General features: G+C 45.9%; 1 protein-coding gene across 7 annotated transcripts; it reads left to right on the forward strand.

The window, feature by feature from the left end:
- The first annotated feature begins 11,156 nt into the window (after positions 1-11,156).
- REEP1 (receptor accessory protein 1) lies at positions 11,157-117,243 on the forward strand. 7 transcript variants are annotated; one of them, XM_047745596.1, is made up of 11 exons: positions 11,159-11,401; positions 61,089-61,161; positions 76,464-76,540; positions 83,219-83,339; positions 86,077-86,190; positions 94,939-95,091; positions 102,475-102,652; positions 106,600-106,635; positions 111,787-111,938; positions 114,169-114,236; positions 114,773-117,243. In XM_047745596.1, the coding sequence occupies exons 1-11, from the start codon at positions 11,370-11,372 to the stop codon at positions 115,002-115,004; spliced, it is 1,236 nt and encodes a 411-aa protein (XP_047601552.1). In that variant the 5' UTR covers positions 11,159-11,369; the 3' UTR covers positions 115,005-117,243. The 7 variants fall into 7 exon arrangements, 6 of the variants coding, with proteins under 6 accessions (XP_047601558.1, XP_047601557.1, XP_047601553.1 ...); XM_047745598.1 differs by having other exon boundaries at positions 11,161-11,401; positions 94,939-94,989; XR_007130073.1 differs by lacking the exon at positions 111,787-111,938 and having other exon boundaries at positions 11,157-11,401; positions 114,773-114,842.
- The last annotated feature ends 1,299 nt before the right edge of the window (positions 117,244-118,542 follow it).

A 118,542-nucleotide genomic window follows, 5' to 3' on the forward strand; every position in this document is an offset into this window, starting at 1 on the left:
TTCTTCCATCCACATTTGTATTTCCCCTCCAGAATTCTGGAGATATTTCTTAGTGTAGGATTTTTTGAGATTCATGTGTGTTGTTGCATGTATCAATAGTTCATCCCAATGCATGGACCCACCACATTTTGTTTCTTCATTCACCTGTTGATGGCCATTGGGAATTGTTTACTTTTTATCTCTTACGAATTATGCTATTACAAACATTCATGTAAGTATCTTTTGTGATCTTATATTTTTATTTCACTTGGTAGTAGAGCTGTTGGGCCACACAGTAAGTATGCATTTCATTTTTTGTGAAGATGTGCATTTTTCATAGTTAAGCACTTTGTGTGTATGTTTCATTTTATAAGAAACCGCCAACTTGTTTTCCAAAGTGGTTATATCATTCTATTCCCACCAACAATTTATAAGAGTTCCAGGTGTTACTCATGCTTGTCTGCCTTGGTATGGTCGGCCTTTTAAAATTTAGCTCTTCTCATGGGTGGGAATATCCCATTATGGTTTTAAATTGCCTTTCCCAGGCCCTGTTTTAAGTGCTTCGTTAACTTACATATCACAACAATCTTATGAAATATGTGCTATTATTATTCTCATTCCCATTTTACATGTGGGGAAACAGAGGCATAGAAAGGTACGATAGTTTGCCCAAGGTCATGACATTCCATCCAGGTACTCTGGCTCCAGGGGTCAGACTCTTAACCTCTCTGCTCCACTAACCTCCCTAAGAAGTTCTTGGTCTCCACCATGGGTGGTCCTTCATAAGGAGACCTGGAAACAGCAGCCAGTCACCTGAAGAAAAAAGATGTTATTTAAGATAAAGTTTACAGCCTAAAGATAGATGCCTGAAGAGCCACACAACAGAAAACAGAAGAAACTTCCCCTCCCAGTCCACATGTGCGGGTTGGGCCAGGGTAAGAACCAAGACCCCAGTCTCAATCTCTTGCCTTTCCCTGCTGAGCCCTGCCAAAGGGCAACATGCCAGCTCTGTCTTCAACAGATAGTACAGTGCCACCACCCACTCTTCTACTGTTTGAATCCTGTTGGCACTTGGGGAAGGGGCCCTGTCTGACTCAGTAACAGTTACAGGCATCTGGGGTATGACAGGGGAAAGACTATCCTGCTTTGAATCCTTTTTGGAAGCAGGTGGGGTATAAATTATAAATGAACACATGTGCTAGTCTTATGCAGGACTAGGGAACAGCCAAAGAAAACTTAAAACCTGGGGCACCTGGGTGGCACAGTCAGTTACACCTCTGCCTTTGGTTCAGGTCATGATTCTGGAATTATGAGATCCAGCCTTGTGTCGGGCAGGCACCCTGCCCAGTAAGGGGTCAGCTTGACCCTCTCCCTCTGCCCCTTCCCCCTGCCAGCTCGTGCTCTCTCTCTTCCAAATAAATAAATAAAATCCTTTTTGAAAAACGAAAGAAAAGGAAATAGAAAATGCTGCAAGTTTCCAGTCTTTCCACCTCTGCTTCTGTAACCCTCAAGGAATAGGACAGAGCAGTGGCTCCTGGACTTTTGAATTTCAAACACCAGTGAGGCTTAAAAAAAAAAAAAAACAACCCTCCAAAAACCCAAACATAAGTTTGGTATCTTTTTACTTTGCCAAGAAAGACATTAATAAAGCAATGATCACTAATTGCTATCACCATTATGTCATAAAAGAAAAGACATTTTAATAACCCCAAAGTTAGAAAGGATCATCTCAGAAAAAGAGATGGCCTTTTAAATGGGATACATTAGCTTTATGAAAAATTCACAATACTCTCCTGATTTTTCTTAATAAAAACGCTATCACTGCCAGGTGCTTGTTCTCAGGATCTGCTAGTGAAGTAGAAAGGCTATGGTCTGAAGAAATTAGGTAAGTTCAAATCCCAACCCTGTGACTCTACCTGGCATTCTGGATAGCTATCTATTGCTGTGTAAAAAACTATCCCAAAACTTAGTGGCAAAAGCAACCACCATTTTATTACACTTATATATTCTGTGAGTCAGGAATTTAAACAGGGCATAGGATGACTTACCTCTGCTCCAATATATAGAGAAACTCAGCTGGGAAGACTCAAATGGCTGGAGTGATCTAATAACTAGGGGCTAGAATCATCTGGAGGCTTCTTTGCTCACATCTCTGGTGACCGGGGTGGGATGACTTGAAGGACTGACAACTGGAGTGCCTACATGTGACCTCTTCGTGTGACATGGGCTTCCTCACAGCATGGTGCCCTAAGGGTAGTCACACTTCTTTTATGACCCTGGGAGCTTGGTGCTCCAAGAATGAGTAGTAGGTTAGGCAGAAACTATGTGGACTTTTATGACCTGGCCTTGGAAGTCATATGGTGTCATTTTCTCTGTAAAATAGTCGTCAAATCATTCACATCCTCACCCAGATCCAACAGAATGGGACACAGACCCCACTCATTGATGGTAGACATGCCAAAAAATGTAACCATTTTTTTTGAAACTACCTCATGGAAGTTACTGCATTTAATTTTCACAATAACACAAGGTATGTATCATTATCCTCATTTTATAGATGAAAAAAAATGAGGATCATAAGGGCCAAGAAACTCACGCCAAGCTAGTAAAGTACTGAGGTAATACCTGACTCCCTGACCTTTCTTGTGCTCATGGCCTCTCACCTTGAACCTTTAGCCAATAGACCACACCCTCTCACCTAGTTGGTGAAGGAGCTGCAGGTGCCAACACCGCTTGAAGAAAGGTCAGGGACCCACCTTCCAACTTGGCTGATCTAGTCCCATAAATTGGCTTCCCAGGCTCCCAGCTCTGCCTCCCATTCTTGGGCTCCAGTGCTGCCTTTTGGGCCTGGTGTTGGGTTTTGCCTCTCTGAGTTTTAACTATCTGCCTTCAAGGACTTTGCCCTGACTTATTCCTCTGCCTTCAGCAGATTGGCGCATGGGATTGACCTTCTTGGCTGGCACCTAGGTCTATGCTGAACTAGCTTGTGGCCAGGGGATTTGAGTAATTTGAGACATTCAACAGCCATGACACAGGTATGTTCAGAGTTGGCAGTGACTGCTGGGTTGTTCTTCGCAGAAGTCCCCGAGGAGATGGGCTGGCCTGGGACCCAGGGCCTTATAGCCAGGGTAATACATTTATTTCTCAGGACCCTTACTTACAAGTGCCAGAAGCCCACCCTATGCCCAAAGTGAGATGTGTGGTGAGGAAGCTTCCATAACATGCGAAAGGCAGAGATAAAGCTGGACTCTGAGCTCTAGAACCAAGTTTTAAATGATGCAGACATTTCTTCCATACTCTTATTTCTGTGTGTCAGCTTAAATTCCTCCTAATTCTGATGGTCTTCCATCCAAATAGAAAAATGAGGAGAGCAGCTTCTGATGCATCCTTCATCAGAGTGGAATAATCACACTTCCCTTATTCCAGCTTGAAAAATCTCAAGGAAGTGTTCTGATTGGCCTCTCTTGAGTCAGGTATCCACCTCTGGACCAATCAACTATAAACAGGAAGGAGATATCAATCACCCAGAGTTGACCTCTTGGACTCCACCCTCGCGTATCTGAGTATTTTCCCATGAGTCAGACAGGCACCCTATGTGCTATGTACTTCAGTATGATATGACCAAAATCCATGGGTATCCTTAGGCAGAGACCACTGACATTGACTTATAATATCAGACTGAGCACTGAAGAAATGTTGACCATTTCTCAATTCATATTAGAGTCATTTTGGTGTCCAGGGCTCCTGAGTATAACCTCAGAACACTGTAAATGGAATGTGAATGGAGTCAGTGACCCAGTGGTCTACACCTTACATTGACCTCTGTTCAGTAATTTCAGCAGGAATCCATTCATAGAATGGAGAAGAAGTCCCACAGTGTGTTTGGTGTGGTAGAGACAGCTCTGCCTCTTGACTGCTTTGAAATAGTCCCACTTTCTAATCCACTAGGCATCGAACTCAAGATTAGTTCCAAAGTGCTGAGAGGAACTTGTTGCCCACATTCACAAGGTTGACCTGTAAGCAACTGTTTTGTTGTTGCGGCTGCTTCATTCTCTGAACTCAGTATCAAGGAGGGTCCTATGGAAGACAGTGCTGAACTGCTGCTATCTCCTGGGCTCAGGTGGGTCCAGAGTTGCCCTGTAAGAGCCTGGAGATAAAGGGTACTGTTGGTTCTGAGGGTACTGAGGGCACATTTAACACTGAGTTCTTTATATACTCAGTCAAGATACTGAGAAGATGAGATGTGGGTCAAAGCAGACAACGTGGATTTCAGGGATGTTTCAGCCAGGGCTATGGCTCAGGATTAAGTTTGTTCCACATTTCCTTTTCCCACCACACCCCCGGGATTGTCCCTGTGGTCAGTGCCTTGATGTGGGTCTTTCTAGGTAAAGCCAAGAATACAATGAGTAGCTGAGACCATTGTTGGAAACCACTGACCATCTCCTTTGGCACTCCTTTTTTATTATATCTTTCTTCCTTTGCTTTCCTTTTCCTCCCTTCCTTCCTCCCTCCCTTCCTTCTTTCCTCTTTCCTCCTTCCTTCCTTTTTCTTTCTCTTTCTTTCTTTCATTCTTTTCTACCATTCTTGTTCTTATTCTTTTTTTTTAAGATTTTATTTATTTATTTGACAGAGAGAAATCACAAGTAGGCAGAGAGGCAGGCAGAGAGAGAGGAGGAAGCAGGCTCCCTGCTGAGCAGAAAGCCCGATGTGGGGCTTGAACCCAGGATCTGGCATCATGACCTGAGCCGAAGGCAGCGGCTTAACCCACTGAGCCACCCAGGCGCCCCTCTTTTTTTTTTTTTTGTATGGTCACCCAAACCATTTAATTTTCCCTGTTCTCCCTTCCTCCTTTCCCTCCTAAACTCCTTCCTTTCTTCTGTCTAAAGTTGTCAGTAGCCCTTAAAGAAGTAACTTTGATGTATCTTCTTAACTGTTTTCTGAACCTAGAGGTATAAATTGGCAGGCAGAGTGGGGTTATTTCAAGGAAGTTTCAGAATTGCCATTGGGTATGGAAGTTGACAGGAGCTAAGCTGTGTAACACGTGGGTGAGTCAAATGCTCTAGAGGGGGCTCCGGGAGACGATGGAGGCTGGGCGACTGGCAATAACAGAGCTTCTTTCAGGGAAGCAGGTGGAGTTTTTAGAACATGAATTATTAAGGCTGCCATAATGTGGAGTAGGGTATGTGACTGTTACAGCTGAGACCACTGGCAGTGTGTACTAGGCTCTGTTCTCCCAGCACTGCATCAGAGATTTGGATATAGGTATAGATGGTTATTGTTGGAGTTTGAATTTTGTTCCTCAAAAGATGTTTTGAAGTTCTAACCCTTGGTTCCTAAGAATGTGACCTGATTTGAAAATAGGGTCTTTGCAGATGAAATTACTTAAGTTAAAATGAGGTCATACTGGATCAGGATGGACCCTAAATTCAATAACTGGTTTCCTTATAAGAAGGCCATGTGAAGATAAAGTCATAAAGTCATAAAAGTCAAAAAACAGTCATAAAACAGTCATAAAGGGAAGATGATCACATGAAGATAGAGGCAGAAATTGGAATGATGCTGTTACAAGCCAAGGAATACTAAAGACTGCCAGCAACCATCAGGAGCCAGGAAGAAGTAAGGAAGGATTGTACCCTAGAGTTTTTAGAAGGTGCATGGCCTTGCAAACACCCTGGTTTGGGAACTCCAGCTTCCATAACTATGAGAGAGTAAATTTTTGTTGTTTTAAGCCATCTAGTCTATGATCATTTGTTATAGCAGCCCAAGCAAGCTATTTTGGTGATCTTATCAATCTTATAGATTAAGACACTGTTGGTTGCCTACCCAACTGCCAGTTCACCATTGTTTCCTCCTATCCCAACCCCAATTTTGTTCAATGTCAGAGAGCAAGGTGCTCTAAGAAGTTGGTTCTTGAAAAAAAAAAAGAATGAGTCAAAGCAGACTACATTTATTCCCCTTTTGCTAGGGATTAGTTAGAGTGACCATCTGGTCCTGCTTTGGCATCTTGTAAGGGGAAGTTCAGAGTTGGGGTGGGGAAGGCTGCTTCTGGGAAATATTTCCTCCATATTAAAAAGATGAGAGGCCTCTGCACTTTCCTTCTTACCTTTGGACATGTTTGTGTGAAGGCATATTCCTTGATGGGTTGCAGCCCTCTCCTAGCCATGAGAAAGGCCAAGTGTACTGCCGAGAGGCTGACCTAAGTCTCTGATCTCACTGAGCTGTTAAATCCCTAACCTCTGCTGTACTTCTTCTTATGTGAAAAAAATGAACTCCTATTGTTTGGTTGGGTGTTCTACTTGCAGCTGAAAGCAATCTAACAGACACACTAGGAATAATAGTTAATAATACCAATAATTGGATTAAAAATAATTTGATTTGACTGAAACCCTTGCCCAAAGTAAAAAAGACAAAACAGAACAGAGATAAATGTAAAGTTTCTGCATTAGAGATAAAGACTAATTGCTGTATTAGCATAAAATATAAACAAATATAATATATATTATATATAACACGCATATATAATATATAAAATTACGTTTGTCAAAAATACGGTAGATGTAAAAGGCTACTGGCAGAGTGGGAAAATTCTAGCATACACGACAGAGAAGAGGTTGGTATTCTTACACAAAGAACTTTTGCAAACCAGTAAGAAAATGGCAAAATCACTCCGATAGAAAAACAGTAAGGAATAAGAAAAAGCAATTCTCAAAAGAAGAAACATAAATAGCTGACCAACGATAAAATTCAGTCTCACTGTCCACAGTAGGGAATGCAAATTAAATACAATAAAACCTGCAAGGGCATATTCAGGCCTGAAACTTTTGGGAGCTGGGTCCTCCAAACTCTACATGCAAAATTAAGTCTGAATGTAAATTATAAATAAAGCTACAATGAACGAGTCTTTTTATGGACATGCGTATGCTGTACTCTTTGCTGAATAAAAAAATGGAATTTCTGAGTCCTATATAAAGCGTATGTTTTACTTTAAAAGAAACTGTCAAACCATTTTGGAAAAACCATTTTACATTCTCATTGGCAGTGTATGAGAGTTGCTCCTCACTCTCATCAGAACTGGGCAAAGTCAGTCTACAGCCATACCACCCTGAACGCGCCCGATCTCGTCTGATCTTGGAAGCTAAGCAGGGTTGGGCCCGGTTAGTACTTGGATGGGAGAACTGGGCAAAGTCAGTCTTTAGTTTTAGCCATTGTAGATAGGTAGTGGTATCTCACTGTGGTTTCAAGTTGTATTTCCTTAATGATGTTGAGCATCTTTTCAAGTCTTTTTTTTCTTTTTCTGTCATTTGTATATTTTCGGTGAAATGTCTTCAGATATTATATATTTTAAGATCTTGGCTAATTCCATCATTTCTGTCATTTCTTGGTCTGTTTCTATTGATCTTTTTTCTCTTGCTTATGAGTCTTTTTTTTTTTTTTTCCTCTTTTCTCTCTCTTTCTCTTTTTAAAGATATTATTTATTTATTTGAGAGAGAAAGAGAGAGAGCACAAGTGGGGGGGGTGGGCAAGGCAGAGGGAGAGGAAGAAGCAGATTCCCAAATGAGTAGGGAGCCTGAGAGTGGGCTGGATCCCTGGACCCCAAGATCATGACCTGAGTCAAAGGTAGACACAACCAACTGAGCCACCCAAGCGCCCCAGTCATGTTCTTTTTCATGCTTAATAATTTTTGTTTGCATGTTGGGCATTATACATTTTACTATAGTGAGTACTGGATTTTTCTGTTTTTCTTTAAATAGTGTTGAACTGTTTGTTGGTTGGTTGGTTGGTTTCTCTGGAGCACAGTTATGTTACTTGGGATAAATTTGATCTTTTTGGCTCTTGCTTTTAAGCTGTGTTAAGGAAAGTCCAACTCAGTTTTTAGTCTTAGAGCTAATTTGCCCCTAATACTAAGTCCCCTCTTGAGAGCTCTAGCCAGTGTCTCATGTATTAAGAGGTCTCTCCATTTTGGCTTGTGTTCAGGTAATATATTCCCAGCTCTGTGTGAGCTCCAGGAATTATCCGGCACACTGCTTTTTAATGGTTCTTCCCCTGGCTTCCTGTAATTTCACCCATGCGTGCTCTGAATTGTATTCAGTTAAAGACTTGAAGGGTTCCCTCTTTGGATCTCTGGATCTCTCTCTCCCTCCCCCCCAACTCCCTCCTCTCTGATCTTCTGCTCCCCCAATTCTAGCCGCTATAGATCCCGAACTCTGATCTCTGTCTTTTGAGCTCTTTGAGATTGCTGGGCTCTGTTCAGGTCCCCTCTCCCCAACCTTCCCTGTGCAGTAATACCTGGAAACTGCATTGAGACAGCAAACTAGAATAATTGTAGGACTCATATAAGTTAGTTTCCCCTATCATAGCTGTCATAATCCCTGGCTGCCTGTTGTCCAATGCTTACAGTTGCTTGGTATATATTTTTTTCCCTTAGTTTTCTAGTTGTTCACAATATAAGGACCATTCCTATGGCAGTTAATGCTTCATGGATGAGAGTGGAGTCTCTTTTTCCTATTTTCAACTTTAAAAATCCTGGGGGAGAACTTTTGCCCAGCTTATGTTCAGTGATCACCCATGAGCCCATCAAAGTAGTAAGGACTACAAAAGAAAATGATGCTTTTTAAGACTGAAGTATGGGCAGAATCATTTTCCAATACAAAATGGAGAGATCTTCTTAGAAGAAAGGGGAAGGGTGTGGGGCAAAAACAGAGAAGCAGCATTCATCGTAACAACAGTTGGTGTGAAAAAGAATAAAAAGTGAAACAACTGATAAGACCAAGAGTTCCGTTGTTGAGAAGGCTGTGTCCAATCCCTGGCCTTGTGCATTCCAAGGTCAAGGACAAACTGGAGGGGGGCTAGGGAGGAGAGATGTAATATGTGTAACAGTTGGCCTGAGATAAAATGAAGTAAAAACACAACTTTCTTCTCTCTCCAATCTTTCCCCTCCTCTGCCTTTTGAAATTTGCTGTGTGGAACATTTTTCCCAAACCTTGACTGAATTCTGGGGTTTGTCCCATTACTTTTCTGGTCTTTTTCAGACAACAGAGAGACCTCCAGATATTTTAATCCCATGAATGGTCTCACTTCATGAATTAAACTGTCTGGTTCTGTGTAATAGTAAAATTCCATTTATAGAAGAATTCCATTTATAGGAATAGGGGACATGCTTCAGAAGGAAAACAGTATGCGGAGAGATTCTGTTTCTCCACCAAAAGGATATCTTTGGAACCATAATATTCAACTCCCTACAATAGCTAATAGCATATACTGACCTTTCCAGGGATTTGGGGTGGAGAGGCGAAGGACATGGATGGAGAAGAGGGGTCTCACAAAGGTCCTATTTACTTGTTACTGTCCTGATCTACCTAGTAGATATTTCAATCTTTTTCTTACAGGGTATAATCTTAACCGTGTTATCTCGGGTAAGGCATAGTGAGGCTAACACAGATAAAGAGAGAGAAAACAGGAAGTTTTACAGTTTTGTTACCTTGCAAGTTCCCCGGACAGAACACAGCATGCCATAAAGTGTGTAAACCCTGGAGTAGGTTATAAGGCAGAGGCAGAGAGGGGAACTGTGGTTTCTGCAGTAAGTAAAGAGCGAGGCAGAACAAGCAGGTTTAGCATTGGCCTCTCTGAATAATTTCATTGGGCTCTAGGGCAAAGGAGCTGTCTCTGGTAGTCTGGTACCTGATCCTGGAGCAATTAGGCCTGAAGTGTGAGAGCCTGATAAGGAGGTGGTTCGGGGTGTGGACTTAATGGACTATGCAAGAAGGGGAACTAACCAGCTTCTAGCGAGGGCCTCAAAACTGGGTCAAGACAGCATTTAACAACAACTAAACTAAGCTAAATTACAGGTATTTTATGGGTCCTTTGGAAACCCCTTGTCATAGATGTCTCACCTCCGTCCCTTTATTATGGGCGAGGTCTTTCTTCTTCCTGCAATCTCTGTCTCTGTTCCTCCCTCTCTCTCTCTCTCTCTCTGACACACACACACACACACACACACACACACACACACACACACTGCTAGCATATTTCCAGCCTCTTTCTGTCAAAGTCTGAGGTCTCCTTGCCTCTGCTAGTAAGCCATGTTGGGCAGGGCTCCTTTAAAGAAAGCTTCAAGCTAGCTCTCTCTGGTGCCTCTCACATCTGACACTGAATTATACATGACATGAGCATCAGTAAAGGGGAATAGTGCTCTGGGAGAGCACCATGGAGGGGGATGAGGAAGGCAGAGGCAGAAAAGAGGAACAAAGTGGACAAAGGTTTTCCAAGCATAAGGGAATAATGTATCAGAACTTATATAATAAGGGCCAGGACCCAGGTGAGGAAGGTGAAGCATTTGCCTTAGGGGCAAAATTTAAGGGTGTGCCATAAAAAAAACAGTTATCAAGATAAATAATATTTAATGCAATTTAAAAAATATCTAAGGACCTGTGTATAGGATACCATTTCCCCTTTTGCTTAAGGCACCAAAATGCCTCAGCAGGGCACTGGTGCTATGCCGTAGCAGCTTCTAGCTTCTTCCTGGCCAGATTGTATCCCTGAGCCAATTCTACAAAGCAATGCTGGAGCGGCCCCCTAGGAAAGGCCTTCCTCAACAAATAACCTTTTATCTGAGTCTTGAAGAAGGAGGTGAGGCATGGAGTGAATGAACAGGAGAGAGGGAACAGCATACCTGCGAATCCAAAATGCCTCAGTTGGAAAGAGTTAGATGGCTCTTTGGGGAATGGTGGTGGCAATGATTTTGCAGGCAAGGACCAGATTATGAAAAAATTCTTTAGTATTTTAACTAGGGGAGACAAATGCCCAGATTTGTTTCTTATGCATATGATGCTTTGTTGGGGGACAGATTGGAGGGGTCAGGCCTGAATACAGGTAAGTTCCTTAGGAGGCTAGCGCAGGGTCCAAGTGAGGGATGACCGCATCCCCAACCAGAACAGGTGAAGCTAGATTCCCAAGGTCCAGGTCCAGGCCTTGGTTCCCCCCCATAACCCTGAGGGTGGGGCGGCACCCTGGTGTCCCAAAGGGGCCACCTCGGGGTTCCATTGGAGCGCCCGGGGCACCAGGGCGCGGAGGAACCGCCCAAATTCAGCCTCGGGCTGGGGCGATGGGGTCGGGGCGGGTCCCGCGGGTGCCCGACCTGCTCACCGCCCAATCGCCGCGGGCCCGCCGAGCCCCGGGGGGCTGGGGCCGCCGCCGCCGCCGCCGCCTGAACGTGCCGCGGCTGCGCTGACGCGCGAGCGCCGGGCAGGGCGGCGAGCGCGCTCAGTCTGGTGGCGGCGGCGGCCGTGCGCGGACCGACGTTGCCGGAGCGCCGCAGCCGCCCGCTCCGCCCGCAGACGAGCCGAGCCGCGCCGCGCTGCGCTGCCCCGGCGGCGCCCGCTCGCCCGCCCGCCATGGTGTCATGGATCATCTCCAGGCTGGTGGTGTAAGTGGCCTTCCCCGCGCCCCTTCCTTCCCCTCCTTCTCCCCCGCTTGGTCCCCGGGCTGCGCGGGCCCCTGCAGCGCCCGGCCCCGTTTGCTCCGGCTATTAATACCCGGCGGCCGCTAAATTTAGCAGGTACAGTAGCTGCCGAGGACGCCTGCAAGCGGGCGACACAGGACGCGGCTGCTGCCCTGCGGGCCCGGGCCCGGGCGCGGGGGACGGGCGGGCGGGGCGGCGAGGGCGGGGGCGCACGGGGACTGCGCTGGCTGCGCCCCGCAGCGCCCCGGCCGCTTTTGTTCCCCGGGTGGGTGGGATTGCAGAGGCCCGGAATGGGCGCGCCGCTGGGACACGCGTCTGTCTCCTTTGGGAGAAACGCTGGCGGGGTCTGCCGTCGCCGCGCCGCGCCGCCGCGCTTTTGTCAGGTGAAAATGACAGAGCCCAGCCGAGCCTGGGGCGCTGCCTGGAGGGGTCGGCGCGGAGAAGGGTGGAGAGATGACGGCGGGGCTCCTACTGGGATTGAAAGAATACTCCTTTTTAGGTTTCTCAGATTGACAGCGGTAAAGGCAAGTAGGACACAGCGGGGACGTGTAGGAATCTTGGGGCAGACGCCTGGCGTACCCCATGTCTGATTCCTTTGGCGGAGGTCTGAGGGAAAGATAGGGGCAGGCATCTCCAGAAATTCACGGGAAATTTCTAAGTGACAGCCGCTCAGGTGGTGGCAATGACACCTCCCAGGCCTTGTAGGAGAGCGCAGAGTCATCTGGGGTGAGGCCTCTGTGAAGTCATTGGGGGTGGGTGTGGGGGGCGTTTTTCTCTGTCAAGCCCCAGAGCTGAGTAGACATTTGAAGAGCTCCTTCCCTCGTGGATTTATTTTCCTTTGGAGCTACACATGGCTGTAGCAGTTCCTCTCCTTCCCTAACCATTTTTGCCTGAGTCAGGACAGATTTGCCACCTGCTCAGGGGAGCCAGGGCTGAAATTGGCCTGGAGAGTGTGGGTGGGAGGTGCACCTCAGGCTCTTTCTTTGTCTGGGAAAGAGGGGCTCCAGACTCTGGTTCATTGTGCACCATCACTCCCAACGTTGTGAAATATCTCCCATCTCCTGTCCTTCTTTACTGATTTTCTAAGAAGTGGCCAGAGGCAGCCTTCTGAAGTCATTCTCAGCATTGTAGCCCTGCCACCATTCTGGGCTTTCATCCCAAAGCCAGTATTTGTGCCTCTTGGCCCCCAAGTCATCCATTCTATGCAGCGCTCTCCACAGCTGTTGCGGACTGCTGGGGTTTGTGCTGTATCTCGAGGTGGCATGTTAAATATTTAGAAGATTTCTGAGGGCGGAGCTGGCATGAATAATACAGGGAAGCGACTGGAACGCCTTGCCCCACCTCATGCCTGACCAAGGCCTGTCTTGCCTTCAGGGTGGTATTTTTTTCTCCTGAACTAGTGTGTGATCTTCATATTTGGCAGTGACTTCTGGGGAGCCCTCAGGGTGTGGCCGGAGACTCCCATTGGCCTGGCTGGAGAGCTCATTTTCTATAGGTTCTACTGCACTAGGCCTGGCCCCCTGGAGAGTGAGGGCTTCTAGTCTGGGGTCCATGTGACCATCTTTAATTTTATGAGCATTCCTCCTCTCCTACTACACAAGGCAGCTGAGTGGAGTAGAGAAAAGAGGCATCTCTTGGGAGGGGTCTCAGTGTTGCTGTTATTTTTTAAAACCATGCTCCCTAGAAGTGAAGCTTCAGAGAACTTAAATGACAGGAGAACTACCCCTCAGGTCAGCCCAGGACCTTCTGCCCCAAGGGAGAATTTGTGGGATTTGGGGGTGTTATTTCCTCCGTCAACTCCAAAAGGTCAGGGATACCACCTATCTCCTGATCACTGTCTTTATAGAAACCCAGCGTGGAAGTGTCAGGTGTCAATTATTAAAAGCCAATTTAGTTAGCAGTACCGGTTTCACTTAAATAATAACCTGCTCATTATAGGAAAATCAGAAAGTATAGATAAATAGATTGAAGATCATCCACATTATCACCACACAGAGATAGCTAATGGTAATTGTGAAAGGTCTCGTCTTCAAGATGTTTTTCCTATGCATATATGCACATACATTTATATTTCTAGTTCAAGGCATTTATTGATTCAGCCCAAATTTCCGCATCCCTCTTAGCAAGGAATAGGAATACTGAATTTGGAGTCAGAAAACCCTCGGTTCAAATCCCAGTTCTGTCTCTTGCCAACAGATGCCAGTTCACAAGAGATCCTAGTTCAGGAGCTAGTTAACCTCATGTTGCCGTTACAAAGATTTCAAGAACACGTGATTCATAAATTGCGGAGCATTTCCGTTCCTCCCACACACCAGATAATTAAGAGAGGGCGGAGGTAAGAGCTCTGGAAGGGGCTCTCAGACTTAATCTACTCCTGTGTTTTGCAAACTGGCTTCCCTGAGGGCCACCCAGCCTGAGTGGGTGGGCTCTGGGCTCCCAGCCCTGATCAATGGGAGTAACTCCCCCTTTGGTGGTTTGTATATTCGGGTTCTAAATAAAAAATAATTTGAGAAATATATGGATTTTAGCACTAATGAAAACCACCCATCCCTTCTCCCCTCTCATCTGTAAAACTGTAGAGGGAGTGTGCCTTGCCCAAGGACACAAGGTGAGCTGGTGAAGAAAACAGGCTCCGGATTTTTGGTCCAATGCCCTTTCCACCTGTGCCCGTCCTTGACAATTGTCTAAAATTGACCTCTTTCAAGCTCCCAAGACCTCTGCTCTGGCATCCTGTGGTTTTTGTCCACCAGTCCCGTTTCCTATAAGAAACTTTTTCAAGGCTTTGTAAGCCTCTGTGAAATGAAAGAACATTTAAGGAAGACCTATCCCTGTGTTCTGAGGATGGAGAGGGAGTGTCTTCCTTCCAACCAGATCCCTCAAGACGAGCTGATGGCGTCCAGGCAGAGCCACATGGTGCTTGTAGATACCTATCTTGCCATTGGCTCCGAGTGTTTTTAGGACTGTAACCATGGCTTATTTCCCTTTCTGACCCCTCGCTTGCTCCCAAGGCTCTTCTCTGAAGTTCCTGGCACGTTGCGTTCACTCAGTGAAGGCTGGTTGTGTGGGAGGAGCTCAGAGGTCCTGGGATAAGCGGGGGAGCCAGCCAGTGTTATCCCCTGAGCACAAAGGTTACTGGGCATCAAGACAGGCTTGAGCCTACTGGGAAAGCTCTTGGAGTGAGAACCAATTGGAGATGCTGCTTTTTTGCTAGTTGTCTTCCTCCTAACTCCATTGGCTCAGCCTAGGAAGAATTAAAGTTGAAATATTCAGTGTAGTGGCAAAGCTGGCTTTGTTAGACTCTAGCTGATATCTGCTTGGAACACGGGGCTCGTTTATGACTGGCCTGCTTGCCTCATTTACAAGACTCAGTTTTCTTTACAAAGAACTCAAGCCTTAGGCACCAGTGAATTTTAAACTGGGGAGAGTAGGTTTATGTGCCCTGGAGGATTCACACAGAGGTTGCTTTCTGCCTTCTTGGGAGAATGCACTATCTTGAAGCATTTATTCCAAGGAGCAGGTGTTGGTCGCATTGTCTTTGGACAGAATTTTGGCTGAGGCCCAGGATGTTGGCTAAATGAATCCAGAGCTTCCCCTTTGGTTATTGGACCAAAACTCCAGTTCGCTGTGTGGGGAAAAGAGAGTTCTAATTTTAACAATTCTCCAAATAACTAAAAGCTGTACAGAAAACCCTTATTTTCACAGTGCACTTCTTTTTAAGAAAAAAAAGTCAGTTTTTAGAAGGTCCAGTCTGATGTTTAAGAGAGTCTTAGTTTAATGGCTACAGATCTGGCTATGTCCCAGGACTGTGATTTGGAGCATAAAGTCTATCTGTCCCAGTCAAGGATGTACAAATAAAGAAGACTAGAAAGAATGTGAGTTGTCCTCAAGATATTCTTCAATTGTTGCAAAACAAATGGAAATAAATGAAAAGGCCATACATCCTTAAACATGGACTTGCCTTTCTTTGGAGCTTGCTTTTAAAAAGTGGAATGCAGAAAAATGATCCCATTAATTGGAGGTTTAGGTTGGTTGAGGATTTATTTCCTGGCACTCTGGCATGGTATAGGGTAGGAGCTGGGTAAATCTTTCAGATGAATCATGAGAGGGGGAAATGTTGAGCTGGAAGTCAGAGGATTTGGGGTCTAGTCCCAGCACGGGACTGACACACTGTTATAATCCAGAGGGTACCTGCTCCCACCCTGGGGCCCTGCTCCTGGTCTGTGAGATAAGGCTATGGACCAGTATCACGTTGGAGGTCCTGGTGCCCCACTAGACCCCTTCCTTTCCCCTTCTCCCCCAGCTGGCCCACATGCACCGTGTTTATAAACAAGAGGAATATCCTCAGGAAGTGAAAAATACCAACTTCAATTTCACTGCTGTTCTGCTGCCTTGGTCTTTTGGTTTATTAATCCTTCCTGCCTGCTGGGAAGTTGCTTCTGGGCACTTTCCTCTGTTGTGTCTTCTTTGAAGGATAGCTGACAAGTGAGGGTTTTACCTGGTTATGACTGACTCAGTTTCCCCTTCCTTCTGAAGTGAGCTATCATTTTTGGAGCATTTATTATTTGCAAGAGGAAGAGAATGACAGAAGAGGGAGTCAGGCCCTCAGTGGCCACCTAGTGAGGCTGCCATTTTGTTGCATCTTGTGTGTGTGTGTGTGTGTGCGCGTGCATTTTTCAAGGAGGTTCCAGAGGCCGGTGGGGATGGGAAGACAATAGTCACAGAGCATGGCTTGTTTGGATTTTCATCGTCTGGGGTGAGCCATGCACATGCCCAACTGGTTGCCAGGATTCTTGGTGTCTGTGAGAATTTTTCCAAGAATCAGCAAGAGCCCAGGGGGTTTGCATTTGGGTTATGAGGATGTTTTCCTCTCACTTCTGGGCCTTGGGTGGATTGGCCCCGATGAATTGGAAGATGGATCGTTCTATATGTTTGTTTTGAACTTTCAAATCTCATGTCTTCACACAGAATCACATTGTTTTCCCTTTGGGTTTTCTTTAGTTGCACCCAGGGGCTTTTCTGGGATTATATAAAAAAAAAAAAAAAAAGAAAGAAAAAGAAATATAGATAAAGGACCAAGTACTTGGCACCTAGTCAGGATGTCTGAAGAATCTTGGCAGGTAATCTGGTGCAGGCCTTCAAGCATGGTGCACGTACCTAGACCAGGAATTGTAAGTGAGTTTCATCTCATGATTGATAGGAGGCTGCCTGGGATACTGTCGTGGCAAGTAGGACTCTGGATGGGACTCCATGGGGTAGGAGTCCCATGAATGTTTCGTGCAAGGAAGAGGATAATGAGGGGCACAACTGTTGGTTCAGTATTGGCTCTCCCAGACTTAGTCCATTTTTGATCTGAGAACCCCACTGTCAGAATTTTATACACTGTCCTCAGTTAGTAAACAGAGCTGCATTCTTTTTTTTTTTTAATATTTAATTTATTTATTTGACAGAGATGACAAGGAGAGAGGCAGGCAGAGAGAGAAAGGGAAGCAGACTCTCTCCTGAGCAGAGAGCCTGATGCAGGGCTCTATCCCAGGACCCCGGGACCACAACCTGAGCCAAAGGCAGAGGCTTTAACCCACTGAGCCACCCAGGCATCCCTAGAGCTGCATTCTTTACCTAAGTTTGCATCCCCTCCTAAACATCCCACCTCCAGTAGGCCTTGTCAGTCACTGGCAGTTCTAGGCCAAAGGTGCCTTCTTCTTGCCAGTACCTGGGCTATCCAGCCTGGTGGCTTTCTCAGCTGCCTCTTTCCTCTTAGGACCATCATTTATTATATACCACATTTTCCCTTTTTTTCTTTGCCTTTCTCCAGTCATTAAATTCTACCCTGGCCTTCTCTTGGGTGCTCATGCATTCACATCCTTTCTACCTCTTTGTAGGGTCCTGGGCTTCAAAAGGAGATTCCCCTTCCCTTCTTGGCAACATACCCCATCCTACTGTCCTCCGCTCAGCCACAGGAGTGGGCATGTGACCCAAGCCTAGCTGCACATTTCCCTGGGCACAGAGATTGGTCCAGAGGTGGGTGTGTGACCTAAACTGAGCCACCAGGTCTATCCCCAGAGCATGTTGATTTAGAGCTAAAAGAAAACAGCCTTGCCTATAGGGTCCAGAGCTGGAAAGATGTGAAGGTGGGGCTGTTGGTGGCTAAACCCCCTGGCACACGGAGAAGGCCTGTAGGCCAAAGGGGAGAATTTGGCAATGCACAGGTAAATGGAGAGGAGATACTGGTTTGTGTATGTACCTCTCCTTAAGGATCATGTCTGTTTCTTTGTCTGCCTCACACCTTTCTTCATGTGTAGTGGGTGCCAGTGAGTGAGTTAGGACCTGGCTACTTAAAGAATGTCTGTGTACCAGTAGCACTGGTATCCCTGAGAGCTGGTTAGGAATGCAGAATCCCGGGTCCCACCAAGACCTAGTGAATCTGCCTCGTAACAAGATTCTCATGAAGCTCGGGAATCGCTGAGTCAGATATCATCATCTCTCCTGTGAAATTAAAGAAATGGACTTGTCTGAGGTTCCCATCACTGGCTGTAGAACCAGAATTTAACCCCAAGTGAGCCATTTGTGCTGGACTGTGATTCATCCTTCCTGGTTCTGAGTGGCCAAAACCCTGACTTTTTATGCATTCTGAATGGCATCATTGGACTTCCCCAACCAAGTGCCCAACCGCAAAACTTGCACAGATGGGCTACCTAGTTGTGATTTGTGTAGAATTTAGTTTGCCCGACTTTGGGTTCAGGCTGCCAAGACAATGTCTGTCAGATGTAATATTAGGCTGAGCAGATCATGCTACTCAGAGGAGAGTGGGATACAGCCCACCTTGAGAAAGAGACATGGTAAGCACAGTCAGCTGATGCTGGGGACTTAGAGTGGACTTTCAGGAACAGGCAGGGACTTTTTCTCACAAGCAGAAGAGGCCGAGAACCAGTGGTCCCCATGTGTCCCTCTTGAGGAAGCTGCAAGGATACAGCAGGATCTGTAACCTCTTCAAGCCTATGTCCTGTGGAATCCAGTTTTATCAGGGAGTGCTCTCGGCTCTGTCTTTAGACTGCTCCTCCGTCCAGCTGACTCCTCCCTCCATTGCCATCATCATGTTCCACCCCATTTCTGCTCTCCCAGACCATTTCAAAACCCTCCTAATTGTTTTCCCTGCTTCTATGCCTGTCCCTCCAATGATTTATTTCAAATATAAGATAGCTCATAGCGTTCCCCTGCCATTTAAAAATTGTCCAGAGAACTCCCGTGACATTAATTATAAAATTCAGTTTCCTTACCATGTCATGAGACTCAGCAAGGCCTGGCCCCTGCCCACTCTCCTGAACTCACCTTGTGCTGCTCTCCCCACACTCAGCTGTGGCTTCCCCTCGATTCCTGGAAGGTGGCAGGCTTGTCTCACTCAAGGACCTTTGCCCTTGCTGTTCCCCCTGCCCAGGACACATCGCCTAGGTGGTCCATGGTTGTCACCCTCTTTCCATTTAGGTCTCTGCTCAAATGTCACCTCTCTAGGCAAGAATTTTTCTGACCCTCTTCTCCAAAATACATCTCACATACCACTCAATCCCCTTCGTACTCCCTGAAATTATGCTTTTAATTCATTTGTTAACTGACTTGTGGTCTGTCTCTTAGCATAGAGTTTGAGCTCTACGACTTCTGAGACTCTCATCTTGTTGACAGCTGTTTTCCCAGTGCCTAAAGTACTACCATGCTCACACTAGGTGTTTAAAAAATACTTGTTGAGTTAATGATGACTCAGTATTCCTTTTGGGGTGAGAAGATCCTTTTTTACACCCACATTGGTAGAACTTTGATTTGTGACTATGGCAAGTGACTTGACCCTCTAAGCCTCCGTTTTCTCATTTGTAAAATGAAAGACTGAATTCCTGTTTCTGGCTGGATGAAAAACTAAATGGTTTGGAAGTCCGCTCATAATAAAACTGAATTTAAAAATTTACAAAAGTTTTGGATAAAATATAAGTGTTCCTCTCAATAACATATCTGAGGTTTTAGGTGAATAAGGGAATTTGCCAAAAGACAGAGCAGAGTGGGAATCATTTCACAGGGGTGTAAGCTAGTGCTGCAGAAGGGGCTTACCAGACTTTACCGGATTGTCCTGAACGTAGCTGGAATCAGCAGTCATTTTGTTATCCTCTCCCTGGCTCTGTGGGTCAGGAATTTGGAACAAGATGCAGGACACATAACTCCTCTCCGCTCCATGATGTCTCGGTCTTCACTGGGATGCTGCAAATGGTAGTGGCAGACTGGACATCTCTTCCTTTTCATGTGTTCCAAGGCCTCTTCATGTGGTCTTCCTATGTGATTTTTCCAGCATGGAGGCCTGAAGACCTCAGACTTCTTATGTGGTCGCTTAGGGCTCCAAGAGTGAATGTCCAAGAAGCAACAGTAGAAACCCTAGGACTTCTGACCTGGCATCGGAAGTCCCAGGATGATACTTTTGCATTCTATTGGCCAAGCACATACTACGGCCAACCTAGATTTGAAGGGAGGCAGACTAGACTCCACCTTTCAGTGGGAGGTATAGCAAATAGTTTGCAGCCATCTTTAATATACCAATCAAGAGGATGGCTTAGCTTGGTTTTAATATCAACATAGAGAAAAGAGGGGCCCTTGGGTCTGTGGAGATAATAAGTCAGAGCTGAACACTTGCATATAGCTGAAACTGGAAGCACTATTCTGCAGTGAAGTTCTGAGTAGAAGGATAGACCCATAAGTACAGGGAAATTGACAGCGAAGCTTGTCTGTCTTGCCCTGGGTTCTTGGTGGGGGAAAAAAATCTCCCTTGGGACTTTGAAACCATCCATGGACCTGTCCTCATATGGGTTTGGGGTCTTAAATGATTGCATCCTGCATGGTCAGAATATCCATGGCTGAGAGATTAACATAAAAATTAGTCTGGCCAGGGTTACTCCTGGATTATTTTGCAGAAATTAATCCAGTCCCTCTAAGGGCCTACAGTATACATTGGATTAGCTCAAAGACCATGAATTTGCACTTCAAAATTACAAAACACCTGAAGTAACAGCCACCATTAAGCAGGAGTTAAATGCTACCAGTAGCAGGCTTAGCCCTCTAGACATAAATAAATGAATAACATACATATATATTTAAAAAAATATATATATATATATAATTTATCTACAATAACTATTACCTAGAATCCTTTGAATAAGCCTTCCTAAGTGAAAAAATAAAGAGCTGAAAATACAAGAAAACAACAGATCCTGGGGCTGAGAAGGGAGAGGAATGGACCCACTGGAAAAGAAGCAATTCCAAAAGTAGAAAATAGAGCACCTGGGTGGCTCAGTCAATTGAGCATCTGCCTTTGGCTCAGGTCATGATCCCAGGGTCCTGGAATCTAGTCCTGTATCAGGCTCCCTGCTCAGTGGGGAGCCTGCTTCTCCCACTCCCTCTGCCCCTGCTTGTGCTCTCTCTCTCTCTCTCAAATAAATAAATGAAATCTTTAAAAAAAAAAAAAAGGAAAATAAAGTATTGAAATAAAAACTCAGTGGATGGTTTTAAATGATGAGAGATTGAACACCGAGGGAGGAATATTTTCTACACTACATCTTAGAGCTGGAAGGCATTTTAGTGACTCAGGCTTTTGTTTGATTGAGAAGGAAGACAGGACCAGAGGGCTTAGGTTATTTACTAAGACTTGAGGCCAGGTCTTAGTTTCTGAAAGTGCTTAGTTTTATGTTGTTAACAGGGGTTGGATTAAGACCAGTGGTGACTAGAAGAGCAACATTTGGTTTGATAGGACAGTATCTCTAGTAATTGTTGCTTTGTGAGGCAACAAGTTCTTGGCTTCCAACCCTAAGACCTTCCAACTCTAAGACTATGATTTAAATATTTTCCCTTACAGTGGTAGAGGAAGAGGGATAAGAGTTATTGGAAAGATTCTCTTTTTCAGTGGATAGGCCTTCTGTCATTGTATAAGACTGACTGATTCATTCATTCATTGATTCACTATTTATTGACCATTTGCTTTGTGCCAAGCCCTACCCTGGGTACCAGGAATATAAAGATGAATGGATTCCAGTTCCATCTTTGAGAAGTTGATGAGGTCACATAGCCAGTCAGTGGGAAACTTGGACTTGGATTCAAATGTCCCCCACCCAACCAACACTCTTTCCATCAAGTGGGTCTTTTATGGGCATGTGTGAATGAGTTTTCTGGCTTTGGTTGGATATTGTAAGAAGGAGCCCTTTCAGCAGGTGCATCTGACCTATGAAGGCATTGACCCACTGCTGCATCTGTCTGCCTGGGGAGCTCTGTGGCATCCAGTGTTGGGAGAGAAGAGGCAGAGGAGAGAGAGGGTGTACTAAGTGAAGACGGGCTGGGACACACAGATGGGTGAGGTTGAGCATGCTCACCCATTATATTAGTCGGTAATTGCTGCTGTAAGAGCTATAAACTTGGTGGCTCAAAACAACAGAAATAAGTCTCTTAGAGTTTTGGAGGCCTGAATTCTGAAATGAGTCTTTTGGTGCTAAAATCCACATGTTGGAGGGAGTTCTGGAAGCTCCAGGGGAAAATCCATTTCTTGCTTCTTCCAGCTTCTGGTGGCTGTTGGCATTCTTTGTGACCACATCCCTCCAGTCTCTGCTTCTGTCATCACTTTGCCTTCTCTCTGTCTTCCTATTCTCCCCTGCCTCTCTCCTACAAGGACCCTTGTGATTACCTTTACGGCCCACCTAGATCATCCAGGATCCTCTCCCGTCTCAAAATCCTTACCCACACCTGCCATGTTTCTTTTGCCATATAAGGTAACATTCCTAGGTTCTAGGGACTAGGCCCTGGATATTTGGGCTGGGGAGTTGTTATTCAGCCTCCCATGGCTGCTGGTTTTGCTCGCTCCCACTAAGCTGAAAAAAGCTCATCTAAAAACAGACTAAAAAAAGGTGAACACTCTGGGGTTCTAAGATCTTATTTTGTCTCCTTTACCAGACTTACCTTGACTTGTAAAATGCAACAGAAAAGACTGCTAATAAATGGTGAGGATATAATGGGTAACAATGCAATAAACACTACTTTACTCAGTGCCTGTTGAAGAAATAGAACATTACGTTCATTGGATCGGTATACCCAACTTTTGATGGACGTTAGGGTTCTTTCTAGATTTTTGTTTTTCTCTTTCATTCTTGTGAAGAGTGCTGCAGTGAACTGTCTTGTTTCTAGGTACACCTGTGCACAAATTTCTTTAGGAACAAAATGATGGAGGCATAGGGTATAGGCTTTTTTCACTTGCCCAAATAACATAAATTAAATTTTCATAGATGTATAAGTCTATTTCTGGGCTCTTTGTTGTGTCCCATTAACCAATCTGACCCCGCACAAGGACCACTCTGTATTAATTATATAACTTTATGAAAATTCTTGATATCTAACCTGGCAAGGCCCCTGCACATCTTGTTCTTCACAAATTGTTTTACAAGATGGTTTTCCTTCTGCGATAGATATACATATATATTTTTCATTATATATTGATTCCATACTTCAATATATATTCATATTCTATATACATTCATATATATATATAAAATGCATAATTATATATATAATTTCCGTTGCACCAGGGCTTTGCTGTCACTTGATATTGTCACACTTTAGAATTTTTGCCAGTCTGGTGGGTACAAAATGGAATCTCATTATGGTTTTAATTTGCATTTCCCTGAATACTAATGAGACTGAACATCTTTTCATATGTTTATTGCCCATTCATGTTCTCTCTCTGTGAAGGGCCTGTTCAAGTCTTGCCAAATTTTCTCTTGTCCTTACCTTATTAATTTGTAGGAGTTCTTTAAATATTCTGGACCCTAATCCTCTGTCACTTACGTGTTACAAATGTCTTCTCCCAGTCTGTGGTTTATTTTTCCATTGTCTTTATGATGTATTTTGATGAACAGAAGTTCTTAATATTAAGTAATGGATTTATCCTTTCTTTTCATTGATAGCTTAGACTTCTTATGTCCTAGGAAAACCTTGCCTACCTGACATAATGAAGATATTCTCCTATATTGCTCCTAGCAGTTTCATTGTTTTGCCATTCACATTTAATTTCTTGCTCCATCTTGAGATGATTTTTGTATATGATATGATGAAGGATGCCAGAATTTTTTCTTTTTTTTAATAAATAAAATGTTGTCCTAGCACCATTTATTATAAAGTTCATCCTTTCTGTTCAGATCTGCAATGCCCAGCCTTGTCAAAAATTAAGTTTCCAAAGATGTGAGAGTTTGTTTCTGAGCTCCTTCTGTTCCATTGAACAGTTTGGCTCTGCAACACTACCACTGTCTTAATAGCCCCAGCTTTGCGAAAAGACCTGATGTCTGGAATGGCAAGCCCCCACCTTCAAGAGTGCCTTAGCACTTTCCTTTTTTTTTTTTTTTAAGATATTTATTTATTTGCCGGAGGGGGAAGAGAAAGGGAGAGAGAGAAAGAGAACACAAGTAGGGGGAGTGGAGGGCAGAGGGAGAAGCAGGCTCCCTGCTGAGCAAGGAGCCCAATGTGGGACTTGATCCTAGGACCCTGGGATCATGACCTGAGCTGAAGGCAGCCTCTTAACCAACTGAGCCACCCAGGTGTCCCGTACTTTCCTCTTTTTTTATACAGTTTAGAATTATGTATTATCGCAGACACACACTCACACTTGCTCTAAAATCTGTTGGGAGTTTGATTGGAATAGAGTTGAATGTATGGGCCAATGGAAATTTGATGTTCTTAAGGTAATGAGTGTTCTAATCCATAAACATGGTACCAATTTCTTTATTTAGGGCTTTAATTATATTCAGTAAAATTTTGTGAGTTTTGCTGTGTCTTTTATGTCGTTTGTTATATTTATTCCCAAATACTTGATATTTGTTGATGCCAGTATATTTAGCATCTTAATGAAATTTTCATCTTGCCGCTGTTTGTTAGAAAAATGAAAGCTTGCTAAACTGTAGATTCTTTTAGGATTTCCAGATAAATAGTCATGTCATCTGAGATTATAGCACAGTGTTGTGTCTTTGCAGCAATTATTCCCTTTTTTCCCTTCCCCTTATTGCAAAGGTAAAACTCTCTAATAATGCGAGGTGACTTAAAGTGGTGAAGGCAGGCATACTTACTTTTTTATTCCTGATTTTTTTTAAAGATTTTATTTATTTATTTGACAGAGAGAGATCACAAGTAGGCAGAGAGGCAGGCAGAGAGAGAGGAAGGGAAGCAGGCTTCCTGCTGAGCAGCGAGCCCAATGCGGGACTCGATCCCAGGACTCTGGGATCATGACCTGAGCCGAAGGCAGCGGCTTAACCCACTGAGCCACCCTGGCTCCCTTATTCCTGATTTTAAAAGGAATGCGTCAACCTTCCCCTGTAAAGTATTGTGCTTGCTGTAGGAGTTTCAGAAATAAACTTTATCACTCTAAGTTTCTTTCTATTCCTAGTTTCCTCTGAGTTTTTATAATGAATGATATTGTATTTTCTCTAATGCTTCCATTAAGATGACAATATATTTTTCTGGCTCTTAATCTATTAAGTGACAAGTTGTAATAATTATTTTTGCCATTAAGCCAACCTTGCCTTCTGGAATAGACTGAATTCAATCACACAATTTTTTTTGTATTGTTAGAACAATCCTGGATTCAATTTGTTAATATTTAGTTTAGTTAATATTTAGATTTTTTAAAAAATTATGTTTGTGAGTGGTATTGGCTATCCTGTCCTTGTCTGGTTTTAGTATTAATATTATGCTAGCCTCATAAATGAAGTTGAGGGTGCATCCTCTTTTTCTATGCTCTGGGATAGTCTATATAAGATCGGATTTCTTTTTGGGATAACTTAACAGCTAGGTGCTTTATATATGGGAAGATTTTAAACTAGTTATTCCATTTCTTTAATGATTATAGATTTTCTCTATTTTCTTGAATCAGTTTTAGGTGAGGGCTTCATTCATCTAAAACATTTTTCCAAGTTATCGTTAACGTTGCTTCTGCATTCCATAACTTTTGACCTCTCTTCTAGCACACTCATTAGACGTAAGTTACATGTTCTTATTCTATCCCCATATGTCTTCATTTATTTCTGATTCCTTCTTGTGTCATTGCATTATGAATAACTTCCTTCATGTCTGTCTCCTCAGCCATTTCTACTCAGCTGCTGAACATCCATTGATTGTTAAATTTCAGCTATTATATTTTCAAAATTTTTTTTTTTAAAGATTTTATTTATTTATTTGACAGAGAGAAATCACAAGTAGGCAGAGAGGCAGGCAGAGAGAGAGGAGGAAGCAGGCTCCCTGCCGAGCAGAAAGCCCGACGCGGGGCTCGAACCCAGGACCTGGGATCATGACCTGAGCCGAAGGCAGCGGCTTAACCCACTGAGCCACCCAGGCGCCCCTATTTTCAAAATTTTATTTAGTTGTTTAAGAATGGTGTGGGCGTGTTTTATGGCTTGTGTTCCTTCCATCTTTTTTTTTTTTAAGATTTGATTTATTTATTTGACAGAGAGAGATCACAAGTAGGCAGAGAGGCAGGCAGAGAGAGAGGAGGAAGCAGGCTTCCTGCTGAGCAGAGAGCCCTATGTGGGGCTTGATCCCAGGCAGCCAGGATCATGACCTGAGCCCAAGGCAAAGGCTTTAACCCACTGAGCCACCCAGGCGCCCCTTCCTTCCATCTTTTAAATTCAAATTTATTCCTCTACACATATTTATTTTATGTTCTGAGTCCGATAATTCCAGCATCTAAATTCTTTTTTTAGTTCTAACTCAACTATCTATTGTTTCTTTTGGGTACATTGTATGTTTTCCAATTTAAAATCAATCTTCCTTTCTTTCCCTTCCCTTTCCTTCCTTCCTACTTTCCTTCCTTCCTTCCATCCTTTTTCCCATAAGCTTGTATTCTTTGGGACTTGATCTGTAGGAATACTTTGAGGCCTGGGTTAAAGGTAGGTTCCTCCAGATGTTTGCATTTGCTTCTGCTGGGTATCTAGAGGCATTACCAATATTAGAGCCCTAGAAAGTGAATTCTTGAGATTTTTTAATTTGACCACTTGGTTAGTATAAATTTGGGCTGCAGATGGGTGAAGGCAGGCTGTGGTTACAGATTCCCAGAGGGAAATACTGTTTTCTCTCCGCCTACTCTCATGACTGAACAGTGGGTTCTGGGGTCTCCCAGGAGTCTGTGGATCATCTTTTGAGCACGGCTGGCTCTTCTATACAAGTGAAAACCATTACCACACCTAAGAAAACCAACTCTAATTTTGCAGCAGCATCCAAAATGTATGTGGTCTGTACTCAGATTAACCCCAGTTTTTAAAAGTGTTTTATATATTTTTTCTTGTTACTCATTGGATCCAGTTCAAGTTTACACATTAAATTTGGCAATTGTGGGGGCGCCTGGGTGGCTCAGTGGGTTAAGCCTCTGCCTTCGGCTCAGGTCATGATCCCAGGTCCTGGGTTCAAGCCCCGCATCGGGCTTTCTGCTCAGCAGGGAGCCTGCTTCCTCCTCTCTCTCTGCCTGCCTCTCTGCCTACTTGTGATTTCTCTCTGTCAAATAAATAAATAAAATCTTTAAAAAAAAAAATTTGGCAATTGTGTCTTTTGACCGATCTAGAACAGTTCTCTCCCCTACTTCTTGCCTCCCCCTGACTTTCTAAAGCGTCTAAGCCAGCTGTGACAGAGACTGTTCTGGATTTGTCAGACTTGTCCTCTTGATGAGAGTCTGGTCAAATATTGTGCAGATGATGAGGGATACCTCCTACCACCTTCTGTCAGGAGGACAGAATGTCAGACTCTCCCATAATTAGGGACACTAAACTTGACCACTTAGTAAAAAGATGTACAACTTATTTAAATCCAGAATTTTTAGTTGTTTTCAGTGGGAGGGTACATCAGAACATCTTATCTGACACTGTTAGATGGTCTCTTCTTGATTCTTCATTTTTGAAGTTTGAAGGTTCTATAAGAATTCTTTTGGTTCTAAGAGGAAAAATACAATTCATGCTGGCTTATGTAACTCAAAGTTTAGATTGGCACTGACTTCAGGTGAGGCTTGATCCAGTAGCACAAGATTAGCAGAGGAGCAGCAGGTTCTCTTGGTCTGTGCTTGAACCTGTGGTTAAGGCTGGCTCCCCTCATGGTCCCAAGAGGTTGCTGGCAGCTTCCAGGGGGGTTGAGTTTCTCACTGATGTCTGGCATAGGAGAGCATCTTCTGTGGGACACAAGGAAGTTTCTTCCCCCGGAAACTCCTAGCAAGCTCCTTGCTCTCCTGACCTTGGTCACACATCTGTCCCTGAGCCAATCCCTGTGGCTGGAGGATGGGATGTGCTGATTTATTTATAACAGCCAAGACCCACTCTGGACCTGGGGCTACGGTCAACTTCTCCAAAGCACAGGGGTTACATGGGACTCGGGGAAAGGACACAGGCAAATATCCACCAAGGTTTAGTTTCCATGACAATGTAAAAGACTCTACTGAGCACCCATTACATGACAGATCTTGTGCCAAGCCATTCTTTGTTCATTCAGCACGTGTGCTCCAGCACCCGGCATTTAGTGAGATGCGACTGTGGGCTGAGAGTTGGGCCACAACAAGAGAAATGGAGTCATTGCCATCAGAGCAGTTTTCCATAAGGCTCTGTGTTGTCATTATCACAGCACGCATACAATGTGAGCATTACCATCTCTTTTCCAAATGATAAAACTGAAGCCCAGAGAGCTAAGTAGGCTGCCCCAGGTTCCCCAGCAAATTAGTGGTGGAGCTGTATGCTGAGAAACATGAGATGGCCAGCAGCACCAGCTGGCCCCGACCTGGGTGGGACTCGGGGTATAGATTCTGGGCCCAGCTCTACCTGCATGGGCTGGATGATCATGGACTTCTCTTCCTCTTTGTGGTGCTGGGTGGAACCTCCTGGCATGTAGGTTCCCTGGTTGTTCACACCGCCCCCCTCCTCTGCTTGTCCTAGAAGTGTTGACTGATCAGAGCAAGGTAGACCCTGTAACACCCGCTCAGCCCCTCCCCAGGGTCTCAGGGGCCCTGCAGGGTCATCGATGTTATGATGAGGAGCTGTGGGACAAGAGACTAAGGAGGAAAGAGACAGGACCTTCAGGAACTGCCTCCTCCCACCCCTATGAGGGGAGAGAAGTGGGGATGAGGAGCACTGGATGGGCTGGTGAGCTGTTAGCGTGGCTTCTGTCCACCCGAACCCAAGAGAATCAATTTAAGGAGCTGCAGGATATGCTTTTGTCCTTCCTTGGTAGCGGTCTAGCCCAGTGATTGGGTTTTCTGTCCTGGCCAGCCTGGCCCGGCCCGTCTCCTCACCACACCTGTGCCCGCCTCATCTCAGAAGGGGCCGGGATCCAAACTCTGAGGTCAGCCTGAGCTAGTCCAGCCCCACAGTGGCCTCTCCAGCCTGATGGAGGCCCAGCGCTTCCCTTAGGCAGCTCATCGTGCTTAATGAGGCTCTGGGTGGGGAGGTGGTTTCCTGGCAGGGCATGGGCCACTCTCCGGCTGACATGGATGCCTGGGAGCCTAGCTGCCACCGTGGGCTGGTGGGCTGGCGGCAGGATGAGGTCAGCTGTGGTCACAGCATGCCCACAACAGGCAAGAGGCTGTGGGGCTAGGTGACGTCGCTTGGTGGGGAGCTCTGATCTCGGGGTGGGCGGGCAGAGGTGGGGACTGGAAGCTTCCTGGGTAACTGAGCTCTACCAGTCCCTGAAGGTCGGTACTTCCTTTACATGAGTGTGCTACCTGATAGTTTTCGGCCTGCTCTCATGTCCGTTGTCAGATATTGGGTCCTAAATGTGGTGGCTTCCAAGCTGAGAGCAGCCTGCATGTGCTTGTTTGCCTTACATGCTGTGTTGTATTTTATTTTACTCTATTTTATTTTATTTTAATTTTTTGCCTTGCAGTATTTTAGATTTGACTCCGTTACCAACCTTTAACGTTGAGAGATGAGGCACTTCAATCTAGATTTCTGTCTTCTGTTGGAAGAAACACGATATCTGGCACCCCAGGGTGATTCGGCTGGGGTCACTCAGCCCCACAGCTGAGCTGAGCAGGGGCTGCCCGTAGACCTCATGCTCCCAGATCTCCTCAGCCTCTGCTGGGCCCAGTTCCTCCAGGCTGCTGGTAGTTACCATTTCTCATCTTACACCTGGTTATTTCCATCCCCAGTATTTCCAGAGCAAGCTGGGGAAGTGGGTATTAGTATCCCCGTTTTGCCAGTGAGGTAACCAAGGCCCAAACTGGTTTTAGCATGTGATGCAAGAACATAGTCATGGCCCCGTTCAGTCATGCCACTTAATAGTTCTGTGGCCTTGAGTGAGTCACCTGCCCTGCCTGGGTCTCAGTCTCCCTATTCATAAAATGAAGTGTGTGAGGGGACAGGGGAGCAGGTAGCTAAATGTTTCCTGGAGTCCCACCTGCCCTGACACCTGTCACTCGGAGTCATCATCGACCTTTTGCTGCTAGGTGCTGGAGGGACGCAGATCTGTGCCTTGTTCCCTTAACCTAAAGGTAAAACTTAGATCCATTTTACCATAATACAGATAAGCGCTTCTATTGACATGCCCTCACTCTGTGTCAGATGTTGCTTTGGCCGTGTGCATGCATTGTTTCACTTACTCCTGACGGTAGTCCTGTGGGGGAGGAAGTAGTATTTCCATTTTCCAGATGAGCCATCTGAGGTTTTGAAAGGTGAAGGAAGTTCTTAAATGCCCAATTCTTACATGTTAGAGCCATGGATCTGTCCTGTATCACAGCCTTTGTGTTTGCTCAGTGTTGCTGTATCCCCTGTGTGTGTGAAAGAATCATTCATAGTGGAAGGCAGTGAGAGTAAGGGTCCAGTGAGACTCAGGGAAACTCTGAGGTCCTGTGGGCTGGACGGGCTGGTCTGGGGAGACTGCATATAAGAGAATGGTCATGCAGAAAGAGAACAAATGGTCATCCAAATGCACTTTGGATATCCTTCTGCAGGGAGGGAGGCATGTCCCAGGTGGGATGAGGTTAGGTGGAGGGGTGAGAATGTCCTTGTTGTGTTTAAAGGACCGGACTGGCTTGAGTAGAGAACTAGTGCAGTGACGTCTTGGGAATTCAGCTGGGAAAGGTAGATTGGAGGTTCAAAATACAAAACTTTGCTTTTAGGCAGTGGGGAGCCATGAAGGGTTTTTGTAAGGGGGGTGGTGATGTGAGACCCCTGTATTGGAGTCAGCCTTGTCACAACAAGGGTGGAAGCAGAGTCTTGGCAATGGAAATGGGAAGAAAAGGGCTAAATCGGTGAATAAGGAGAACAGAAATAATTGATGGGACCTTGAACTACACACATGCAGAATCAGAAGGAGTTTTGGAAGCCAGCTGGTCCTATCCTGTTCTGGTGCAAGGACTGCTTTGGTGACATCTCTGACAGCTGTGCAGCAAGGCACTACCAGTATGTGATGGCGGGACAGTTCCTTGTGTGGCTGTTAGCTTCTAAAGCCAGCATGTAAGGGTGAGGGTTGCTCAGTGTCTGCACTGGGGTAAATAGTGTCCCTCCCAAAATTCATGTCCACCTGAGACCTCAGAATAGGACTTTATTTGGTAATAGGACCTTTGCCAATGTAATCAAGTTTGGATGAGTTCATACTGGCTTAGCGTTGGCTCTAATCCAATGGCTGGTGTCCGTATAAGGAGAAGGAAATTTGGACACAGACTGAGACATGCAGGCAGAATATAATGTGACAACGGAAGCATTTTGGAGTGATGCCTCTACAGGCCAAGGGACACCAGGGATTGCTGGCAATGCCTAGAAACTAGGAGAAGGCAAGGAAGGATTATCCCTCAGTCTTTGAGCATGGCTGTACCAGCACCTTGGTTTTAGACTTCTAGCTTCCAGAACTATGAGAGAATAAATTTCTGTTATTCTAAACCACCAAGTTCAGGGGACTTTGTTACAACAGCCCTAGGAAAGGAATGCAGTGCCCATTACCTCAGATAATGCATAGTCCCTTGCTGGCCTCCCAGCATAAGACAAAACAATGGCTACCCAGCATGACTTGTCCTTCGAACACCCGTGCAGTCTCCAGGTTCTTGTCTCTTCTCTCTCATACATCATCTTAATAATCCAGTGTAGAGTTGTGCTCTGGTGTTCAGGCCCTCCATAATGTAGTTCTGAAAGACCTTATTTTTCACTGCTCCCCATGACCATGTGCTGTGAGCTTCCCATGCTCTGACTTGAGTCATTGCTTCCTCTCTGCTCAATGATACTCCCCAGCCCCCAGCTATATCCTGTCTTTAAGGCTCACTTTTTCTTCCTAGACCATTTAATGATAGATTCTTGGTCCTATAAGTTCAAAGCATGCACAAATAGCTATCACCAGTCATTGGACAGTATTCTACCCCGATGTCCTGAGACATGTTTTTGTACTTCTAAGCTCATAAATTTGTTTTTTTTTTTTTTAACTTCACCAGTATTGATGACTTGTCTCTTGGGCTCAGGTCTCAGTCCCTTGAAGGTAGGCAGCTTATCTTTTGCTTCCTTTTGTCCTCTATACACTTCGTGTGTGTGTTTTTTTTTTTAAACTCAATGTACATATAGAAGAGTTTCTAAACAATGATATATGATAGTTTTCCTTGTTTGGGAAAGATTAAAAAGAAGAAAGGTTGACTTGAAGGGAAATCTTCTGACCTTTAGGGTAGAAAACATACTCTGGGTCCTAGAAGGTGATGATATGTCTATATATATCCTTGGAGCACAATTCTTTATCCTTTTCTCTGCACGTCCAGCCTCATTTAACCAGAAAGCAACAACAAAGTCATTGAACGTCTCCGTGTGCCTGGTTCTGTGGTGGGTCCTGAGGAGGTCATAGTAAGTAAGATAGGTATAACCTTTATCCTCAATGAGTGTTAGTTCTTCATTTTGTAGGAATACTGACGAAAAGGAAATGACCTACTTGTGATCTTTGTCAAATAAATAAATTTTTTTTTAAAAAAAGTGGGCGCCTGGGTGGCTCAGTGGGTTAAAGCCTCTGCCTTCGGCTCAGGTCATGATCCCAGGGTCCTGGGATCGAGCCCCGCATCGGGCTCTCTTCTCCGCAGGGAGCCTGCTTCCTCTTCTCTCTCTGCCTGCTTCTCTGCCTACTTGTGATCTCTGTCAAATAAATAAATAAAATATTTTTTTTAAAAAAAAGGAAATGAATACTTTTTGACCTGCTGCCAGTAGCGTTTCGTTCAGGTGTTAAGGTTAGTCCTGGAGGTCATGCTAGGCTCCAGCAGCCATGGTTGTGCTGAATGACCTGCCCTCTCCACTTGGCTGTGGCTGATTGGATCAAAGTGGACATCTGACTCAGGCTGAGCCAATATTTTTCCTCCCCTGGCAACACAGTAGGGAGAGTTCGAGGTAGCCAGTTGCTATGGACTGAACTGTGCTTCCACAGAATTCATATGTTGAAGCTCTAACCCCAGTGTGATGAGATTTGGACATGGTGCCTTTGGGAGATACTTAGGTTTTGATGAGGTCATGAGGGTAGAGCCGCCCCATGTGGGAGCAGTGTCATGAGGAGAGATTCCGGAGAGCTCTCCCTTTGCTACGCGAGGACACAGGGAGAAGGCAGATGTTCGTAGGTCCTCAGCAGAACGGGGCCATGCCAGCACCGCGATCTTGACTTCCAGCTGTAGAACTGTGGGAGAATAAATTGCCCTTGTTTAAGCCACCCAATCCATAGTATTTTGTTATGGTAGCCTGAGCTAAGACACCAGTTACTCAAGAGGCAGGAGAGGTAAGAGTAAGAGTGAGGAGGTGTGAAGGCTGCGTTCTGCCATGGGGAAGGTGGGCCAGCAGAGAAGGAAGAAGACAGAGATGTTCAGAGACCTGAGGTGGCAGAGATGGCTTCTGAGGACTCTTCAGTCCCTGGTTCCAGACACTTGCAAGGCCCAGCTGCCTTGCGGGTCTTGTACCACCCCAGTTTCCTCCCCACAGATTCCCTTTAGCTAATGCTGACCTGAGTCCGTTCCTGTTCCTTAACAACCAAAGAACCTCTACCTTCCCATTGTACACAAGATGTAAATGAGAGCTTCGAGGCTCAGGGCTACCCTATTGAGTGACAGAGTTGAGGTTGCAGTTGAGGTCTTCAGACCAGGTCTCTGCCTTTCCGTTCCTCCCAGGCTAACAGAGAACTTGTTCAACAGACCCAGGGGGTTCTGAGACCCTAAGGAGGCGTGCTGTTATTCTCTGCATCCAGCCTTTTAAAACGAGACTTGTGTCACACTGGAAAGTGCCTTTCCCACATCACATGTGTTTGCCCCTTTTTTTCCCTGTGATCCCACAGGGCTGTCACCATGTGCATTTTTTCCTTTGAACCTTGCGTCTAGGAGATTCTTAGCGGTGCACACTGGCTGATGACAGTCCTTCATATGTTCTTTGCATTTGTCTTCCTTTTGTTCTTGTCATCTGAGACACGTGTCTGTCTCGAGCTGGTGATCTTCTCTGAGCTCTGTGACAGGGAGTGCCTGACACCTGTGCCCTGTTCGGTTTCTATTCTTATGATATAGTTTTAAAGTGAGCTCATCATTAATTGGAAAATAACGTCAGATAGAAAGGAAAAGTTAGGGGCGCCTGGGTGGCTCAGTGGGTTAAAGCCCCTGCCTTCGGTGCAGGTCGTGATCCCAGGGTCCTGGGATCGAGCCCCACATCGGGCTCTCTGCTCTGCGGGGAGCCTGCTTCCTCCTCTCTCTGTCTCTGCCTGCCTCTCTGCCTACTTGTCTGTCAAATAAGTAAATAAAATCTTAAAAAAAAAAAAAAAAAAAGAAAGGAAAAGTTATTACTCTGTGCACCATTTCAGCACAGCTGTCAAAAACGAATAGTTGTCTGCCTGTGAACTTAATTTGTAAAACTATATAGTTGCAATTACAGGTAATAACAGTGTTGTGTTCCACTTTTCCCTCAACATGATAATGTAAACAGTTTTGTGCTATTTCACACTTTTTAAAAGATTTTATTTGCGAGAGAGGTGGGGGGGGGAGGTCAGAGGGAGAAGCAGACTCCCTGTGGAGCTGGGAGCCTGATGCAGGACTTGATCCCAGGACTCCGGGATCATGACCTGAGCCAAAGGCAGTCGCTTAACCAACTGAGCCCCCCAGGCGCTCTATTTCACACATTTTGTAAGTATCATTTTTAATGGTTTTATCCGTTCTAGGATGTAGAGCACAAGTCACTTAAGGGTATAGCAAATCCTTTTTGGCACGAACGGATGATAACATGAGATGCCTCTCTGGGAGATGTTTGGTTTGGTTCTGATTTTGTGTGTGTGTGATTGTAGGTAATGGTCCAATCTTTGTTTTTGTTTTTCAGATGTTTCCCTTAACGCTAGGTTTCATAAAGTGGAATTATGGATAAACAGGTGTGACTCTTGGAAAGGCAATCTTGGGAGGTCTCAGTGAGACTCCTTTGTTGCAGGTAACAGAAGGCTGCTTCTGGTCAGCTTTAGCGAGAGAGGACATTTATGGGAAGGATGCCTCAGCAGCTCCTGGAATATGAGGGTACAGAGTCCGTAAGTGATGAGGGAGCAGAAGGCTGGCTGAGGACAAAGCAAAAGCGGGCACCTTTCACCCTCTCTCTACCTGCTCCCCTCGGTAATATGTGTGACATTCCTCAGGCACCTCTGACTGCCCTAAAAGAAAAACAAATAGTTAACTTGCAGAGATCACAATCCTGCAAGACAGGAGTCTCCCTCCATCTACAATGTCCTAGTGATTTACAACAAAGAAGCTATCTTATCAATAGCCCAATTTCCAGAGGCAAATAACTCAGTTTCTCAAGCCCTAACGTCGCCCTCCCCTCCATAAAAACTGAAGGAGGCTGAGGTAGAAGGAAATGTAAATAAAGTTAAATTTCTTCTAAACCTAAATCTCACTAACTAGGATATTTGATAGGAGGAATGTGACATTCCACCAGGAAACTCCCAATTGTCTTCATGTTAGTGCCTCATTAGAGGGAAAAACGGCCTTGGCTTGACAATAACCAGGCCTTCAATATCTTGACAGTCTTCTTTACCCTGATAGCCCTTCTGAACACCCCCTTTGTCCTCACCTACCCAACTCCTGTGTATATAATCAGCCCCTCCTCAGGATAGCAGGGCAGCAGCTCTTTCTGCCCGTGAGTCCTGTCCCCATGCTTTAATAAGCCACCATTTTGCACCAAAGATGTCTCAAGAATCCTTTCTTGGTCATCGGCTCTGGACCTCATCCCACCGAACCTCACCTGTCTTCTAGAACTTCATCATAAGGATCTCACGAGGGACTGCAATCAGGAGCTGAACACTAGTGAGAATGTAGACAGCTCCTCTCTCTCTCTCTTTTAATTCATGGCATCAGTATCTATTCAACCCCTAACTGTATGCCGATTTTAGGTTACAATGACGAATTAAAAAAACAAAAAACAAAAAACAAAGACTTTAGCTCCTGCCCTTATAGAGCGTGCCTGTCTGTCTGTCTGCCTGCCTTTCTTCACAGGAAATGTTGTCTCTGCCTCTCTGTGCTCCACTCCTCTCTCGGTCTCTGTGGACATTCATTTTGGCTTTGGTGAGCATTTGGCCAGGCAGCTGCTTGTCCACAGTCTTCATTTTAAGTAACCTGCAGACCCCCCAGGCCTGGTTCCGAATTCCTGGGGGAAAGCATCTGAGATGCTTTAAACTGCCTCCTGCTTGGAGGCAGGGTCCTTGGTACGTGCCCTGGGGTGGGGCTGAGTGTCCTAGGAGGGGAGGGGGCAGCACTGCTGTGCCAAACTGTATCTGCTTCATTGTTTTCCTCTTTACTAGTGTGACTGGGGGGGAAATGATTTTTGTTTTCTTTCATAATGAACTTCTTTTTTTTTTTTTAAAGATTTTATTTATTTATTTGACAGAGAGAGATCACAAGTAGACGGAGAGGCAGGCAGAGAGAGAGAGAGAGAGGGAAGCAGGCCTCCCGCCGAGCAGAGAGCCCGATGCGGGACTCGATCCCAGGACCCTGAGATCATGACCTGAGCCGAAGGCAGCGGCTTAACCCACTGAGCCACCCAGGCGCCCCTCATAATGAACTTCTTAACAGCTCTCCCGCAATGATGCGGCTGCTTTGGGGGGAGGATGGGCAGGCCCATTGCGGATTTGTTTACACTAATTAGAAACCTTTGTTGGGGAGGAGCTTGTTGGCACGGAGGGTATTGATGCCCTGCTTTTTTTTTCTTTCACTGGGCTAGTAGAGAGCCAGAGCGTCTGATTCAGTGGGTCTGAAGTAGGGCTTGGGAGCCTGCATGTCTCACAGTTTCTCAGGTGGTGCTGTTGCTGCTGGCCCAGGGACCGTGCTTTGAAGACCATTGCCCTATTTCCATCCACTCCGATGCCACCATCCGCCACTCATTCAGAATTTCTCTTTCTCTTTCTCTTCCTTGGCACCCACACAGAGTAGGCTCCAATGCCCCATTATCCTCTGACGTGACTATCCTCAGTCCTTTCTTATGCATCTGACCACACTACCTGCTCTCCTCATCATGTCTGGGGGACTTTGAGAACCTTCTAACCATCTCTCCTTCCCTCTCCTCTGGCCAAGAGCAGCTCACCTTATACATTCTAGCCAGACTCATCTGCCTGGCGCATGGTGCTCCCCAGGCCACGATCCTGCTCATAATCCCTGGCTATTACGAATAAAGCTGCTGTGAATGGTCAAGCAAAGTCTTTGTGTGGACATATGTTTTCATTTCTCTTGGGTAAATGCTCAGGAACAGGACTGCCTCAGTTGCTCCCCCTGCCCTGGAGTCTGATTGAAATAATAGCATTTGGGCATCCAAGCCTGAAGGATGGATTCCTGGCTCAGAGAGGAGAGAAGGGCATCACAGTGGCTTCTGAGTTCCTTCCTCTTAGAGCAGACTTATCTTTCATCTAGTTAGTGCTGTCTCTGGTGAGTTTGGATGCATTCATCTCTCTTTGCCATGAAATCTGGGGCTTGGTTGCTAATGGTTTTACAGGAATCATCCTTGTCGTGTTGGAATCCACTGGTATATTTATGCCACAGGGCAAATGTTTGACTGGATCTTTACCCACCTTCCTTAGAAGGGAACTTCTACTCACTGATTTCCTTCAGTCTCTCTCTCTCTTTTTTTAAGGCTTTTAAAATTTTGTTTTATTTATTTATTTGTCAGAGAGAGAGAGCACAAGCAGGGAGTAGCGGCAGGCAGAGGGAGACATTAGCTTCCCACTGAACAAGGAGCCCAGTGTTGGACTCGATCCCAGGACCCTGGGATTATGACCTGAACCTAAGGCAGATGCTTAACTGTCTAGCCACCTAGACATCCTGGTTTCATTCAGTCTTTTTTTTTTTTTTAATATTTTATTTATTTATTTGACACAGAGAGAGAGAGAGATCACAAGTAGGCAGAGCAGCAGGCAGAGAGAGAGGGGGAAGCAGGCTCCCTGCGGAGCAGAGAGCCCGACGCAGGGCTCGATCCCAGGATCCTGAGACCATGACCTGAGCCGAAGGCAGTGGCTTAACCCACTGAGCCACCCAGGCGCCCCTCATTCAGTCTTTTAAACTGCTGCTCTAACCTCCTCTCTGTCCCTGAGCATTCATTCATTCATTCATATTTAGTGCATGTGCACCGTGTGCCAACCACTGTTATAGAAGTGGAGTTCTTCCATTTCACATCTTCAGTCACTCAGGTTTGCCACTGCCCTCTTTAATTTTCCTTCTCCTCATCACCCAGCCTTTGGATGGATGCTGGCCAAATGTGCTCTGGGGAGAGGTAGCTCCTCCCAGCTGCCCCCAGCCCATGATCTGTCTCCTGTTTCTGGGGTTTGCTCATGCTGTTCTCCCTTTCTGGAATGCCTCCCCACCCTCATCTTCCCCCCAAGTCTCCCAACCCCCTGCTCATTTTTCAGCATCTGCTGGATCTGCTGGAGCATCCTCTGCCTGGGGACGTTGCTGATTTGGAAGCTTAGCCTTGGCTCACAGAGCATGATTGTGGGTGTGATGGTTTGCTTCAGGGTTGTCCAGCTAGACTTGAACTTGGCCATGTTTAGGACTGTCCCAGTCATCTTTGTATCATAACACTAATGGATAAGGGATGAAATGCTATTGTGGGCAGTAGGATGGGAGCAAAAAGGAAAGGATATAGAAGAACATAAAAACCACTCATGATTCTATCACCCAGAGATACATCCTGGAGGGATCTTAAAGAGTTTTTTTGTGTGAGGGGTGCCTGGGTGGCTCAATTGGTTGATCATCTAACTCTTGATTTCAGCTCAGGTCATGATCTCAGGGTCATGAGATTGAGCCCCGCATGGGGCTCTGCACTCAGTGGGAAGTCTGCTTGGGATTCTCGCTCTTCCTCCTCCCCTCCCGCCACCATGTGTGCACACATGCACACACTCTCTCTAAAATAAATAAATCTTTAAAAATTATATGTGAGGTACAGTGTATCTTGCTTTTCTACAGACATTAACATATTAATATTTTCTCATGTCCAGGAGATTTCTAAAGAGGATTTTAGTGACCTCTTAAAATCTTATAATCAATTTCCCCCTTTTTTTTAATAGTTGGGCATTTATATTATTTTCATTTTTTTGACATAATAAAAAACCCATGTAATGTACTTGTGCCTTAATCTGTTTGCCTCTGATGATTTCTTTGGATGGATTCCCAGGAGTACAATTACTAGGTCAGAGGGTAGCAACAGCTGTTAAGACTTGAGAAATAATGGCAACTTGCCTCCCAGAAAGATTGTAGCAATCTCTGCTCCCATCCGCAGGTTTTGCTGGCTAGGCTTTAAATTCTTTTTTTTTTTTTTAAAGATTTTATTTATTTGACAGACAGAGATCACAAGTAGGCAGAGAGACAGGCAGAGAGAGAGAAAGGAGGAAGCAGGCTCCCTGCTGAGCAGAGAGCCCGATGTGGGGCTCGATTCCAGGACCCTAGGATCATGTCCTGAGCCGAAGACAAAGGCTTTAACCCACTGAGCCACCTAGGTGCCCCTAGGCTTTAAATTCTTAAAGAAGATGGAGGCAAAAAACAAGACACTGATGGCCTTGTAATTGTCTATGTCTTCAATTTGGAGGAAATGGCAGCTCTCCCTGCTATAGGAACTGAACTGGGGAGCAAGGCCTGTTGCCGTGCAGAACCTTGGCTGGGAGCTTGGCCTTTTGTGACAAGGGCCGATGTTGTCAGCACAGTCGCTCTTTTCCAGGCAGGACGCTGGGACTCAGGAGCCTCCTGGAGGGACAGCACAGGTTTCTGAAGCACGGAGGGAGAGAAGCTGCTTGCTGACCTCTGGGCACCAGGCTCGAGGCAAGACTCCATTATCCACACATCTATTAATGAGCAACTCAAGCTTCGGGAAGCACATCTGGTTCTCTAAAGCCTATCAGGAATGAAAGGAAAACAGAGTGTAGATGAAGCGTTTATTGCTGTCCCCGTGTAGGGAGATCACTGTTGTGCATTCATCTGCCTCAGGCCAGGGAAGCCCGGCAGCAAATGTGGTTTCTAAGAGGTCAGTCACTTGCCTGACGGGGACCTGAAAACTGAACTTGCAGCCTCTTGGACGCGTGTACATCTGTTGAAGTATTACGCGTGCTCTGTTGGTATTGCTTATTCCTGGGGACATACCGCTGGCACAGGTGCCGCTTAGAGGGCACTTAGGAAATAAAGTCAAATGGACCCTCATCAAGGTCGTATTTTCCAGCCGATGTATGTAACAGGGGGCAATCTCTCATAAATTATGTTTTTAAATTGTATGTTGTAAAACTGAGTGACATTGTATTGTTCCTTAGCCGATTGAAAACGTGAATGAAGATATGTAATGTGAACAGAACGGGAGATAGTAAACTAGTACCCAGTGAGTGTAAAACTCTCCGGTGTTAATACTCTGGTCTCTTTAAAACTCTCTAGTTCATTTAATCCTTAAAGTGGGAATTACTGTCATTTCTTATTTCTGTAGATGAGGAAACAGAAGACTTAGAGAAGTTAAGTAACTCGATCAAAGTCATAAATTCAGTAAGTGGTAGAAATGAGACGAGAATCTGTCCGCTCCAGAAACCCTGCCCTTCTCACTATGGGGGGTTGGTGGGCGGTAATTTTACATCTGGCTTATGTAGGAGCTGGAAGAAAGGGTGATGTGAGCTGGCTGCTCTTATGCAGCCCTAGGAAAGGCAGGGCTGTGCACCCTGGGAAAGAAAGCCTGCATGGCTTCTGTGCTCTGAGAGGGGCTTAGAGCCTGCTGCAAAGGGAAGATGGATGGAGAAGTAGTACAGCTCTCAGCTTTTCTTGCCCGAGATCCTCCCTGTGGGTGCTTGGGGTGATGTGAGTTTTCATGCAAGCATGCACTTTTGGTGGCCCCCTTATTCAGTCCCGGGTAATATTGGACTGGAGATCCTCACCTTCGGTTCCGTTGTAAATCGGGTTTATTGGTGCTGCTGAGGTGTGAAGGGCTTTGTGCACACAGACACCTAACCTACCATCGGGGAGGCCCTGGTCAGTCCCGGCGGATGTGCATTCAGGTTGGAGATATGAAGGCTAAAGGGGCCTAAGCCTTCAAGCATCAGTTGTTAGAGGTCTGAGGGGCTGTGTCTTAGTCAAGGCCTCTTCCCATTTTTGTTCTTGTTTCATGAACCAGGATAGGCAAAACCAACAGGACTAAGGAGAATTCTTCATTATGAAGAGTCAGAGAGCTGCAGCTAGACTGCGTGGTGTACTAGAACCTGGGCTGGGAAGCTGTTGGGAATCCTGGTGTTGTTACTTCCTGTCCCTGCCCCCAGACCCCAGTGTCACCACTCTGACTCTCTAGCCACGTCTGCTTTATTGTGTGTGTGTATGTCTGTCTGTCTCCAGATTTTCACTTTTCATGGGCCCCCATCGTGGCAGTCAGTCCCCGCTCCAAGTATCCAGCAATGACTTACTCAGGTTTCTCAGCCCTAATACCAGCCCCTGGGAGATAGAACCTGACTGTTTAGGATCGGGAGAAGCAGATAGTGGGAACCTGGGTGCTGGAGCCCATGCCAGCAGTTGGGAGGGGAAGTTCTTAAAAGAAGGGAGAAAGGAGAGCTGGATGACAGCCTGTCATTGGGAAATAGACTGAGTAGACCAGTTTGGCTTAAGAGGTAGAATCTGGATTGGACCAAGTAATGGAAGCTCCCGGGTGAGATGAAAGAGCTCTAGCGTGGACAGGCTGCTCTGGGTGATAGCTGAGTTCCTACGTTTGCAGCAGTTCAAACAGAGTCAGGACTAGCATCCTGCAGGGGATCCAGGCTTATGCCAAGGGGGGAGGGGCAGATGGCCCTCAGGCTCCCCTGTGGTCTTGACGGTCTGGCTCTGAGTGGTCATCGCTGCCGCAGGTGCTTCTCCTCTACTACTCTCTGTGTACAGAAAAAGATTGGAGGGACATACACAAGTATTTTATCTGTAGACCAGTATTGGAGGGACGTACCCAGGATAGCAGTATTTTGGCTACTGTTATTGCTAGTGATAGGATTGTGGGTGATTTTTATGTTGATTTTATTCTTTTCTATAATTAATTTTTAAAATAATGTTTTAAAAGATTTTATTTATTTGACAGACAGAGATCACAAGTAGGCAGAGAGGCAGACAGAGAGAGAGGGGGAAGCAGGCTCCCTGCTGAGCAGAGAGCCCAATGCGGGGCTCGATCCCAGGACCCTGGGATCATGACCTGAGCCAAAGGCAGAGGCTTTAACCCACTGAGCCACCCTCGTGCTCCTAAATAATTTTTTAAAAAATAATTTTTCTATAATTAATTTCTACAGTAGACATAAGCAAGTAGCATAAACAAGTTATGTTTCTGTTAGCAGTAAGCCAGTTAAACCCAGTGATTGAATTTCCCTAGACCAGTATGTACTGTCTACTCTGGATGGTATCGTTGCTTGTGTAAGATGAACAAAATGTGCCCCTTGCCTGTAAGAAACTTATGGCCTAAAAGGAGGGGCTGATAGAACCGCATGTAAGTCAGGCTGACAGGAGACCCCATTAAATGCTAGTAGAATATAACGATGTGTGTGGAAGGCACACATATATGATACAACTCTCCTTCTAAGAAGCTCAGAGAAGCGTTTCTTGAAAAGTGTAGCCCTGGATCTGGGTGTTGAATAGGAGTTCTCAACCAGAGGCTCTTTTGCCCCGAGGGGACATTTGGCAGTGTCTGGAGACATCTTTGATTGGCACACCTGGGATGGTGGGAACGTTACTGGCATTCAGAGCCTCGGGGTACTGCTGAACATCCCACCGTGCTCAGGACAAGCCCCCTCCAACAAGGAATTATCTGGCCCTGAAGGTCAGTAATACTAGGGCTTCTAATCCAGTGCGTTAGAAATGTGTGGGATGTTGGCAGACAGAGGCGGGGAGGAGCGGGACGGCAGAGCCCAGCGGCGGGAGCGCAGGAGGTGTGTGCAGGGCTCATGGAGGGCACGTGGACCTGGGGCAGGGGGTGGGCTGTGGCTAGATGGTGGAGGCCCTCGCTTGCAAGGTGAGCAGTCTGGCTGTTTTCCAGAGGGCAGCAGGGAGCCACAGAAGGTTTTTGAGTGGTGCACTTGCTCCGTCAAGAATGGTGTCCGTTCTTGTCACCCGCACTTCGCTTCCTTGCTCATCTGCACATCCACAGAGACTAACACACACCTCTGTTTTCCTGTTTTCCACCCCAGTCCGTCCATTCTTTGTTTTCCTCCCATCTGAAGGAAAGCTCTGTCAGCACTCTGCCTTGCTGACCATTGGTTCCCATCTGCTGGTGACAAATGGATACAAGAAAAAAAAAGATCCCCCTTTGACCACACTCCTTCTTGCTGCAGTTTTCCGGGAATATGCCACAGTGAGAGGTGACCATTCAGGTCTGTTCTGATGGCCCTGTAAGCCGCTCTGGTTTCAGGCTTATCACCGTGCATTGGGTGTGGCTAACATGCTCAGACTATCTCAGGATGCAGAGTTAGGGTGGGGGGACAGTTTGTGTCTGGACTGTGCGAGCGGCTAAGCAGAGACCGAGCGGCTAAGCAGAGACCGGGACTTGGACCTGGGTCAGACTGCAGTCACGGGACAAAAGAATGCCTGAGTCAGGGGAGGGGGTGCCCCAGAAGGCCACAGCATGCTCTCCCCATCTGTTCACTGCTGGCTCGCCAGCAGCAGAACAGTGCTGGACACCTAGTGTACTAGGTTCGTATGATGCGTACCCGGGCAGTAGGGCAGCGTGCTTCTGAATGAAAGAATGAGAAGCCCCAGGTCTGGGAGATGGGGGTGGGGAGTTGTGATGCCACAAGATCATGCTGCCAGCTGGGAGCAGAGCTGAACCTAGAACTAGGGTTCCTGACTTGCACTTGGGAGCCCTTCTCCTTTGCCACTTCCTCCCTTCAGTGCACAGGGACCTGGAGGGGTCATCCTGAGGCCTAGTGACTACAGATCCTCCTGAGGCCGGGCCCCTTTACCCCGTAGTGTATGCTCCAAACCCCTCCTGTTCCTGGAGTTCCACAGCTCCCCAAACCAATCAACTAACCAGCCAGCCCACCCTAAGAAAAAACTTGCCTTCTCTACTGGCTGCCAAGGCAGAGGAGCTGGAGAGCCACTGTATGCTGAGATGTCACAGACGGCCAGTTACTTAGTTACACCCCTCAGGGGTCTCTCCGGGATGCCTCAGCCCAGGCATTTCTCGACAGACCAGCTGGGGCGGGGGTGAGAGGCAAATAGCCTAGAAGCACTGAGGCTCGGGCCTTCTCTATCATTTACAGTAAAGCCTTCTTGGATCTCCCAGGGGAACGGGAGTGGGAATGACTTCCGAATTGTTTTCTCTCTTTATTTGGGAGGCACCCAGACTGGTGTCCTCTGAGATCCCCCAGAACCTTCTGGGAAGAGGCATTTCCCTGATGTCACACACCCAGAACCAAGCGATAGATTGGGGTGTAGAATACTTTGATGATTCTGCTGAGACAGTGGGACCCCTCCCTACAACCTCCAAAAAAAGGTCTGTTTTGAAATGTCAGTGTTCTTTTCCCCACACCAACCCCCAGGGAGAATCTGCCTTGTGGGCAGTGGCTGTCCTTGGTCTTCCGGCTACAGGGCATTCTTGGGTCTTATAGGCCTAAGAGCTTGACCCAGTACCACCCAGGGCTAGTTAAATAACTCCCAGTGCTGAGGGCCCTGAACCTCAGAGGTGGTTCCTGCTTTGTGGGCAGCTTAGGGTGCAGGCAAATGGACAGCCAGGCCACATTCCTCCCTTCACAGGTGCTGACCAGCTGCATGGTCAGGGAAAGCCACTGGGCTGTGAGTATGGAAGATCAAGTGAGAGCTTTGTAGCACAGTGTACAGCCCAGAGTGGGTACTGGGCCTCCATGTCCAACAGGTTTGTGGCACCTACTCCCATGGGACATCCTGGGGGAGAAGTGGCTGTCCCTGACACAGTCCTTCACCCTTGTTTGCTTGCAGCAGGAACCAAATTATGTTCCTGCTGGCAGGATCCTTGGTATGTGGACCTCTGCTTGGATGATCTCATTTTAAATGACCAGTCCTCATGATCAAATGAAAAGATTTCCTCAGCAAAGCCCAAAAGTAATGTAATACACGTAATGTGTGATTTCAATATTTTATTGATTTTGTGGCATCAAAAAAGTGGGGACCTCATTGGTTCTAGCACCCAAGCTTTGAAATCTCACATTCAAATTTCAGGGCAGCCACGGAACTCGCTGTGTGACCTCAGCCCAATTGTTTAACTTCTCTGATTCTTATTTAAAGTCTGTGAAGTGGAGATTGTAATCATGCCTGCTTCACAGAGTTTTCGTACAGTGGCTAAACCCGTGCCCAGCTCACTGGGAGCATTCACTAGGGCACTGGTTACTATGTGACTTTAACTTGTTTCTCCCAACTATGAAGCTTTCCTTCGTAGGCCCGCCCTATGATTGGGGGCCCACAAATGGAAAGAACGAATATTGCTTTCATTCTGAAGCAAACAAAATTTTTTCTATTTCCAGCCTCAAAGCCAATTCTCCCAATCTGGGAATCTTTCTCTCCTTCTCAGTGACCTAGTTTTATCTGTTCTTTTCAAATCTGCAGAAACAAATGGCACAGTCCTTTAGGAGTAGTTCTCGGGGCGCCTGGCTGGCGCAGTTGGTGGACCACGTGACTTGGTCTCAGCATCATGGGTTCGAACCCCATGTTGGGCATGGATCTTACTTGAAAAACAAAAACCCGGGGAGCCTGGGTGGCTCAGTGGGTTAAAACCTCTGCCAGGTCCTGGGATCGAGACCCGCATCGGGCTCTCTGCTCAGCCAGAAGCCTGCTTCCTCCTCTCTCTCCACTTACTTGTGATCTCTGTCTGTCAAATAAATAAATAAAATCTTAAAAAAACAAAACAAAACAAAACAAAAACCCAAAACCCCAGTAGTACTCATTATGTGGTTAGGAGGCATATCTTTATTTTCTAAACAAAGCAAACTATGTCTTATATTCCAACTTCTTAACTATTAGGTAGGTGGTATTCCATTGTACCTTGTAGAACAGTACCAAGGATTACTTTTACAAGCATCAATAACAGTTATTACCCAGACCAGGGCCTCACCGTCCTCACCAGGGTTGGGTTGCATCTGGTGGTGGTCAGAGCCCCTGGAGCTGTGCAGTCAGCACAGACAAGGGGTCCACATTTGCTGGCGAGGTCACAGGGAAGCAGGCTCCGTGCTTGTGTCACGGGCAATGCCGGTGCTCTCCATGCAGGGTGCAAGCTGGCCAGTCTGGAGGCGCTTTAGAACACCAGCTGAAACCTGTGTCTCACAGCCATCCTCTGTGTTTGTTCCCTCTCTGCCCCTCATAATTAATGTAACTCCCTCATAATTAAGACATGTGCTGGAGAGCCTCCTCTTAAAGCTTAAATTTCTCTCCCCAAAGGAAACCTGGCTGTTTCCTAGCTTGCTTTCTTTTCTCGGGCTGTTGGGGTTGAATCAGGGAGGCAGGAATTCTGGGCAGGCCAAACATCCCTGTTTCAGACCATCTTTGTTCTTCCGTGAGTATAGGAGTCAGGTGTAGACAAGGTCTGCCTTCCTCTAGCTCCTCCCTCCCCTGTAGGTGGGATGACAGCAGTTACCATACTAGCTGCCCCAAAATTTTTTTTGGACAAGCCCAGTGGCCAGGAATCATAATTTCTTATGAATCACATGATTATTTATAACCGAGACTCCTCAGATCCTTTCTGGAACAAATCAAGGTATAAAAAAATAAATATTTAAGATATCAACAGCAGGAACCTATTTAGTGGTGTAACTTCTGGAAAGAACATAATATACAGCATTTTCTTTCTTTCTCTACCAGCAGACCACTTAAAAAAACAGATTTGCATTGCTTGCTAATTTTCACTCATTTTATGTCATGATATCCTCTAATGAATTGAGAGATGACAGTGCCTTCTAAAATTGGTACTTTTTTTTGGCTTGACAATTTCAGTAAATTAAATAAATAGCATTGTACCATGAAACAGAACAGGTGTAACTTGAAAGGTTATATATTCCACTTTTTAATTCCATTTTTTCTAAATTTGTTAGATTTTTTTGTTAGAATTTGTTAGACTGAACCATTTGTGGATTAAATGAACTAATGGCTTATACAAAGTAAATTCTGTTCTTTTAAATGTTCAAATATGGATGATTTTAACAAATATTCATGTCAAGATTTTTTTGGTTCATAAACATCATACATTTACTTTAATTGTGTTAAAAAAACCAACAACAATATTTACCATCTTAACCACTTTTAAGTGTACAGTTCAGTGGTGTTAAGTATATTTGCGTTATTGCTCATCCAAACTCCAGAAATTTTTCATCTTGCAAAATTAAAAATTGAAGTTCTATACCTATTAAACAATGACTCCCTATTTCTTCTCCCCCCACCAACCCCTGGCAACTACAATTTTACTTTCTGATTCTTTGAATTTGGCCTATCTAGAGTAGTATCTATGTAAGTAGTAGATTTATCAGAGGGAGTCTACTCAGGGAAATGAAATCATACAACATGTCTTTTTTGTGTCTGGCTTATTTCACTTAGCCTGATGTCCGCAAAGTTCATCCATGCTGTAGCATGTATCAGGATTTCCTTTATTTTTTTTTTTAAGATTTTATTTTTTATTTGACAGACAGAGATCACAAGTAGGCAGAGAGGCAGGCAGAGAGAGAGAGGAAGGGAAGCAGGCTCCCCGCCGAGCAGAGAGCCCGATGTGGGGCTCGATCCCAGGACCCCGGGATCGTGACCCAAGCTGAAGGCAGAGGCTTTAACCCACTGGTCTACCCAGGTGCCCCTGGTTTTAAGGCTGAATAATATTTCATCATATTTATATTTATTAGTCTCACACATCTTGTCACACATAAAATCACATTTTGTTTTGTGTGTATCTCTTAGGCTATTATGAATAATGCTGCTATGAACATGGGTGTGCAAATACTTCTTAAGACACAGAACCATTTTTAATCTTAGCTGCATTCTACTCTGTTAACTTGGCTTATTTTAACCATCAAAAACTCAGTAACTTGATGTATGGGGCCGGCCTCTTCTGTCAGTCTGTGTGTACTTGGCATCGTGGGATCGTGAGCTTGAGGAACACAGCCTCCGAGTAGCTGAATGACAGAGTCAGAAGGATCTGGTTCATACCTGAGCAGATGTATCTGCCACAGGCCCACATCCCTGCTGCAAGGGGAACTGGAAAAGTGCGCATTAACCATTTTCAGCTTCAGGTATGTAAGGTTACAACGTCACTACACAAGGCAGCGGGAGTCATTATTATTCAGGGAGCCAGAAGAATGATAAATGCTTGTTACACCAGCTTACCAGCATCTAGAATTTTCACACACATTAGGTCACAGCTTTCCTACTTGCCTAGAATGGCTTGGTGTGGCTGAGGAGACCACACAATGACACATGGGTCTGGGGTAGTGGACGTATAGTGTAGGACCACCAAATTCCTGGTGCTCGTGTCATCTCTGGAAACCCTGGAAAGCCTGTGCACTTTGGTCCATGCCAGTTCCTCTCTGTGGGTTGTCTTCTCTACCTCTGTCAACTAGAACCAGCTCTTTCTTTTCTGTCAGGTTCCACTTGAGTCCAATGCCTTGGGAATCTGCCATCCTTCCTCTCTGCATATTTTCTTGCACTTGTTTCGGGGTGGGTCTAGTTTTCATGGCTTCTGAAGCTTTTACAGTGGAGAGCAGGAAGTTTTTCAGAAAAAGTCATAAAAAATGTGATGAACACAGGGATGCCTGGGTGGCTCAGTCAGTTAGGCGTCTGCCTCCAGCTCAGGTCATGATCTCCAGGGTCCTGGGATCCAGCCCCTTGGGTGTGACTTTCGGCTCAGCAAGGAGCCTGCTTCTCCCTCTGCCTGCCACTCCCCCTGCTTGTGCGTGCTCTCTCTCTGACAAATAAATAAAATCTTTAAAAAAAATTGATGAACATGTTGCTAGGACCCCTCCCAGGGCCCACGCAGTTGAGGAGCCCTGAAGCTTTAACCTGATTAACTTCACTGTAAATATACTCCTGCTAGTATTCATTCTTCCCCTGCCCCTCTTTCTTCCCTCATTTTAAAAATTAGAGGGGACACCTGACTGGCCAAACAGTGGAGCATGGGGCTCTTGATCTCGGGGTTGTGAATTGGAGTCCCACCCACAATGGGTGTAGAGATTGCTTGCATAAATAAACTTAAAAATTGGTTAGAGTATTATTTGCATACAGTAAAATTCACTATTTTTATTGCGTAGTTCTGTGAGCTTTGACAGATGCGTATACTCATGTAGGCATTGTCACAATGTAAGTATAGAAGGTTCTGTCCCTGCACCCAGAATATGCCCCAGGCCCTCCCGTAGTCACCTTCTCCTCCCACCCTCGCCTCTGGCAACTCACCTGTCTTCTGTATTTACAGTTCTATCTTTTCGAGTGCCGTATAAATGGAATCACGCAGCGTGTAGCCTTTTGCCTTTTGAGTCTGGCTTCTTTCACTTAGGCTAGTGCGTATGAATTTCGTGTGTGTTGTTGTGAGTGCCACCTGTTCTGTGTTTAATACGGGAGATGCTTAGATGGAGAAGGCCCCATCCTTGCCCTCAGAGAGCTATTAGTCTAGTGGAGGAGGTACTTGGGCCCATCATCCCAGGCTTTTCCTTTGATTCTTAGTATACACACAGCTTTGCCCTACTGCCTATCTTGTTCTGATATACCTGTCAACCCAATCACTTTGTGGTCATCCTGAGAATAAAATCTCTGACCTTCCCGAGATACTGTATTGGAGGGGAAAGAGCAAGGGGTTTGAAACCGCGTGGACTTTGAATCCAGCTCAGCCACTAAGCAGCTCTGTGACCTTGTGCTGGACTTAGAATTTGGCATAGAATGTACTGAATAATCTGCTGAATGAATGAATGAGACCTCCTTCAGTCTCGGGTCCCTCCTGTGTAAAAAGGGAAAAGCAGTTGCAACTTCACCTGATTGCTGTGGGGATCAGTGCCTGGTACAGTGCCTGGCAGGCATCACTAAAGGTTTGTTCCCCTCTCTATCCCTAGAGCCCTATGATATCCTTCCCCAGGCAGGTCCATGCGCATTGTACAAACCTCCAAGTGGGCTAGGCAGGATGATACCAGCACCTGCTGTGCGCGAGCCAGGAAGGGCAAGAGCTGAGCAGAGAAGTCCCCAGGAAACCCCACAGGTACCCCACAGGTGCCAACCCCAGAAGTCCACCTCAAAGAGTCCCTCCCACTAATTCCTGGACCCTATCGGTCCCTTCCCCTCACCAAATACATTCCTTATAGGGGCTTCCGAGGAAGTTCTCAGGAAGAGAAAACCATAACCCTTTACCCGGGGACCCTCTGGCTGAGTGTCCGGTTTCTGGCTCTCAGACACAGGGCAAGAGCTGGGAGATGAGCAGCCACAGGGCAGTTATTGTGAAGAAATTTGTCTTCTTCAAAACATACTCAGCATAACTCAACACAGTGATTGTTATCAATCAGTTATTTGTATAATTACCTGTGTGCTGGCTGTCTTCCCTACCAGAGGCCCCAGGGTATGTACTAGGTGCTCAACAAATATTTAATATTGAACAAAAAATATTTTGTGGTTAAGAATTGGCATCTGAGGAGCATGTGGGTGGCTCAGTGGGTTAAGCCTCTGCCTTCTGCTCAGGTCATGGTCTCAGGATCCTGGAATCAAGCCCCACATCTGGCTCTCTGCTCAGCGGGGAGCCTGCTTCCCCCCCCCCATCTCTCTGCCTGCCTCTCTGCCTACTTGTGATCTCTCTCTGTGTCAAATAAATAAATGAAACCTTAAAAAAAAAAAAAAGAATTGGCATCTGAAGTTACAATTTCTGTAGAAAAGAAGGGAATTAATATTTGTCATTTGTCTGTGGTGTTTCTGGTTCGTTAAATCTTTACCTACAGCCTCATTGAATCTGCACGGTGGCTGTTGGAAGTAGGTACTTTGATCTATAAACTTAGGGAAACTGGCTCAGAGTCATTGAGAAATGCACCCGCAATCCCGCAGGTGGTCAGTCATGGAGCTGGAGTCAATCTTAGATCTGATGCCAAAGCTCAGCCTCTAGATTTTTCAAGAATGGAAATTTCTACAATTTAGACTTAAAAAAAATATTCATACTGATACTTGAGCAGGATTTGAGTGGGTTGGCTTGCAGAGTTGAAAGCTTAACAGCATGAATTAAAAATTTGCAGAGTGTTTGTTCCATTTTGTGCTTTTCTAAATTGGGTTTGGGAGTAATTCTGTAATGCAATTTAAATTGGGGTTTTTATCACACTGATTACAAACAGCTCTAAACAAGCTGTAAAACCCCTTCTCTGTGCTAAGGGAGGCAGTGTGGGCTGGGAAATGGTTGTGGACTTGGAGGCAGGAGGCCTGGGTTCGAGTCCTGTTGGATGCGGAGGGCCTTCTGCAGACCTTGAAGCACTTTAAACTTCAGTTTGTCATTGTTTCTCTGTCTTCATGTTCAATGGGAAAGGAACCCCGGTGATCTCAGAGAGTTGTGGTGTGCGGCAAATGAGCAAATATGCAAATGAGATGTTTGTGAGAGGCATAACCCCAGGAGGAGTTTTGTGTATGTCATTTGTTCCAAATCTGGACAGGAGTAGGGGTGTGGAGCACCACAGGAAAGAAAGACTGCAGAGAGAGGTCAGCAGAATCCCTTGCCAAGGCAGATGTGGCTTGTTTCTGTTCTGCCCAGATCAACAAGAGAGTGACTTGTTTGTATAAACAGTGTATGTACTTGGAACCCTGTAGTTATATTTGTCACCTGTGTCAATAAATATATAATACAGGGCCAGAGTTGAGTTCTCTTAGGCAAGAAAGCAGGCAGCATTCACTCTTTCTCTCTCTCTGGTCCTCATCCATCCATCTATCCATCCATTCATTCAGGGATCACTGCAGCCTCTGAGCCATGCATTGTGGTCAGGTCAATAAAGGAGCAAATCATGAACAGTGGAACCTGATAGACCTGGGTTTGAGTCTGGCCTCCTCCCCTGACTAATGTTAAACTCAGTTATTCAGTTTTCACTAAATCCCAGTTTCCTCATCTGCAATACAAGAAAAACAATACTTGTCTCATAAGTTTAGACAGAAATTAAAAGTGATAATGCTTATAATGAAGTTTGTGCAGATCTTGGCACATAATGGACATTCAGAAGTAAATGGTAGCTTATACATCTTTTTTTTTTAAAAGATTTTATTTATTTATTCGACAGACAGAGATCACAAGTAGGTAGAGAGGCAGGCAGAGAGAGAGGGGGAAGCAGACTCCCTGCCAAGCAGAGAGCCCGATGCAGGGCTCGATCCCAGGACCCTGAGATCATGAGCTGAGCTGAAGGCAGAGGCTTAACTCACTGAACCACCCAGGCGCCCCAGTAGCTTATACATCTTAAAAATATAACTGCCAAGAAGCCAAATTGCATAATGGGCCAGTTCTGCTGTTTTTGTATTTTCTCCTCTATCCTCTTAGAAGGTCATAGTGAGTAAGCAGAAGCAGAGGCACAAAGGTTGGGACCCATGGCAACCAAAGCCCAGGTGGTTTGCTATACCATGGGAATCTTGAGCTATGCACCCAACCTGAGCAACTGTGCCCAGGTAAGCTTCTGGATCACCACTGTGAGTGAGGATGTGCTCTGCAGCAACGTGGTAAAGATCAGGCTTGCTTAGCTGTGTTTAGAACCCAGGCCCATGGTACATCTTTCAGGGCTAGAGTAGTAATAGGGCCTGGAGGTGCATTATGGTTTATATGAGTCCTTGTTTCATTACATATGGACCCTCTGCCATCAGGAAGTTGTTTTAGAGCTGGGAGGCTGATGCCTAGGTTGACTTTAGCCGTTTTTGGAGACACACACACGTACACTCACACTTATGAGTGTGAATTCCTCTAAATGCTTTTTTTAAAAAAAGGCCATGTTTATTGGTATATAATTAGTAAAAGTCACTCTTTAGTATGATTTTTCTTTTAATTATGAGTTTGAATTCTAAGTTTTAATAAATGCATACAGTGTGTAACCACATGACAATCAAGGTGTAGGATAGTTCCATCCCCCAAATTCCTTCACTCTCCTTTGTAGTCAACTCCTCCCACCCTTAGCCCCAGCAACCACTGATCTGCTTTTTTGTCTCCTTACATTTTCCTTTTTCAGAATAGCATATAAATGGAATCATACAGTATGTTGACTCCTGAGTTTGGCTTCCTTTGCTTAGTGTAATGCATTGGAGGCTCCCAACTGTTTTTGATTATAGCAAGATTAGTAGTTCTGAGCTCAACATGGAAAATCAAAAACATTCCCGTATACCATTAGTAACCAATAGAAAATCTAATTCAAAAATTCACAATACCACCAAAAATCCCAGAAGTCGTTAGGAATAAATAAAACAAAACATGTCCAAGATCTTTATGGAAAAATTTATAACATACCATGAAAAGACATTAAAGATGACATATATAGATGGAAAAGATGATGTTCATAGAGAGAAAACCTGATAACAAAGACGGTACTTCTTCCTGAGTAAATCTATAAATACATTGCAATTCCAACCAAAATCTGAGCAAAGTTTTTCATGGAATTTGGCAAGCTATTATGAAATTTGTATAAAAAAAGCTGAGAGGGCGCCTGGGTGTCTCAGTCGTTAAGCGTCTGCCTTTGGCTCAGGTCATGATCGCGGGGTCCTGGGATTGAGCCCCACATTGGGGTCCCTGCTCCATGGGAAGCCTGCTTCTCCCTCTCCCACTTCCCCTGCTGTGTTCCCTCTCTCACTGTCTCTCTCTGTCAAATAAATAAATAAAATAAGTAAAATTTTTAAAAAAAGAAAAAAAAATCTGAGAATAGGCCAGATGATTTTAAGAACATTAGAATTTATTATAAAGCTCTGAGAATTAAGACACTGTGGTAAAAGTGCATAGTCAGGTGGTAGACCAGTAGAACAGAATGGAGAGCTGAAATAACACCTGACCATGTTGGGAAACTTTACATGTGATGGACAGAACTGAAACCCAATGGGAAAGATTAGGTAAATGTTACCAGGACAATTGGGATCCATACAGAAAAGAATAAAATTGAATCCTGAACTCGCAACATACATAAAGATATATCCAGATGAATTAAAACCTAATAGTGAAGAAGCAAATGTTATACAAATTTATGGGAAAATATATGTGACCAGGATTTCCTTAACGAGTTACAAAAACAAGCTATAAAACCAAAGATTTATATGTTTGTCCATGTAAAATTTAAAATTTATACAGCAGAAGGTGCCACAAACCAAGTTAAAAGATTTTTTTATTAGAGAAGGATGTTTGCAATGCACCTGGAGGGAAGGATTTATATCCAGAATTTTCAGAGGAGTCCTAAAAATCAGTAAGAAAAATACAAGCTAATAGGGGGTAGAAATAGGTCAGTTAAGCAGCCCAAATGGCCAACAGAAGGCATGAGATACCATTTCCCATGTTTCAGACTGGCAAAAATTTTAAATCTCTATCCATTTGGCAAGAAGGGGAACACTGGAAGTCTTCTATACTGCAGGAATTCAAGTCAAAACTTGAAGAACTTCCTCGGCAAGTAGATTTGCATTGTATGGTGCATGGTACACAGTGTCGTACCCCACGATTCACAGTATGTATCTACCCTAGAGAAAGTTTCACATGTGCACAGGAAACATGTAGTAGAATGTTTATTACAGGCCTGTTTGAAATAGTAAAAAAAAAAAAAAAAAAAAAATTGGAGGGGCGCCTGGGTGGCTCAGTGGTTAAAGCCTCTGCCTTCGGCTCAGGTCATGATCTCAGGGTCCTGGGATCGAGTCCCATATCGGGCTCTCTGCTCAGTGGGGAGCCTGCCTCCTCCTCCTGTCTCTCTCTGCCTGCCTCTCTGCCTACTTGTGATCTGTCTGTCAAAAAAAACTAAAAAAAAAAAATTGGAAAGTACCTAAATATGCCTGAATAGGTACATATTTATATATGGATAAACGAATTGTGATATATTCACATGATGAAATACCATATAGTGGTTTAAAATGATCTAGAAAGATTTGTGTCAACATGAACCAAATTTCAAAAGCACAAAGTGAAATTAACACATTTCAATGGAATACAAGGAGTATGATTCCATTTATATAATGTGTAAGCAAGTATAACTTTTTTTCATTTATGCCTGGTTAACATAGTTAATAAAAACATGGTGAGAATGATAAACACCGGGTTCAGGTTGGTGGTTATCTTGGTGGGGAAGAAGAGAGGGGGTCTATATCAGGAAAGAATATATAGGAGATTTCAAATATATGTCATGTCTTAAAGGTTTTTCATATTAAAAATTATAGTGTATTTATTTGAATGCCAGTAGGAGCTCAAAAAGAAAGGAACATCCTTCTATTAGAATGAACTACTAGAAATGATCTTGGGGATTAATTCTCATAGAGAGTAATAAAAATTGATTCATAAGCTTTTAGAAAAAACCTTCAGAGAACAGCAATTAGAAATTATATTTTTTAAATTAGTAACAGAAAACACAAAATGTAATCAGTGTAAAATTTAATAGCCTTTTAATGCTCAAAGGAAATAGTATACCTTCATGACTTAGAAGACCTTTCGTGCAAATTCTTTTTTGTCCGGATATGGGACATCACTTTTAAAAATTATAAAATATAACATTCACACACACAAAAGGTGCATAGAACATATGTGTACAGTTTAATGCACATTTGTAATTACAAAGTAGAACTCTGTGTGACTACTGCCCAGGTCGAGAAATTTTGCATTCTAGAAGCCCCTGAGTGGTGTGCCATTCCTTGAATTCAATCTGTTTTATCATTATACAAATAACTGTACAGTAGGCCTGTTATTTTTCTTATATTAAAAAAATTAATTTTAGAAAAAATGTTCCTAACATTGATTTTTAAATTTTTCAACACAGTTCAGGGGAACTCCCAGGTGGTGCAGTTGGTTGGACATGTAACTCGTGGTTTCGGCTCAGGTTGTGATCTCAGGGCCATGAGCTAGAGCCCCGTGTCGGGCCCCACGCTAAATGCGGAGTCTGCTAGGGATTCACTTTCCCTCTCCCTCTGCCCCTCCCACTTGTGCTTTATCTCACTCTCTCTCTAAAATAAATACATCTTTAAAAAAATTTTTTTCATCATATTTTGGGATTGGGAAATGTTACTCCAATACTAGGATGCCTGAGAAGCCTGTGAAAAACACTGTGTTTCATTGTTTGCAGAAGTCTTGGCCAAGGTTAGCAGCTACCTGTGTCATAGCTTGTACTTGAGCTGCAGGCCAGCACTTGCTGCCCTGCAGGCTCCAGGAGTGGTAAACACTCCTCCTTGGTGAATGTAACTGGCATTGTAGTTATGGTCTATTCATGTGAACAATATCTCTCTTCCCTTGGCCAGAGCTCCAAGAAGTTGATAAGTAGCTGCAGAGTTGCGTTTTCCCTGACATTGACCAATGGGATAGGTATGTGGTCTTTGCCATTTGGGATTGTCTCCTCCTATCTGAGCATCTGTTGTCTTGCCTGGGACACTGGGCATTTAAAAAAAACTCCTGGGAGTGGATTGTCCTTGATGACTGGGTGAAGAATCCATGGCCAAGGACTGGGAAATAGCACGCTAGACCAGGTTTTTCCACTCTGGCACTTTTGGCTTTGGGGGCTGGATTGTTCTTTGTTGGGCAGGTGGAGGGGTTCTGTGCAATGTGGGATGATTAGCAGCGTCGCTGGCTTCCATCCACCTCATGCCACTGGCACTCTCTCAGTGTGGGAACCAGCGTGTTTCCAGGCATCACCCAGATGTCTGGGGAAACAAAGTCACCCTGGCTGGGAACCCTTGCCTTAGAAGATGAGACTCTTGGTCCCTTGTAGATATGACAGCTGTGGAAGTGGTTGGGGAGGCAACCCCTGGATGAAGACCCCTAACTTAGAGCAAGAGGCTGAATGAAGGGCAGAGACAGGAGAAATGTGTCAGGCAGGTAAATGGAAGCAGTAAGGGGTGAGGGCTCTAGGCGAGTAGTAAATGACAGTGGTGAGAAGGGAGGGTGGGTGCAGGGCTCTGAGGCTGGGGGGTGCGGTGTGAGCTTCTGTCCAGTAATAACTGGGAGGAGTGTGTTAGCCAGAGCCTGGTCTCCTCTCCAGAGGGAGGCACTCAAGCCTTCCACCGTCCCTCTTCTGGGATCAGCCTTGAGCGCTTAAGTACTCTAGATCCTCTTAAGTATGTCAGTGCTTTCCTCCTGACCTTGTGGGGAGAGGTATGTGAATCTGTCAAGTGGGTTAAGCTCCTTGGAGAGCGATTGCAATTCTTTGATCTTTATTCACTCAATAGACGCTTAGCAGGTACCCACTTGGGGAGGGGCTGTGCCAGGCACTAGGGACCCCACCAGTCAGACCAGGACTGCATGGTCTGGCCAGGGAGACGACTCAGCCAGCACAGGCCACCCCAGAAGGAGAAAGGAGGAGGGCCCTATTGTCAGGCTGCCTCTCGTCAGGTCCACATCCCACCTGTGTTCCTGCCTCCTCCGTCTCCTTTGGCCTCGGTGTCCCAGTCTGTGAGATGGAGTAGTGAGAATTCTTACCCCAATTGGGCATGGAGGGACTGACGTGCGAGAACGTGTCCAGCCCGTACAGCAGTGCCTGGCATTAGTGAGCACTCAGTGATATTGCCATCATTATTGTTAACGATTTATTATTAAAACTCCTACATAAAGTCTGTAGTAGAGCGCCCAGAAAATTCTGAGGCACAAGTGACCAGAGATTCACGTGGCTTTTTTGAGCTGGGTCTTAAAGGATTAGAGGGACTTTATCAGGAAAAGCATTGTGGAGTTGTGGAAAGATCACGCACTAAGACGCGGGCAGGAAGTCACAGATTGTGAGCAAGGCAGCACGGCTTAGAGGGGACAGCTGCTGGCCGTGAGATCGGGAGGCTCAGGCAGGGGTGGGCCGTCAGGCTGGGAAGGAAGGTGCCTGGGGCCGCTGGAGAAGGGACTTGGTATGAACGGACCTAAGTGCCCAAACCCTTTGGCTTGGATGTGCTTCATTTGTTCTTTCTTTTCTCCAGAACGGATTAGGAAGAACTTGCCATTTGAATCCCACTCTCCTTTCCCTGAGCAGTAAAGTGCTAAGCTCACCAGGAGGCATTATTGAGCCTTTGGAGACTGAGAAGCAAATCCGTCTTGCTGTCCCCATGCTGTCATATATGGGGTGGGGTGGCACACAGGGGGACACGGGCGGCCACTTCACGTCAGGAGCCCGGCAGACGGAGCACGCCCTCTCTTGTCTAGGCGCCCTTGGGCCTTTCCAGTTATGTGACCGCTCTGATGGCGTTGGTGTTACTGTCTCCTCACCGGAGCTCGCAGAGGAACAGATCATCCAGCCAGACTGGGGTCATGATGGATTTCCCAATTCTCTCTTTTCGGCAGCTCACATGCTGCCTCAGGGCAGGGGCTGAGAACCACCCTGGCAGACGTGCTAATAACCGGGGCATCTGTGCCAAGGAGCAGCGTGTTTATTTCTCCGGAACCTGTGGCACCGTGCCCGAGGCTTTGCTGAATCAGCCTGGTGCCGTCTGGCGTCCCCTGGATGCTCAGACCTCAGTTCCAAGGTCACAGGTGTCCCCTGGAGGGCTCTGGCTTTTGCTTCACCACTCTGAAATGTCACACAGTGAATGTGGACTTCCTGAACACTTGCTAGGCCCCCCAGGGGCAGTTATGAATGAGAAAGATGCTATCCTTGGCTTTGGGAAGCATATATTCTTATAGGAGAGACAGACGCTGAATAAACCATGGCAAGTGGTGTGGATCAGGGCTAGGAAAGGGCGACGTCCAGAGTCACGACGCTGTGGAACAGCGAGAGGAAGCTAGTCTTGGTTGCCGGGTGTGACAAGGTCAGGAAAGGCCTCCTAGGAAAGTAAGACTCCCTGATATCCGAGAATGCTTGGGGCTGGGGCAGGGTGGAGTGGTTGGAGGGACCTCCCTCACTAAGCTGCCTCATGACTGAACCCAGCAGGCTCCTCCATGAAGTGTTTCCCCCTCCGCCCGCCCACTACCTTTGACACTGTTGCCTTCTCTCTTTCTTACATTCTTTTCCTCCCTCTCCCTTGTTTTCAGACTACTCTTTTGTCCCCTTTGCTGGCTTCTCTTGCTCCCCAGGCATAATTCTGGCCTTCCCAGAGGATGGCCTTGCTCTCCAAAGCAGTAGACAGTGGTGGTGAGAAGCCAGGCTTGGAGGAGGCCAAGCTGGCTGGGTCTTAGCCCCTGCTTTTCTCCTTATGGTCCCACAACCTTAGACAAGCAAGTGACTAAGGGCTCCACATGTTGGTATCCTGTCTATAAAAGGGGTTCCTTTACCAGGCCATTCTGAGAACTGCAGTGATACCTATACAGCACTTGGTGAAAGGGCCGTGTGAGTCAAGGTTACAAAACCCTTTCTCTTTCATCATCAGAAACTGACTCAGTTCCATTCACCTTCTGTTTTTCCCTGGAAACCTGATAAATATGGAAGGTCAAGGTGTCACCTGGCCACAGATCTTATGGGAAAGCCGACCCCTGCTTGGTACATTGAATCTGGCCAGGGTTCTCTATATGACCTTTAAATAACCATGTTATTTAATAACCTTTATTAAATTAAAAAATTAATTAAAATTAATTAATTAAAAATTAATTAATTAATTAATTAATTAATTAAAAAATTAAAAGACCTTATTATTTAAAGGTTATTTAATAACCTTTAAATAAAGCATGGGTTTGGGCTTCTGGAGTGTGGTGTCTCCTTGCAGGGACCTCCTTGCAGGGATCCTAGAAGCTCCATCTGTGGGGCTGTTACAAGAGTGTTGGCTCCTGTGGGGCCTGGGACCAAGGTGGTTCTGTTCCGAGACAGCTTACACCTGGGAGGTGACCTCATCTGTCATATGAAAGGATTAAATCCCTCCAGCTCTAACATTTTGTCAGTTCATTCACTTAAAAATATCCATTGAGGGGTGCCTGGGTGGCTCAGTCATTTAAGCCGCTGCCTTCAGCTCAGGTCTTCATCCCAGGGTCCTGGGATGGAGTCCCATATTGGGCTCCTTGTTCAGCGGGGAGCCTGTTTCTCTCTCTGCCTCTGCCTACTGCTCCCCCTGCTTGTGCTCTTTCTCTCTTCTGACAAATAAATAAATAAAGTCTTAAAAAATATATATATCCATTGAGAGCCTTCCATTGGATAGGCACTGAGAACACATTGTTGAACAAAGCAGATTCATTCTGTGCTCCGAAGGCACTGATAGTTCAACCGGTAGAGGCTGTCAATCAGAGAGCATCACAGCTAGTGGAACAACAGCATTTTGATAATGTGTACCTTGTGTCATAGGAGATTTGACCTAGTCGGAGAGGTCAGGGAAGTCTTCCATGAAGAAGGCATGATGGAGCTGGGATCTGAAGGATGAACAGGCATTAACCAGCAAAGAAAGGGAAAGGGACAATTCCAGAAAGTGAGAACAGCAGAGGCAAAGGCTTTGAGAGGGGATGGGGCCAGGTGGAGAGAATGAGGGCTGGGAGAACTATGGGGGCCGGCTGAGAGTCAAACCATTTAGTGATCTCATGCAGCCATGGGCATGGCCAGTGAGAGCTGGTACCTAGACAGTCATGAGCTGTCATTTTATTTCCTCCTCCTTCTTAACAGCAGAGAGAAGCCAGTCAACGCAGGTTTGGGATGTGTGTCTCGGGAAGACTGCATTCAGAATTTGAAAGCTGATTCTGGCTGCAGGATGCTGGAATCCAGTGTGAGGGGAGGGAAATTTTGAAGGAACTTTAAGTGGAAAGGTTTTTTTTTTTTTTGGAAAAGGAAGCCGACGGTGTGGGTGGGCTTTACAGAGCATCAGTGGGGATTAGCAGCAGGAGAGTTTGACCTTTAATTTCAGAGGCCACGGGCTGCTCAGCTTGGCTTTCCACCCCCACTCTCACCCCCATTTTTGGCTTCCATGACCCCGAATCACTCTTTTATGTTGCCAAATCACAGACTAAAGGAAGATGGGTGTGAAGTTGAAACGGGACAGAGGTTCCTAAGCACAGCCCAGCCACGAGAAGAAAACTTCAGGGCATTCATAAACCTAGATCAGGCCACAAATCAGCATCTCTGTTGCTTGGAGAACTGCTTCGGCATTGAAAACAGACATTTTCCATCAAATAGGATGAAAGAAAATCACATTTCTCTTTTTTCTCCCTTTTCCCTCCAGGCTTATATTTGGCACCCTTTACCCTGCATATTATTCCTACAAGGCTGTGAAATCGAAGGACATTAAAGAATATGTAAGTAGCACTTATTGGTGGGGTCCCGATGGTCTTGGAGAAGCTGGGTGTGAAGTAGTGGGAGGAGGAGGATGGCCTGTGGTGCAGGCACTGGTAGCAGGGCAAAGGAACCCTTCCTTTACCTTTCTTCTCATGAGACTTGCCTCATTTGGTCCAGGAGTCCTCCCCATGTCTAGACCCCTGCAGAACCAGAGAAATGGAAGGGAGGTATGGCAAAAGGAAATGGAATCAGGGATCACAGGCCACCCAGGCTGCCACATACCACTGTATGGCCTGAGACAAATGACTTTACCTCTTTGCGCCTCAGTTTCCTTGTCTAGAAAACACTGTGTAGACCACGGTTACTGGGAGATGGTCCACCACAGGGCCCTCCTGCCTCTGTGACTTTGGTGATGATTCCCATTCCAGTTCTGTGACCTGAGTACCCCGTGATTGAAACTCTGTTGCTTTATAAGCTTTTCAAGAACAAGAGCTGGTCATCGTCTTTCATCCGATTCCCCAGCACCCAGCGGAGGGCTGAGCATGTAGGAAGGGAATCTGGAGTACTTATAGTTGAAGGATTGTATTGTTGCTGGATGGTTCCTCTAAGCAGGAGAATCATCAGACACCTGCATGGGGTGGCTGATGAGGAAAGGATGTCCAGGTCATGTGGGACAGAAACCCAGGTCAGACTACAGAGGATGTGGATTAGGGCATCAGAAGTCTGAAGTCAAGTGCGGGCTCTGACATTTGATGGATGATATACTGGACAAGAAGCTTAACTTCTGGGCACCTGGGTGGCTCAGGTGCTTAAGCATCTGCCTTCTGCTCAGGTCATGATCCTGGAGTCCTGGTATCAAGTCCACATCAGGCTCTCTGCTCAGCGGGAAGCCTGCTTCTCCCTCTGACCCTCTCCCCTCTCATGGTCTCTCCCACTCACTCTCTCTCGCAAATAAATTAAAAAAAAAAAAAAAAAGAAAGAAAAGAAAATAGCTTAACTTCCAAGAGCCTTGGTTTCCTAATCAGAGGGGTGGATATCAGCAATCCTGGCCCCTAGTGTTGTGAGGGACAAAGGGTCTTTGCTTTCCCTCTTTTACTCAGAAGTCATTTTGGAAGTTTGCCACAGGTAAAGAAATAAAGTGTATCTGAAAGTCACTTTCTTTCTCAGATTTTCCAGGATGTCTTTATGATGAAAACCAGCCACCTCCAGGTCAACTGCAACAGAAACTCACCCCCTCATTCCCTCAGTTTCCCTGAACTGCTTGCCTGGGCTTGCATCTGCTAAGCAGGGCATCTAGACAGGGCTGGGTTCTCTGGAGACAAGGTCCCTGGTATATCTGAGGGAATCTCAGTGTGAACTATAAGTAGCTGTTGAGTTGCAAGCACACAACCTCCTGATTCTCTACTGGCTTGGCGCAGGGGTAAAGCAGGAGGCAGCCTCTCCCACAGTCTTTCTCTCGACCCCTTCCAGCCACGGGTGCAGGGAAGCTGTGCCACGTAAGGAGGCATAATTGGGGTCACCGTGGTTCAGGGTCTGATACTCCACTTTGCAGGGGCAGAAACTCAACTCTGTCAGTTGATCTAGGAGAAATCAGACCCTGGTAAATTGTTTTGGTCTGACCAAACTCACAAGAGCCTGGTTTAGGACTAAAATGGCAATTCATTAATTTAGACTGAAAAATATAACTGACAGGCAGAGCAGCTGTTTGTGTCTGGCTGGTGAGCATGAGTTTTTTCCAGTAGGGAAAGCTTGAGAGTTAAGATTAGAAGGTTTCTTGGTAAAAATGGAATTGAAAGAAAGGAGCTGAGTAGTATGAGAAGAGATCTGCCTCCTTTTCCTGTACTTGCTCACACGCACGCACACTCTCACTCTGTCACACATGCTCTCACGTGCTCTTGCACGCACCCTTACACACGCTCTCCAACACTTTCTCACACTCATGTGCTCTCACACACGTTTTCTCATTCACACAGCCATAACTCACTCACATGTGCTCTCACACACTCCACTCACATATTCTCTCACACATGTTCTCCTACTTACACACCCACACACACTTCTACACTCACATGCTCTCTCACTCATATACGCTCTCACTCTCTCACACTCTCACACACATCTCTCACTCCCACACACTCACACGCTCTCTCATTCAGACACACGTGCTCTCCCACTCCCACACTCTCTCACACATGTTCTCCTGCTTACATAACCCACACACTTCTCACACTCACGTTCTCTCATTCACCCTTACGTAGTCTCACACACACTATCTCTCACACATGTTCTCTCACTCTTACACTCACATGCTCTCTCACACACACACACTCTCACACTCACACATACTCTCACATGCACTCTTGCACACATTCACACTCACCATTACTACTGGCCTCTTTCCCTCGTTTTGACCATTTGTCCAAGAGAGAAACCGGGAATTGCCTTTAGCTTCTGTCTGGCCCTCACCACCCAACCCTATACACACCCCTGGTTCCTGACTGTGTCCTTCATCTCTATCCCCTTAATGGTCCTTCAAACCAGGTCTCTCCTCCTGTGCTGCCACTCTCTTAAATGTTGTTCTTATCAGGTTTTTCCTGGAATGTTTCAGTAGCCTCCCGTATTTGTTTTCTGTTACCCCTGTAACAAATTACCATGAACTTAGTGCCTTAAAACACACAAAGATATTATCTCCCAGTCTAGAGGTCAGAAGTCTAATGGGTCTCACTGGGCTAAAATCAGGCAGGGCCACATTCCTTCTAGAGACTCTAGGGGAGAATCCATTTCCTTATCTTTTGCAGTTCCTTGAGGCCATCTGCGTTCCTTGGCTCCTGCCCCTTCCTCCGTCTTCAGAGCCAGGGTAGCATCTCTGAGCTTGCTTCCACAGTTTCATTTCACTTAGATGACAGCCTCTTGGTGACAGCCAAGTTCACATCACAGGAAGGCTCTGGTTAGGAAGTTGCTGCGGAGGTCCCCACTAGGGACACTGGCTGCCAGCTGTCTGTGCCTTTGGAACATTCCCTGCAGATTCAAAATCCTAAATACAAGCATTTGACTTTTTTAAGCCTATATAACTGGCCTTGTCTCCCACAAAGATCCTTATGCTAGAAGACTGTCCCCAAATTAAATGGCATTGGACGTTGGTAGTAAAAACAAATAAATATAGATACAGATATAGATTATATCTGTTATATCTTTGGCTGCTCAGCACCCACATCCACTCCTTTGACCATATTTTGGCTTTAAAAAACTTTCCAACAAGAATTCTGTATGATTTATGTACTTGGTAAATCCAGTTTTTTTCAGCTGAATCCAGCACCAGTCCAGTATCTCTGGCAAAGACCTCTCCTCCTCTGGCTCTGATCTTAATATTCAGCACTCTAAAAATTAAATTGTCAAGTGAACCATCACTGACATACCCCTATAGTATATAGACATATGCTATATGAGGGCGAGAATGGGAATACATAAAAATAAAACTAGTTAAAATATTTAAATCTATACATGATACAGAAAGGAAGAAAATATGGATAGAAGTTCTAGTTCTTAGTCATGCAAGTAGTCTTGAGTTCATAGCTGGTATTCATGTCTTTTGTTAAAAGATGATTTTTTAAAAGGGTCAAATCATGACTCTTGTACAAAAATAAAGTTGACACATGTTGAAAGTTTTACTTAACTCATAAATTAATAAGGGAACCAATAAAGGTGTTTAAAAAAAAATTCAAAGGAGACTCCAAAGAGCAGATGTATCTAAGAAATCAGGAATGATTAAATGAATTTGTTAATAGATATTTAGCTGATTTTGGAGGAGGGTAGGGAGATCAATTGCACCTCCATTGGACAAAATTTATTTGCACCTCTAGACAGAATCATTTGCATTGAGTCAGTTTTCTGTAACTTAAAAAGTTGTAAAATAGTTCAAAGATATTGAAAAACAAGACACCTGTAGAAGCAAGATAATTCAGAAGGAGGCTCTGGACAGCATCTAGCATTCTACAGATCATCCATCTAAACTCTTTCACAGTTTTTCCTATTACTTCCCTCTTCTACCATCTAATTCATGTTCTTTTTGTCTTCAGTTAGAGCTTTAGTGAGTGGGATTCCTTACCCAGGGATCTGGCCTGAGTCTTCCTTTGTGGGGAGCCGGAGGCCTTAGCAAAGGTCTTGCCTGTATAAGGTTGTAGTGATGATCCATTGACTCTCACCTCTGAGCAAGGCGGTACTCACTCACACAAGGGATCCTACCCAGATCCCTCCAGAGGCTCCTTAATTCCCATCTACCCTTCTTCCTGCCACATTGTGTAGCAGCAACCCTGTTCCCCCCTGGTAATCAGGATCAGTTCCCATAGACATCTATTTCCTAGAGACATCATGGTCCTGAAATGGCCAGGTAGGAGTGTCGTTTCTGCTTCCACATCACTGGAATCATTTTGTATCCCTGGTGAAAGCACCCACCCTTCAGGTACTGTAAGAATTAAATAGCAGAACTCAGAGATTTAAAGGTAAAACACAAAAATGTTGTGAGTCTGTTAGACCAGTGATTCTCAAACTGCAATGTGCACATAGAATGACTAGAGGATTTTATTAAAATGCAGGTGCTGATCCATTAGGTCTGGGGTGAGTTCTGAGATGCTGCATCTCTAAGAAGCACCTAGGTGATTCCAGTGGTGCTGGTCCACGAACCACAATTGGAGTTGCACAAAGCTGGCAGTAGGCTTACCCATAAGCAACACCACTCTCAGTTCCTTGGTCCCTGAACCTTTAGATTCTGGCTAAGCTGCAGAAGCATGTGTTGCTTCCTGGTTCACGGAAGAAACTGCATCCTCCAGGTCAATGCCTCAACCCCAGAAAGCCGACTCTCTTTCGGAACTCTCCTATAGCTGTTGCAACACTTTAAAGTCCGCTGCCTGGGGCGCCAGGGTGGCTCAGTGGGTTAAAGCTTCTGCCTTCGGCTCAGGTCATGATCTCAGGGTCCTGGGATCGAGCCCCGCATTGGGCTCTCTGCTCAGCAGGGAGCCCGCTTCCCCCTCTCTCTCTGCCTGCCTCTCTGCCTACTTGTGATCTCTGTCTGTCAAAAAAAATAAATAAAATCTTTAAAAAAATAAAATAAATAAAGTCTGCTGCCTCAGAGCAGCGGGTGTGTGGGGGCACAGTAAGATCGTGACTCCCCAGCCCCTCAGCCTCTTGTCTTGGGTTTCTTTTCCTGTAAAAGAAGGTCCTTGGTTAGGAGTGTTGGGTGGCAGGCATCAAAATAAAAAGGACACTGAGCCCACAGCTTACTCTACATGCTGCCAGAAATATGGCAGCAGGAAAAGCAAGTCCACATGCAGAGTCAGTGAATCTTTCAGAAAAGACGCTGCTTCCCCTTCTGTGAGGGAAGGGGCCTGGTGTGATGAGCCTGCTCTAAGGAGTCTGGCTGGGGCCATAAGACATGGTATCATCATAGACATGCTTGTGCTACTGCCGGCGACTTGGGCTCTGAGCTGTGGCTGTGGCCAGGTCAGCCTTGGTGAGAGGGATTCCTGCTCCCTCTGTCCCTCCCACGTGGCTGCTGGCACGTGAGCACGTTGGACATGCACAGTCATCCTGAGGAAGGTGTCTAGCTGACATCCACAGGGCTGGTCACCTCATCTACTTGATTACCAAAGGCCTCCTGTGCCATGGGGACCTTGTGGTGAGCAGGAACGGCGCCACATGGGTCCACATTCCATGGGCCTATTCACGTCATTCCCAAACCCCTTCTTTTTTTTTTTTTTAAGATTTTATTTATTTATTTGACAGGCAGAGATCACAAGTAGGCAGAGAGTCAGGCAGAGAGAGAGAGAGGAGGAAGCAGGCTCCCTGCTGAGCAGAGAGCCCGATGCGGGGCCTGATCCCAGGACCCTGGGATCATGACTTGAGCCAAAGGCAGAGTCTTAACCCACTGAGCCACCCAGGCGCCCCTCCCAAACCCCTTCAACACCAGTCTTCAGTCTTGTTCCTTCCAAGGACCTTGCCATCTAGCCAGTACTTACCTGGGGTTTGAAATGTACCTGGGATTTGTTTTAATCGGGTATGGTAGGGCATGCCGACACAGAAATGACTACCGCGAAGGAAGAACATCTTACAGTTTTCCCAGAAGGAGGAGGTACAGCAGGCTGTGGAGGGCCATATGGGGGAACACCTGGGTCTGTTAGGAGTCAGAGGCAGTGACACTCTGCATTGTGGTGTCTGTAGGAAGGTCAAGGCTAGGCAGTGCAAGCAGGTTTAGGATTGACGAGTTTGAATAACTTTAGCGGGCTCTGGGGTGATTAGAGCTGGGGAATATTGGCTCAACCTGTGAGAGCCCCATGAAAGGGGGAGTTTAAGAGTATGGGCTCTGGACTGATCCGTTTGTCTATGAAAGGTGTGCTGCAGGGCATGTCTTTTGTTCTCTCAAGACTTGGTTAGTCCTAGGAGGGGCAGTCTCTCCCCAGCCAGTGAAGACACAGATGCCAGAGCGTCAAGAACACAGGAAGTAAGAAAATATAGTTACTATACCTGGTGACAGTGTAAAGGCATTACCTCAAGGCATAAGTGCGCTCTTCAAAGTTCTGCCTGCGGGGGACTGTCGCTTCTGCTGCTCTCTCTGGACTGCCCCTGACTGCGCAGCGGTCCGCACTGAGCTCACCCTGGCAGATGGTGCAGAGCCATCTGTAAACCAGGCTCATGTTTTTTCCTTCTCAGTCACAGGTATAGGTGATTCTCTGTGAGGCTGGAGCAGGACTCAGAGGCTAAAGAGAGCATGAAAGACTTAAGTGGTATTAGCGTGGCTGGCGTAGGAGAGGATCCAAAGGTGGGGGTAAGGCTAGGGAGGTAACTACACCTGCTGCCTCCCCAGCCCACGTGGAAGGTTTTTGCAGGCTGCCAGGAGCCCTGGGGGAAGAGTCTGACGAACCTCTGGGGTTCATGAAAAGCCTCCAGGCTCTGCCTCCCCTGTTCTTGCTGTGGTTTGGAGTCTCGGCTTCTCTCTATCTCCTCACTCCTGGATCCTGCCCCTGACCAACTGAGAGGGACTTCCCAGTCATGCGGTCAACTATCCGCTCTGACGTTGCTCCTGAATATTACTCCTCAAATCAGCCATAGCTTCCTCTCTCTATCCTGGGTGCTCACCTACCCAAGCTCCCCCTCATCTGACAGGAAGCATTACATAGAATCCCTCAAACTTGGCAAGTTCTATTTCAAACCTTGGGGGTAAAAAATGGGCATTATTTGGTTTCTGTATGGCATGATGGGGAAAACCATTTCCTGGTAATTTATTTATGGTTTCCATCTCTGAGTCACATATTCCCTTTACCCTCTTGGGGTCAGCAAACCATTCTCAAACCCTTCTCTCTGCATGACAGTATTTATTTATTTATTTATTTGACAGAGAGAGAGAGAGAGATCACAAGTAGGCAGAAGCAGGCTGAGAGGGAGAGAGGGGGAAGCAGGCTCCCCGCTGAGCAGAGAGCCCGATGCGGGGCTCGATCCCAGGACCCTGAGATCACGACCTGAGCTGAAGGCAGAGGCTTCACCCACTGAGCCACCCAGACACTCCTGCATGACTGTATTTAAAGTGGAGGGGTGCAAGATAGAAACTTCTTTAGGTGAACACTTCAAGTCTCCTCTTTACCACGGCTCCCTCATCTTTGTGCATAGTTTTGACCTCCTTTCTGAGAATTGTTCTTATCTTTTCAGTGACCTGTTAGACATTCTTCGTGGATGTTCTGAACCCTCAGGCTCCCCTCAGACTTATGGTGCTCAATCTCTTCTCCCTAACTTGCCTCTTTCTTTACCCTCTTGCTGGTGTGAGTGGTTCCATATCACACCGTGCCCTGACTTCAGTAAGCCCCTTTCCTCCTATGTATACACAGCCATCCATTCAGCAGACCCTTGTGGGGAACATCTGTTGCCCTGCAAGCTGTCTAATTTTGCCTTTCTTCTCAAAAAGCCACCTAAACGAGTATTTCCCGAAGTATATTCTTTTCTCAACATGTGAAAACCATCCTTTCTTTCCCATTTACAATGTCAACATTCTAATTGAGTCGTTCAGAACATATCCCTTGAGTACCTACTAGGTGCCAATAATTGTTTTAGGTACTAGAGATACGGTGATGTGTAAGAATAACTTGTCTCCACTCTCAGAGAGCTTACAGTCTAGTAGGGAAAGCATAGGAATAGACAGGTACTGTCAAAGCAGAGTAACAAGTGTTATGACAGGGAGCATGTATGAGACACTATAAGAGGAAGAAAGGAGAAGGTACTTACCCAAACTTCAGATACTTCTTGGAGGAAATGATATTGAGGTTGAGATCTGAGGGCTGATTCTTGGAGGCAAAAGAAGGTACATTGTTCAGAGAACTGAAAGAAGTTCCTTTTAACTTGAGTGAAAAATTCAAGAAAGTATTGGTGTGGGGGAAAGCTTTTATAGAGATCATTAGGGTTTCATTCATGCAAGGACTTGAAAGCCAATTTAAAGAATTTGGGCCTCATCTTAAAAACAATTAAGGAACTGTTGAAGACTTTGGAAAGAAGAATGATCAAATTTAGATTTAAGAAGATCGTTCTGAATGGAATATGGAGGACAGATTAGTAAGGGGTCAGAGGTCTAGAGACCAAGCTAAAGGCTGTAGTTCTATTTTATAGGAGATGTTGGTGGTCTGAAGTAAGTAAATGACAGAAAGGATGGAGAGAAGAAGATAGGTTCAACAGGGTGGAAGTGACAGAACTTGGTGATTGGTTGCTGATGAGGAATGCAGAGTTTTCCTGGGGAAAATGTCTTGTCTAGAGTTAAAAGAGAATGTCTAGGGATGCCTGGGCAGCTCAGTTGGTTAAGTGACTGCCTTCAGCTCGGGTCATGATCCTGGATTCCTGGGATCAAGTCCCGCATCAGGCTTCCTGCTCGGCAGGGAGTCTGCTTCTCCCTCTGACCCTCTCCCCTCTCATTTTCTGTCACTCTTTCTCTCTCAAGTAAATAAATAAAATCTTAAAAGAGAGAGAGAGAGAAAGAGAGAGAGAGAGAGAGAGAATGTCTAGAACAAAGCCTTGTGGAGGAATTGATTAACTTCAGAAGTAGCCAGAAAATCAAGAGGGAAACCAGCACAGTTGTGGTGTTGGGGGAGCTTTTCAGGAAGTGATAGTTTCATGTCCATCTGAAAGTCAAACAAATAAAAAAATTTTTTTTAATGAAAAAGTGTCCATCATTCTCCCTTGACCTGATCATCACAGGGCTTCACCTCCTGACCCATGAGATCATGACCTGAACTAAAACCAGGAGTTGGTTGCTTAACCTACTGAGCCACTCAGGCTCTTCATCATTATCCTTTGTTTTTAATTGAAGATATTAGAGCATGGTTTGAATACTAAAAAGAAAAAGACAGTAGAATAGGAATTCAGGCTTCTGGCAGTGTATCTGGAAACCAGTTTGGAATTCCTGGGTCATGGGCCCCAGCATCCCATGAAAGTTAGAGTTGGAAAGACCTTCTTTGCCCCCTGCCAAGGAGCCCGTTCTGCTGCAGGTAATCTTGGCAGCACATGGTCTCTCAGACAGCAGTTACTTTTGACATATTAAAACAAGGTGGCTCCCAAGAGACAGTCTTGTTTTTCTGAATGAAGAAGACCTCTGAGTAAATCTGTTGAGACCCATGTTTCAGAGTTACAAAGACAATGGGCATTCACCAGAACTGCTTTTTCTTTTGAAAGATATTTTTGCTGGGAATGGAAATCCAGGTTGACATGTTTTTTTCTTTTGACACTTTAGGTATGTTATTCTGTTTTCTTCTGGTATTCGTCATTTCTGATGAAAAGTCATCTATTGTCATTCCCTATATGCAATATGTTTTTTCCTCCCTCTCTTTCAAGATTTTCTTTCTTTTTCAGCAATTTTACTGTGATATGCCTTGGTGCAGTTTTCTTGTATTTATCTTCTTTGGGATTTGCTGGACTCTCTGGTCCTGTGGATTTGCTATTTTTGATCAGTTCTGGAAATTTTCAGTCATTATTTGTTCAAAAATTTTTTCTGTCCCATTTTGTTTTTACTCTCCTGTGAAATTCCTATTCCATATATATTAGATTGCTCGATACTATTCCATGGGTATTGAGCCTCTCCACTTTTTTCAATCTAGATTTCTGTTTTATTGACTTTATTGTCTTAAATTTCATAGATTTTAAAAATTTTTTTGCATCCAATCTGCTCTTAATTCCATTCAATAACTTTAAAAAAATAAAATATTCTGTTTTTCGATTTTAGGATACAATTTTAAAAAGTTTCCTTCTTGGGTGCCTAGATGGCTCAGTTGGTTAAGTGTCTGCCTTTGGCTCAGGTCATGATCCCAGGGTCCTGGATCGGGCTTCCTGCTCAGCAGGGAGTCTGCTTCTCCCTCTACCCCCCCAACCCCGCTCATGATCCCTCTCTCTCTCTCCCAAATAAATTTTAAAAATCTTTTTTTTTTTAAATCAGTGAGAGAGAGCATGAGAGAGGAGAAGGTCAGAGGGAGAAGCAGACTCCCCAAGGAGCTGGGAGCCCGATGCGGGACTCGATCCCGGAAGTCTGGGATTACTACCTGAGCTGAAGGCAGCCGCTCAACCAACTGAGCCACCCAGGCGCCCAAATTTTAAAAATCTTTTTAAAAAGCTTCCTTTCTCTTGAAATCTCCATCTCTTCACTCTATATGTCTATCTTTTCCTGTAGATTCTTTAACGTATTTGTACCTTCTCAAGAAAAATAATATTGAATCTGCACCTGTGTTCTTAGGATAAGTGTCTTGTTAAGTGGTGACAAAAGAAAATTTAGCTTTTATAACAAAAGCTTTGTTATTAAGTTGTTTTATATCTGTATATCTTTTTTTTGGTGAGGTGTCTGTTCAGATCTTTTGCCCAGTTTTTAATTGGGTTGTTTGTTTTTATTACAGAGTTTAAGAGATCTTTGTATATTTCAGATATTATTTAATTATCAGATATATGTATTGAAAATAGTTTCTTCTGTTCTGTGGCTTGACTTTTCATTTTCTTACCGGTGTCTTGCAGAGCAGAAGTTTTCACTTTTAATGAAATCCAATTTATCAATTTTTTTCTTACATGGGTCATGCTGTTGCTGTTGTATTAAAAAACTTATTCCCAAGCCCAAAGTCACTTAGATTTTCTTCTATGTTATCTTCTAGAAGTTTTATAGTTTTGTATCTTCTTTTAGGCCTATGATCCATTTTGAGTTAATTTTTATGAAGGATGTAAGACCAGTGTTTAGAGTCATTCATTTACTCATTTTCTTACTTATTTACTGATTTATTTATTTCATGTGATGTCCAGTTATTCTAGCACCATTTGTTGAAAAAACTATTCTTTCTCCATTGAATTGCCTGTCCTCCTTTGTCAAAGATCAGTTGACTATAATTATGGCATCTATATCTGGGCTCTCTATTCTATTTGTCTTTTTTTTTTCAAGATTTATTTATTTATGAGAGAGCGAGAGAGAGAAAGTGGAGGAAGGGGCAACGGGAGAGGGAGAGAGAGACTCTCAAGCAGACTTCCCACTGAGTACAGGGCCTGATGTGGGGCTTAATTGCACAACCTGAGATCATGACCTGAGGCAAAATCAAGAGCCAGACACTTAACTGATTGAGCCATCCTGGAACCCCCCTCTATTTGTCTATTCTAAGATCTATGTATGTATTCCTTCAGCAATAACACTGTCTTGATTATTGTAGCTTTATATTAAGTCTTAAAGGGAGATAGCGTCAAGCCTACAACTTTATTTTTGTTCAGTATTATACTGGCTATTCTTGGTCTTTCACCCTTCCACATAAACTTTAGAGTCAGTTTGTTGGGATCCACAAAAGAATATTCTGGCATTTGATGTGGATTGCATTGAGTCTATAGATTAATTTTGGAAGAAAGAAATGATGTGTTGACCATATTGAGTCTTTCTATCCAAGAACATGGAATATCTCTCCATTTGTTTAGATCTTCTTTGATTTCCTTCATCAAAGTTTATAGTTTTCCTCACATAGAACTTTTACATATTTTGTTAGATATATTCCTCAGTAATTTATTTTTTTGCTGCTAATGTAAATGGTATTTTAATCTCAAGTTCCATATGTCCAGATATGTAGGAAATCAGTTGACTTTTTTAAGACTTTATGTTTAAGTAATCTGTACACCCAATGTGGGGCTCAAACTCACAACCCTGAGGTCAAGAGTCAGAGGCTCTACTGACTGAGCCAGACCGGTGCCCCTGGCTTTTATATATTAACCTAATATTCTGCAATCTTGTTACAATGTTATGTTACATTCTTGTAAGGAATGTTGAGTTTTGTTCCAGTAGGTAGTTAAATTCTGTAGATCATCTTGACCTTGTGGCAGTTAAATTTTATGTTTACTGGGGCAGGAGTATTTCAGTTTTGTCCTTAGTCTTAGAGCTGATCTCTTAGTCCTGGGATGTAATTTTTATTACTAAGGTATGCTCTTTTAGATGTTTCAGTGAAAATTCCCAGATGTTTACCAAGCTCCTCCACTTGGTAAAACTCAAACTCTAAACTCTGTTTCTACTACAGTGAGAAGATACTAGTCTTCTCAATTTTTTCCAGCTTTCCAACTTTTTTTTTCTCTCGGCCACCTTGGAGTATTGCCTGATTCTGTGCAACTCAGGGGCCAGGCAAATACTTAAGGGGAATTTACATGTGGATTTTGGGGCCTTCCCCTTTATAGCTTCCTTCTCTGGGATTTTTCCCTCTTAATTTCTAGCTTCTCTAGCAATCTCAAACTTCATTCTCCAGTTCTGCAGGCAAAACGACTACGTGTTTCTTTTTGAGTTCTGTCTGTCCCTGATTTGCAGGCTGGGGATTGTTCCCAGGCACATCAATGTGGATCTATCCTGCTGTGGTTTTCTTCCAGTTTCTACCAACTTTTAAAAAAAAATTAGTTTTATTTTTTCAGTGTTCCAAGATTCATTGTTTATACACCACAACTAGTGCTCCATGCAATACGTGCCCTCCATAATACCTACTACCAGGCTCACCCAACCCCCTACCCCCTCCCCTCAGTTTGTTTCTCAGAGTCCACAATCTCTCATGGTTTGTTTCCCCCTCCAATTTCCCCCAACTCCCTTCTCCTCTCCATCTCCCAATGTCTTCTGTGTTATTCCTTATGCTCCACAAGTAAGTGAAACCATATGATAATTGACTCTCTCTATTTGACTTACTTCACTCAGCATAATCTCCTCCAGTCCGGTCCATGTTGATACAAATGTTGGGTATTCATGCTTTCTGATTGAGGTATAATATTCCATTGTATATATGGACCATATCTTCTTTATCCATTTGTCTGTTGAAGGGCATCTTGGTTCTTTCCATAGTTTGGCTACTATGGCCATTGCTGCTATGAACATTGGGGTACAGATGACCCTTCCTTTCACTACATCTGTATCTTTGGGGTAAATACCCAGTAGTGCAATTGCAGGATCATAGGGTAGCTCTATTTTTAATTTCTTGAGGAATCTCCATACTGTTTTCCAAAGTGGCTGCACCAAATTGCATTCCCACCAACAGTGTGAGAGGGTTTCCCCTTTCTCCACATCCTTTCCAATACTTGTTGTTTACCATCTTGTTGATTTTGGCCCTTCTACTTGGTGTAAGGTGGTATCTCAATGTGGTTTTGATTTGAATCTCCCCAATGGCTAATGATGATGAACATTTTTTCATGTGCCTGTTAGCCATGTGTATGTCTTCTTTGGAGAAGTGTCTGTTTTGTCTTCTGCCCATTTTTTGATGTGACTATCTGTTTTTTGAGTGTTGAGTTTGAGGAGTTCTTTATAGATACTGGATATCAGCCCTTTGTCTGTAGTATCATTTGTGAATATCTTCTCCCACTCCGTGGGTTGTCTCTTTGTTTTGTTGACTGTTTCCTTTCCTGTGCAGAGCTTTTGATCTTGATGAAGTCCCAAAAGTTCATTTTTACTTTTGTTTCCTTTGCCTTTGGAGACATGTCTTGAAAGCAGTTGCTGTGGCCAATGTTGAAGAGGTTACTGCATATGTTCTCCTCTAGGATTTTGATAGATTCCTGCCTCATGTTGAGGTCTTTTATCCATTTTGAGTTTATCTTTGTATATAGTGTAAGAGAATGGTCAAGTTTCATTCTTCTATACATAGCTGTCCAATTTTCCCAGTGTCTTTTATTGAAGAGACTTTTCTTCACTGTATATTTTTTCCTGCTTTGTTGAAGATTAGTTGACCATAGAGCGGCATTTTTCAAAGTGCTGGAACAAACGATCCTAAAATTTGTATGGAATCAGAAGAGACCCCGAATTGCTAAGGAAATGTTGAATAAGAAAAACAAAACTGGGGGCATCATATCGTCTGATTTCAAGCCTTATTACAAAGCTGTGATCACCAAGATAGCATGGTACTGGCACAAAAACAGACACATAGACCAGTGGAACAGAGTAGAGAGCCCAGATATGGACCCGCAGCTCTACCAACTTTTGATAGCTTTCTAGTGGCTTCAAGGAGTTGTTTTTAAATATTTTGTTCAGAGTTTGTTATCATTGTTAGCAGGAGGGTTAGTCAAATGCCTTATTCCACCATCACCAGACACTACATGGAGCAGGCTAAGGAATTTGGACTTTATTCTGCAGGCTGGAAGATTTTAAATCAGGGAGTAGTCTGGTAAATTCTTGATTTGGGAAGATTAGCATAGGGGTGGTTTATAGGATGAGTTGGTGTGGAAGAAGCCAGGAAACGAAGCAGGTGGAAGACTTGCAGTGGTTTGGAAGACAGGGGTCCAAGGGCTCTACTGGAGGAGAGAGGCAGTTGAAATGCATAAGGTTGGTCACATGGTAGGGATTTAAAAAAAAAAAAAAAGGATCTAGTTTCTGTGAGGGGATGTGAGACTTTTCCATAGGAAAGCATTCCTAAGTGACCACATTCCAGAAAGTCTGGCCTGATTAAAGGTCATTCCAAAGTATATCTCTGTTAAGACTTGGAGAGTCTACTAATGTGATGTTAGTCTTGGTAAAATGACCTAACTGAATCCTGAGTCCCTCCTGGTCTGCTGGTCTCCCTGGCTCATGTGAAGCCTAGATTGTCACCAGGATCTACTTTGACCTTGAGTCTGGGTTATTTGTGGAAGTAGCTTGTTTGCCTCCAGCCCCAAAGTCTGGAGTGCAACTGGAAACCAAGCTGTGGAAGGACAGGGAGAATGGGTTACAAATGCAGGATATACTGCCTGGGCATGCCTCAGCATCCACTGTCTGAGCCTCTTGTCCTTGATGTTGGGCAGCCAGCCATTTATCCTTGACCTTATCTACTAGCTTTTTTGTTTTTTCTTTCAACAGGTCAAATGGATGATGTACTGGATTATATTTGCACTTTTTACCACAGCAGAGACATTCACCGACATCTTCCTTTGTTGGTAAGTACTCCAGGACATGGGACTTTTCAAGGGAAGATGTTGCCCAGTATCAGTGGAGAGGTAGGAAATTTCTAGAAGCAGTCTCAGTCTTACTGGGATAGTTTTAATAAATTAAATCTATATAGTTGCTCTTCAAGTAAATATTTGTTCAATGACCTTATAAGAGCAGGTATTGTTCTTATAATATAATGATATAATGGTGGACAAAATAAATAAAGTTCCCCAACTAATGTAGTTGGTAAAGAAACATTTATATATCAAAACAAAACAAAACAAAACAAAACAAAACAAAACAAAACACCAAAGGGAAGAAACGGTACACACAAGTTTCCCTTTGACTAATAAAACTAGGTTTCTCTCAAGCACCATTCACATTCACTCTCACTATAACTACTGTTCACCATTGTATATACTTTTAACATATTTATGTATGTACATATATACACATATATACTTTTTTCTTTCTTTTTTTTAAAGATTTTATTTATTTATTTGACACAGAGAGATCACAAGTAGGCAGAGAGGCAGGCAGAGAGAGAGAGAGTGGAGGAAGCAGGCTCCCCACTGAGCAGAGAGCCCAATGCGGGGCTCAATCCCAGGACCCTGGAATCATGACCTAAGCCGAAGGCAGAGGTTTTAACCCACTGAGCCACCCAGGCACCCTAGATCTCCCTATTTTTTACATGGCTGCATGGAATTTCATGGTATAGACAGACCATAATTTAATCAATCCCCTTTTGATGGAAAATTTTTTTCCTTATAACAATGCCACTGTTATAGCAATGGAGCAAGTAAAAATTATAAGCTAGGTCCATGCATTGATATATTGCATTTTTTAAAAAAGATTTTGCTTATTTATTTGACAGACAGAGATCACAAGTAGTCAGAGAGGCAGGCAGAGAGAGAGAGGAGGAAGCAGGCCCCTTCCTAAGCAGAGAGCCTGATGCGGGGCTCGATCCCAGGACCCTGGGATCATGACCTGAGCCGAAGGCATAGGCTTTAACCCACTGAGCCACCCAGGCACCCCGATATATTGCATCTTCGAAGGTGAAAGAGGCTGTAGATAATGTGTAGCATCTTATTGCTCCTTAATGAGCCTAACTTTCTCTGTACCACATGTGAATGTATACTAAATGTATAGTCCTAAAAGTAGTTCAGAAATACCCATTCGTTAACCAAATTTATTTCTACAACTTGGAATCATGGGGTTGGTTTTTTATTAGGCTGTGTTGTATGAATGTTTCACCATGATCAATTGTCATCAGAAAGAATAATAAAAATATTTCCATTTTGGAGAAACTCCTTACCCAAAGAACTTCAGTATGAACTTACCCTCTGGGATGTCATAGGCCAAGAATGAGACCCGAATACCACTTCTGTGAATCTTGTTTTGGATCAATGGTCTTAAAGACCTTAGTGTGTAGTCTTCGCCCGAAAGGAGGCTGGCTTTCATCCCCACTGGGAGACATAGGTGTCTCAGCCATTGTGTAGAGAAGAAATGTGGATTACCTAATGTATAATGTTGGTGCCATGTGCCCCAATAAACCACAGACTCAGGATGGGCTAAGTCTCCAGGAGTGGAGAAGGAGCTCTGCTGAGCATCCTTTGTCTTCCCCAGGCTGCAGGGTCTGGTACCAGGAGTAAGGCCCCATATTGGGTAAAGCCATGTTGGGGGGGTGGTTCCTGTACCCCATGGGGAGATGAGAGAAACAGGCCAGGCCCAGTGAGGACTGTGTCATCAGTTAAACATCATGGCCACCACCTCATGTCCTCCGGCCTTCCCTCTGAACAGTGTCCTGTGTGTGGTGCTGGGTGGCCTTCTGCTGTCCTTCTGTCCCTCCTCACAAATATCATGGGGGACTAGTGTTAGTCTTAGGAGCTTTTTCCAGGGGTATTGGTATTTCTGTCTCACTGCTCTTGGCCAAGTAGAAATCTGGTCTAGTGATGAGTGTAGTGTCCCTGGTAATTAGAGTATATTTTTACTCATGGCCCTGGGACTTCAGAGTTTCATATTTAATAAATGCTTATCAGCCATCTCTGGATTGATTTTTGATTTGGGGGGAGTGTATGAGCTTTCTGTTGCTGCTGTAACAAATTGTCACAGGTTTAGGAGCTTTAAAACCACAGAAATTAAGTATTTCAGTTTCTGTGAGTCAGAAGTCCAGGTAGAATCCACTGAGTCCTCTGCTCAGGGACCCATGAAGCCAAAGTCAGGGTGTGGGCCAGCCTGAGCTCTTCTCTGGAGACTCTAGGGGAGATGCCACTTCAGGCTTATTTGGAGAGTAGGCAGAATTCAGTTTCTTGTGGCTATAATACTGAGGTCCCCATTTCCTTGACAAGTGCCTCCCACTTCAGCTTCAAGCCCGCATTGCCTGTCAGAGCCTTCTCAAGCTTCAAATCTCTGCCTTCTGCTGCTGGCCAGAGAAAGAGCTCAACTTCTGCTTTTAAGGGATCATGTTATTAGATTAGACCTACCCGCAATAATCCAATATACTTTTCCTATTTTAAAGCCAGCTGGCTGATAATCTCAATTACGTCTTCAGGTTCCCTTTTGCCATGGGAAGGGAACATATGGATGAGAAGGTCATGGGACCAAAATTCTTCCAACCACCGGAAGGCCTCTGATACCTGGGGTTTGGGTGCCTGTGTGTGGGTGCAGGTAGACTCCCCCTCTTCCTGATCTGTGTGGAGGCCTCAGCTGGCCCAGCGTAGCAAGAGCTGTCCAGCGGTTTATGTGTGGGATGTGAGGGTCTTGTCCATCTTCTGCAAGAAAGAGGTTGGGAACCTTCACTGCCTGCTTTAGCCCATAGTCTGGTCCTGTCCTCAGCCTGCTTTCTCCTTCTCTGCAAACCCGAAGGCGTTATAGGTCACAGCTGTCTTTGGGCAGAGTCTTCCCACTCCCTCCTGCCTCTTGCTCAGGGAATGGCACAGAACAGGCTGATCAGACAGACAGAGCCCTATTTCCCCCCTTCCAGGGACATGGACACCAGCTTGGCAGCTCTGCACTCTCTGTAATGAGAGAGAGAGAGAGAGAGAGAGAACGAGATTGAGAGAGTGAAGCTTCTGTTCTTCCTGGAGGTACCTTCTGGCTTCCTGGGAAGCATCTTTAACACTGGTTCACTTCCAGGATTGGAGATGGCCCCTTCCCTTTATCTTCCTCCCTTCCTCCCTCCTCGCTCATCCCCACTGCCCTCTTTCTACCACTCCCCTAGGGCAGTTTTCTCTTCATAGTTAACTTTTAAACTTTCTATTGATGTAAACAGCAGTCATATATGGTCACAGGAGACAGAGGATGGTGACTTCTCTCACAACATCCGTAGGTGATTTCATCTAGTTTTTTAACATTTACAAAACACTGTATCACATGGCAAAATGAAATTGAAACCGTACACTAAAAAGTGAGGCTTTCCTCCCCCAGGCCTTCATTCTCTCTCCCCAGGGATGTGACTGTTAAAAGTTACCTGTGTGTTCTTCCAGAAGTTTTCTGTGCACATTAATTGCATGTGTTTTGGCAATTTCATCACGTGTCCAAGCCTCTGAGGAAACAGTTACCCCTCAGGAATGTGAAGGTATACCATCGGAAGGGTGGGAGCCTTCACCTCCCCCATGCACTCCAGGGCTGTGCACCTGTATCTGGAGAGGCAAATATATCCTAGCAGTCAGGACAGTTCAAGGACTTATCATCAAGGAACAAGCATGGTCCTTCTCCGCCTCTTGGGTGAGGCTGGGATGGTGGTAGGTCAGGTGAAGGTGACTTCTCCTTCACCTTCAGCTGGTTGGTGGTAATTGCATTGGTAGAGCCAAGCGAACCCTAGGCCTCTGGGTAACAGGGTCTGAGTGGCTCAACTGGGAGACCCTTATGATACCTCACAAGGGCCCAGTTCTGGGGTGATGATTCCAGGGATAGCTCGAGATCATCCCCCAAAGTATACTATTAGGGGTGTGTGTATATGTGTGTGTGTGTTCTTGATGGGGGAAGTGTGGTGTGGGAAAGGGATTATCGAATATTACCATGTGTGTTTGGGGTTGCTAAATGAGTCACGTATACCCACGTGATTGTCTATCTTAGGTGTCTGAAGTCTACTACTGATAATGCTTTTGCTTTTGGAAAAGGGACTAAAAGTCTGGGATGCGAAGAAGACTCTTTGTTGTATACTCTTTTGGATATTTGAATTTTTAAAAACTATATGCATGTATTACCTGTTACAAAAACATCTTTCACATAGCCAACAAAAGCAGTGCCGTGTGATAGATCCCTTGGGACTGTGTATCTTGTACTGATGCCTGAGCTTGCTAGATTCATTTGCCTTCCCCTTGGGGCTGGTAAATAGTTGTTTTCAAGACAAAATTTCCTTCATTAATAATCAGTGGAGGGCTCCAGTGTGGCAAAATCATGCCTCTGTTCCTTCAGCCTCTGGTCTGATCGCTGTGAAACATTCAGCAGTCTTGACATGACCGTGTCCTGGAGTTGCAGAGGGAATATTCGGCAAGAGCCTGCCAGAGGCCAAAGGCAGCGGACCAGGGACCTCGATGAGGAAAGCAGGGTGGCTGGAGCTGCTGATTTGGGAGCCTGTGTGAGAGTTGATGGCTCTGAACTGACTTGCCAGAAATCACTATTTTCAGCTGCGTTATGGGGGGGCAAGAGCGTGAGTGGGAGGAATTTACTTCTCTGATTCTTCAGACTAATGCAGGTGTCCTTTTCCCTCAGAGGATCATGTTCTAAGGGTACCCGGGATTTGTTTTAATCCGGTATGGTAAGATGCACAGACTCAGGAATGACTGTCATGAAGGGAGCGGATCGTTAAACTCACAGGTCCCTAGAAACAGGAGGCACAGCACGCATGAGGTCAGTCAAGAAGCAGAGGTAGGAAGTGTGGGCAAGAATCTTTATGGTGGTTTCCATGGAAGGAACAGGCAAGGCAGAGTAAACATGTTTAGGACCAACTAGTCTGAATAATTTCTATGGGCTCTGGGGTATTGGGGCTGTCCCTTGTTGGCTGGTACCTGGACCTGGAGTGATTAGAGCAGCTGGAGAGTGGGCCAGAGTGTGAGAGCTCCTAAAGGAGGTGGTTGGGATATGGGTTCTGGATTGGTTGGTTTACATTTGAAAGGCTTGTTTGTGGGCGAGTTGTTTCCTATCTTTCAGAATTGGCTAACCCAGGGAGGGACAGTCTCTTCAGAGTCAGGAAGGCCCCAAGATGCCAAAGCAGTAGAATAAAGAAAATAAAAAGACATGGTATTAGTACACAGCAGAACAGCCAAGTATTGTTGCACAGGTTGTACATAGCACAAGATATCTGGCCAAGGTGGCAGGTGGGGCTGAAATTCAAATGAAGCCCTGTTCACTAGTCATGCTCGCAGGACTGCCTCCAGTTGAAGGGGCTGGCATACAAAGGCACCACATGGGCTGGCAGAGGCCCGTTTTGACACTTGTCTCTAGTTGCTGTTCTGTGTCTTTTGCAGTTCTTTGATCAGTCTCTGTTTTTCTGCCTGGACCATCAGTTCCAAAGATACAAGACACTCTTATCTGTTTCCCACTAGACTGAAAGCCCCAAGAGAGCAGGGATCAGTCTTTTTTATTCACCATTGTGTCCTCAGTGCTCAGCACAAGCTAACACGTGTTGGAGCGTATAAGTGTTCATGTGATGAATGAATGAATAGTACTCAGGACTTCTGACTCCAGGATTGTAGGTTATCTGCGCTCTGAACTCTTCTCTTGGCATGAATCTGTTCACCTGCCGTAGGATATATTAGGGTGAGTAGCATCCTTTTTGCTGGCAAGAGTTTGGCTCCTATCCCTGCCTCTTTTGAGACCAAAAAGACAGCCAAGAAGGGGAAGCTTTGATTCTGTCTGGAGATTCTTGGTTAGCTCCTCGCTGTTCTAAATCCTCCAGGGGTTTGTGCCTTCTTGGCCACCAGTGAAGAGTCAGTGGCTGGGTGTAGGGCTAAGAGGGCCATGGCCATTTGACCCCGCAGGCTGTGGCTGGAGCCCCGGCTCCCTCCGCAACAAGTGGAACCCTGCAGGAAGCCCCAGCAGTTGCCAAGCATGGCCGCAGAATGGTTGCTGGAGAGAACCTGGGTCCCTGGCTTGCTTTGACAAAAAGAGAAAACAAGAACCTGCTTTGAAAAGATGCCTTGTGTGAGGGGAGGAGGATCATGGGGGAGGGGCAGCAGGTGCTGGCTGGCTCAGTTGGTGGAACGTGCAAGTCTTGATCTCAGGATTGTGAGTTTGAGCCCCATGTTGGGTGTAAAGATTACTTAAAAAAATAAAATCTTAGGGCACCTGGTGGCTCATTCGGTTAAGTGTCTGCCTTTGGCTCTGGTCATGATCCTGGAGTCCCAAGATCGAGTTCCGCATTGGGCTCCCTGCTCAGTGGGGAGTCTGTTTCTCCCTTTAACCCTCCCCCGTCTTGTGTTCTCTCTCTCTCTTTCATTTTCTCTCTCTCAAATAAATAAAATCTTTAAAAAAAATAAAAATAATAAAAAATAAAATCTTAGAAAAAGGAAGGAAAAAAAGGCGGCTTTGGGCTTTTGCTCTGTGTTGGCAAGTGCGCACACCCTTCACCAGTGGCGGCAGGAGGGATCTGGAGGCCTGCAGAAGAGGTGTCTGTGCAGCTGGGTCTCGGGGCTGTGTTGCCGAGAACCGAATAGAACGTGTATTTTCTCATCTCTCTCCAGGTTTCCATTCTATTATGAACTAAAAATAGCCTTTGTAGCCTGGCTGCTGTCTCCCTACACAAAAGGCTCCAGCCTCCTATACAGGAAGTTTGTACATCCCACGCTGTCTTCAAAAGAAAAGGTAATTTATGCTGCTCAGGCTTTCACTCCTTCCGGCAAGTAAAAAATTTAAAAAGCGATCAGTAAAAAGGACAAAGTGTTTTATTGTAGGAGACCCTCAATTTTCTCTTATTTCCCTCCAACAATTTGTTCCTTCTAATCTTCTTTTTTTAATGTATTTTTCTGACATGTTTAGAAATCATGGTGAGATCCTCAAAAAGATGTTATGTATCATTACTGATTGAAAAGCATTTCCATAAATTGAAACAAAAAACAACAAAATTCACTCAGAATTCAACTCCCCAAGCTGAATTTCCTTCCTTTCATCATGCTCAGCTCCCATCCTTTTGTAGATATGATTTTTACATAGACTATTGAAAAATACTTTTAAAATGTACCATAGTAAAACGGAACCATAATGAGATTAAATGACTTGAACTAGTGCCCAGATAGCTACGGACAGACACTGGAAGATAAGAAATTCTTGTGCAGTGTTTGCTTTATTGTTCCATGATAAATACATGCCTACCAATGGAATCCCTGCTATTTTGGTAATTATCAGTTGGTAAGGACTAGTGAGAGCAGTCATAATAATTTGTTTCATGCTATTTACCTTTTGTGTTTATTTTGCTTGGAGTTGCTTCACAAACATCTTTGCAATGAAAATATAGATTTGTCTAATGCCAGAGATGGGAAAAATAAGACAGGGAAAAATTGCAGGAAAGGGTCAGCAATAACTAAGAATTCAAGTAAGAATTACAACTTATATCTCTTAAAGAGAAATTTAGTTATAAGCTACTTATAATGGCACTGTCCATAAAATGATTTTTTGTTTAACATCTCTACTGAACTTAATTTGCAAGATTTGCTTTCACTGGATTGCTCTACTGTTTTTTTTTTAAGATTTCATACAATAATAAATGCATTACCTTTGTCTTACTAAATTGCTTTGATAACTTTGTTTTTTATGCATACCAGTCTTTTCTTTAAAATTTTAAGTATACCAAAAAAACCCCAAATAACAAAAAACAACAGAAACCCTTAATATAGATACATTTAAATTCTGAGATCTTAAACATGTTTGCACATAACCGATTTGTACTTGATCCTCATAAAGATTCATGAACCCCACAGTACCTCGAGATTAATTTCTTCTTTTGACTTATTGTCTTAGAATAAATTGTCAAGAGCAGGATTACTGAGTCCAATATTGTATAATTCATTAATTCTATTACATGATCTTCTAAACTGATTGAGATATGATTCTTAACATAAAATAGGAGCCCTGTAGGTGGCTTTATATATAAATTTCTATTGTTTCTGAAAGTTGAGTACTTTGGCCTTCTGGGGGAAGATTTTAGAGGAACATAGTAATTGGATGAGCAGACTACTATAGACATTTCTGAGAATGCTTTTAGGAACCAGGATACAGCACTGCCTGTGTCGGAAGGGTGGATTTTGGGGAATGGGAGCTCTCTCATGACCTGGTTGACAAATCCCTATTCTTGGCACTTCCCTTTCCCCAGATGCTGGGCTTACTCTGAAGCCACCAATGTCATTTCCAGTAAAGTGAAGGTGACTGACTCTTACGAGCTGCCAAGAATCCCCACCAGAGTCAGTCAGGGGTCACAATGAAAACTTAGTGTGGGGACTTCCTGGGGAAGTCTTAAACAAGGAGTGCACAGGGGTTGACTGTCCCACTTGATACCTCAAAGCAAAGGAAATGCACTGATGTGCTGAACTTCAAATGAGTCCAAGGACAAGTGTCATTGTATTACTGAACTCCGAAATGAGCTACTGTGATGTACAAAACAGCCGTTCTTTAAACAGTGACAACAAAACAACCCAGCCCAAACAAACAAAAAGAATAAGCCAGACTCGATGCAAATTTGAAGTAAACCACTGTTTTGGTCCCTCAAGGAAAGAGACTTCAATCCTCTTTCCAACCTCTCCCCTGACCCTGGGGATATTGTTGGATGACTTCTCATTTCTGTTTTTATTTCGTTATCCATAAAATGATCTCCCTTATCAACAAAAATAGCACTTACCTCTTTTTATGTCATCTCTCCCCTTGATACCTACACAGGAGGGATTTGGATATAGTATGAAATAGCTACAGAATAGTAGGATTTCAGAGCTGCAAGGGCCTGACCCCCTTGAGATAGGAAGATGACAGTGGTCCTCACTTACTGAAACCAGCCACTGTGTTAGATCTTTACTAAAATGGTCTCGTGTAATCCTTGTTGTGCTCCATGAGTTAGATACTGTCACTGTCCTCATTTTTCAGATGCTAAACACTTGCCAAGCCCTGACAGCCAGTTAGTGGCAGGTCTGAGGTTAGATGCTGGATTCCTGGCATTCTCTCCTTCAGTTCTTCCGTTCCTTCAATGTCTTAGAGAGTAGCTGTATATAGAATGCAGGACCGTCCACATCCAGGACCCCTGGAGCCTTCCTGGAAGGTTAGAGGACTTTAGGAACAATCCTAGGCTATTGCTCAAAGAAAACCTTCCTAGATCAGTAAGTCGCTGTTTTTTTTTTTTTTTGAAATTCCTCTTTCACTTCCCTGTATCTCTTCTGTTTCCCCTCCTCCTCCTGTCTACTCTTCCTCCAAAAACACACCCCAAAGTGTCTATGACTTTTCAGTCTCAACGAGAATCCGTGATTGGGCACTCTGCCAAGCCCAGTGCTCAGAAGGGAGGAAAGAACAGAGATTTATTTGGACCTTCCAACTCAGTGTGCCTCTGCTTTTCCTTCAACAGGAAATTGATGATTGCCTGGTCCAAGCAAAAGACCGAAGTTACGATGCCCTTGTGCACTTTGGGAAGCGGGGCTTGAATGTGGCGGCCACAGCGGCAGTGATGGCTGCTTCCAAGGTACTGTGCGGGGGCCCGGGGTGGGGGGCCGTTGCTGAGCATCACAACGTGTGAGCGTCTCCAGCCCGCCCACCCACACTGTTCATCACCCATGCAACTTGCACAGGACAGGCTCAGGACCAGGACCAATCAGAGGTTCCTCATCTTTTGGGGGTCCCTTTGAAAATCTGATGGAAAAAAATTGGTGCATCTTACCCCCAGAAAATTGTGTCCATGCACACACACATGCACACAGACACACACAAACACGCTCACCCACAAACGATGTGTGCAGTATTGAGGTTCCCAGAGCTCCGGAAACTCATGGTGGGTCCCAGATGAAGACCTCTGAATTACTTGGAGCTTCAGCCTGAGGGAAAGAGGAAACAAAAAGGGAGGAGTGAGCCCTTCTCTACAGTTTCCCGGGGTGCACTGGGAGAGACCCCTAAATAAAAATATGGCCAGGTGGGAGACTACCGGCGTGAGTGGGTGGCTCTACGCACACGTGGCACAGCAGACCCCAGGGAGGAGCCCAGGGCCCCACAGGAGGTGAGTGGTTCAGACACGGAGGGAGAAGATGTGTGTAGCAGCGGCAACTAGAGCTGGAGGAGGTTTGAAGTAAAGACTGGTCTTGTGGGATGCTGGGATGGAGACCTCACTTCCTTCCCTTTCCATCCAGCCTCGTTCATGTCCTCTTGTGGTCCTTTCTAGCTTCATCTGTCTCATATCACATTCTCCTTGTCCTTGTGTCCGTTTCTCATAGTGTGCTCAGCCCTGAAAAATTAAATTAGTAGACATTTCCCTTGGAGTAAATCCAGCAGATTGCCTTGTGTTTCCTGGTGACAGTCCTTATCCCCAGTCCAAATGTGGAGGAGGGGTCTGCCTTCAGCTGAGGTGGAAGAGAGGCAGTTATACTAGTATTTGGGAAGACCCACTGGCTGGGAGGTGAGTTGTGTGAGCAAAGGGAAGCCCTATGTCCTAGGTGGTGACTGAGGGTTTTAGGCAAGGGGGAGCAGAGTTGTGAAAGGCTTTGGAGGAGGATATTTGATACCAACCTTGGTGGTCCATGGGCCCTGAGTGGATGGTCACATGGAGTGTATCGACAGCCCGCTGGATCAGGGGACCGAGCCCGGTTTTCTGTGCCCTAAACCGAGAAGCACATTAGAAGCATTTCTGGAAAAAAGACTTACCTCTTGGGGTTGAGTGTTTGTTTGAAAAGTAGCATCACTTGAAGCCAAGGCATTCTGCAGACCAAGTCTGAGAGAGGGAGAGAAGGAAAACCCAAAAGGAATGATCCCTATTCAGAGAAGCACCAGCTCCTTCTATAACACAGAACCGTAGTGTGGTGTCCCCCATACTCTAGTAGCTGCTGGTGAGGTGACGGATCCCAGTGAGTATCCTGTGAGGGGACATTCCGCTTTGGTGTGCCAACGAGAGGTATCAGGATTTACAAGGAGCAGTGAAGGCTGAGATCCTTCTGTTTGAGATGTAACCATTTCATGCTTTTATTTTCAAAGCTAAAAGATAGAACTCAGCATTGCTAAACTCTTAATTCTTCAGGCCAACTTTGCAACATGAAGCTACAGAGAAACCTTCTCTTGGCCCCTCTGCCCCATCTCCTCTGCTTCTGAAGCCTGAAGGAAGATGGGTCACTGTTTCATGTCCAATAAATGTGAGATATTCATCAGGGTGGCTTAGTGTGGGTCTCCTGGCCGTACAGCAGCGTGTGTGCAAATGTTACTCTGACCGTAATTCGGCAGGGCCGTCCTTTTCCAGGTCTGCCTCAGGCTGGAGCCTCTCTTGATGCCATCTTGGCCAACCATCTGCCAACCCCTCAGACCACTGTGAGCCCAAGCCTCCAGCCAGGTGTCTCACAACAAGGAAGCTCCAGATGGTCTGAAACTTGCCTCAGGAAATAACTGCTCATTAGTTCTTTCTGGTTGTGCTACAGTAGTGAGGGATGCCCACTTCCTGCTGAATTTGGTTTCAGATGGGAAGGCTTTCTGCCTTTTGGGGACTTTGCTTCTCCTCTCTAAATATAAATATCTTGAGAGGGAAAGCACATCTTCTCTTCCAAAAATAATGCCCTCTATTTTCGAAACAGATGTGTACTTAAAAAAAAAAGAAGAAGAAGAAGAAGTAAAATCCAGTCTGGCTGAGGGGTAAATCAGTGGTTTCCACAGCAACAAAGGGTCACTCTAGGCAGGGGTCAAAGGATGATGACTCACCAGTGAGTCCAAATCTGACTTTCATGTCCAAACCACCTGGGAAGCCTTGTTATCATTTTTTTAATCGATTCTCAGATGTGCTGATACAGAATCTCAGGCAGTAGGCCCAATCTCTATTTTTAACAAGTTCCCCAGATGATTTTTAAACAGGCAGCTCTGCCCAGGTCACTGCCTGAGGCCCCTTCCAGAGTCAGAAGCACACAGGTGATTAGGATTCGAGCACTTTACTGGAACATTCCTGGGATGCAGAATTAGCTTCTTAGAAGCGCTAGCCTTGAGAATGAGAAAGTGAGTGAGTGTGTGTGTGTGTTTCATTTCCTTACAACTTCATGCCAGTTCAGAAATATTATGGTGGGAAAACAAATTCCTCTCCTTCTTTGTAACGCTCCTAAGAGCCTAGCACAGTGCGCTGCTCCCAGCTGAGCCCTGAACAACCTTGGTGACCTCCTCCACCCCCCGCCAGGGGAATAGTCAGAACAATTTTATGAAAAAAAGACAGCCTGCAAGTCTCCCACGACTAGGGTGACTGTACGGGTTAATGTCCAAACCAGGACACATCTGAGAGGGAAAGGGGTGCTGGAATAATTACAGCAGGAATAGGTATACATGAGGCCTGTTCCAAGCAAACCAAGACTTGGGGTCACCCTACTCATGGCCCCCATTTACAACTCTTGGACCCTGCCTCTCTCCTCCTAGAAAACACCCTCAATTCACAAATCAGTTCTCACTCTAAATATCTACTACATTTAACCAAATGGACACACAAGAGAGTGTGAGCTACATGAAAGACTGTGTCTTACTTCAGAGAGATGAGGGTTCAAGTACCTAGATGAGGGCTCACACCTCCCTGTCTTCTGCTCTCTTTTCCATCCTTCGAAGGCTCCCCAGAGAGGAAATCTGGAACTTAAAAGATCTTTTAGTTATGCTTTTTTTTCTTTCCTTTTTTTTTTCATTGAAATGTGATCAGCATGTAAGATTATATTAGTTTCAGGTGTACAACATAATGTGCCCACACTTTGAGTTAATAGTTTTTTTTTCTTGTAGGGTTGAGCCGTGATCCCTGTCTCCCTCCCCACCCCCCACCAAAAAAAAGTTTGCAAAGTTTTTGCATCATCAGGAAGAGTAAAGAAACTTTGTACATTATATTGTACCAGTATAAGTTGTTATTAATGTTAACATTATTTTATCTTAGAACTGGAAAAAAAAAAACACAATTACACATGGTTGATTCCCCACCAGGCCCACAAACCCCCATCTCACTCCCAATCCACTCCCAATTTTCCCCAGGATCTAATCCCTCTCTCTGGAAGTGTGGATGCATCTTTTCTTTCTATGAAAACTGCTCTGTCTCCTTCCTGAGGACACCTTTCTCTGGGACGATCTGTCTGAATGTCCCTCTTCTCCAAGTTGGCTCTGTGCCTAGATGGGGGTTGTTTCCTAGCTAGTAATTCCACCCAGAGGGAAAAGTGAGCTCCAGGGTTTTTTAAGACTAGAATTGGAAATCTCTCTCTGTCTTTAAAAATAATACTCTAGAATAAGCGAAACACACCCTCACATGGAAGAGAAACCATAGTGAGAAAGGCCAATTGAACAAAAGTTGGAAAACAGTGAGGTGTCCAAGGCCACCCTATGGCTTTTGAACTTGGAAGCACATCTAGGTTTCTTCTACCTGCCTGGTTCTTAGACCTGGTAAACCAGCCTTGCTTGTATTTGTCTCATAACCTGAAAAATAATGTCGTTTTCCTCCCCCTAGAGATCCTATCCCTAAACCAGTTCCACTGGTACCCATACCATTGGTAAAGTCACTTGGTAACACACCTGCTCCAGGTGGTGCTGACAGTCTGTGAATTCGGGATTTTTCTGCCCCAGATTGTATGCGTGCTTTTCTCCCTGGAATCTAATATTTCCTATTTAAATTGTTAGCTTCTGGAGATGAGAGGCCCCAGATTATTTTCCTTTGTTTCTTGCTTAGGGAAACGACAACAACAGAATAAAGAGCCCAACAGTGCCTACTTGGTTAGTATTCTGCACGTGTAGCTACTCACCAAACCTTGTTGAATGATCTCAAGAGTAAACTTTTTTGATTCTCTAGTCCTGCACTTTCCATGCTGCTCTTTCCATGCGAATTAATTAGAAATAAGTACATTTAGAATACAGTTCCTCAGTCATACTAAGTCACATTCCCAGTCCTCAGCAGCGATGGTAGCAGATGGCTATCATGGACACAGAATGTTTCCAACATCACAGAACGTTCTCCCAGGCAGCCCTGCCTCAAGCCCTCTCTGAAGCCTTTTGGGTTCTCCTTTGCCTTATTTTCACCCTTCCACCTGAAGGGCCCTGACTTTGACAGGCCCCCTCCCTTATCCACTCAGCTGATAAGAGGTTCAGCGGTAAAATAAGGAGAAGGAAACTTAGCTTACAAGGTCACCCTCATTTCTCCAGTGTCTTCCCTGGTCCAGTCCCACTTTCACACTATGACTCCGTTTCCTCAATTTGCCAGCCAGAACTCACTTTGCCTGCAGTTATGGTCGTGGTCACCAGCCACTAAGATAGAGCCAGGTCTTGGTTACAGCCCTAGCATCTAAACAGCTGGGCACAAGACACAGAGCGACAAATTGTAGTGTTTTCCCACTCATTTTTTTAAATTCCCACTCAATTTTGCCTTGAAAATAAAACTCTACAGAACAGTTCATCATAGTTGTTTTTTTTAAGTCGTCTCTCAATTATCCTTATCTTTAATCCATCGCTGGTTTTTCTAAACCTCTTGCTTGGAAAAAATACTGCTTTCAATCCACCAAGAAACTTTATTTTTGGAACCAGAAGCTCATTCCCAGAAGCTCATAAGACTAGTGACTTGGGGCTTCTGGCCAGACTGGAGTTGTTTCCTGTTGTCCTTTTTTTTTTTTTTCTTCCCTAGCTACCTTTGTATACTAATTAGTTGTAAACTACCTGTTTACAGTTAATCAGAGAGCAGGTATTGATTTCCCTTTTATAAAACTTCCCTGTATGGGCTCCTGCTCAGAAGATTCTTCCCAGGAAGAAGACAAGACTGCTGTCCCCTTCAGGTCCCTGTGTCTCACTTCACTGTCACACCCTCCAAGTAGCTGAGGAGCAATCCCCAGCCATTGTGCTAGGGTTACATCAAGTTAGCCTTCTTCCCTCTGTTTTAGCCAAGGACAGTGTAACATAAAATTAATATTTAGAATTCACCACGGCAACTGGCGTTAAACACCAAGTTTATCTAAACTGTTATGGACAACCCGCTAAAAAAGTTTGGAAGTATTGCCTGCCCTCTAGGTCTCCCAAACAAATGGACTCACATCCCAGCTGAGCTTTCTGCAACTTGTCAGAGCAGAGCCACTCAAGACTTCCCGCCAGAGCGGGTCTACCGTCTTGGCCTTCGTCGCGCAACAGCCCATCTTCCTGAATTCCTCTTCTCTGGTGTTTCTACCAAAACTGCTGCCTGTCACCTCACTGCACCTGATAGCTGGCCAGGGAGAGGACAACCAACCAAAGACGCAGAGCCACCAGTCTGCTGAAGAGGAAGGGCTGGGAACTCATGCAGATGTCTCTTGCCGCCTCTCTGTTCCAGGTTTCCCTGTGGAGGCTATATGCAGCCAGATGTCTAAGTGGGAAGGAAAAGCCTGCCCGCTTACCTGGTCTCTGAGAGGAGGTCTGAGAAAGTATTTTCGAGATCACCTGTGAGCAGGAAGGAGCTGCTTCTTAGCTGTGGTGATGTGGCACCTTCTTGGTTTCCTCCTCCTCCCTGACTCTACTCTCCTGCTCACTCTGTCCCTCCTCCTGTAGCCACCCACCCCAACAGTGCTGCGTGGGATTTCTCCAGAACCCCACCTCATTCTCCTCTCCCTCCCAGGATCATCTCATTCTTTCCCTCACCTTCAGCTGTCCCCTGATGCACTGGTTCTCAGACTTCTCTGCCAGGGGCTCAAGAACAGTGTTTCTGATTCTCTGCTGAACTTCTCCTCCCCTTGGCTCCTAGATACCTTTTAGTCAGCATTTCATTAACTGTGAATCCGCCCTCCTCTTGTGTCCCATCTCTCTGATGACAATGAAATCACCATCCACCGTCTCCGGCCTTCAGGCTCCAGATCTCAGTCATCTTTGATGCTCCTCCTTCTTCCCAATTACTCTTCAAGTCCTGCCCATTTGGCATCCCTTCCCTTCCTCCAGACCTTCTTCCCCACTCTCTTCCTCAGGGCTTGGACTATTGCAGTAGACTCGCAGGTAATCCTTACTCCTCTCCCTTCCTCTTTGAGCCCTGATCCCAGCTCTTCCACCTTGTCTGGTCTCTCCTTACCTTTCTGGCTCCTCTTGTACTATACTCACAGCACCATCTTCTGTCCTATTCCAGAAATAGCAACTCTGTGTGCTATTTCTAGACTTTTCTCTTTCCTGCCTCTCCTCCTCTCTGCCTTCATCTGTCCCTATTGCCACCGTTTGAAATCCTGTCCACCTTTTAAGGTCAAAAGCCACCTTCTCCTTGGAAACCTCTTCTGATTCCAGGTGGAACTGTTCTCTTGTGTCTTGGTTACCATATGGCACTCTATTGTGATCATTATAATTCATGTCTTATCTAGTAGGTGCTCAGTCAATGTTAAAGGAATGAAGGACTGTTGTACATATTTTTTGCTGTTTCAGCTAATAGAGCAAAGCTTCACATCACGGGTGGGCCATGGAGGTAAGCAGAACCAGATTAAAAACCCCAGCTCCCACACTTACAGCTTCATCTCTGTACATCTCAGTTTCTTCATCTGCAAAATGGGCATGACCGTGGTACCTGCCACAAAACATTTATGGGACAGTGTACCTGGAGACTTCGCAGAATGCAGAGCTCATACTACATGCTTCATGAAGGTTGCATATTACTCACTTCTCCTCTATGTTGGTTTCATCTCGAGGTTGATCGTTATTCTGTTGAGCAGAATAAAAGGAACGTCAGATGCTGGCATTTCAGAAGCTATTTACAATTCAGATTCTTCTGGAGAGGAAGCTGAGTTTCCCTCTCATGTGGATCTAGATTCTTCCCATCTTTTCTCTGTGGTGTGGTAGTGAACACAGTATCTGGTGCTACCTGGGCTCTTGTCCCAGTTGGCCTTGCCTGTGCTGGGTCTCCCTGGGGCAAACCCTCCAGCCCTCAAGTTCAGGTCCCTCATTGCTCTCTGCCTGGCTTTCCATACCATTGTTTCCTCCTCTTCGTGTCTGGGGGAGTGGGTCCCTGAAGTCAGCTTACAATGGTGAGCACCTGCCCTCCCCCAAGAGAGAAGGAGTGTCAAACCTGTGGGTTGCTAGAGCAGGCAGGGAACTTAGATGCCATCTTTGCCCCCCCCCCCCTTACTTCACAGGACTAGACACTGAGGCCTGGGTGTTGAGTGGCTCACCCAGGGTCACACAGCTGGGATACGCCAAGCTGGGTGCAGAGTGAGACTGTCTAGTTCCCAGTCCATAGTTCCCTGCATCACTGTAAGCACCACAGGCCCCTCCCCAAACCCCCTATTCCCCCCCCGCACACACACACTGGGCTGCCAGTTCCTGATTAGTGCTTGGGGTATATCACCAGTCCCCGAGAACACATGGCTGAGTCCCGAAGAGAGGACTGTCTGCCACTGAGCATTTTAGAGTCATTCATAGCCCTGGATATTTCTCGGGTTGTCTGCCAGCTCCTTTTGACCATTTTATATCAGACATCCCTCGGAATGAAGAAGGCACGTTTATCTGCCAAAGGCGGCCAGCAAATGGCACTAAGGCAGGCTCCCTTCTTTGCCCTGAGGCAAGGCTGGGGCGACACTTAAATGCGGGATATGGTGCAGACTAGGCTGAAGGAATTTGGATCACAGATACATGTTACTATAAGATCTAGTTCCTTTAAAGCTTCATTGCTTACGATACTGTGGGCATATTTGCAAATGTAACTGTAGCTCTACTTCTCACTAATGGAACACATGGGTCTTTGGGGATGCTGTCCCCCCACCTCGCTCCGACCCTAGTCCTTTCTCCCCCTCATTGTCCTTTGGCAACATCTCTCCCCTATCCCCTCCACTCCCCCCCCCCCAGGAAGAGGGGTCTGCTACCACATCACCCTCCCCTCAGGGCCTCTGGCTCTTCAAGGAGGAAGCAGACATGTGGCCCTGGCTTCACTCAAATTTGAGCTCTCACATGAGTCTGAGACTCGAGACCGCTCCCAGGTGTCAGCCAGCTGCCCTCTCTCCCTCCTCTGAAAGTTGGCCCCACACTGTGTCATCTTTGTCATTTGCTGCCTGTGTGCATTTGTGCCGAGAGGCCCCGGGCTAGACTGTGAGCTCCTTGGGAGTAGGAATCCATATCGTGTTTCATATTCACCTTTGTTCCTCTGTGGGGGCTTTACACGGAGCTTTGGAAACACTCCCTCTGCATCTGCGGCGAATGGAGGAAGGAAGAAAGTTGAGTGAGCGAGCGAGTGTCCTAGGTGAGGACAGTATGGCGCCCTTCAACCCTGCTTTGGAGGCATGGTGCCCATGGCTTTTTTTCTTTTCCCCTTTGTCAGGTGGCTCGACTCTTTCATTTTGTCTCCTCTTTGGACCTCAGAGAAGGGCAGGTAACCCCGTTGAGAGGTGTGACTAACTCCAAACAGATCCAGTCGGGTGGAGAGGCCAGCAGCCCCCTCCACCCACCAGCCCATTGTCTGGATCCGAGCCAGGTGTTTCTTCTCCGGACACCTGTGTGTGTATGTGTGTATTAATCCCAGAGCCAGTCCCTCTTCAGTGTCCTTCCAGAGCCTCTTTTCTGTGTTAATTTGGTAGCATCTAACATGTGATTAACTTACTTGGGTTTTTTTTTTCTTTGTTTAATGCCTGGAGAATGTTGAATTTGATAATTGATGCTATTGTGGGAGAAATCCTGTCTCTTTCTTTCTCCTTTGATTGTTAATCTAATGTTAATGTCACAGTCAAGGCCCCCCATCTCCATCCAGCATGTGGAAAAGGAGCCTGCTTGGCATTGATGTGAAGCATGTGTAGCTAGAAGGGTTAACTCTATCAGTGAAGTGGGTAGCTCTTTAGAAGGAAGCACTAACTCATTCTGAATTGCCAGTGGGAAATGTGGTTATGCTGGTGGCTTTCTTATCAATTGCCTGGCTCACTAAAACCTGTTGTCTTTATTCTCTTTGTCATTAGTTACAAGCATTTGATATCTGGGAAGGCTCTGCTGGAGCCTTCCCCTGTGACTTGGTGTGTCCCTCTGGAAAAGAGGACCTCATCAAGGGCTTGCAGCCAAGCTTAGCTGCTGGCTGAGCCTGGGCTCTGTGGGCCCTAATGGCAGGCATCCTGTTAGTGGTAAATGGTTTTACTTGGAATGCCAGATTATTAAAGGTCTGGGTTTTCCAGGAATACCACCCCCCACCCCCGACTAAGAAAAACATCAAAACGGGCACTTCGCTGGCATGGTCAGTGGAGCGTGCAACTCTTGATCTCAGAGTCATGAGTTTGAGCCCCACGTTAGGGGTAGAGTTAACTTAAAAAAATTTTTTTTTTTTTTAAAAACATCAAATCATACAGAATTTGGTGTGTGTTAGCAAAGTGGCTTTCTCATTCCTTACCAGTTGAGGGAGAAAGTAAAGATCTCAGATTAATAGAAAGTTCAGTGACACAGTTTACCTCTTCAAGTCCAATTTCCTAAAGAGTTTCAGCCACAAAAAAAAAAAAAAAAGATTAAAGAATCAGGAATGGATTACCCTCCCTTGTCCCCAGGTGCATCTGTAGGATTTCTGGGGGTTCTAGAACCCCCAGGCCGTGCTGTGTTGATGTGCCCAGAAAGCAGCAAGGTGGGTCTGTGAAAACAAACAACAGGTAAAGAAAGAACAGTAACAAAGCTGGATAGATTTGCTTTGACACCATAGCAAATGGAGAGGTCAGGAGGGCAACAGATTATAAGTCAGATTTGTTCTCATAGAAGGCTGAGTGTGTCTCCCTTCCCAGTCCCATGATGGGGGGCTGTGGAGAGGGTCTTCCAGAGGCAGGTTGGTAAGGATACTACTGTCATGTCATATGATAGCCCCAGGACAGGCTCAGGTGTACTCAGAGTAGGCTGACCTTAGTTCATGAAAGGGCTCCGGCATTCTAAGCTTTTCTACGGCTCATATTCTGAACTGAGTGACGGCTCATATTCTGAACTGAGTGTTGGCTGGGGAGGAAATTGATACAGGACTTTAAACAACACACACACATACACACTAGACTCTATTCCACCATCAGAGTTACCATGGGAGACCCAACATTTATTTTAGAGATTTTCAAATAATTCTAGAAACCCTTATTTTGGAATTGCAATCAGAGCCAGCTAATGAGCCACAGAAGAGGGTCATAGATTCTTGAACTCAGAGTTTTCCAGTTTGAAGGGAGTCTTGTTTGGTGTTTTAACTTCCCAATGAGGTTGCAAGGCTGAGAAGGACCAACATGGCTTGGTCAAGGCCCCTCATAGCAGAGTTGAGCCTAGGCTCTTGGAGCTGGACAGTGAATGCATTGCAGTGTCTAGAGCCACCACTTCTTCTTTCTCTGTTCTCATTTGTTTATTTAAAAAAAAAAAAAGTTCTGTGTCATTCTTTTTTGGTCTAGATGGCATTTGTCAGCATCCTGCAAGCCCTGTATTTACAAAAATGGGATCCTCAAGGCGAACTTGGGAAAGTTCTGTGTTTCTGAAAATGAAATGGTAATGATTTCTTCAAGGTAATACACGTTTATGGTATAAAGTCCTAAAAGCACAAAAGAGGGCATGCAGTAAAGAGTAGGTCACACCCTGCCCCTGTCATCCACCCACCAGCTGTTCTGGAAGAAACCTGTGACCTTTTAGCAAGCCCTTCCACCAAAGCGTTCATTTGGGCACTAACCCAGTGTGAAGGTGGTACCCTTGTGTCCTTAGCATCTCCTCTGGCACGGAATGAAGTGGCAGCTCGGAGTGGTGGCTGACTAAGAAATCTACTTCTACCACTTGGCCCACATCTTCACCCACGCATGTCCTCCAAGGCCAGCTCACGTGAAGTCTCCTGTGGGGAGCTTGGCCTCTCTGTCCTTTGGACCCTCCAGCCCTCCAGCATTTCTCCTATACTCCTTGAGGAAAGAGCTAGAGTCCCTGCCCACAGGGGGCTCCTTCAGGGGCGGGACCGTGACCCCTTGACCCCATGCACTGGGTGGAGGTGGGGATTTCCTGTTGCTGCCCCTTACCGAGGGGATTGCTCGGTAAACGGCTGCATGTTCCTTCATTCAGCTCCTTGACCCCTAATGTGTATCACGGTGACAAACACCAAGGCTGTACTAGTAAATAAAACAGTCTGGAGGACAAGACAAACCCACAAACAATAGCAGTAGTTAAATATAATTGTGTGAGGTGCTACAGAAAATCCCAGACTGCCCTGAGCGCCCAGTCAGGGAGCTTGAGCTGGTCAGGGAAAACTTTGTGGAGACGTGCAGCCATATTGCATTAAGCTTAAAATGGTGGGTTTCTAAGATACATTGTTATCTTATAAGGAAGAACATAACGCCAATTAAATTAGGACAGAAAGCTTTTTACTTCTACTTATCCAAAGGACTCTCTTAGACTTGTTTGGACATTGAATCTTCGTGCGTCACTTTTGTACACACATTAAAAGGAACGTATAAGCACGATCAATTGGTTGAGGTCTTCCTAACCTCACTTTTTCACTTTCTGAGTCTGACTCCTCTGAATCACTTTTCCCCTGAGCAACTCTGTATCCATTTACAACCACGCCATATCACTCTCTGCCTTCCGGAGCACTGGTGATTGAGAGCTCTTGTCTCTGGGACTTTTATCCGTGCTGCTGCTACCCATTCTGCCAGGTTGGATGCTGCCACTTTCTTGATCTTACCAGAGGTCTCTGTGGAATGTGCTTCAGACAACTGGGACCCATATTTCTTCTTTGGTTGGTTCTTGATGGTTTGTGAGTTGGACACTCAGTTCAGTTCGGGTGTCCAGTCCATGCCTTGGGGAATGACAACCAAGTGCATTCCTGTGTAGGCAATGACAGTGATGTCAAGGCAACGATAATTGTAAGACACACCCCTGTATCAGTGATGAAAAAAGAATATACATCTTGAAATTGATGAAAATCATTTACAAGAAGTCTGGGTGTAAGAGAGGGCTGTCATTATTCTGGTGAGGGAGTGATGTTGAGGCTCTGGATGGATGTTTCTGTGAGTCTCTTATTCACAAAATGGCCCCTCCACCAGGCTCAGAGGCACAAAACAGGGAGCAGGGTTGGGCCTTTCTTCTCTTAGCAAGAAAAAGTTCCTCTCCCAGAAATTCCTTAGCAGATTTCTCCTTCCATTGGGCAGAATTGGATCATATAGCCATCCATCGTTACGAGGGAGATTGGGGAATCTGGGTATTTTTTCACCATGTCAAGAATGGGGTGGGGTTGGGGCGCCTGGGTGGCTCAGTGGGTTAAAGCCGCTGCCTTCGGCTCAGGTCATGATCCCAGGGTCCCGGGATCGGGTCCCGCATCGGGCTCTCTGCACAGCGGGGAGCCTGCTTCCCTTCCTCTCTCTCTGCCTGCTTCTCTGCCTACTTGTGATCTCTCTGTCAAATAAATAAATAAAATCTTAAAAAAAAAAAAAGAATGGGGTGGGGGATGATTTTTGGATGGCCAACTAACAGTATACCCCACTGTGGGCAAATTCATTTGAGATACAGTGAGTTAACCTAAAACACTGTAGGACTTCTCATAGGCTTTAATATGGTAATATGGCTCATTGAATTATGGAAAATATGGTATTAAGCCTTTTTTTAAAAAAGATTTTATTTTTTGAGAGAGAGAATGAGAGAGATAGAGAGCATGAGAGGGGGAACAGCAGAGGGAGAAGCAGACGATGACATCCCCTCCCACCCCCCGCCCGCTGAGCAAGGGAGCCCAATGTGGGGCTCAATCCTGGAACTCTAGGATCATGACCTGAACCGAAGGCAATCACTCAACCAACTGAGCCACCCAGGCGCCCCTGGTTATTAAGCTTTAACAAACTTAGGGGATCCAACTTAATTTTCCCAAAATAGCCCAATTTTGCAGAATACCAGTGAACAACTCTTGGCTGTTCCCAGAATAATAAAATGGAGTTTCTCCAAAGCAGAGCCCAAGTGGCAGGGTGGATTAGGGTTTGTGGAAAATGAATGGGAATGAGGTTTGGAGAGGAGTCTGAGCAGGGCTGAGAGGTTTACAAATGAGAGGGCCATATCAATTCTAACCATCTCAGATTGGTTTGACAGATAAAGGCTGATTTGTTTTCTAGATCCTTGAATCCATGCCGCTCTGATTTTGCCTGAGTCAGGACTATGTTGATACAGAGCTATTATTACCCCTTTTCTTTGCTAACCTCTGCCACTTCCAGTCTTCATGATGCTAGTGATATTGGAGCTAGGTTGGCTGGCTTCTGGGAGTGGAATCCACTGCTTTGCCGAAGAGGTCACGTATGGTGCCTGCTCTGCCTGCTCTCAGATAGGTTGCTGAGCATTTGCAAGAGCTGGCAGACACATTGATGGAGTTTGTCCCTGGCCATTTATTTGGGCGTGGGGTCATGAAGCCCCCTGTGTCCTTTTGGTCAGGTGTAGTCTTTTCATTTTTTTATTCCAACAGCAATTTGTGTGTTACATGAGGCAGTATCATCATGAACACCGTCGTCATCACCATGATCATAACTGGTATTTTTTGAACACTTACTTGGCATTGGGCTTTGTAAGGGATATTGTATGGGCATAATCTCATGTAACCCTCCCCATATCCCGCCATGTGGATGCTCCTTGGTGGAGGAGAATATTGAGATGGGGAGAGATTAAGGTCACCCAGCAATCTGTGATAGGACTGTAATTTGACTCTAGGTCTGACTCTAGAACACTTGCTCTTCATCTTCGATTTCTATATTTTCTGGTCTGGCAGCTCTGTGTGGTTATTTGTACATTTGTCTTTTTATATTTCGTCCAAAATCGAGCTGTATTGTTGGTGTTTCCTAATTACACCTAGCACAGCATCTTGCCCAGAGAACGTCCTTGATAAATTGTTTCTTGTTGGACAAGAGTAACTGAATGGAGGAAGACTGAAAGTGAGCCAGTGAATGGTCTTCCTGGACATGAAACTAACACTGAATTATGGCATTGTCCGTAGCAATATTTCCCCCCTTCTTTTCAGAATCAATTTTTGTTCTTCAGTCCTCTCATTTCTTCTGAGTTCTGGATGTCACCTAAAATGTTTCCAGGTGAAATAATCGTGGATTTTTGGCTGATAGCTCTTGGAGGGGATTATACTGGGCAGCTAGTCCCACCTGGTTTTCATGGCACAGACCACCCAGTTGTTCATGTCTAGAAGGTGAGCCCTCGACCCACTGGCCTCCATTATACAGAGTGGTATCTGAGGCTAACAGGCGAATTTCCATCTCTTTTTAACATCAGACTCCCCTTTGCCTGGATATACAGTTCTAATTTTATTTGATTATTTAAATAGTTTTCTTTTTTGTTGTTAATTACCTAGAGATGTTTTTATATCTTTGGTAGGTTGAGAACTGGTCTTTTTCATATTTTCATGTGCATTGTTTTACTCTGACATTCCTTCTAGACCTGTTTGCAAGATCCTTTTGTTTCCCCCCCTTCACTCTAACGAACTCATTCTGCATTTGCTCCTTTTTCTAACTGGCTCTTTGACTAGTCACTTATATGGACTGCTCTGCTTTGCTGGCTGTTTTCATTGCCTTTTTTTTTTTTTTTTCCTTTATTCTCCTCAACTGAAATGAAAAAAGTCCTCCAAACCCTCTGCCATGTTGAAAGCATCCCACTAAGCCATTGTGGTCCCTGTTTGTTTCATCCATCCTGCCCCCAAACCAGAACCTTCTCGTTAGCTGTTCCCACTGATTTTGTGCTTATTTGTTGGTTCTATTCCATCTGTTGTGCCTTATTGTCCGCAAGGCCTCCAGCCCTCTAGAACCACTCTTTCCTTCCTTATCCAAGTATAATATGTCCTCCCCCATCCCCTGCTGTCCCTTGCCTCTGTGGGAAGTCTACAGGCCCTCCAGTATTTCTGACGACGCCCAGCTTCATCCATTTGCCTAGTGGTTACTGGCCCATCTCCTTCTCTTCAAATCCCAACCCCATTCTCAACAACCCCAGTCTCCTACCAGACCCTGGCCTCCCTCTCAGGTCCTTCTCCCCCAAACACAAGCTCCCTCTCCAGCCCCTGAGGCTCCCCTGGGGCAATACCGCTCTCCCTGAGCCTTCGCTGTGATCCTTTCCATTCTGACACAGATTCTCTCATCCAGACAGCAAGGACCTTCCCTTTCTTAAATATAATGGATTGATCTTGCTTTCCTAAACAAAAGAACAATTTTCCCCTGAGATGAATTCTGTGACTCTCTCAGAATATGAAATGGTTATAGTCAGCAGGGCTTTTTTTTTTTAATATCATTTTCCCCCCTTCCTGATTTATTACCTTTTGTGTATTTTATGAAGCTCAGATGCTAGAGTAGAAGGAAATGCGCCTCATAAACAGCAACATGAACAGATAAGAGAAATCGCTGTTGTCAAACATTTAAAAAAAAAACAACACTGGCTGAATTTTATTTCCTTGGAAAAGAGGAAGGCCCGAGCACACAGAATATTAGGTTTTGCTCTTTCTGACCGGATTCTTATGTCTTGGGAACTGAGCAAAATGTGGCTATGTAGAGATTTTTATTCATGTTAAAGCCAGAGAAGCAGCAACGGCAGGCAGCCGTCCTTTCCTCAGCCAGGAGTGAGTCTGTCTCTGGCTCTGGCTCACCCTGTGATGTGGGCGTCTAAAGGAGAGGAAGGAGCCTGGAGCCAGAGGAACAATTGCTGGGACCCACAGAAGGCCCTGGAACATTCTAGACCTTGACCCTCTCGGAGCTTCCAGCAAGTACACCCGGCCCCGGGCCCTCTGCAGAGTCCTTCCAGCTCTTGTGTTCCACCTGGCTGACTGCCAGAAGCCCCCTGTGTGGTGTTTGCCTGCCCCCTGCCCCACAGCCTATGCTGTGTGGGGCAGGCCTCTGACCTGGGCCCCTTTCTGTGTTGTCTCCAGGGGCAGGGTGCCTTATCAGAGAGACTTCGCAGCTTCAGCATGCAGGACCTCACCACCATCAGGGGTGACGGTGCCCCTGCTCCCTCCAGCCCGCCCACACCGGGGTCCGGGCGAGCCCCCGGCAAACACGGCCAGCCCAAGATGTCCAGGAGTGCTTCTGAGAGTGCTAGCAGCTCAGGTATGTGTCATGTCCCTCTTCCCCCTTCCCAGTTCATAGGTCTTGCTTTTGTTGCCAGCGGCCCAGTCCACACCACGTGGCATATAACCCGGCATTGCCGTCCACACAGATGTCCATCAGATCATTCTAGGCCGGCTAAGAAGCAGAGCACCACTCAGGCCAGCATGGGAGGCTGGCCTGGGGACTCTGATCAGGGGAAAGGATTAGACCACCTGCACCAAAGGGTCTTGCCTGCTCCATCTGATGATCTGAGGGTTTGGGGGTGGTTGGGGAATAGTGCCTGAACCAAGCCTGGAAGCCATGGGCACCACTGGCCCTCGGCCAAGGCAGCTTTCTTCCCTCTTTTCCTCTCTGACCCCACACTCCCAGGAGGGCTTACCTGCACCTGAATTTCTCTTCCAGGGCTTACGGCTCCTGTGGTCCCTTTTCCCTGCCTGAATGTCTCCTGTACTCCCTCACTCCACCATCTCCTCCCAGCCCTGAGCCCCCATTCACCACGCACGCCCTCAGCCACTATGTGCCAAGGACCACACTAGCTCCAAGGTCTGATTCCTGCAGAGGCCATGGCTTTAGGGAAACCCCACCTGTATCCCCAGTGTCTCAGGATGCTTGTATTAGCATTGACCTCGGGGCCCCGTTAAACATGCAGAGCCCTGCGCCCATGCCCGGAAAGGTCAGTGAGTCTGGGACGAGACTCACATATGTGATGGTGTTGAGGTATAGCCAAATTCGGGACCCACGGGTGTCTGACCCATTAGTGGGTTTCAGGCTTATGGGGGGGGGGCGTAGTTTGGGGGCTTATGAGGGGGTAGGGTGCTGGGCCAGGACTCACATCTTCCAAACCATTCCTTGGAGAGCTTCCAGGGCCCTTGGCTCTCGGAGGCTGAGCACGGCCGGGTTAATGGTGAAGAGGGTACAGGGGCCAGTCCTGGATTGCCAGCTCAACTCCTCACCCTTGGTGGGAAATCCAGCCTCGCAGATGGGAATCGGACCACCCTTTTGGAGCCTGTCTGTGACATGTGCCTGGTAGCAGCCCTGCTCTTGAACACAGAGAGGGGCCCTGACCCTGTGCTGTGAGGTGCAGCCCAAGCCTCAGGGACCCCGCCTGACTTTGGGGGTCATGGACAGGTTTGGGAACAAAGGGGCCCTGTGGCTGCCCTAGGAATAAAGACTCACGTGCCCTGCCAGGAAGAGAGGAACAGCTCAGAGCCCGGTGTCCATCAGTTTTCTCCCTTCTGAGGAATAGTCCACTTTACCCTGGCCCCGGGTGTGAAGACTGTTTTTCTTGGAGGGAAGATGGTTTAACTCCGGTGGTGTTGGGAAGGTTGAAGCTTGGCCGTAGAGGTGAGGATCATCTTGGGTCGGGGGTTATCTCCTAAGTGAACCCTCCCCCAGGAGAGTTCAGAACGGAATCCCAGAAGGCCAGGCAGGCAGGGACCTCAGGATGGTTCAGTCTGAGCTTCGGATTTTACCGATGAAGAGACAGAGGCCCAGGGAAGGGAACAGTATCCAGGGTAACCCACTGACTGACGTTCTCCGGTCCAGGGTCTCCTGAATCCTGGGCCAGTGCCCTCCAGGTGCTCACCCCTCCACTATCTAGGTGTCCTTGAGCATCTCCAGCTTCTGACCTACTGGGCATTGTCTCAGAAATAGGGCTAGAAACTGGAATTAGGGGTCACCTCCACCTTCGGTAAGCTCATGGGCTATAGAACCTCAATGTGAACTGTTATTAGGAAGAAGAATGGGCCCCAGTTCTGGGAGGCTCAGAGGACGGAGCAAGAACCAATGGGACAAAGTTGATAAAGTCCCAAGGGGGCAGCTGCTTACTACCTCTATGACCTGGGCTCAGGTTCCCTATCTGTACACATGGGATAACAATACCCATTTGTAGGGGTGTCTTGAGGATTCAAACAAGATAATCCGTGCAAGAGTGCTTAGGATCATGCCTGGCATTTTATGTAGTAGCTGCTATTGTTTCTGTTGTTATCTAACCCACCCATGAAAACGCTTCCTAATGGGAAAGTGTCCAGGAGACAAATGAGCTGCCTTGAGAGGTCTCTGAAAATTGGAAGGAGCCAAACCAAAGCTGGATGGTCATGTACTGAGGCTCTAAGGAGGTCTTCTTGCTTTGGCCAGCAGGTGGGCCTCAGCAGCCCCACAGTCCCTCGCCCTCTAAGATTCTATGTTGTCATTATAAAGTGAACCAAGTAGAGGAAGTATGTTCAGAGAGGTCATGTACGGTGCCAAGGCCACCCAGGACCAGATTGAGGCGTCCTGCCTAGACTGTTCCTTGGTGGATGATTCAGGGCAGCCTCAGAATGTGGGAAAGGGAGAAGTCTGGTAAGGTCAGAAGGTGATGGGAAGCATGTGCCTGGCTTCCACCATTTTCCCAGACCAGCACTAGATAGACACGGGTTTGGGATGCTCTGTCTTGATGCTGGTCCTGCCGCCTCCCATTAGCTCTGACGCACTCTGTGGCATGCCGGGACTCAGGCTGAGCCCTCGGAGCTCCCGGAGAAGCAGAGAACCTGCGATGCTACCACAGGATGCCGCCTGCTCTCCCTGCTGCTCCCCTCGGCCACAGCACCTGTAATTCCAGGGGGCAGAGGAGGGAGGTGCTGACCCAGCAGGAGGGCAGGGACCATGTGGCACTCGCTCCAGCTGTCCTGGGGCCTAAAATAAAAGTCCTCTTGGGAAGAGAGACAGGTGAAAGATGACCCGGGGCCTGGGCATGCCACAAAAGCACCCAGATCAGAGGCCCCGGAGTAGTTGGGGATCGAGGTGCCTGGAAGGAAGTCTGGCAGAGGAGGCCCAGCTACAAAGGGCTGGTGTTCCTCCCTCCTGGCCTCGTCGGCCTTTGACACTGGGCGTGGCCGGGTGGGGCTGGTGTCTGGGCTCCCATTCCGGCAGGGCGACCGTGGGCCTGCAGCAGACATAGTATGAGCAAGGCAGACATCCTTAGGCACTTTCCACATTGTTCGCATTGGGCTTCCGACCCTTTCTCGGAATGATACCCCAGGCAGTCACTACTACAGAATTCGACCTGGGCATGGAGGACGAGCACAGTTCCCTCCAGTGCTCTCCTCTGGAAAAAGGGTACCGTAATCCCTATTCAGCCTATGTCTTAGGGTTGGGAGGAGAGCAAACAGGAGAATTTGCGAAGCCTGGACAGCTGTTGAAGGCAGCCTAACAGCGGACAGGTAAGAGGCGGTGGCTGGACCCCATGGAGATGTGCGCAGCTGTGGGAGGCAGTGGTCTCAATGTTCATCCAGGCGGATCTCAAAAACACTATGCCTAGTGAAAAAAGGACAAAACAGAGTGAGATATTATGGAACAGTGTGTGTAAAATAAAAATACATATCCCTGGTGTGAAATAATAATACAGACTTTCCAGGAACATATTGCCCTCCCTACAGAATTTTGTTAGACACCATTTATTGAAAGCCTGGCATTGAACCCCAAGAAGGGTGCGGAGGGTGTTGAAAGAATGATCCTTGCCTTCCATGATTTTGGAGACACTCAGCATGTATTTAGTAAGCACCTACTGTATACCAAGGCCCAGATGGGCACCGAGACCAGTGGAGTTTGCATAGCAACAGCCAAGTGACTGACCCTAAGCACTCGGGAGAGCCAGAGGTCAGTCTGAGAAGGTTTCCTGGAGGCCATTCTGAACTGGAAGGAATCCAGAGCAGGGATGTGGGGGCAGGTGCAGTGGCAATTATTTTTTGGAGGATTTAAGGACAGACCTCTGTGGACCAGGCACGGGTATTTTTTAGCCCCTGAGAAGAAGCGGAATCTGGAATGATCTCCTCCCCCAACCTTGGTGTCTCTACAGAGACCCACAGTCCTGGGACCCCTATATTGAACCCACTGGGGCCTCCCCGCTTGCCTGGGGCTGGTTCCTGTCAAGTGCGGGGTATCACTGATGATGTCCCCCATCCCCACAGTGTGTACCTGCTGCTCCACCTGCAGGACCCGGAAAGGTGAGTAAGCAGCCAGCCTCTGTGCAGCGTGCTGGGCTCTCGCCGGAGGCGGAGGTTCTAACCAGAAGCTGGCGCCTGACCCTGGGGCTCCCTTCCAGCTGCACAGTCTGTGGGGAATTCAGGAGGTTAACTCCCTGAAATAACAAACCTGTGTTATCTTAGTGTGTGCAGGCTCGGAATTCAGGAGCAGCTGAACTGGGGGGGTTCCGGGTCATGGTCTATGAAGAGTTGTAGTCAGGATACTGGCAGGGGCTGTGGTCATCTGAAGGCTTGACTGAGCTTTGAGGATCTGCTTCTAAGATGGCTCTCTCGTGGCTTCCGGCTGCAGGCTCGGGTCCTTACCACATGGGTCTCTCTGGGGCTGCCTGAGCATCCTTACAACATAGCAGCTGGCTTCACCTGGAGTGAGTGATCCGGTAGAGAGAGGACACTCGGGAGGTTGCAGTAGGTTTTAGGACCTAGTCTTTGAAGTCACACGCCACCACCTCTGCCTTCTTTTGTTTGTTGGGAGAGAGTCATTAGGTCCAGCCCCCACTCAAGGGGAGGGGAATTAATCTCCACCTCTTAAAGGGAGGTGTATCAAAGAATGTGTAGAGATCGTCTGAGACCACCACAGGGCCGTATTTCCTGGTGCTCTGTGATGAGGACACAGGAACTTACCCCGGTCCTTGGAAGTGACAGATCCCTATAGCTCCAGGGATCTCGGTCCAGGTGCAGCCAAGGGAGCCCTGGCCCTGCTTTGCCGCTTACTAGCTGTGTAACCATGCGTGAACCACCTAACCACGCTGAGCCTCGATTTCCCCTTGGTAAAATAGACATAAAGATCCTACCTCCCCATCTCACTGCGTGGTTGTGAAAATGTCTGTGAAAAGGCTTTGTGTTTCAGCCTGGAGCAGCCAGGAAACCTCCAGGAGCAGGGAGGAAAACAGGGTTCCCCAGTCCTGGACAGGGACTCGTGCTCCTGCCTTTCCTGTGAGCAAGTGATGGCTTGATGCAGCCGTGGCCGCCCCGTGGTTGGACGTGTTCTCTTCTGACCTGCTCCTGGTGTCTCCCTGACCCTGAGTAGACATGTGAGGGACTGGCCGTGGTGCTAGACCAGCTCAGCTCCCCTTGTACATGGGGAGGGTGTACACATGGAGGGTCTCCCCCATGGAGGAGCTGCCTTTGGCTCCAAGGCAAAAGACCACCGGGCCTACAGCGTCTAGCTGACATGAGGGGAGGAGGAGGCAAGCACGGTCCTCCCTACTGCCTGTGCTCCCAGTGCTGGGGCGGCCAGGGTATGGCCATGCTTCCCATAGTGGTGAGAACAGAGGGCGTGAGCTGGTTTTAGGAAGTGTCCTGTTTTCCCTTCATTTCTTCATTTGTAAGATTTCTCTAAGGCTTTTGAAAGTCCGTGTAAAACCTGGGGGTTTTGGAGACCATAAACCTAGTGCGAACTGACAGTCAAGAGAGTTCTGAGCAGGAGAACAGTGGAGACCGGTGTCCTACCCAGGGGTCTAACTCTGACCAGCTCTGCATGCCTCAGAGGCCACCCAGTCCGCATCAGAAACAGACACATACGTATATACGTATATACACACACATGCATATATATATATATATATGTATATATATATCGCAAATGATTATGTTGTACACCTAAACCTAACATGTTATATGTCAGTTATATCTCAGTTTTATGAAGGAAAATTGCATTGCAGTGCTAGAGGCTAGTGCTTGGACCTAGTGGACATACTGGTTCATGGCAATCTTGAGGTCCCAGCAACCCCAGGCGACTGTAGTTATTTCTAACCACTCACCAGTTTTGAGTTCATAAATTCCATGAACCATTCTGAAAGCCTCTAATTCTGGCATATTACTCCTTGGGGGACCGGGGAGAAGATAGCTGCCTTCTTCATTCCTTCCTCATGGGACTGCTTTGTGCTGTTGCCTGGGATGCCCTCACCTTTTCGTGACCGCTGATGGCTTCCAAATCAGAGGCTGCATTTCTAGTGCATTGAAATAGAATTTCAGTCGACTGTAGGGATTTAGTCAAGTTTCTCTCCCCAGGACCTACGGGAATGGGGGTGTTGGGGACTGCACAGCGGGCCAGGCTGGGTGGGGCCTCGGGCTGGGGTGACTCTGCTTAGAGCTATGATCTGGGACTTTGCCGCAGCCCTCCCTTTCTCGAGCCCTTTAACACCCAGTGCCCCAGAATTCTCCCCCACACCTCCAAGTCTCCCCAGGGTCTGCTCGCAAGGAAACAGGTTGGTCTAAACCAGGCCCTCTGTGCTGGTGGGAAAGTCCCTGAGCTGTGCAGGTCTCTGTCCCCTCCTCCATAAAGTGTGGCCATCTCTGCAAGTGAAGGGTGCCAGGTGGGAAGAGTCAGCAAATGGTGTTGGGGGAGGTGGAGGCTAGCTCCAGCCAGTGACGCTGTGGGAGAGGATTTCAGGGGATCACAGACACTCTGGTCAGAGGGCCCCTCCTGGTCCCTTGAGATGATTTTCCTCTGTGCATCTCAGACCCCAGTAGAACATTCTCTCCCCACTTCGGCTCCATTTCTGCCCCTGTCAGTCGATTTCCTGCTGTTTCTGGCATAGGTCTCCTCCTCCCTCTCCTTGTTTTTATTATTTTTTCCTCTCCTTCCTGCCTGGCTGCTCTTTCTCCTCCCTCTTCTCTCTACCTGCCTCGATGTAATATAAAACTCAAGTCTGTATTACCGCTCAGAATTAGTCATAGAGACATACTTTTTTCTTAAAAAAAAAAAATCAAAAAAAAAATCAAGTGCATGGGACATCATTTTAAAAAGCAAAGTCATGTCTTTTATTCACCCTTTTGAAAGAGAGAGAGAATTGCATTGGCCTGGAGTGTGGCCCGGGCTGCGTGTTTCCTCCAGCAGCAGGAGCTGTCCAAGGTTTAGAGCGTGAGAAGGGAGGGAGTGTGTGTCCGGGCATGCACCTGTCCACAGGCATGCATGCTCACACGTGTGTGAGTTTCATCCCTGAAGACCTTTTCCCTAACAGAATCTTGTTTTCTCTCTCCTCGGTGGCTGTCGGGGACGCGGATGTAAGTGTTCCAGATGGGTGTGCTCTTCTGCAACTCATTTGCTGACTTCCATTAATGGCACCTGCTAATGTGTGCTGTGTGGGATGTGTTCGCTAACCTGGGGGTTGTTTGGCACTATGGGAGCTGGGGTGGGGGGGGCGGGGAGAAGGGCCTCTGGCTCAGTGCAGATGCATCCACTCTGGCCTCCCTGCCTGCCCCACAGAGAGAGGAGGGGGGGCCGCTCCCCAGCCTTCTTACTCCAGCTGACACATTTGCTAATATGGAATGTCGTGAGACTGGGGCAGACAGCAGGGGCTCCTGCACTTCCCTCTAGGCCACCCAGCCTTGAGCAATAGGACAGCCGCTCTGCTGGCTCTGCTGGCTCAGGGCCTTGGCCGCCATCACCTGAGGTTTGGACGTGGTGGCTGTGGCCATGAACTTGCATGAGAGTGACTCTCCCCGCCCAGAGTTCGTCTCTGGAAGTGATCAGACTATTAAGGAGTGGATAGCGTCAGCACAGGGAAAGCCCTGGACCAAGATTTGGAGGGAACAGAGGCACGGATTCAAAGCAGTCCCCAAGCCCACTCCCAGGATGCAGTTTTGCACTGGGGCTGAGCTGGCCAGGCTGTGTCTATGGTTTCTGCCCTAGTCCAAGGACTTCGTGCTCTAGGAAGGCCTATTTCTTTTCCCTCCCATCAGACAAGGGCTATCTGTGTCCAGAAGGAATTTCTCTGCAATGGTGTCAAGGTCTGACTTGAGATGAGATGAGGCTCCCAGATGACTTCCAGATTCCATCTAGGGTGGAACCAGAGGATAACCTAAACCCACCCACCCCATCCCCGGGGTTGGGGGATGCACAGAGCAAAAAACTCAAAGGAAGATTAATGATCGAAATCTTGGCCCTTACCAAGGGGCTGGCTGTCAGAGCAGGCCATTCCCGCCTACAGGTCTACTTTGCGACTGACAGTTAAGACAGCTAGCTCTCGTGCTGCCTCCTGATGGCTGTTGGGGAGTCCAGCAGCAGTGCCTGGAAAACCCGGTCAAGATTAGGGTCTGTTGTCATTTTTGTTTAACCCACACCTGGTTAAGTTGGGTGCTGTGTTATAGTCTAGTGAGTCCCCTGTTGATGGGGAGAACACATCTGGGGGCTCACTGCGTTTTTAGAAACAGTAGCAGGGCGTTCCAGAAGGAGTTCCGTTTTCTTTCCGCAGGCCATGGGGTGGTTGACCAGATGATCTGAGGGCCCCCTACGTCTACAATCTGTGTTTCTAAGTAAAAACAATATATGGATCATAGAAAGCTATCTCTTTGAGTGTCAGATAAGCTGGGTATGTGCTGACCACCTGGCCATATGACATGGAATATGTTTAAGAATTGAACATTTAAAAAAAACACTACGCATTCAATGACCTGAATTAATTCTGGAATTTTACTTGTGGATTTAATCAAGGTAGACTAAAACAGGAATCTTGCTGTCTTGTAGGGGGAAGAGTATTCCTCGATTTTCTTTCCACTGGGCACCTTTGCTTCTCTGGGACTTGGCCTTTGAAAGGAAAACAATCTATGTAACTTTGCTTAAGGTTCTCCCTGAAGGCTTCCTGGCATTTGACATCCTGTCTCAAAAAAGGCTCGGAGCTGAACATGCAAGTATAATGCACTGTCAACACAGCTTGTCCGTGGACTAGAGGGAGCCGCCAGGCCCCTCTACCATCATGGCATTTATCCTTCTAGAGGACATTCTTTCCCTGAGTACCCTTTGGTGTGGTGTCACAGGTCTCAGCAACAGGGTTTGACACCTCTCAGCTAAGGCAGTGTTCTCCTTCTGTCAGGGCAGCAATTCCCCCACATTCCTTGGCAGCTTATCCCGTAGGTTTTGGAACTTCTGCTTCTTCCTGTCCATGGTGCCTGCCAGTTTCTAGCGGCACGCTCAAAGCCCAGGACTGCCCTGCAGGGAGGCCCAGAGGATGCGGGTTCCTGCTTCACACACCAGGGACCTTGGCTGTCCTAACAGGCTTGTGGTGTGGTGTACCTAACCTTGACCTTGCCTGCCCTTCCTCACTCCTTTCTACACTGATCCCTCCCTGCTGTACTTTGTCTCCTTTGTGTAGATTGTAAATGGACATTAAGTGGTTGAGGGAGATGTGAATGAGGGTGGTGTGAAGGCTTGGGACCCCCACCAGGTCCAAAACCCACTGGCATTTTCGGACGAGGAGGAGGAAGATCTGCTGGATTTCATGTACAAGTATAAGGCTCTTCGAAAGACGGAAATCCCCTTGGAGGTACAAGGGGTCTGGGGCTACGGGCTGGAGCATGTGTTTGCACAAGGGCTTTGCCCTGGAGATCTGGGGTCCTGGGAGTGGCAGCTCTTGGGACCCCAGCATCTCTCGAGGGCCTCTCTCTCCATCAGACAAAAAGGACAGAACACTAGGTAGCATCCAGATCCTTGCCTAGGGGCAAAAAAAGACTCTGCTCGTTTTATTTAGATATTGGAGAGGTGATATAGTACCTAAAATAAAACTTAAAAATTTGCAAGCACTAACCTAAGATGATATGTGAATGAAAAGCAACCCAAATGTGTGTTTTAGGGGGAAGAAAATATGTTATTTGACACGTTTTTTAACGGAAGCTATTCATCACTGTATCTCCAAGACACAGCAATAGTGCCTAGTACAAAGCAAATCCTGAGAAAATTTTACTGGAACGGCACAGCCCTCTAAAAAGACCCAAACCAAATGTACCTGATTGCTGTGGATGTGGGTGGAGTGTTGGCAGCCGGAGGGCCAAGCCTAGCGCCTCAGAGGCCTTGCTTTGTGATGTGGATAGGGAGTTGCCAGCCTTGGGCCCAGGTACGGGGCTGGCTGGCAGAACTAGGGACTCCCAAGTCTTCCTCTCTGCCCCTCTTGTCTCCTCTCCTGGGCCCCATCTGCTGAATACTGTGGCCTGAGCGTTCATCTGAGGCAAGTTGGGAGGCCCCCTGTCCTCAGTGTAGGGACCCCTGTGAGACTTAGATGAGGGAATGCACTGAAATGTTCCCCTACCCGAGCACCTTGGCCAATGGACCCCTTTCAGACTAGGACTGTGGTTATTACCACTGGGCGAACCTGAGTTCATCAGAGTCCTTTCCAGGGTGGGGCACGCATGGGTCAGTTTTGAAGTTGGAGGTTTTGGTAAAAGATGTTCTGGGTTTGGACTCTCTTGGGGCAGTCCGTCAGTGCCTAGGCCACCCTGTGATGGGGAGAGGGGCTCAGCTCTCCCAAGGAAGGTGCCCAAAACGCCGTAGGGTCTGAGGGTTTAGGCCATTTGGGTTTTGTTTTGTTAAAGCTGCACAAGCTGCTTTACTGTTTACTTCAGCCTGAGATAGCTAACTAACTACGAGTTAGTTTTCTCTGATTCTTCTTTTACTCTGTGTCCAGAGGCAGCTGGTAAACATTTCTGAATCAAAAAGGTGTCCTGAGGACTCAGGAGGTGGAAGGCCAGAGCTTTCTATCTCCGCCAACCCCCCACCCCACCCCCTTGGTTGTGTCTCTTTCTCCCTCCCTCCCTCCCTTCTGTGTGCCTTCTGGGCACTGAGCTACTTCCTGGGAAATGGAGGTGGGTGTGCCCCCGGAAAGTTCTCAGTGAGGAGGGGGGAGACAGGGCAGAGTCCTCTCATGTCTTCTCTTGTGCAGAACACTAGGAGAACAAAGAAAGTGACCCTGCGTCTGTGTGTCTGGGCTGTGGGGAGATGGGCTCAGGAGGGACTTTTGAACTGGGTCCTAAAGAGGACTATAAATAGCAAGACAGAGAAGGGAGGGAGGGGCTTCAGGTCCGAAGGAATAGAGGTGTAGAGGATGCCATAGAAAAAGAAGTGACTGGAGAGAAGTGGACAGGGACAGGGGTTGGGGGTAGCTTGGGTCAGTTGTGTTAGTGCCCTCCGCCCCTTCCTGCCCCTGGCCTTGAGGGCTCTGCCGGGACAAAATTTTCCTTTTCTTTCATTGTAGAAGTAACTTCTGTGATCTATGTGTTCCGTGGAAAGAGGGCTCCCCCACTTGATAGCCATTTGTATGGGAGATGAGCCCCTTTGCTGTGGGGCTTGCCGTGCTTTCAAGTATTTCACATTCAGAAGGAGGACTGGGAACTTGGCGATGGGAATTTTAGGCACGTACTGGAAACATTAGGCTCATTTCTCAAGGAAAGAACAAAGACAAGGGAAGAGATGGGGAAGCATTTCTCTGTGCTGAGTCACTTGCTAGGATCATTTTTCTCCCAAGGCAGAAACAAGAAAGGTGTGTGCCATCCGCAACCAGGGAGACCCAGGGACTTAGGAGAGGGTGAAGCAGGAGGGAGGCCGCTGCCTTCTCAACTGGCTCAGCATGGGATGCTTGGGATGTGACCTGGTTCCCAGATTCCCAGCCGGCTGTCTCACACATGTGTGCGTGTGTCTCAACACAAACCCACACAGGTGCTCGCCTCCAACGTTTCCACACTTACGCCACATTCAGGGATGCCTTTTTCTGTTTCCTCTGGCAGGCACCGCCTAGAGTTCTTCGATCCCGCTTTAGGAAGAAAAGTACCTCATCCTCAGCCACTGAAACCACGTGAGTGAGATGAGCCAACAGCACCGGACCCACAGAATGTTTCTTCTCTGCCTTAAAGAGCTAGTCACTAATAACGTAGAAATCCGCAAGCTGGCGTGCTTTGAGTATGCAGCCTCACAGACACAGCCTTTTCTCTCTCCCCTCTTCCACTTGAAAGACTTTAATTTTCCTTTTCTTTATGTTGCTGGGGAGAGGCTAAAGGGAAAGGTAGTGTGAGGGGGGTGACCTTTAAGTCTTCTGAGGTTAGTAATTTTCCACAATTGGATTGTCAGCAGTGTGTTTTTAGAAATATAAGAGATCACCCTCACACTGCCAAGATGTACATTTGTAATTTATTTGTCGCATACTTCGTTTTTTGTCCTGTAAATGCAAACAGAGCGATTTTTTTAAACTTTTTTTTGTTCTTGGTACTAATACTTTGGACTACAATGTACATATTTATCGGTTTTGGCTTAATCAGATGGACTCGCAAGGGCTGCCAGAGGTTCTAATATGTAAGAAAACTACAAGATGTGTAAAAATTATTTTGATTATAGAGAATGTCTCCAATGTGCTTCTGAAGCTTCTAAACACAACTCCAGTAGAACATCCCTTTTCCAGCAGGACGACGGTCCATCTTCTTCAGACAGATGTTTAGCCAAAACGCCAGAGATGCTTAGCATGAAGAGACAATATTGTAATGACAGAGATGAGTGCAATGAGGCCAGGGGAGCAGCCCAGAATAAGAGAAATCACAAGACGCTTGTCTCCCCCTGGATTCTGGATTAAGAGCTTCTGAATCATTTCAAGGGATTTACCAAAGCTTTAGGCAGGTGGCTCACCCTTGGTGAAACTTCCTGGGGATGTGAACTCACAGGCCTGTTGAGGGGAATCATTTTGAGTGTTCCAAAAGTGCTGGAAGAATGACTGTTTATCCTTCATCGTGACCGGTTCTGTGACTCATTTCCCCAGGTAGAGGAGCCTGTAATCTGAACATCTTGTTTAAGAGAACACTAAACAAAAGCCAACCAGTCAACCCAACCCAAACCAAACCAAACCTAAAGCTATGTTTCAGATATGCCATCAAATACACCTGAGACACCTGTCAAAATGCTGGGTTCTAGAAAGGTTTCAGAGCTTGAGATCTTTACGGACTGACTTGCTGCTCAGCGCCCTGGGCGGCACCCTTCTGTTCCCTTCCTGGCTTGTGCAGAATGTGAGTGAGAGAAGTCGCGCACTCATGGGCACTCCGTGTCTTACTGGATGTCTTATGCAGGCCAGGATCGCTTAGTAGAGCACTGCTGAGGGGACTCTCTACTTAGACAGAACTTTATCTGAAAAGAAGAATCTGGTTTAGGTAGCATTTTGGCCCAAGGTAGCTCCTCCCCTCTGGGAGAGCTGAGCCTAAACGTAGGACTTGTATATTTGTGCTTAGAGTTGGTGTTTTCTTTCAGTGTAATGCATGCAGTGGTCACAACGCAGTCACTTATAATACTTGGATTGTGTTTGTTCATGGATATGCTCTGAAGACTAGAGAATTAGTGTAATGTACCACATAGAACTTATTGTCAACCAGCTATAAGCAGACCTGGTTCAAGACTGTTGAGTTACTGAGCTCGGCGAACACACGTCAGTAGTTTTGGCTGATGACACACTGGCTGGATCTTAGCCACCTGAGAAACAGTTTTACCTGAAGTTGGTTGTTGCCAGATATGCATATTTAAATCCCTTCTTCCCACAATGTCCCTGAAGGTTACTCTGTAATTTACAACAGGATTTAGGAAAACAAACTTATAAGCAAATTCCTGGTTCAGAGGGCTTTTCATTGTCTGTGCCCCACACCCACCAATACCTAAACCCCTTAGGGAAGACAGAACATCTGTTTCTTCAGGCTCACTGAATAGTTTCAGAAGAAAAATATATATGCTTTAAATGTATTTACCTGTTAGTTGGGAGTACCCAGAATTATCAGAAACAGCTTCACTTAAGCAGCTTTTTAGCAAAAAGAAAAAAAATTTTTTTTTGCCAAAACAATAAATGCCTTTAGCAGCAGAGATCCTTCGTGAACAAACTGTATTTTCACCATTTTACAATGTAAAGTTTTAACAAGGACAAGCTACCAAGTTTGCACTCAACTATGCCAAAAACAAGTTTGAAGCACTCTACTCTCAGACACGCTGTATTACTTCTCATTCAAGATTTAGAAAATAGAAAGGTATCCAAACTGCTGTCTTAATGTAAATGGAACTATTTTTCCTTCAACTGTTGATGAGGGAGTTGGTTTCTCTCTTAAAAACACTCACTGTACAAATGAGAGCCGCTGTCCTATTTCTGGCAAAATGTGTTTACTCCCCCAACGAGCTGCATATTCGTGTATGGACTGACAGGAAATGTGAATGCCTCCGAGTGTACATGTAGTGGTGTGCTGCTCTGTCTAGAGGGCATAACTGAACACCTTTAATTTGCTGATTTACAGACACAGGCCGTTTACAAAATGCTAGCTCCAAAGTCTGTAATTTTCACGTAATAACTTTCAGTTCTTTGCCATTGGGCACCTGTTCTGTTTCTGAAGAGGTGAGACGGGGCGGTGTACTTAGACCCCGGAGAGCTTTGTCATAATCCCTCCTGGCTTTGTGTGATTAGCTTGCTCACTCCACTGTGTAGAGTGTAGAAGTGTATGTTCTCTCCAGTAAACTGTCTGTGTGTTTGTGGTAACAGTGCTCATCCACCATGATCACAGAGGAGTATCTCCCTAGTCCTCCCCTTGCACAGTGTTTGACCTGCAAAGGACGTGCTTCATTCTCCAACGGTGCACGCTCAGAGAGCTGACCTTCCGGATGGTCCCTGTGCATTTTCCCTAGTTTACTCCTGTAGTCCCTGTAGAATGATCTGTAATAAAATAGTATACTGGACTGTGCATCAAAGGGGTGTAAAATTACAGTATTCCAAAGGTTGAAGTTCTGCTGTTTTGTTATAATGCCTGATCTATATCTTGAATAAAGTCTTAACATTTTTCTTTTAAAAAACATCTTTGTAATGTTGAGCTTACGAGGAAAGAGAAAACACTTAAAAAAAAAATGTGGAGGGTAGCAAGGATGAGAAGCTGAGTGCTCAGGCACTAACCGGCCCCGGTGCCTTCGCTCCAGGCCTACTGCCTAGAATTGTTGCGGGGGAAGAAAATTCAAACGGTTTTGAAAAACAGTTGATCACATAAATGTAACCCTGGTAGTATGTTTTATGTTTTAAAAGCCACAAGTGGAAACTGTGTAGCTATAAAAACAGAGCAGTTCATCTGGTAGGCAGTTTTCATTCTGCAAACAGAAAATCTGATCTGTCGTTTCCCTTCTTGGTACCTGTTCCCTCACCTGAAAGTGAGGGAGTATGTGTGAGGTCAAGAGGGTGGTACGTGCAGAGGTGCACTGGGTGGTGTGGATGCCCTTTGACCACTGCAGCCCTTGCCTTTAAAATATGAATGGGCTGAGGGCCTGGCTGGCTTCGTCAGGAGAGCATGCAACTCTTCTTGATCTCAGGGTTCTGAGTTTGACCCCAGGCTGGGTGCAGAATTTACTTAAAAATATGCATATGTGAACAGGTACACATAAGCTTCACTGGGTGCTCACGAAGACTTGGGACACTTAAAATGAAACACTCATTTTCTTTGCCTATATAGTCTTCTAAAATAAAGCAGCAGAAGGTAAAGAAGCACGTTCAGAAAGCTGAAAGGAAGATGAAGAGATGGAAAGGCTGAAAACCCATTCATGTATCCATTTACTGAGCCAAGTCCAATGGCAACAGAACTGAGATTAACCAGATTAAGAGCTGACAACAGAAAAGCAAAGTTAGGATTCAAAGGCTGACTTGGTATGGTGTCAGGAAAAAGTATTGCATATGTATAATGCTAGATTATAGTCACTTGTTGACTTAGATATGAATTTTCATGTTGAAAGACTCCAGGAAATGCTCTGGATTCCAAGATGTTAGACCTAGGTTCTGTGACTTATTAGCTATATTTTGGGTAATTTATTTAACCTTGTATAAGCTACGGTTTCCTCAAATCAAAACCCCAGATAAAACAATCTCCCCTGGGGGTGCCTGGGTGGCTCAGTGGGTTAAGCCTCTGCCTTAGGCTCAGGTCATGATCTCAGGGTCCTGGGATCGAGTCCCACATCTGGCTCTCTGCTCAGCAGGGAGCCTGCTTCCTCCTCTCTCTCTCTCTGCCCGCCTCTCTGCCTACTTGTGATCTCTGTCTGTCAAATAAATAAAATCTTAAAAAAAAACAACAACCACCAAAACAATCTCCCCTGGGCACCTGGCTGGCTCAATTGGA

Source organism: Lutra lutra, chromosome 9, assembly GCF_902655055.1.
Source record: "Lutra lutra chromosome 9, mLutLut1.2, whole genome shotgun sequence".
Taxonomy (NCBI): Eukaryota; Metazoa; Chordata; class Mammalia; order Carnivora; family Mustelidae; genus Lutra; species Lutra lutra.

Excerpts from the sequence above, each read along its gene's own strand:
- REEP1 (XM_047745596.1), top strand. The coding sequence starts at position 11,370 with ATGGTGTCATGGATCATCTCCAGGCTGGTGGT. Across the intron at positions 76,541-83,218 it reads ACCGACATCTTCCTTTGTTG|GTTTCCATTCTATTATGAAC; the intron begins GTAAGTACTCCA and ends ATCTCTCTCCAG. Across the intron at positions 86,191-94,938 it reads CAGTGATGGCTGCTTCCAAG|GTGGCTCGACTCTTTCATTT; the intron begins GTACTGTGCGGG and ends CCCCTTTGTCAG.